The sequence below is a fragment of the Pomacea canaliculata genome, linkage group LG10, assembly GCF_003073045.1.
Source record: "Pomacea canaliculata isolate SZHN2017 linkage group LG10, ASM307304v1, whole genome shotgun sequence".
Classification (NCBI taxonomy): Eukaryota; Metazoa; Mollusca; class Gastropoda; order Architaenioglossa; family Ampullariidae; genus Pomacea; species Pomacea canaliculata.
This window is the reverse complement of record NC_037599.1, coordinates 18,333,744-18,455,639: the sequence shown is the minus strand read 5'-3', so window position 1 is coordinate 18,455,639 and position 121,896 is coordinate 18,333,744. Positions and strand designations below refer to the sequence as shown.

At 37.0% G+C, this 121,896-nt stretch overlaps 7 protein-coding genes and 1 long non-coding RNA gene across 14 annotated transcripts in view; 3 read left to right on the top strand and 5 right to left on the bottom strand.

Annotated features, from left to right (window-relative positions):
* Positions 1 to 262: 262 nt before the first annotated feature.
* On the bottom strand, positions 263 to 19,452 carry LOC112574272 (epidermal growth factor receptor substrate 15-like 1). 3 transcript variants are annotated; one of them, XM_025255221.1, is made up of 20 exons: positions 18,803 to 19,452; positions 17,328 to 17,372; positions 16,636 to 16,725; positions 16,280 to 16,423; positions 13,973 to 14,041; positions 13,152 to 13,235; positions 12,685 to 12,786; positions 12,263 to 12,481; positions 10,622 to 10,779; positions 10,139 to 10,316; positions 9,371 to 9,465; positions 8,514 to 8,685; positions 7,648 to 7,710; positions 6,843 to 6,890; positions 3,667 to 3,816; positions 3,056 to 3,181; positions 2,288 to 2,441; positions 1,912 to 2,009; positions 1,558 to 1,677; positions 263 to 466 (listed from the first exon to the last, which is right to left on the bottom strand). In XM_025255221.1, exons 1-20 carry the CDS (start codon positions 18,827 to 18,829, stop codon positions 401 to 403), a joined length of 2,208 nt encoding a protein of 735 aa, XP_025111006.1. In that variant the 5' UTR covers positions 18,830 to 19,452; the 3' UTR covers positions 263 to 400. The 3 variants fall into 3 exon arrangements, with proteins under 3 accessions (XP_025111006.1, XP_025111007.1, XP_025111008.1); XM_025255222.1 differs by lacking the exon at positions 18,803 to 19,452 and adding an exon at positions 18,599 to 18,783; XM_025255223.1 differs by lacking the exon at positions 18,803 to 19,452 and adding an exon at positions 17,890 to 18,519.
* Positions 19,453 to 20,688: 1,236 nt separating this feature from the next.
* On the bottom strand, positions 20,689 to 31,041 carry LOC112573117 (minor histocompatibility antigen H13-like). Its single transcript, XM_025253167.1, has 10 exons — positions 30,825 to 31,041; positions 29,716 to 29,814; positions 28,351 to 28,433; positions 26,989 to 27,077; positions 26,405 to 26,490; positions 25,691 to 25,874; positions 24,936 to 25,056; positions 23,532 to 23,634; positions 22,639 to 22,724; positions 20,689 to 22,345 (listed from the first exon to the last, which is right to left on the bottom strand). The coding sequence occupies exons 1-10, from the start codon at positions 31,011 to 31,013 to the stop codon at positions 22,282 to 22,284; spliced, it is 1,104 nt and encodes a 367-aa protein (XP_025108952.1). The 5' UTR covers positions 31,014 to 31,041; the 3' UTR covers positions 20,689 to 22,281.
* Positions 31,042 to 31,118: 77 nt separating this feature from the next.
* LOC112573115 (sperm flagellar protein 2-like) lies at positions 31,119 to 62,846 on the top strand. 4 transcript variants are annotated; one of them, XM_025253164.1, is made up of 43 exons: positions 31,637 to 31,808; positions 32,346 to 32,448; positions 32,649 to 32,901; positions 34,375 to 34,389; positions 35,751 to 35,968; positions 36,320 to 36,413; positions 37,121 to 37,200; positions 38,491 to 38,692; positions 38,997 to 39,185; positions 39,491 to 39,678; positions 39,907 to 40,069; positions 40,399 to 40,515; positions 40,825 to 40,927; positions 41,492 to 41,580; positions 41,972 to 42,005; positions 42,582 to 42,653; positions 43,542 to 43,681; positions 44,039 to 44,142; positions 44,698 to 44,954; positions 45,089 to 45,224; positions 45,365 to 45,506; positions 46,628 to 46,705; positions 47,088 to 47,196; positions 47,686 to 47,790; positions 50,204 to 50,352; positions 50,701 to 50,828; positions 51,193 to 51,469; positions 51,779 to 51,895; positions 52,050 to 52,303; positions 53,608 to 53,806; positions 53,992 to 54,160; positions 54,791 to 54,880; positions 55,573 to 55,711; positions 56,763 to 56,862; positions 57,453 to 57,560; positions 57,739 to 57,867; positions 58,473 to 58,655; positions 59,425 to 59,556; positions 59,867 to 60,015; positions 60,497 to 60,629; positions 60,954 to 61,034; positions 61,618 to 61,743; positions 62,606 to 62,846. In XM_025253164.1, exons 1-43 carry the CDS (start codon positions 31,751 to 31,753, stop codon positions 62,645 to 62,647), a joined length of 5,754 nt encoding a protein of 1,917 aa, XP_025108949.1. In that variant the 5' UTR covers positions 31,637 to 31,750; the 3' UTR covers positions 62,648 to 62,846. The 4 variants fall into 4 exon arrangements, with proteins under 4 accessions (XP_025108950.1, XP_025108946.1, XP_025108949.1 ...); XM_025253165.1 differs by lacking the exon at positions 31,637 to 31,808 and adding an exon at positions 31,119 to 31,151 and having other exon boundaries at positions 61,618 to 62,846; XM_025253161.1 differs by having other exon boundaries at positions 31,636 to 31,808; positions 61,618 to 62,846.
* A 646-nt stretch (positions 62,847 to 63,492) lies between these two features.
* LOC112573116 (histone deacetylase 1-like) lies at positions 63,493 to 72,122 on the bottom strand. Its single transcript, XM_025253166.1, has 15 exons — positions 71,967 to 72,122; positions 70,458 to 70,570; positions 69,972 to 70,089; positions 69,478 to 69,552; positions 69,124 to 69,262; positions 68,537 to 68,678; positions 68,157 to 68,249; positions 67,335 to 67,584; positions 65,899 to 66,007; positions 65,622 to 65,680; positions 65,389 to 65,460; positions 65,072 to 65,221; positions 64,437 to 64,515; positions 64,115 to 64,155; positions 63,493 to 63,900 (listed from the first exon to the last, which is right to left on the bottom strand). Exons 1-15 carry the CDS (start codon positions 72,013 to 72,015, stop codon positions 63,815 to 63,817), a joined length of 1,575 nt encoding a protein of 524 aa, XP_025108951.1. The 5' UTR covers positions 72,016 to 72,122; the 3' UTR covers positions 63,493 to 63,814.
* Positions 72,123 to 74,470: 2,348 nt separating this feature from the next.
* Positions 74,471 to 81,779, bottom strand: LOC112573118 (S-methyl-5'-thioadenosine phosphorylase-like). Its single transcript, XM_025253168.1, has 9 exons — positions 81,626 to 81,779; positions 80,558 to 80,644; positions 80,029 to 80,087; positions 79,350 to 79,517; positions 78,907 to 79,009; positions 78,033 to 78,185; positions 76,958 to 77,044; positions 76,546 to 76,668; positions 74,471 to 75,705 (listed from the first exon to the last, which is right to left on the bottom strand). The coding sequence occupies exons 1-9, from the start codon at positions 81,638 to 81,640 to the stop codon at positions 75,670 to 75,672; spliced, it is 831 nt and encodes a 276-aa protein (XP_025108953.1). The 5' UTR covers positions 81,641 to 81,779; the 3' UTR covers positions 74,471 to 75,669.
* Positions 81,780 to 84,676: 2,897 nt separating this feature from the next.
* LOC112573945 (Krueppel-like factor 10) lies at positions 84,677 to 95,136 on the bottom strand. Of its 2 annotated transcripts, none has more exons than XM_025254663.1 (4): positions 94,492 to 95,136; positions 88,222 to 88,482; positions 86,963 to 87,815; positions 84,677 to 86,799 (listed from the first exon to the last, which is right to left on the bottom strand). In XM_025254663.1, exons 2-4 carry the CDS (start codon positions 88,477 to 88,479, stop codon positions 86,609 to 86,611), a joined length of 1,302 nt encoding a protein of 433 aa, XP_025110448.1. In that variant the 5' UTR covers positions 88,480 to 88,482; positions 94,492 to 95,136; the 3' UTR covers positions 84,677 to 86,608. The 2 variants fall into 2 exon arrangements, with proteins under 2 accessions (XP_025110448.1, XP_025110447.1); XM_025254662.1 differs by lacking the exon at positions 94,492 to 95,136 and adding an exon at positions 90,276 to 90,426.
* Positions 95,137 to 105,590: 10,454 nt separating this feature from the next.
* On the top strand, positions 105,591 to 117,592 carry LOC112573769. Its single transcript, XM_025254362.1, has 18 exons — positions 105,591 to 105,914; positions 106,490 to 106,625; positions 107,347 to 107,608; positions 107,956 to 108,123; positions 108,756 to 108,846; positions 109,099 to 109,223; positions 109,718 to 109,776; positions 110,163 to 110,244; positions 110,988 to 111,065; positions 111,684 to 111,768; positions 112,228 to 112,303; positions 113,478 to 113,597; positions 113,911 to 114,018; positions 114,311 to 114,474; positions 114,838 to 114,988; positions 115,326 to 115,399; positions 115,802 to 115,906; positions 116,316 to 117,592. The coding sequence occupies exons 1-18, from the start codon at positions 105,654 to 105,656 to the stop codon at positions 116,442 to 116,444; spliced, it is 2,274 nt and encodes a 757-aa protein (XP_025110147.1). The 5' UTR covers positions 105,591 to 105,653; the 3' UTR covers positions 116,445 to 117,592.
* Positions 117,593 to 118,066: 474 nt separating this feature from the next.
* Positions 118,067 to 121,896, top strand: part of LOC112573862 — a 6,812-nt gene continuing 2,982 nt past the window's right edge. Inside the window, exon 1 of the long non-coding RNA XR_003101292.1 lies at positions 118,067 to 118,106. This is a non-coding gene — a long non-coding RNA (uncharacterized LOC112573862). The remainder of the gene's footprint in view (positions 118,107 to 121,896) is intronic.

The window sequence follows — 121,896 nt, the reverse complement described above, 5'->3', positions numbered from 1 at the left end:
TTAGGATCTAACAAGATGGCAGACAGCGTGGTCGTACATGCCCAAAATAGTGCTAATGAAGACTCACTACCATACACACTTTTTTAGTTTCCAAACTATCTCAAGAGGCTTTCTGAATCTACTTGCACCCAACTATGGAAGAATCTTTAAGGTTTGACTCACCTTAGAAAAATTAGTGTCACTGAAGTTACTAAATGCATCAAAAGAAGCATTGGTAGTGCTGCTTCCATCATTATTAGAAGAAAAAGGGTCACTGCCACCAAAGGGATCTGTCCCAAAATCTCCAAAAAGATCCGTCTTTGCTTTGCTTGTAGGAGTGGGGCTTTTCGATTTAGGGGGAGCAGGTCGAGGAGGGGGTTGTCTTCTGGACTGTTTTGGGGGAAGTGCTGGCATTGGAGACTCATTTTCGTCTGGCTGGTGATGAAGGGGCAAATGGATCACCACCAAAAGGATCACCTCCAGATTTCTGGGATTAAAATAAATGATAATAATAAAAGACAAGAACATTTTTCTGAATATTTTTAAAGCACCTTTTCAATGATTTGCTCTGAGAGCTTTACTGAAGTGACAGAAAGACCTATCCATATAAATGGAATCACTACAACCATGCACTCATTTTCACATGTAACAGATACGCTTACTTCTACAACAGACACATCTACTCATACACAAGGTAAATGCCAACACATGTTATGCACGATCATGGTCAGGACAGGGTCACAGTGAAGTCTCTAATCTGAAAAAAAAAAGCATCTTAAGTTTGGACTTAAAGGTGGTAAGAGCATCCAAGTTATGAAGGCTGATGGGTAATCTGTTCCAAGTTGATGGGGCTTGATAGGGAAAGACCTCTGACCATACATCTTTGTTTTAGTGGGACTCCAGAAACTTGTGTCAGTAGATGAGTGAAGAAATCGTTGAGGCATATATGAGATAAATATCACTTTTGAAATCAGGTGACAGATTTAACTTTCAGAAACAGTCTCTCAAAACCTAAATGTAACAAAATATTCTGTACTTCCTGATTATATTATACAAACATTAGTAATGTTACTATGCAATAAACAAATAAAATGTGTCCATGGTATTCTGAATAAAAAGTCAAATATTATTAACTTAAGGAATGATTTGAAGATAAATGAACAGCACTGGGTAATGAGAGGGCTTTCTAAATTCTGGTACACCAGGCATGGTGCAAACAAGGTCAGCTCTGATTATGGAATATTTGCTGATATTTCTCACTTTCACCAGTGTTTTAATTGTTGCTATGGAAAGTAACTTATTGAAAATAATACTTATAGATGGTTTTTAACATACGGCTTCCCCTAATCGTGCCAAAAAAAAAAAAAAAAAAAAAAAGCAGCAAGCTAAATCAATGGCTTCATCTCTTTCATTTAAAAAAAAGGTAAGAAATGTGTTTGAAGACTTTTTATCTCATGAAATGAACCCAGTTATTAAGGAGAAAAGCACCTTGAAGAGGAGTAACCCTAATCATCTTGTAATAATGTTGTATCTGGGTTATCCTTGGAAACTAAAATAAAATGGTTAGGAAACTCTTACCTCTTGTCCAAAACTAGAGTTTGTCCATGATGAACCAAAAGCATCAAATCCATCTGCTTGACTAGCACCAGACGATGAAAATGCACTGGCGAATGGATCAGAGCTAGCAAAAGGATCATCCTAAAGTAAAGCAAAAAAAAAAAATGTCTACACAACAAGAAAGACGCATTTAGATCTGAAATTGCATACCTTGGAATGAAAACTTGAGGAATCCTTAGAGACAATACAACCATTTCTATTATAGAGCCTGATAGCGTTAGTGAATAACAGCTTATTAAACCAGATGACAGTGACAGACTGGGAAAAAACCAAAAAAAAAAAAAAAACAGAGGGATGTGTAGCAAAGTGACAAACCTTCTTTCCAACAGTGGAACTAGATGTAAATGCATCCTTAAAAGGATCATCTGATGCAAAAGGATCTGATGTGAATCCATCAGATTTAAATGGGTCACCTGCCAGGATAGAATAATCTTAATAAAATGCAAAAATGCATCTAGATGAGATAAATTTAAAAAAAACTTAGTCTACTGACCTATGAATATATATTGACACCATTGCAGACAGGAAGTACAAGCAACCAGAAATCTACACAGGAGACTGTAATTCTTCACACAAAGAGTTTTCACAGTAAAACGGTATGAACTATGTGAGTCTTTGCAGTCTTCCCAGGTGAACATACCAGCCGCTGTACCCAACAGGACTTCTCAGATACTAAGGGATTCTCACTTACTGTCTTTAAAGGGATCATCACTATGGAAAGGATCAGACTGCCCAGAGCTGGGTACATTATTGAATGGGTCTTGGCCTTTGAAAGGGTCATCTTTGAAGGCAGAGGTCTCTGACGATATGCCGAAGCTGCGCAGAGGACTGTTTGGAATGCCCACCTGTTTGTAATATGCATGTACGTATGCATCAATGATACCAAAAAAAGTGTAAATCAAAACAATTTTTTCAAACAGCTCTTGGTTACATTTAGTACTTTCAAGATATATATGATTCATCCAAATCTGCAGAAATGATATTTATGAAAGGAATAGTGAGGTCCAAAATTTTGTTGTAATAATGAGGTAAAAGTGAAAGATGGTGTTTTTTTTCTACAGTATGTGCCTCAAAATATCAGAATGCACAGAAAGAGGTCAACAACACAAACATCCAGAAAATGTATGGATACATTTTTGCTGTGAATGCCTTGGCCAACTGAACGAGCAACTTACCCTTGTTAGTCATATTGTGACATAAAATTGTGCATGTTGAAGTTTTTATATGTACATCTTAAGCGCAGGCAGGGTTACACACCCAGATTTGTAGAAAAAAAAATCTTGCACTGAGATTTACCCAATTATTTTTTAAAATTTGCTCACTGCTAGTCTTTAAAGGCTTAAAAGCAAAAGAGAGAGGATTCCAATACTGATGATGTTTAGCTGCTCTTAGGTTAGCTGACAAAAGTCAAGAAGGACCTTTGTTATGAGGGATCCACTTATTATTTGATTGAAATTACCCTGGTTTTTGAACTGAGCCTGTCAACTTCAGAAACAGCGTGACTCCCATTTATGGTCAGGCCTGGCGGGTCTCCACCTGACAATTCTCTGTGCTGATTCTGCAGTTCCTGAACCTTGGCTTTTGTCTGCAGCAAAAGAAAAATGATGATGCTAGCAGCAATGGTGAAAATGATGTGTTCTATTCACTAGTCAACCAAGGTAGTCTTACGCAGTCATTACAACAGCAACAGTAAACCCAAACCACACAAGCATCTCTTTAACATTCCTTGTGTGATATCTGGAAAAAAATAAAGCAGTAGTAATGCCAATCATGATATCTGTGTCCCACAGTGAGATTTGGCTATCATGGGTTTAGATTTCATCACAGGCATCAGGCATACTGTTTGTTTTCTGCATATTGCATGTGTTTACAGGACCAGTTGCTTTGCCAGGATATAGCCTTAGCTGCTGGCTTGGCATAAAACACTAATCTCCCTCACACCTCTACTTCCTACTATGATAAGTTTCTTGACTTTCCTGATACATTCCCTGGTCCATAAATCAAACACTGATCTGTCATGTGCTCAGTGACTTGTGATACATTTCACATGAAACCTATATACTTGCTCACCTGTTTCAGCTGGCTGGTGATGTCTTTGCGTGATACAGACAACTGATTAAGCTGTTGTCTTGAAGACTCCACTTGCTGTTCTAGTGACTGTTCTTCTTCCTTTAGCCTCTGCAGTTCCTGCTTCAGTTTATCAAGTTCAGTTTCTTGATTCTGAAATGAAACCCATTCACAACCTTGTAACCATCTGATGGGGCTTTGAAACTATTCACAACAAACATTAACGTAAGATAATATCAATGTGATAGTGTGTGCATGTGTGTGTGGTCTGTATGCAGGTACAGTCATGTTTTTGAGTCAAGAGCAATCATGATTAAACACATGAATAATTATTTACATACCAGCTACACTTGTCCAAATACAGATTAATAGCAAAAATATTCATTCTGTGCAAATAAGATTCTATGCATAAATAAATACACTTATTGTTGAAATTTTCCACGTTTGTTACAGGTATGCATTATTCTTTTTAACTCAGGCATCACAAAAACAAGTCAACATACAGCTTAAATTTTAACATAAAATACCTGTAAAGGTTAAATAACATCACTGATGACATGCATAAGATCCCACACATGCATGAGTGCACAGACATGCTAAGAATTTTTAAAAAAGAATCAACGTATGTTCTTTACTCAAACAAGGACTTTTGAAACAAACATACACAGTATTCATATACTTTAGATAAATGACATGAAAATGGAACTGTGCCAGTTTTCATAATTCATAAATATGGGGTGTCTTTTCATAAACATTAGATTTGATTGCTCTGTTTTAGAGCACTAAGAAGCAGAAAAACCACTTCGCAAGCTTTAAAAAAAAAAATTTAGTGCGTAAATAAAGCAACTGTTAAAAAGGTGAATAAAACAGATATCCTCCATTATATAGGTGTTTTGGAACCCTAATCAAATTAAGGCTAATTAATAACATATAAATACACTGACAGTACTATTGTTTACATGTTTGCCATAATAATGATATTGGAAAATGTAAAAAAATATTTATATGCAAGAACATGCAAAAGTGTTTAAAGACAAAATAGTGCAGACTGTAGTACAGAAATATGTTAAGCCTTATGAGACGGGGAGGAACAAAGGGAGAGAAAATGTGAGGAGACAGGAGAAAAGAGAAAGGAGAAGAGAGAAAGGGAAAATCTGGTTGAGGTTGGGGAAAGAGTTCTTGTTCTTATAAATACTGTTTAGTTACTAAAGAATGCCATGAAACTGAGTTGTATACACAGCATATAACATTTAGTTATGTAGCAACTCTAGTGGATCAATTTTATAACCAATTTAAAACAACTAATTTCTCTAGACAGCTTTGTTTTGGGAATTCTGCATATGCTGTTAGATATTGTCTAGATAGCTCTTGATATCTCAGATGTTTGGTTAAACAGAATTAAAAAATAATCTTTTTTGTTTTATAAGCAGCTTATTATTGACTGGTAAAAGATATAACAGGTCAATAGCCAACTTTAAACTTACTGCTCTTTTGAAGCAGAAATATCCACTCTAATGCAACCTATAACAAGGAATGTAAAATGCCATGCCCTAGACACAGCAAAGCGACTACAGTCCAACTACAGTCAACTAGTCTAAAGGGCCTTCGCACATGATAACGTAGACTGCAACTTCAAAAGAAGGCCACAATCTCTCATTTTGCAGTGTACACTACTTCACCTAGGAATAAGTCTGTACATTCCAAAGAAAAATAAACCAACCCTTCCCTCAAAAAAAAAAAGCCAAATCATACAAACCCTACAGCAACATAGCCCATTACTTTTTCTACTCTGTGATATAAGCAGGAAACATGAAGTAAAAAGCTCCTAGCTGCAGAAATTTGCAATGCAATGTTTCCAATTCTTTAAGATACAATAAAGCAATATTTTTGATTCCTTAAGATACACTTTAATGCAATATTTCCAGTTCTTTAAAATACATCAATGCAATTTTCCATTTGACATTGATGTTTACCTCTGCTGAAAATTAGTTTCTTTCTTATGCATTTTAAAAAAAAAAAAAAAGAGTTGTATACTGTTGAATGCCAGGCAATGAAAGCCAACTGAAATGCACAAGTTGATCTGAACATATCATTTCAGCTCATTACACTTATTTTCAGGCAATACATGTATTTTCAACTGCAAAATTGATTCACATCCATTATATATGCCTGAGGGTTCTCTCAACATAAAACATCACATGTTACAGAGTTTCAGTAGAATAAATTAACAGACCCTTTTAATTACCTTTTCAATGGGTAGTGACTGATTTAACTTCCTCTAGTATTTAAAAGAACTTGATTATCAAGAACTGGATAGTGATGTAAAAATATGTTTTATTCAGCACTTTACACATTAAGGATTCACCTCTTGACTCAGCATACAGTCATCAATACATGTAACAGACATGTCAGAAAGAAGCAATTTCAAATACAAATTTATAACCCTTTCCTTGGGGTAGGTGATAGCTCATAGGATGATGGATGCTTTAGATGTTAGTTATATTCTTTTTGTCCAAGCCCTATTCTTCTGATGTCACTAAAGTTTGATAGTACTGGTGCCAGTTGTTAAACAAATCTGAAAATCCCACAACTTCTCAGGTGTTATGTCTGTTACATATTTCTGTAATAGTTTGAAAGAATAATCAACTCTCAGTTTTTATGAAGTATTTCCAAGATTTCTTCAACTGCAGTTCAGATAACAGTAAAAAAAATTTTCAAACACAGAAAGATATATTTGCTATGAAATTAATTACTAAACTATTCTTAGGCCCTCTCCTCATTCCATTCAATTTTATATATGTGCTTATGCATATAATAGTCACTTCTTTAAGATTTATTGACAGTTCCATCACCAAAGAATATGCAGAAACTTCTAGCATACTAAACAAGTAAGACAAATGTTAAAGTGAGAATTGTTACATACATTTGAACACACTTTAGAAGCAGCATTACAGAAAGAAGACTGCACAACATTGCATGCTTCTAAGATATTAAGAAAACAACAACAAAAAAAGAAACAAACAAAATGAAAGAAAAGTGAAGATGAAACCAGCCACCATGCTTCAAAATTCATGCTTAACTCAGATCAGTAGTGTTAGCTCAGGGCAGAAAGGAAAAAATTGTTACTTTTTTTCTGAAAGAAAACTAAGATTTCCATTGCTTGGCTCAGCAAAGCATACCTGCACCAGCCTTTCTTGATTACTGATCTGTGATTTCATTTTGTTAACCTGGAATTGAGAATATTAAAAACAATGGCATGCTATTAACACAAATTGCTGGTTAAAAGTCCTTCTGGGTGTCTATGAGATCTGCAACTTCGTTCTGTTATCCTGGAATTAAGGATATTCAAAACAATGACATACTATCAACACAGATCATGTGTTAAAAGGTCTGCTGAGTCAGCATGTACCTTCATACACATTGCTCGCTCTTAGCTTATCCTGGAAAGGAGTGCATTGAGTCACTATAAATAAAAATTATTCTCAAAAGATTTTTTTAACATCACTACTTTAAACTACAAAAGGTTTGGACAAAGAAAATGTGAAATAATATAATAAAGAACAAACAATTCACCAAAAGTGGCTACATTGTAATAACAAAAAGGTTATGATTGAATGGTGTAAGAATACGCACATTTTACTGCTGGGTGAAATAAAAAAAAACAAAAAACAAAAACAAAAACCATGCTGTATCTGATCTAGTTTCAGTGCAGGAACTAAATATTGTAACAGTCTATGCACTTTGTCACTATTGCCTTCTAACTATTAACTATTAACTGAAAACTGTTCAGTAATATATCAAGTTGCTCACCAACATAAGAATACAGTCTTTGGAGTTTACATCTGTAAAACTTCTTCTATACCATTCAATGCAACTTTCATTATTATTTTTCTTCAATCAGAGGTAATGGGTGAAATGTAAAGGGTGAAAAATAAACAGGAAGATAACTGTGAAAGCGATCATCTGTACGAGCTCTACACTCACCTCCATTTGTTCACTTGATGTCTTGTCTCTCAGCTCTTTCAAATTTCTGTCTAAATTTGACTTCTGCAGAAAGAATCACATTACCCACTGTTATTTGGCAGAATCCACAAAATTTCTGTATTTGCATATGTAGGGCAAATAATTCCCATAACATAAATCAGGAAACATAAAACCATTCCTTCTATTTGTTTTAAAGTTTGTTAAAATAATTAAAGCTTTGATTGTCTCAAGATCTGCATATGCTGAAAATACAGACATCTTTTGAAGATGAGTTCTTTTTTAATTTGCTCGTGGCTGTTTAAAGTATTCAACTATGCTGTAGTCTCTTGTATTCAAAAGTACTCAAATATGCATCAGTGGTCTGTTTTGATGCAGATATTTGACTTTTGTCCTCCACATTACAACTACTGACAATTACTTTAGTACAGCACATTACAACTATTGCATTACTTTTGTACAGCATATTACAACTATTGCATTACTTTTGTACAACACATTACACCTATTACATTACTTTTGTACAGCACATTGATCTTCAGCATTCAAAATATGCTCTGCTACATTACTTATAATAGCAGCCCAGTGGTACTGAAAAAAAAAAAAGGTTACAACTCCATCATACCTTGCTTCTGAAAAACTGAAGGCATAAATGTTAGAAAAGTGATAAAGATGAACAACATTATCTTGAAAAATATTCTTTTACCTCCACAAATATTTATGCCAAAAAAGGTAAATTTCTTCCAAGCCATGAAATGCTCTTAAAAAGAAATTTGTCCTGCAGAGTTTGCAAGATCTGTATAAATGCCAACAATTACAACAAATATACACATATATATAGAAGACTGGAGATGAAAAAAGTCATGCACCTTGTCATCCAATTCATCAAGTCGTTTTTGTGCTTCTTTCTTCTGGGATTCTAGTTGTGTCAATGTGCTGGTGACTGCATCAAGCTCTTTCTGAAGCATAGTTACTTCCCCTTGCCTCAGGCGTACATCTGCATCATACTGCAGTTTTTCTCTCTCCACCTGCAGTTTCTCTCTGTAAAACACACAACATACATGTCGGCATGAGTTTAACACATCATATAATGCAGGTGCTCTTTTTATATATATGTCATTGTATAATTGTTATAGCAGCACAGGATAGAATAGAATTCTTTTAAAAATTGGAAGCTTATGCAGTATCCAGCCCTTCCCTGTGTGTTCCACCCTTATCTACACAAATGCCTAGAAATGACCTATTGAAGTGCACTTATTTATAGATGTAACAAGTTTTCAGCTAGAAAGTAAGTTACATGCAGAAAGGAAGCACAACTCTGCCAGGAAACCACACGGGTAACCTGCCGGTCCCAAGCCCAGATAAAGGAGGAGGGTTGGGTGTGGGGCTAGCAACCCCACCCTATAAAAAAACAAAAAGCTACAGAAACCACAAACATATTAACTGCACAACTAGAGCCTGGACGGGAAGATCCCTCTTTGGATGGGCTTTTTTGTCCCAACTGGAAAGGGACGCCCAGAACTGGGTTCAATGGCGGGGTGTGTGGTTGTGGCCCTATGCTCCACTGGGAGGGTATAGGACCAAGAAGAAATGAAACACAGCATTAAAACTTTAATGAAGATAATCATGCATCATTAAGAGGCTTAAAATTCAAGAAAAATTTTTACTACTGGTTCTTCTTTACACATAAATGCGCAAAAAAATTTTTATTGTAAAATGCTCGAACCTTTTAATATCGTCTATTTCTTTACTGATGTTGTCCAGCTCTTTGATGGCAGAAAAATCAGCAACATGGCTATATGGACCTGCATTTGTTCCATCCTGTCAAAAAAAAACAAAACAAAAAACACATTTTCTTTTAAGAAAATTATCTATAAGCACTTATCTGTCAGATGGAATCTCACCCGTTATCACATATACAAACTCCCACATTAACACGTCTATCTCATGCACTTTCTCCCCATTTCTCACATATAAACCTACAAATTACTAAGTCCATCTCACCCACGTTTCACATATAAATCTATCCATAAATAAATCTCATATGGGAGAGATGTCCCTTTGCTCAACCAGCTAGGGTGGTCTGGTGGTGCAATGGTTAACGCCTGTCACCAATACAGTGAGGATTGGCTGTCCAGGGTTCAAATCTCATCTCGGGCATACTGTTCTTTCTCTGCATGAAGTCTGCTTACAGTGCTGGCTGTCTTGACATGATATAGCCTTAGTTGCAGGCTCTGCATAAAACACCATCCCTCTACACCCTTGTCTAACCAGCTGGAGGAGGCTACTCTCTCTTCTCTTCTTCACCAACTCCATTACATGCATACTCATTTTTCAAATGTTTTACATAATTCAGTCGTGCTTCAGCTACATGATGAAACACCACATACCCTGGCACCAAAGCTTTATAATAATAATAATGAGGATTTATATAGCATCTATCCAAAGTTTTGCTCATAACACTTTACATAAATGATGATGAAACACCATATACCCTGACACCAAAAGCTGCTGGGTCTGCCCCACTCTGGGTTCGCAGGGAGGGAGGAATCATCTCTGGCAGAAGCTGGGGGGGTAACTCTATCCCCTTGAGCTTCAGTTGGATTAAGTGCATGGCCAAAGCAAACTGTTCTGCATTCAGTTTCCCTGTCCCCTGAATGTCACACAAAGTCCTGGAAAGAAAGATATGTTCTGGTACAGTCTCATTTTAACTCTCCTCTGCACAAGTAAAGGGACTTTAAAAAGAAAGGGGAACCAGCCAACAGAATGCTTAGAACATTTTCAAGAGATCTGCAATGCAGAATTATCTGCATGCTAGACTTAAAATGGTTAAGCTTCTCTTTTGCTCATTTTAAAAAGTCATGCAAATGCAATAGCTGGACAGTGTTGGACCAAATCAAAGGCTTGTTTTAAATTGTTACCAACTGAAGTTGTTGCTATGTGACAAATGTGAATAAATACTAATAAAAATACTCACCATATATGAGCAAGGACACCAGTCGGAAGGCCGCTATGGGCCAATGTCTCACGGATTTCAGCCCCTGTTACCATGCCATCCTGATCAGTATCTAGCTGCCTAAACACTGTATCTGCGTTAATTTTCTCTGCTGATGTCACCACCCATGGTAAACCAACCTGAAAACAGCACACTAAATGTCCAAAAACAATTGATCAAAATGTTTTTCTGTGCATTCTTTTCATTTTTTTCTTCATACTGTCCCATATGACATGATGATATGGAGTTATCCCAACTAGATACCTCAATTCCAGCTAGCTACTCCCAACTGGTCAGACCTGACCAATAAACAGGGAGAACACAGATCTGACCAACTTGCCCCCCACATCCCGCCCTTGCCTGTCAGCGAGCTCTCTCACACCAGCTGGAGGAGGCTTTTCTCTCTTCTCTTGTCTTTCTGTCTTGCCTGACAAGTTTTTGTTTCACAGACATTGTGCTGGCTTGTGCTTGGTCTTGCTGATTTTTTTCATGAACTTCGTGTTGGCATGTGCCTGCCACTGGTGTCCCTTCCATCTCGGTAGCTTTGTTTTTTTTTGTTTTTTTTTGACAGACACATTACACTCTGCGGATCCACAGGTTTGTTTCTTTTGACCTTCCTTGATTTGTCAATTTTTGTGTGTTGGGGATAATTTGTCACTGCTATGGACATCATGCTGTCTCACGCAGTTAAGACATGTGTCAGCTATCTTGTTTTTGCGGTCTCATGGATAAGCCGCATGCAGCCTGACGTGTGGCGGTCTCCTGCTATCTAATAATACTGTGCTGCTTGCCTGTCCTGCTCTGCAATTTACCTTGTGAAGTTTGACACTCCTTGGCCGAGGACAGATGAGTGCAGGTTGTCAGAGATGAACCGTGGTGGGAAAGTAAAGGGGAAGCACTTGTGTCACCTTAGCTTACAGGTGCCTTATTTTCTGTGTGTGCATGTGTTCATGTAGATACATTTGTTGCCTATCCTTAGGACATATTTGTGCATGGGTATAGTTAATAAGAACGTGACCAAGCGGTGGACATGTTTGGTTTCTGTCGATTTGTGCAACAGCCTCTGCATTCTGTTAGCAGTTGCTGATAAGACAGTGAAATTCCTCTGCATTATTCCACCTTGCCGCTGGCTCCGGATTCGAAAATGGTGCGTGTCCTGGATGAAAAGTTGCCAGCTCTGCCGCTATGTCACCTGTTTGCTATTGCAGCTGCTGCCCCTGAGGCCTTCAACAGAACACTTACGTGAACTTGGCTTCTGTGTTCCCTTTTAGGAGTACAGTTTGGACCCAGATGTGCACTCATTTTTTAGTTTCACTGGAACCATATTTTCAAAGAGCCCAGATGGCTGAAACTGACAGAGGTGTTGTTGTGTTGTCTAGCTCAGGTTCATTTGTTCATGTCACTGCTTACTCAAGTTACTTGAAGAAAGGAATTTTACCATCAAAAATGGTATTTTTTAATACTGTCGCCCCTACTGTAAGATATAAATTATATTTTTATCACGTCAATTGTTACCAGCAATTACACATCAGATAAAAACGTGCTTCCCTCATTTATCCAAAATTAAATAATTTATTCATCTTTGTGTGCAGGCATTATTTTAAACATCCTAACAATGCTTACCACAGCTGCTGGTCCATCAGGTTTAACAGTAGGTGTTGATCTTCCTGGAATGGGCAGCATGCCAGGAAGGGATGAGGAGGACAAAGGTGGCAGCACTGGCACAGCCCCAGGAAGGCGTGGTATATGACTTGGCTTTTGTTTTGAAGGTGGGATCAAGCCTACTGGTAGAACCATCGGTGTCTCATCTCCTTCTCGAGCACGGTACACCAAATGCATAGCCTTTCGTATTTGAGAGAGACAACAACATATGAGAAACACACGCAATATACTAGTAGATTAACAACAACAATAATAAAATCAACTATGTTTTTCCCAAATTTTCAAGACTTATTAGATTCTGCCTACTATGTGTGGCTTGTTTATAAGGCGCAAATTAAATGCTGAAATAAATTATACAACTCAAACAGACCAATTACACTCACCACAGCAAACTCATCCCTGTCCAAAAATCCATCTCTGTCAATGTCACTTAGCTCCCATATTCTGCCTAGAATATCCACTGGTAGCTTTGAGTTGAGTAAAACCTTTAAAGATCAGCACACAGAATATACAACTTTAGTCCCCATTCCATTACACTTAAAGCTTTCTATTATGTGCCCCTTTTCACTTTACAGAGATTTTGTTTATGTAACGTGAAAGGCAATAAACATATCTACTTAAATTTTCTAAAACAGTTTAGGGGAGATACTTGGGATTCTCTTCTGAAAAATTGCATTTCATAACAATAAACAAAACTCTTCATTTTGTGTCAAGGGCCATCTCACACACATATATACATGCATTCAAGTGTAAATGCACATGCACTCTCTGTAAAAATAAATGAATGAAAGAGTGAAGAAGTGAGAGAAAGTGGGAGAGAAGGTGTATGTGTGCATCAACATACACTTACTGGCTTAACTTTATCACCATTGAGCATATTGTTGATGGGTCCAAGACTGTCAAACACTTGATCATACTTTGACTTCTCTGATGGCTGCACAAACATTAACTGTACTCAGAATTCATTATTCAAAATTTTTTAAAAAGCCCCAAGTTCTTCAATGGCAAGTAAAATCTTCCATGACTACAATAACTGAAGTTCAAACTCTGCCAAATCAATTTTGTCAACTAAATCTGTAATTATGCTTTGTAGCAAATGTCTTCAAAATACACCCCATTACTTTCTAACTTCGTAATTATTTTTCTTAAGGTTCTTAAACTCTGGTAATAAATTTATCAGGAAAGTTACAAAAAGGTGGAGGTGAAATTTAAGTAACACAAAGATAAAACTTTGACTTGCCATGAAACAAGAACATCACAAATAACAAAATATGATAAGACCAACAGTAAGTCATAGCCCAGGGTAACATGGGAAAAGGGGAAGCATGTCTCTACAATTACAAAGAAAAAGCAAAGCCTGAGGATATCGCTTTACTCTACCATAACCCAGGGCATCTTTGCCACTACTTTGAAACCACAGTTCCAGGAGTAAATCAGCATGTATATGGTCTGGACACCACTTTATAACTAGGAAACAAAATGTTTGCCCTGGCCTGCACAATAATTGCCTCAACAATCAGCCATGCAAAAGGGTACCACCTGAAGAGAACTATGCATGCCCTATGCTAGATTTGACCCCATCATCTCATAATCCTCACTGTACTAGAGATAGATGTTTTATTACTGTACTACTGGACTGTCCAGAAAAGACTCTATCTACAAATGTCCTACCTTTATGTCCCAGGCAGCAGCACTCTGAGTGCTGGCCATTGGCACCTCTTCCAATATTTCATATGGACCCTGAAATTAGAAATAACAAATTAAAAAAAAAAAAACTCTCAGTCTTTTCCTATCTGTTTTATTCAACGTTTGCTTCAGGTAGCAAAGAGTCCATTAGCCTAGTGGCTATAGGGGCAGCAACTGTAAGTGGTCTACCATGTCTAGTGCAAGGTATGCGGATGGTGGAATCCAACCCTCTCCTATCACTTTTACTTTCCCTGACAAATCAGGTACCCATTTCTAATAAACAGTTACTGGGTGGGCAAACTGGGGCTTTCAGACATAGTCAAGCACGCTAACCACCAGGCTATTGGGTCTTTCCTACTGCTGAGATGAATGTTTACTTACATTATGTACACTGTCAGCATTTTCACAGAAGTCACAAAATGGCAACTGTCTATGATGTGTCAATGTCAGGGTTAGGCAGATCCTTTTATAAAGGCCAAGATTTCTCAAAATGTACCAATATTAGGGACAGTGAGTAGGGTGTCAACAAAACCTAAGTTGAATACTCGTGTAATAGTCCATAAAATAAAATGTTCAAGTAAATTCCCTTATCTGATGACATGACCTCGTCAGATGGATGACATGACCATCTCAGTTCCTCGTCTACCAGTTAAAATGCCAGCTTTAGAATCATCTCCTTTACTTAAAACAAGCTCAAAGAAAGCGATGTGTAGCCCACCTGGATGGTTACCTCCCCTTGAATATTCACCATTTTACCTTAAAAGGCACCCCTTTCTCAGCTGCTGTCAGTTTTATTCTCCAGGTCTAAAAGCTAAGGCAGTGAATCAAGAGTGATGTACCTCTGCCTACCAGCTTCATGCTGCTCTTGGTGCCTTGGTACTGTGGCTAAAGCCATGGAACGAAAACAACTCTTTTGTTCGACAACATAAGCCCCAAAAGATACCCACATGGGCCTTTTCATCAGTCATCTGGCCATATTGTTACTGCTGGTATTGTGCAAGCAGTGCAGCAAGCTGTACACTCCTGTCATTTTACAGGCTTTTCTTAACTGGATAAATATGGATGAACATTTGATCATATTTAGCAATGATCATCTAGTGCTATAATATGCTTGCATGTTTGTGTATTGATGAAGATGCCCCCCTAAAAGGTGTGTTTACATGCCTATACGCAAAGCGCCTTCGGTATGGCCGATGCTGAAGAAAGGTGCTATACAAAGGCGCTAATTAATTAGAGTCATATTATCAGGTAACCAGTAAAAAGCAAGTACAAAGGTTGAACTGACTGTAAATGCATGACCCCGTCCCAGCACCGACAACTGGAGTCAAACAATAAATTTCATTACGAAAAAAATTATATCCTTGGCCTGGCCAAGACAAAAACCCTCAGAGACAGTAATTTTTAATACTTTAATACATGTCCATACACATACTGAATAATTAACTGTATTAGTACGACATGAGGTATCTTGTAGGAAATTGAAAACCTTTGCTAACCATTAGGGTCAAAATACAAAATTAACTGAATGTATCAGAGTGAGGACTCTTATGGCAATGCTTGGATCTCTTTTGACTTTCTTTTGCTACATCTGGAGACTTTACTAAAGCCAATGAGTTAGCAGTCAGGAAGTTATCTTTTGAGTATCAAATCTGGGTGTTGACACTACCAGTGTAAGATATACAAGGGGTTTCTCTGCCTCTTTAGAGACAGGCAAACCAAACAAAATTTTTTTTCATAAGAATGCCCCTCACACTTTTATATTTTGAGTTATATGTATTTTTAAAAAAATTCCAAGACCTAACGAAAATAATTATTTTACCCTTCTCAGAACACTTCAAGTAAAAGTGGTTTAAAAAATTTTTTTTTACTTAATTTATTTTAATCTTTTTAGTCTTTCCGAATTTCATCAATTTTTTTACTTTTTTGTTGTCTATATTAAAAATAATGTAATCATCCAAGGAAAGGAACTATTGCATGCAAAAGTGAACTAAAGTCTGCATAGTTATATTTTTTCTTGCTGAAAGTTTAGCTTTCTCAAAAAGAGAAAAAATTACTAAAAAATTATTTAACTACTTGTGTACTAGTGGAAATGATTTAATATTGCATTGTCACTGGAAATGAAATGAATAACTTGTAAACACTTCAGACCTATAGGACGAAAGGAAGTGGGTGAAAAATCAATTACAAAATTCCAACCAGACAGAGTGAATTAAATAAAAAGGTGTAAAAAGTTATAAAAGAAAATGCAACTCTAAAATGCGAAGTGTTCTAAACCACCAAAGTTATAATTACCAGATTGGGTGGGGGTGCCTCTGTAGTTATTTTGGTCACATTGAGTTCTTGACTATTCTGTGTCAGGGCAATAAGCTTCAATGCCACATAGAAGCCAGGTTTTTCCAAATAGCCTCGCCCTGTAGGGTCTGACATGTCCCATATCTGGAAATATGTATTCCCAATTCTTATATTACTTTTTAAAAAATGTATACCTCATTCTTGTCTAAAGCTTCCTACACAGATTTAAAATCTGACAAATGCAGAATGTATAATTGCTGCAAAAACCAAGGTGCTCTGTGATTATCTAAAGCAAGAATTTTCCAAATGTGACTTAACCTTTCTAAATATAAATGTTCCTAACAAAATTGTAATACCTGAGAAAGGATAACGTCTTTTAGACCTGACTTTTTCATAAAAGTTGCAGCATCCAGTGCACCTATGCTGCCTGTAGATTTGGGGTCAACCTGTAGCAAAATTTTTCTCCAATAACCATATGTATCTTTCATACTCAATTATAAATCTAGAAATAATGCAAGAGAATTTTATAACAAACTAATAATATTAATAATAATATGTACATAATATAATGAGATGATAGCACTAGGTAACCCTGGCAAATATTAGAAGGTCAGCTGACTCAGATGGATACACAAAATAACATTTGAAACAAAAATGGGAAGTGATCTGAGGAATAAAGGCATACAAAAAGTAGGGCAACAAGAGAAGCCAATGACACTGCAGTGGGAGAAGAAGTTGTAAAACTCATATTAACATAATGTCTAATAAGCACAATTAAAAAAGCTGAATCCCTTAAAGCTCATCAGTGCTGTCAGATTTCTTTAGCTCTTTTGTGAATTTGTAAAGAGTATAGGGTTAATAAAGGCCTCGAGACAAGGGAAAAAAAATGATGATTTAAAAAAATGCTTATATCTTCTTGATGCTTGCTTAAAAGAAAGCTGTATGAACATATCCAAAAATGTGCACTATGAGATATATGAATAATGAAAGGATAGAGATTAAGCAAACAAATTTTATATGATTAAATAAGTCAAAATGAAAATTCAACCTGTCTGTAATATGCCTCATAAATAGGACCATGATTTCCACATATCTGAAAAAAGTATATTTCATGTTAACATTTAAATAACAATGACATTTATCCACTAGCATGAAGTTCTTCTGCTCATTTCATTATCAGAAATAACTAAACAAAAACTAATATTCATAAATGTCTCACAAGTAATAATTTAATTAACTGATATAAAACTGCTTCATAAATCATAGATTTACCCTAATTAAGACATGTTAAAGGCAGTACAGCTCTATCGTCCTATGTGAAACCATTCAAATCAAGTGATTAATTTATATCTAGTTTTGAATATGATTTATAAACCTTAATGGGAAAGCTATTCAAATAAACACAACTACAATACATTTATATTTTATTATAACAGTTATCACAGTTTTATCATAGGTTGCACAAACAAATATGGAACTTAAAGAGTCCCCCTTTTTCCCTTTGACAACAAAATGTTTTTTAGTTGTTTTTTTTATGGGCTACTTGAATTCCATTGACTTGCCCATTTAAAATGTTATAGTATCTAAACTGCATTATTGTATATACAGACCCAAAAGTGTTAACATTGTCCTCCAACATCTGAAGATATCTGCCTGATCAAAACTTGAAAAAGTTTTATCCCTGCTCGTCTTATTTCATGGTGTTCTTCACTACTTTTATTTTGGTGAATATTTGTAGGTCATATCAACAACACTTTTGTTGAGGAGTGTCCAAAATATACAATAACAGAACAATTTCTAAGAGTGGTTATTGGACTAAAACTACTAGTAAGTACAACTGTCAAATGTTGAGCACAAGACTGCCTCGTTGCTTTGTAAGGTTGGACTGTCTACAGCTGACTGAACGATCCTACATAAACTACAACTTGTGCAGACAAGAAGATGGTTCATTACTCCAAACATTGCTATACACATCAATTAGGCATTTGGCCAGAAATTCTACTAACAGTGTATAAAAGTATATGACACAGAACACTGTACGCCCATCACCCTATAATGTGAGGCAAGAACACCGCTGTTTTAAACTTGCAGATGAAACTAATACCATTTTTTTTTAACAAATGCCAAAAGCTTTCAAACTCTGTTTCTCCGATTGCAAGCACTTTACCACCGTCTATACTTCATAGGTGAGCGTCAAATGTTATGAAGCTTATGCAACCGTTTCAGATGGAGACGAGCTATTACTTTATAAAAATAAATAAAACACTGAAATGAAAAAAAAAATCGCATCTTAAGAGATGTATATTATTCTAACATTACCGAACCGAAAGATGCAGACGATCAGAATGCCCTCAGACTACTGGTCCATGTTTGCAAATAGGCGTAACTTCACGAAAGAGAGAACTAAAGAATCAACCTAATATGCGCATAAGCAAACTAGTGTTACTGAGTCAATAAAATTCATGTTTTCAAAACATTAGATATCATTATAGACAGAAAACCAAGTCAAGCATTATGACTAGCCTGGTTGAGAGGTGGGAAAGCCGCCATGTTGACAATTTCTAAAGTGCGAGCCTCGCAGACCAAACGAAGCTGCTATCGATTGGTCAAAATTGCAAAGCAAAGAGGCGGGGCTCCATATGCCCACAACGTGTGAAGAACGTCGCTGTTCCAGGAGAACAATTGCCACATCTTTCGTCTTTCTGCTGCTCTTTTTTTTTTTTTAAAGAACCGAATTTTTGATACTTAGCCTTTTGGAGGTTGAGCAGAGGCTGGAAAACATCAGTCATCACCTCGAACTTTTCTTCATCTCATTTCACTGTCAGAATATTGACTTAAATAAGTAATTGTAGCCGTTGTCTTTATGAAACATTTTTTAAATTTTAAATTGATATAGTTTTTTCTGTTCACGTTTTATTAGGTTTGTTAGTTATACATACAGTTTGAATGGTTTATCACTCCGCGTCTAAACTCGGGTTGGTCGGAGCAGGTTTAGCATTATACGAGTTTTTGTCTTTGTATAGAGTATTGCAGTTATTAGACCCACAGTTTTGAATTTCCTGCCAGTCCACTTAAAAGCACACACACAAAACTTGAAAATACCTTAAGCATATATTTGTCCAAAAATAATTAACAGATTGACTCCTATGTAAGTGCATGTGTGCAGAGAGTAGCTAGCTGATATATAAAAATTCCATTTTCTTGTTAAGGGTGTTTTTACACCACGTTTAGTGCTGTCAGTCCCAGCAGCTGCATTTTGGTGGGTTTTTCTTCATTGTATAGTACTCACTATGCAATATTTTTTAAATTTTGGTTTGATTGAATCTAGCTAATTTATGGAAGACCAATGAGTAGGGGAGCCTCCTTGTTATTTCATCATGACCTTAGCTAAAAATTCAGGTCTTTTTACCCAATGATCTTAACAGACACAACTATCTTAAATTTTCTGGCATACAACATAAGCTAAATGCATGTAAGGCTAATTTTATCACTATACCATTTCATTCCTTTTTACAAATGGCCATACTCTGCAGATCTTTCTAATTGAACGATCCTTTAAAAAAAAAAAGCCATTGAGAGATTAATCTCGGAATATAAAATGTTTTGCTGAGATTATGTATGTGCTCCTATATCATCATTATCATTCCTTGTTACTCCTCAAGGAGCATAGGGCCGATGTGCTCCTATATGCTCAAAGTAAATATCTCTAATGTAAAAAGACTTGAGACTGATTTTCAATGAAAGAAAGACCCTTTTCTACTTCAGGAAACCAAACCTGTTTTTTTACTCCACTTTTCATATAAACTGTCCTTGAAGAATTCTGATTGTTGTTAGCTGAGCTTTCACAAAAAAAGCTGATTTTCATTAACTGTGCAAAATTTACACTTTCCTCATATGGAGCAATTCAGTCACACATAAGCAGCTAAAAATATAAATTACAATACCTTTTGATTATCAGTTATGACTTGCATATGTGTACAAGGCTTCACAAAATCTTTGCAGCAGATCTCATTTATAGGGCATTAAAAATTCAGATTTGATGGTTTCATTCTAGCTTCTTTCTAGAAGTTCTCAATAATGAATGCTTTTTAATGCTCTCCCATCATTGCCAAAGCTAAAGGGCAGTTAGCCTCTGATGTCATGGCTCCGTTGCATAGGTATTTTTCAATGGTTTCATATGCTGCGATATAGCCCTAGTTGCTGGCACGGCATAAAACACAAACAATCAATGGTTTCATACATATGAAGACCAGTTAGTGTCTAATAACCTTCTCAAATTTATTTTATAGTGATTGAGGTTTTGGAATGCTTAGGCAATCCACTCTGATTCTGCAACAGATGCTTCTTTCTTTCTTTTTTTTCAAGAAGTCCTGAGGCCTCATATTTCTTTTTCAAAACAAAAATCTCTCTTTAAGTTCCTCTCTTTAATTCTAGAGATCCAGCTGTCTCGTGACAACAAAACAGAAACAAGCAATCAAAAAAGAACACATTCCCAGACAAATCATGAAATAAGCCAAAATAATATGGCAGATAAAATGTTACATCTATCCCCTCCTCTAAAGTACAGAAATTTGTCGACAGTGCAGATTAAAAGCAACATTTTAGTTCTTGTTTGGAATCACCCAGATGTTTAAAACATCAGAATGCACAACATGGGTAAAAGGCACATTAACACACAAGAGACATTAACTTTCATACTGCCTGCCAGATGTGACAGATGTTTACATGCAGCAGAACCTGTTTTTTCTAAAACAAATTAAGACTGACTGTGGTACAAGACAGATCTGATCATGAAAAAGAAAGAAATTAGAACTTGCCTAATGCGGATAACCACCTGTATTTCTCAATCAAATTAAATAGCATACAAACATGATAGGCATGTAAATAGAAAAGGTGATGAGCAAGCATTCAAAAGTTATATGAACTTCCAATCACTCTGTAAGAAAAACAGTGCTTTATACATGAACATAATGCTGCTCATATATTAGGATCATACAAAAGGAATTTAAAGAGAATCACCTAAAACAGTACTTAGCCTGTCACAATTTCATGAATACAAACTCTGCATGTGGTTTTTCTGCAAGGTTTTAAACAACTGAAAATATACATTTTAAAATACTGAATTATATAACTGCTCAAAATTATGATCCAAATAATGCAGCCCACAACTGTTCTTCTGAAAGTCAAGTATTTGAACAACTGGAAGACATCTGGAAACACTTATTTTGATGCTGGGATCTGAGCAATGAAAGGAAGTCTTGAAAAGAAAAAAACCTAAACCATTTTCCATTTTGTAACTGGCACGGCAGATTGCAGCCTAAAAGTTTGCCAGAATATTCTCCCAAAAACCCAGTCTGCATACTATTCATAACTATCAGCAGATGCCATGAAATATCCACTTTTGTCATTATATGTACATTACCTTTACAATGTTTGAAGGAGCATATTGCTTTTGCACATGTTAAATATTACATTCTTTAACACATTGATAATGCTGCAGTCATGATATGAAAACCGTGCAACAAAAACATCTTCCTCTGCAAAAGATGTAGACAGATAGAATGTCTAATACACACATCATCAAACGCTTCAGGTAATATCTCTGGCAGTGGGTATAATAAGCTATATTTATTCACACTATGCAAGACACACTGACAACAAAATTCATTCGAGTTAACAGCTTGGTAATAAGACTGCACCAGTGTTATGGGTAATTCAGATGTCTTCAGCAGTGAAAGATCTCACAAGACATGCACAAATCAAAAATGCCATACCAGAAATAAATTCTACAAAACAAAATATTAACATATGATCACACCGCTGAAAACATGAAATGCACCCTGCTTCCTTTAACAACATCAAAGCTAAAAAGGTTGACAACTGACAAAGTCACCAGAGTGTCACAGAGAAAAGTTATGGCAGACAGGATAAGGAACAAAGAGAAAAAGAAAAGAGTTTGATTTTGTGATGCATGTCATAATTCTAATAAATGTTTGAGAAAATCACTTTTCCTTTTTGGCATCTTTGACTGGTACCTCTTTTTTCTCGTCACTATGATCCTCATAACTGCAAAGACAACAAACAAACGTGTTTATAATTTACTTTGATCTTAGCCTTATAAAACACACCAAAAATATTTTCAACAATGATGTAACTTTACATGCATTCTTTTCAAATACTGGCTGAAGCAATTTTACATCAGTAAATATCAGAGTGAAATAAAAAAAAAAAAAAAATAATAAAAAAATAAAAATGAATAAATAGAAAAATAAAGAATAAGTCAACAGATTTTATCAAGTGAGGCAGAAAACTAAATGTAACTTGTATTTGCAGCTAAAACAGGAACCTAGACTTTTTACCTGAACATTAATTTAATATCCCCTTTGACCAAAGCCACCAAGACAGGTATTCCTATACAGGCAGGTACAAGATACAACAAAGCTGGCTGAAACATACAAAACAACATATTTATGTGATTAAGTTTTAATAGGGAATAGTATATAGTTTCTTTCAGCCATATTTTAGTATTTTATAAACACTTCACGAGATGTAATTATGAAGCAGAGGTACATCTGTACTTCAGGTTTACTCTCTCCCCTACACATCCATTTTAACTGCAACCATTGGTATGGGTTTGCAGCCCTATTGTCCCATGGGGGGTGAATAGGAAGAAGTGGTGGGGGTACATGATGAGATGCAGCAATGGTGAAAGCACACCAGTGAGTCCTATCTGCCCCCCACACACGTCCAGTTGGTCCTCCATCTGGCTTTGTCACCCACTAAAGTTTGTTCTACATCTGCTCAATATCTACAGCTTAACCAAGCCCTTGTTACCCATAGCTTTGAACTGTATGCAAGATGGGGGCATCTAAATTTTCAACCTACTTTTTAAGTATGTACCTATTTTAAACTACAGGCTTAGTCTAAGGTAACACTACCTCTGCTTTACAACTATGGTCCCTTGAGTTTTTTAAAAGTGAAAAATACCTAAAATGGTATGCTGAAAAATACATCTATATATAAAAAATACAAAAATACATACTACCCCAGACAAATCAAATGCAAATCTTATTTGCTTGAATTCACTTTCTACCAGCTAAATACAATACTTTTTTTGAAGGCTTTAAAAATATCATTTATTTTATGAATATGCTTTTGAAAAATTAACACCTATATGTACCTGAAGCTAGATTTTTCCTCCAAGAAGACATGTTTCCTAAGGCACTAAATAAAAGCCACTGATTTCACCTACCTGTGCATGTTTAAAAACATGCATGACTAGAATGGTGGTGACAAGCCCCAGGCAGTAGGCAATGAATCCCGAGTAGAAATATGTTTTCTTGTCATTCTTCAAACTAGCAAAAAATGGAGAGAGAAAGAATTTTTTTAATAAGAAAACCTACAAAATGTAATTTTCTTAAAACAATGAAACATAAAAATTAAAATTAACTAAATGAGGAATAGGGCTAATGTAAAATCATTAGCATGACACTAGTTTCATTGTTCAGATAGACTGTAATGAGAAAAACATGAAATTTTTAGATTTGAGCTTTCCTTAAGATGACTCTTGATTACTTAATATAATGCAGAATTACTTAGTAAATAGAGAAAAAGAAAATCTTATCAGAACTTTTAAGTTTAGATAAAGTGCACTAATCATATGAAACTATTCAAAGGACTGGGATGAAAAAGGTGAGTCTTAAGATGCCGTGTGAAACTGGTTAAAGCAGCAGCCTGGTGGACTGATCAGGGAAGACTGTTCCAAGCAAAAAGACAGGTGTAGACAAAGGCATGCTGGCTGGAGTATATCAGCTACTGAATGAAGTTGGGCGGGGGTGACAGGTGATGGAGTCTGAAGGGTGAGGTGGGAAGAAAGTTAACCAGGAGCGCAGTGGTGGAGACCTTGTTAGCATATAGGGTTCATTTTCCAAGTGACTGTTGGTGACAGGCAGGCAGTCAAGTAACCAAAGCATGGGGATGGTGCGAGCAGTCGTATGCACCCAGAGTCCCACATGTTAAAGGATGTGGAGTGAGGCAACAGTGAGGCCAGTAAAAAGAAGTAGCAGTAATTTAGATAGGAGAGAAGAAAGGAGATAGCTAGTTTGATGGTGACATCAGTACTTGGTGTTGCATAGTGAAGAGGCATCAAAGACAAAACAAAAATCAAGTTTCTGGAAAAACAGAGATGTAAGGCTGCACAAGGGCAGCTCTGGAACCAAAAATGGACTAAATCTTGAAGATTAAAGATGAAGTGCAGAATTTCTTTGTCAAACATGTTGAATGTGGCAGATGTCAAGGTGGAAAAGTACCAAAACTAGTCAGTGAAGTGGTTAGGTCCAAAGTCAGGAAACAGCTATCTCTATGCTGTGATGATGATGGCAGGCAAATTGACATACAGATGAGTGGTAAGCAAAGTGTTCACTAGCTGATGATTAAAAACTCTTAAAGTTTGTAAGGTAAGATTAATAATGAGACAGTACTTCTTAAGCTCACTGGCATGAAGCTTAAACTTCTTTAAGAATGGACTGTCTTGATGCAGTTTGGGACAATGCTAATGGGTGATGCTGATGATGCCAGTAATTGTTAATAACCTATATGATTACCAGCTATTGTGAATGAAAAGGTGAGAGCACATAAAAAGCAGAGATTTTCTCACCTATTGTCAAAGCGTAGAAGAAGAGCGATGAAAATGCCAGGAATGACGATGTCACCAAGGCCCAGCATGGCAAAGTTGTCTGCCCCTAGTCCTTTCTCAAGCAAGTCCTGAGGAAAGACCACTGCACAAAGGTCAAATACTTTACATGTGGCAACCACAACAAGAGCAAGATGTTATTTGTCAAGATTTGTCAAGTGAAAAGATATACGCCACAGGCTTAAAATCTACAAAATTTAAAGCATTCACATAAAACTTTATCTATTGCATAGTGTTTTTCATCCCAAAAAAATGTGCATATATCATCTAAAAAAAGTTTCAATCATGTGCCAAAAATCTGTACATACGATAAATGATTTGTCATCAAAGATTTGTAAGGATAACAGTTTATATTGGAGCTCTCATGCACAAGACATTTTTTTATAATAAACCAAGCTGATCATCATGACTTTTTAGTAATGATGAACAATAGTTTTACACATTAAAAACATGGCACTATTAATTAAACCAGCTTTTTGACTTCTAGGATCAAGATCATACTGATGTGTGCCTTTTTGAGTGACTAGTTGATAACCACCTCACTTTATCTGAATGTCTGAAAAACATCTTTGCATTTTACAGAGGAGAAACACTTATTATCTCTTAGAGTTAAATTTCAGTTCAAGCTGAGGCCTGCATCATACAGGAGCTGACTTTAGCATGAAAAAGATAGAAAGGTCAGAAAGTGAACTACAGACCAAACAACAAATGGAACATACATTTGATGGGAGCTTCAAAGGACTTGGCCACTGTAACCATGACGTTAGTGCCAAATACCCAGAAGATGTCATAGACAAAAAGCCCTCCTAACAGGATGCAGCCAGTACTGATTCGGTTCAGAGAAAGCAGCTCAACTCCATTTATGGCAAAAGCCAGTCCAAACAGGTTATTGGCAATCCAGTGCTAGAAAAAAAGATGTGCCATCATATATTAGAGTGATATTAGCTTTAAATGCATATAATACCAGAATGCTTTCTGAGGACTGGTGACAAAAAAACAAAAAATTACATTCTAATTAGGGTAGGCGTGTGGAATGAGGTCTAAATGATCAAATAATTATATGTATTAAACCTTCAAGTTTTGGTTTTCCTTCCCTTACCCATTCCCCAACCCCCCACATCAAAAAAGTTTTCCATTAAAAGTCTATAAATTGATCTGTTTTTTTCAATATTACTTTAAAAATTAAAATTATGAGTCAGAAAAATGAATACTATATTTTTATTGCGAATTCAACCTTTGCCATTTAAATGCATCCACGTAGCATGCCATTAAAAATCAACTAAATAAATCTCAATATTATATATAACTTTTTGAAAGTACCAACTGAACATTTTTATTTGTAACAGATAACCATTATCTGAATAATTAAACTACATGTACAGGACTTTGTAAGGAGTTGGGATACCTTCTTACTGCATTATATATATATTAACCTTTTCGACCAGATACCAAACTCCAACAACAACAGATGCAGCAAGACAAACAAGGTCCTTACGATCAAATTCATAATTCATGATCTCTGCAACAAAAAACAATTTCTCACCATAAAAATATAAACAAAGATGATTTTCTTACGGCAGAATAAAGGTTTACTAAACAGTTTCTAACATGTACAGCTACACACAAGAAGCACTAAGAAAAACATGCAATACAGCCTAAACCTAGCAAGGTCTAAGAAAAGGACCCAAAAAAAATCCGATTGGGGGTGGGGGTGGGGTGAGAAAAGTGCCTATTCATATAAAATGATTCACACTGAACTTTAATTATGATTTAAAATTTTATTAGAAAAATAATGACAATTCTACAGACAAGAAATATATAAGATATGAAGTGAATCAGATAAAAAAGAAGACCACAAAAACCCAACCAAACCTGATGTTACCTTGCCACGCTCTATAGAGTAAGGTGGCTGTTCTTTGAAATGTTCTGTGCAAATATCCTGGTCTGTGACCAACAGCATTTATACACTGAGGCACCCAATGTTAATGATGATGGAGTTAAATCAAATGTTAATCACCTTCTTTACTTTCTCCTTTTCCTTGAGTGAAAATAAGATGATAATCCATGTTGGGAAAAGATGAAGGAATCACCTTCTCAAACAGAGGTCTGGAAAACGTAAAAAAAAAAATTCCACAAAATTGTAAGAAACAAGACTCACCAAAAAAGTTCCTCTCACCATTCATCTGGGTTGGTGCAAAAATTGTGAACCTGAGTTTCAAAGGCCGCTGTTGCAGTCACAATCTCTTACACTAAAGTCCAGCGTATAGGGGGTTGGTGGGGGTAGCTGTCAGGCCTAAACCACACGGGTCTGTCACTAGCTAGGGTGTCCAGCACTGAATAAGGTGCTAGGCAGGCTATGCAGAATACATGGGTAGATGTACCAGACTTGAAAGGGTAGGCAATGCAAAGTCCTTTCTCTCCAGACTGTTCAGTGACAGACGAGGAAAGTTCTCCTGAGAAAACTTCCCCATTCCAAACCCAAGGATACATTAAGTCATCTATAGAAATTCAGGCTGAGGTTTAGTGCTCCCTAACTTTCTTAAACGTGTATATGTAGGGGGAATCGGACAGCTCTCATCAGGAGGACTGTTTTTATTTTACTAATTTTGTGTGTGAATAAATTTGCTGTTTGTTCCATTCATTTTGTCTTTGTTGTGGATATCCGTCCCACCTCTAAGTGAGAGGCCGTGTGCTCATGACAACTGTTGAGGAGCTGCGAGCATGCATCCGGCAACACTGGGGGGTGATATGCAATATATGGTGACATCTGCGTTTTTCTTGCATTCTTTTTGTGGTGTGTTCTTTTGCTGTTTTTTTGTGCTGGCTATTGTTTTGTGATATTATGTTGGCTGTCATCACTGTCCAGCTATGGCCTGCTTTGAGTGACCATCTTTACTCTTGGCACGGCTCTCAAACAGTGGACTCATCGGAGGATTTGTCATCTTCTGTGCTTGTGCTACTTTAGCAAATATGTGTATTGCTCATCACTGTGTGATGGAGAAGTGACACTGGAAACCTGCATCCAAACAGAAGGGCCGAGACGAACTCTGATTGTGTGTGACAATACAAGATGCCAATGGGTGACAGGCTGAGTGCCACCATTATATGTGTATTATTTCTCCTTAGATGCCTGTTTGTGCTAACCCTGGTCGGGCCTCTTCAGAGATACGTTTACTTTGTTTTCTATGCTTACAGGGAGTAACTAAGTGGGCTCAGCTCTACATGTTATGCAGCTTTTTAATGCAGAACTGTCATTAGACTTTAAAAGATCAAACAGTGACAGAGTAATTTAAAATGATACATAACATAACTTAGACCTACGGAGATACAAAAGGGGAGAACTGAAGACCTTACTATATCCCTGATTACCACAACTTACGCAGCAATGTGTGCCAGTGCCAATACCCCCAGAAAGAAGAAATAGAATGCCAGCAGCAAGTTGATGTACTCCTTAGAGAAAATCTGAAAGAACAAAAAAGAACATCATAAAAAAATCTTTTAGATGGAAAGGTGCTGGAAAGGAGAAAAAAATGTGTGTTTATATGTTTCCTTGGTGTATATAAGTATTAGTTTATAATAGACTGAAAATGCACAGAAAATACATTGTAGTGTTAACTATTGCTAAAAATTTCTGTTCAATGTTTATGTGGACACCCACACAAGCATCATTAATCTATGCAATGCAAGTAAGAGATGTTTCATCTACATATTATCATATCTCAATTTGTAGAGCCCATTTCCTTCGTGGAGGCTAGCTCAATGAGCTGTGCAGAAAAATCTGCAAATGAACCCTCGTTTACCCATACAACAACGCAACACATGCTACAGTAAATAGACAATACTGACTCTGAAGTACTCTGAAAATTACATTAAGATAGTGTCTTTCTCCTTTGTCTTGCTCTAATTTAACTTCAACAGGTGGCAATTTCCTACCAAGTACAGAACTTACGAGTTTGTCTCTTTAATTTTTGCTTCATTTAACTCATCAACAGTTGAAAAAAGGTTAAAAAATAAAGTATACAACACAATATGGTTAATGAAAATTTGCTTAATCACTACATCATTGCTGGAACTAAATAGTGCTAGACAAGAGGGTTTGTCTTTACCACACTTTCCAATCATTTATGCTAATTTTAATTAAGAGTTTTACAAAAAAGGCAGAAGCAACAGACACTGGACAAGTTTTTTCCTTTAACCTCAAAGCTACAGAAAAGGGAAGTCACCCCCGATTTTATAATGTCATGTGTGCTCATGGAGGGGGAATCAAAGCAGTAATTCCACCCCTTCCTCCCCACACCTGCTTCCAACCACGCCGTCAAAACGGCAAGTTTTCTGATGTTTAAATGCTTTCGTTAATGTTTTTATGTTTAACTCCATTTATATTGCATTATAACTGTTCTCATTAAAACAAATACCTATATAGCCTGTAACTTTCAAATATTAGCGAGTCAACAGGGGCTGGGAACCAATTAAATCTATTTCCTTTATTTCTTATGGAAAAAATTGTTTCGGATAACGAACAGCTTTCCAGAATGGATTAAGTTCGTTGACCAAGGTTCCACTATAGTTCACTGCTTGCTTGAAAACATTTGTACCAATTCTACAAACCTCTAATACCATAGTGTTCCAGGTAACTAAGTAGGACAGTATGTGATCACATATTTGTTTATCTGTGTATATATAAAACATCCCTGACAATTATGCCTGATATTCTAAGCAATAAAATTGTACTGTTTACAAATACCTGAAATACAATGTATATGCCAAGTAGAGTTCCACTGGCAATTAATGGAAACAAGGCTGCATCTTTATGAGATAAGGTTTCTGGCTTTTCTCCTGATTCCTGGAAAAAAAATGAATAAAGTTACCAATAAAATGTTATCTATTTCCATTAAATGCTACCAAAACCTTATCTTGAAAAGGCATAATAAAAATAGCATTTTTTCTACTGACAAAACAAACAAGCGTTGTGTATAGTTTTAAAATATTCTCTTCTCCATCAACTGCGATCTTCTTGATGTTACATCCATCTCTAACTGAAGTATATCTACTGTATTACACTTCAGGCCAAGAAAAAAAGAGATTACTTCTTTTAAAGGATATCATGAAAACTGCCTGTGCACAACATCTCTCCTAGTTATATGTCTAAAAGACATAATGAAAACTGCCTATGCTTTACACTACATTTTCCTAACCTTGTGTATCACATTTTACTAAACGGACAGCTGCCATTCTGCTGGTGTACCTGTTTATACAACCATCACTACTCATCATTACTCTCCACCATCACCTCACCAACCACGTTTCGCAAAAAACTGAAAACCCATCTGTTTCTTTCAAACCAGTCTTAAACTACCAAGAAACACATCTGTCTATATTTTTTACTTTCCTGGTGTTTTATATATTTGTTCACTTTATTTTTTCTTCTTTTGTTTTTGCAACGAGCATTCTTCCTGGATACCTGCGCATTACAAATCGACTTATTATTATTATACAAAAGTTTATTCCACCCACATTAATGACTAAGAAAACATATGATATAAAGTTATAACATTTTTTGATAAAAAGTTATTCCGCAAACCTGAACAACAGTTTCAGGTTATAGTTATTAATCAGTATTTCCCTTTAAAGTGGAAAACAATCAACTTTGTCCGACATGTACCGCATTCTGCAGACATGTACAATATGTTCTTAAAATCAACTACAACGAACCAGAAAGGATGTTTAAGACTTTAACCCCTAACATAACCACTATTTTATGTTTCAAGTTAAACATTATTTTGTAAATTTGTGAGAAAACAGCGAACATCTGGTTGCCACGAAGAGGGTTTTACATTACATGACTATTTTTACCTTTTGCTCCTGATGGTGTTTTACAGAACGAAATGAGCCAATGAAAATCGGAACAATCGCTTGTAAAAAGAGACTCAAATATGCAATCGACATTCCTTCAACAGTAGCAGGTATTTTAGCTGTCGCATTGGCAGCTGTCTCGTTCAAAGTAGCATTTGCTGCCACTTCGATATCCACGCTGTCAGCCATGTTGCACGTAAACGTTCAGACAACCGGAAGTTGTCTTCACCACGTCAGCTTGTGACCTTCCTGACCTCGATTTCATCCTCGCCCAACACTAGTTCCACGAACTTGTATTATATCCGTGCTAGTACGATACCAGGAAGAGTATGTGACTTGTTACTGCATAGTCCTATACTGTACTACACCTTTTACTTGTCGAATTCAAACACACCATACTTAAAATATTCATAGAAATGTGAAAGAGAGCGTGCAGTTATTATACAAATAAATGAAGACTGCTTTTTACTCAGTTTGTGTTTGGGTATCGCGTGTCATCTGATGCCGATGTTTACAAACATAAACTTAAAAAAAGACTGTATATCATAAATATTATCCTAAATATATATGCAAAAAATTTTACTACAAACTGTGATATTCAATAATCACATAAAGCTTTAACTAATGATTTCTGTAAAGTCAATTCCTCAATTTTTACCACAGAGTTGTCGCAAGAGCTTAAAAATTGTGTAAAACAAGAAACGTTAGCGCTATTATCAGTTATGAGAAAGTAAAGATAGATATATTGTTTGAATTTAGAGCAAGAATTTATTATGCGACAATTTTTTTTTTATTACGACATATTTACGACTTTTGAGCATGTTGCTCCTGACAACGAGTGCCGCGTTGACACCCCGGTAGTCTGGTCATTTTCGTCTTGTTGTTTATATAGGAGAAATGATAAACATCCTATTGATACCTTGAAAATGACAGACATTTTGTGCAGGTGGCTAAATGATGATGTCAAAATTTCCAAAAAAGTCGGTAAGATAAAATGACGGCATCAATTGCCAGACTAAATGAATGACTATAAGAACAGCAGATCTCATTCAATTTTTCTTTCTCATCCTGTATGCTCATCAAATATAACCCCATGCGAGTAGAAGATCTCAAAATTGTGAATTTACTGAAAATTGTACTTTGTCTTTTTAAGATTCATATTAATAAACTAATCTTAGAAGATCGAGTTGTTTATATGTAGTTTATAATGGGCATGCTTTAAATTGATCCCCCAAGCTTAAACTAAAATTCCTGATGACTAGTATTTATAATCTGCATTTTTCAGTATTAAACATTCCAACCTGTGTTTTAATATTAACACGTAAATTAAATCATAAATTATTATTAAGTGTGACAGATTCATGGTTTGCCTTATTTTGCTTTTTGAACATTATAGTGTGCATCTCAATCATCCTGCATTAATTGTACAAAAGAGAATGGATGCCAATGGATTAAATAGTTCTTGAGCTGTAAAGCTTATTGTAATTTGTTTATTCAAACATGGTTTTGATCACTTTTCAGATCAAACTAGTTTTGCTCATGACTTTTCATCTGGATACTTAATTGGGGAGATCTTGAACAAGCACCAACTACAGAATGACTTTCATCTGTTTTCTCAAGCTAGGTATGCATTTTTTTTTTACTCTGACAAACCTCTGTGACATACAGAGAGAAAATGAACTATTATTTTATTATATCACTATAAATGATGTATAAAAATGTAGCAACTAAAAATATCAGTTAATAGGGTACTAAATTATAGCTATATTATCTTAAAAGTAATCCATGGAGAGAGATTTTTTTTCCTTTTTTCCTTTTTAACAGGACAACAAATGCCAAGCTTAACAACTTTACACGCATGGAACCCAACATGCATCTACTTGGAATTCCATTTGATACAAACATTGCACGGGATGTTATGACAGAGAACTATGGTGTTGTCACACGCCTCATGTACCAACTTTACATAGCACTTAACAATAAAAAGAAGGCCAATCTAACTGGTATTGCCATGGAAACCCAACGTCCAGCAGCTCCTGCCAAACTTAATGCTGTTGAAAGTGGCATGTACAAAGAGGTAAGATAATGGTTAAACCTTTTTTAAAGTAATATTACTATATAGTATTAAAGAGCTACCTTATAGTGTGTTCAACTTTGGAGCAAAGGCTTGTATGTGGGATTGAGGCCTCTGACAGAAAATCTCTTGTCAGTCCAGCAGCAAGTGTGTCTCTGATTTATCAGTGAAGGGAAAAGTAGAGTAATGATCAAGAAGTTTAATAAAAAAATAATTTAAAAACTCCAGATGGTTTATAAAGCATATATCCAAGTTGGCAAGTAGATTTGTTTGCTGTACTGTGCACACATTCACACATAAACAGGTTTGTATATATAAAAGGATAAAGCTGGGACCATAGTATCATCCCACATTTAGCAGTACGCTGAACACAACATTTTAAAGTATGAACAATCATGAAAAACATAAAATGCCTGAGATAAAAGTTACCATGGAATCACAGATGTCCTATTGAGGAAAAATAACTTACATGTATATATAAAATCCCATAACCTTTAGGTTGTTGGGGAATGAGATATTGGACTTAGAAGACATGCAGACACACTATCACTGATCATGCAATAAGTCTTGGTTATATCTCATCCCCCAACAACCTAAAGGTTATGGGATTTTATATATACACATAGACACACCTGTTTTTAATTATTATCATAGTAATTAATATTTATTAGCCTACACTTATCATACTATGGTCTGAAGTGGCCGCTTTTGCTCTAAAAATGGTCACTCATACTCTAAGAAAGCTGCTTCTTGTGCGATTTCTGCAGCTCATGATTCTTTCTTCATTTTTCACATTTCCTTTGATATTTTCTCCTAATTGTCTTCTGGAATGAAGACATGGAAAAATTAAAGCCATGAAGGTTGAAATAGAATTTACTTTTGATTGTGGACCATGCTGTTTTCCATTTTTGATTTACAAACCACATACATTGCTACATGTTTTATAGATTAGATTTAGGATCTATGCACTTGAGTGATGGTGTCAGTTTATAAGACACATTTGTGTGATCCTGCATTTTGCTCCATGTTTTGTAACTGGACTGGTGTCATCTTCACTTCTTCATTGCCAGGACTGTGCTCTTTTCTCAACTTCATTACCTGAATCTTCAAATTCAGTATTCTGACGAATCTTTCTTTTTACTGGCATACACTTGAGATTCAGGACATTGGTTATACCAATCCTTGTTTTGCAAAGATTAACTTCAAAGTCTGGCGCTGGCAGGAAGAGAGTGAGCATAAATTATAATGATAAGAACACGTACACTGACACTGTTTTTGAGACCAGCATCCATTATTATTATTATTATGTTTGTGTGTTTTTCTTTTTAGTAAAGCGCTTGGAGCCTGCCTTTAATGTTGGAGAAAAGCGCTATGCAGATCAACTTTATTATTATTATAATAATAATCATATTACACAATAAGATTTAAGGTATCATGAGAGTGTGATGAAAATAAGGTCACTTGTCTTTCCTTTAGAAATCTGAAGAGCAGGTAAATGCTAACCATGCATGAACTTTTTCATCACGTATTATTTTGCTTTTGTTGTTTTTAAATGGGGTTGAAATTTTGAAGATAAGTGAAGTGTGTTATCCCTTTGTTAACTGACAACAGAGTTAGGGCTGATCATGGCACTAAAGTTATGTTTATGTTTTACAAACATCTAATTTATCTTCATGGACAATTCAAAACAGTGCTTGAGTTCAGCTGAAAACTATAATTCAAAATATATAATGTGTGATCACATAATACAAAAAAGAATTGCTCACATGTAGTCAATATTATTCATTTTAAATGCATGTTCACATTGTGGAAATAAAACTACATACAGGTGTGTTCACATAATTAAAGAGTGATCCATTCACTTGTTGTCACTATATACAGTTTACATGATAAATGCAAACTGGTCAGCACTAAGACAGTAGGTATTGAAAGTAAACTACCTAATGGTTTATATAGTTAGCATGCTGTATTTTCCTATTTAGCAGTAACAGGAACCGTGATATGTTTCTAATAGAACAAAGCTCCCTTTTTAAGACTGAATAAATATCAAGAAGATTTCACAAAGGAACATTAAAAAGCACTTGGCATTTCTCTCATGTATATTAATGTACATGCATGTGATTGTGTATGTATATATATATATGTATATTTGTGTGCATCTTTCTACCTAATCACAAACATTTTTATGTCTTCTAGATGGAGACAACTGTATTTGTGACTTATAAATGATTAGACATTTTCTGAAGTTTTCTGTCTATGTGATTTTGGTTGGTTATTTTCACCCTTCATGCATGAAGAAAATGTCATTTCTTGTTTTCTTTATAATTTACATGTTCAGAAAGCACTTCACATTTATACTTATTTCCCCATCAAGGTGAGTTTAGCACATTAAACTTAGAAGTAAAGACAACTCCAACATGGAACATTATGACAGAGATATAGTCTGAAAAACCTGAAGTGAATAGTTCATTAATGTGTATGCTTAATCAAATTAACCTGCTGATAAAAAGGAATGGAACATGCTCAGTGGTTGATCATGATAAGTGTCTGATGTGTCTAATAGTCTGATGTCACTTTGCTAAAAGTAGAAAAATGAAAATAATCCTTATAATGCTGGATGTGAACTAGGGGGAATGTTTACAAAGTTTATCTTTTTCTACATCAAGTAATATTTTGAATACATAAGTGGAACAGAACCTACAATACAGACATAGAACTATTTTATTACTTATGAAGTTCCATTTAAAAATACCTTCTTCCTGGTACTTTTTCTTCATGTTAGAGATGTCACATTTTTTGCTAAAACAACACTTATTACCTACATTGCTCTGTTTTCTATTTGCCATATTTAGCGCTTGAAGCATATAACACCACGGCAGACTGATCTCAACTTAGATGAAATGGCATCCCGATTTCATGAGCATCAGATCCTAATGGAGCAGACAGCATTTCGTGAAAGGTTTGTGGAAGCTGAGCTTCAGAGGCAGAAGCATCAGGAAGAGCGACTGATGCTGCTTGAGAGGGCAAGGATTATGCGAGCCAAACAGAGTGAGATGGTGGCCAAGATTAGGTATGTTATATCTGCTGTATAAAAGTGTATCACCAAAATCAATTACAGTGTATGTGTTTCTCCTGATTAGTGTCTGTATATTTTATAAGCTTGCTCAGCACTGAGAAAATCTGCGACAGCAGAATTAGTTATTATGTTTTCAGCGTTCTGCTCATTTACTAGTGGTTTCACATCTTGCTGCACACTTTTCCTAATCTCCATTCATTTTTTGTTTTTAAAACACCATGTTGTATACTTTATATACTGATTAATACTTTGTATTTTATCTTTAACCCTTAGTCTTTACTTTCAAAACTTTCTTGCATTCTCTTTCCACCTCATCTGCTACTCCCTCTGCTGCCACGTAAATAGAGCTGCAACTGTGAACATTCCCCATCCCCCATCAAACTTGACTGAAGCAGCTCTTCAGGAAAAGAAAGCACAGAGACTGAAGAGAGAGGCAGAGGTATGTCTTCAGATACACTGACACGCATATCCACAAATATCCGTATTTGTCATAAAACAAACATTGGTATTTGCCCAAACAACTATACCGATCTTCACATCTGCAGATATCAGTATTTGTCATAACACAAACACCAGTATTTGTCATAACAGTTATACTGATCTTCACATCCACAAATATCAGTATTTTTTATGACAGTTAAGTGAACTTGTAAGTATCATTTGATGATAGGGTAATTTTTTAAAAAATGTCATGCATTGAGAACAATGGCTTTAACACCTAAATGCTTAAAACTTAATATTTTGCAACTCTTATCGTTATTATCTTGCAACAGGAAATTTGCATGAAAATGTCAGAAAATGTTTTTGGTACTAGATTAATTTAGCAAATTGTGGTGGTATTTAAATTTAGTGGTAACACATAAATACTATACAAGAACTTATTCCAAAATCTGCTGAACTATTGAAATATTGAAAAATGTATTGCAGTTTAATAAGTTTTTTTCATTTTTTTTTTATTAATTTAGAATAACTGAACATGCTATGAACATTTTCCTGAAAACTTTTAATAATCATTAAAGTAATATGTATATAGAATTTTTTTTTTGTCATGCCAGAGGAATGTGTGAATAAATTGTATATTTAAAAAAATCAGCATCACATAACCGAGTACATGAGGAAACCATTCATAGCATTAATATATTTCAGGAAAGTATTAATGAGATTGCAAAGTTTGAGGACAAACTGAGACTAGTCCTTCCAGCTTCTGATGATGATGATGATGATGGGTGAGTTATTCTAGTTTTGAGGATGGGTTAGGTAATTCAATTCAATTCAATTTAACTTTATTATCTCACTAGGAGAAATTACAAGACGTGGTAAGACTTACTTCCCCTCCTATATTGTCATGAAGTATAAGACTTTATCCCTGGTGGTTAAAAATAGAAAAAATATATAAAAGTAAGAGAGAGAAACAACACTGTCTACCTTATGAAAGATTTTGACTAGTCATTGTTGACGGTTGAACTGGGATCAACTTTAAAGAAAATTGGGACGGGAACATTTCAGCTGTCTTTGAATGCACTATGGTATGTCAGTTGTACTAACCACATGACTAAGGAGCTCCCAAGCATATTATAAAAGGATGACTAAACCATGTCTTTCATCCATATAATGCAAAGATTTTTAGATACCCAGATAAAATTATTGAGGGTTTTACAACTATTTACAGAATAATAGTTTAATCCTTGCTACTCCTTGAGGAGCATAGGACCGCAAGTGCCGAATAAGTGCACATTAATGTACATGTTAATATTATTGTGATTTTGGTCCCAAATGTAAGCATCTCCATGATTATTAGAGGAATGTTTTGTGCATATAAAACTGCCACTGATACTTGACAACAAGTAATACAAATATTTTGCATGTCTGGATTATTACTAAATGTCTTGCATAACGAAACTTTCATCCTAAGCTCTTACATTTTCAGACCTCTGTTTCCAACTCATTTACATTTTTTGCAATTTTTCTTTATGTAATTTTAATTTTTCTTATTTGTGCACGCCTTTATAAGATGGAAACGGAATACAAACCATTTTCACTCTTCAAGCTAAACAAATCTCTTTCCTTGAACATTTTATTTCACTACTTAACATCCCAAACTCCATAAGGAATCCTGTCTTCTGATGACCTGTCTGTAAATTGAGACAAGGGGGAGATAATTTTGGGTCTGCCACTTTGTGGGAAGAGCAGGACTGTGTATAGGGGGGTGATAACAGACCAGGTCAAATCAAATGTCCTATGGCCTAGCAGCCTAATAGGTGGTGAACAGTTAGAGAAGGCATGGCATACAGAAAGTGGATCCTAACCCTTTGTCTTTGATTTTCCTGATAAACACTTATACCTATTCACTTCTGGGTGATAAAGGAGATCTTCCAGTCACACTTTGGCAGGGTGGCTTTTTAGCCTGCAATCTCTTTTGAAGTTTAGCACATTAGCCACACAACTGTGCATCCTTCCTACATGTTTACCAAAATTTTTTAGAGCAGAATTTTAGTTGGAAATCATACTGTGTGCAGGGGCGAGATAGACATTCAGTACATTTTGAAGCGAGATGAGGATCATCAAGAAAACCTGAATATCATCCGGACTAGTTCTGATGATGAATACATTGGCAAAATTCGCAAGCGTCTGCACGAAGATTCTGCTGCTCGTGAGGAAAGAGAGAAACGCCGTCGCAAAGTGCTTAGAGAGCAGCTGGCAGCCCATCAAGCACAAGAAGTTGGTAAAATCTGCTGTTTTTCAAGCAGCTTTGTTTCTGCAATGGAATTATGTCTGCAATGTTTTTTAGAGACATTTTGCTTAGTGTTTTGTGATTTTCATTCACAATCAGCAGCAGAGGAAGCTTCCTTTATTCTGCTATACTTTCAAGTTTCATTTATATTTGCATTGCATTGCATATGAGAACTGTATTGAATTCTATATTCATTAATTCTCATTGATCTCAAAAGTATAATTTGCAATCTTTCACTTTTATGGTAAGTTGGTAATGCCATGCTATCATTTACTTTTTTCATTGTTATAGGAGGCTCAGAGGGAGGAGATGATGGTGAACCGCTTGATGCGCCAGTCACAACAGGAGCGACGTATTGCTGTGCAGCTGCTGCAGGCTCGACATGAAAAAGAAGTGATCCGCAACAACCGCATGGTTCGGGAACAGCAGTATCAAGAGCGGAGAGTGAAGGACTTTGAGGAAGCTCTCAATCGAGAGGCAGTAAGTGCATGCTTCTGCTTTGGCCTTTCACAAAACTGTACACAAAAAGTACTGCAAAACATATAGACAGAGAAAGTTCACAAGCAGCTTTCATAAGACTACTGCAGAATATATAGCCAAGGAGAGCAAACTCACAAAAAGCTTTTGGGGATTTTCTGTCTTGTTATTGTGTAGATCTTATCAGACTTTGAATGATCGTTGAAGTTAGCATTTTTAATTTGACTACTTAGCTGCTTTTCCTTTATCTTGACATTCTGTGCCTTTTACTACCGATGTCATGTAATACAAACCATGACATTTGGCAGGAAATGGCCCGCCTTCAAAAGGAAGAATATAAGGAACAGATTCATTATGAAATGGAACGTCATGCTGCCATTGCTGCCCAGCGTGCTGAAGATCGCTACCATCGGCATTATGACTTCTGTTTTGAGGTTGTTGGACATATTGTTGACTTTGCATGCAAGGTGGCTGAATACAGGGAGCTTACTGCCAAGTAAGTATAGTAACATTAACCAAAAGAGAATCAGTGCTGAGTCCTTTTTGTGAGGTGGGGGTGGGTGAATGGAGGCAGGAATGCTGCTTTACTATTGCTGACTTTTTGTGGTCCCTAGCACAACCTCTGAAGCAGATCTTTCAGTGTTAAATTAGATGGCATAACTGACTTAAACTTTTTGTAAAAGAAGCAACTTATGCAAGCTTTTATTTGCGTTACTTGTCGCAGAAAGTTACCAGCAAAGTTGGTTCAAGATTGGAAAGCACTCTTTCAAAGTGGATATTCTTTGTATGAAGAAGAATCAGTGGAAAAAGATGAGCTGACACCAGAGCAGATTCTTGAGGAGGAGCGCCAGCAGCTCCTGGATGAGGGCGATTTCATGGAATATAAGGTGAAGTAGACCCACTTAAAACATATAGCATGATATGCCTGAGACATAGTAAGAAGGCAGGGGGAGCTAGACGTATCCAAGAATTAGCATGAACTAAGGTGAGGTAGACATACATGAGTCATAATTAGCATGGAACACATGGGAATGCAGACGTCCTTGAGACATAGTTTGGAACACCAGTTGAATTAGATGTAACTCAAACATAATCAGCATGAACTGCAAGATGAATGTTAGTTAAAAATCGAAGACCAAGAAAAATGAAGCATACATATATATACTGAAGGAAAGCTTTATTTTAGTAACGGCTTGTTTTTTATTTTCTTTTTCAGAACATGATTGGAGAGTGGTCTCCACCTGAAGTTTCAGACATCAAAGGGCCACCACGCAACAATCCTGTTGTGGGACACATCATCCAGCGACTGTTCAATATGGTGCATCCCCCAACCGTATGTGATTTCCTTGAATTCATGCTTATTCAATCTCAACTAAAAAGGACTTTTTAATATTTAGTATGCATTCTCATTTGCTCTGTTTTGTAAGAACAGCACATGGTCCAAAAACTGCTGACTAAGCAAGTGTTAATGACATACACCATATTTATTTAACTCATTTATATATTACAAAATGAATAGAAATATTTCTTAATCAGCTTGAACAACACCAAACTAACTCTGATAGCACTAAATGACTACTCCAAAAAAAGACTGAACATACTATTAAACATGAAGCTGAACAGCAAACAAATCTATGTGCAGCCTCCCCCTGCACCCCCAGAGTTCCCTCCATATCCTGTTCGAGCTTGTGTGCTGGGAAAAGCATTTTCTGGCAAAACAACAGTTCTTAAGAAACTTGCTGAAGGTGAGTTGACTTACGAGGCTGATTATCTTCTGCTTAAAAGTCTCACAGGTTGCTTTTCTTTTTTTAGTCTAATGACCAAGTAAAGCTCAGTAAATTTTCACCCCTAACCCACTCCATTATTTCTGTTCTGGGGTTACATGCTTAGCAGCATCACTGTGCACAGAAAGAGGTAACCTACTGGTACCATGATTACACATAGATGTACATAATTAACATATAGGATCCCAACTCTCCCATTGGCTGTATCCTTAGTGTAAATGTATTCATGTACAAACCTCGTGTTTGTGTTGTTGATGTGTGCATGATGTTTGAAGGCCTGCTTTTCAAGAAGGGAAAAGGATGGCAAGGTCTTCAGCCAGTTTTAGGGAAGTAATATCTTGCACCAAGCTTTATCCACTCCTTAGGAAAAACATGCCCCACACAAGACCTTTTGATAAGTCAGACAATTCAACAGAATAGAAAAGTGATAATGTTTGTAATATATGAACATGCATAATCCATTATGCCACAAAACTGCATGTGTGGGCAGCTTGTGTTTATGTTGATGTTTATTGCTATGTTCAGAGCATCGGCTTCAGATTCTTCAGGCAGAGAAGCTGGTCAATGAAGCCATTGAGGCTTTTAAAAATAATGAAACTGATGAAGTTAAGCCTGTAAGCATTCCACTTTTCTGTTTCCCTTTAATGATAGGAATAAATCTCATGGTTTAAATTTTTTATTTTGCACATGAACCAGTTTGGTACCTTATATTGTGTCAGTAGGGAACCATAGAAATAAAGTACTTTAAGCATTCATTGTATTGTACATTATTGATATTGATTTTTAGTTTTTGCCCCCTAAAGTGTGCACTATCCAAGTGTCAGTCTAATTTTGTTATTGTCTTTTTAATGATGCAAAGGACACACCCCCTCCTCAGCATCTTTCACTTTTTTTGTCTTCTAACCAATCTCTTCTTCTGTGTGTGTGCATGCATGTGTGTTTGTTGGGGAATTAAGATGGGGATTTTGTAGTTTATGACACTAAAGTGTATTCTTTATCTTTCAGAATCTTGAGACAGAAAATCAACCTTTCAGGGAAGGTGAGTACATCATAATTTTCTTTTATGTAAAGTTTTTTGTAGCTTTAAGATCTAAAAATCTCTTCATTTATTTTAAATCTATGTCTGATCCCCCTTTCAACTCACACCCCTCCTCTTCCTGAAGAATTGGTCATCTGGGAATTTATCTGCAACCTATATGAATGTTTCATTTATTTCCTGTCACATGAAGGATGATGTTTGATATTTCACTGAGAATTCACTTGAACATGTCTGTAAAACTTAAATTTCAATACTACTGCTAAGGCTAAATTCTTTGGGGTCCCAGGGACCCCTTCTTCAGATTTTTAAGGGGTCCCTGTTCTTCGCCCAAATTTGAAGGGGACCCCATTGACGAAAATTGAAGGGGTCCACCGAACTTTTAATGCGTACTGTACGCAATTTTTTGTGTAAGCAGAAGCCCTGAATTTAAATGTGTCATTCATCCTTGATGATCATAGAAGCCCTCTGTATAGCATATGCTGCCTGAAAAGATAGACTACAGAAAGTAACTGATCCAGTTTACAATGATTTTATTTCTGTCAGAACAAAGCTGAAAGAGATCCTTATCTTTAACAGTGCCATCAGACCCAACCACAGGACAGCCAGTGCCAGAACCACAAACTGGTGATTTGGATATATCTACTGATGGTGAGGGAGATGCCTGTACACAAGTTTTCATATCTACCCTCTGTACAAAATGTTGTCAACAGCTTTCAACATGTTGGCATTTTTTTTTAAAAAAAGCAAAAGATACCAATAAAAATAATGAAACTTGCCAGCCAAAATAAATCCTCCCACCCCACCCCCCAAAAAAAATAATTGGACAAGAAAAAAAAAATATAATTTAAAGGTTGAGCAAAAGAGAATCTTCTTTATAGGGATACAGCAAGGACACCAAACACACTACTAATACGTTGGTTTTATTGGCTATACATCTTTAGAGATATGGCTACTGAAAATGGATCTGTTTCTTTGCAATACATTGCAAATGGTAGGAACCCCTGTACAATCTGTATAGTCACATGAACATCTGTACAATCAGTATGGTCACATAAAGATGCACTGGTGGTCAACCCTGAACCCAGTGATAAGGATGGATTTCATGGAAGGTAATAAGTGAGCTGTTGTCCATAGATGGCTACAAAATGGTATCCACTATTTTTTTCAGTTGTAAATCCATAAAATTTGATCAACTTGTCTGAGATTAGTAGAGACCATTACAAATCTTAATGTGTCTAGTTTTATTTCTCTGGGAAAGAAAGAGTAAAATCAATGACAAGTGAAATATACATTTAGATTATTTATGTTAGGGTAGTTATCAAGACATTTGTCTGCAAACCACTGAGAAATGATATGAAAAAGAGGGATTCAAGCAACAACAAAAAAAGGACTGGATATGCAACATATTATAAAATTGTCCCAGATAAATTTATGTTGCTTCAAAATTTAAATGTTCGTCCCCTACAAGTGGTGAGAGGGGTATCCTGTCGCCTTGATTTTATATTTAGATTCTGCTGCATGTGGTTCTTTTCCCAGCAATCATCACAGACAAGCCATCTGTTGATCTTCTAAAAAAGTCATTGGGAGGGGACCCCAGTCAAGAAGGGTTGGAGGAGGTGTCATCCAAATCATTGAGCACACAGGCATTACAAGGAAAGAAACAGGATTCTAATGAGGTGAGTGTGGTATTTATGACTCATCCTTTCATTTTTCCGAACTGGTTCTTTTCAGTGATAATGGCCTACTGCTTTTTCATTACATTTATGGTTCTAAATCTTCAACACTTTCATTGCATCAGTGATCCTTTATGGTTATGATTCTTTACCATTTTCATTTTCAATGGTTAGTCTTGTATTAGCAACTAACAGTCATGGTGATGAGTTTCAGCTATGTCCTGCAGTGGCAAATTTCTCTCTCTCTATTTCACATGTATGACACTGATGATTTTTGCTAGCAGCTCATTTCTGATTTGAAAATGCTGGCAGTATGAATTACCTAATTAATAAGGTATTACATTTTCTGTTTCTCTCCAGCTGTCAGTCAGAGCTAGACTGGGCTCCAGAGCCTTGAAGTATTTAAAGAAAGGTCGCCCTGTTGATGACCCAACCATAGTGGACATTCTTGTTGATGCTATCAGGTACAAGGAGATTGTGCATATCAACAGTGTGTTTACAGTGCTCAAATACACTGTATTATTTATAAACAGTGCAAACAAAGTACATATCTGGAATCACAGATAATGTGCCTATGACAAAAAAGGAAAAGAAAAAAAGTATTCATGAATACCAAATAACAAATGTTCACGAAAGGGAGTTTGTCGGAAGTAGTTAATATGGTGATCTGTCTTGGCATTTTTAATAACAGGGGAAATTTTCCCTTTTTGTTAGTAATGTATCAAAAGAATCTGTTAATGTTTTATATAAATAGCACATGCTTGTACCAGGGCTTCTGCTAAGGCTAAATTCTTTGGGGTCCCAGGGACTCCTTCTTCAGATTTTTAAGGGGTCCCTGTTCTTCGCCCAAATTTGAAGGGGACCCCATTGACGAAAATTGAAGGGGTCCTCCGAACTTTTAATGCGTACTGTACGCAATTTTTTGCGTAAGCAGAAGCCCTGCTTGTACTTGTCTTTATATCTGTTTTCTGCATACTTTTCATATCCTCAAATGTTTATTTCCTCTGGTGTTTTGAAAGACGTGTTCCAGAGGGCACAGGTTGGGTAGTGGATAGTTTTCCCCTGAATTACAGTCAAGCCAAGCTCCTGGAGAAAGCTCTCAGTGGCTTTGATGCCGATATAAAACAGCAGAAATCACAGAAGTCACGCCAGTCGAATCTGGTGCCGGACCCTCGACCTCCTCCGCCACCACCTGAACCCTCAAGCAGCATTGATGTTGTCATTCTTTTTGACATCGATGATAAGCTCTGCTTGAAGAGGGCTAGAGGACGCACATGTGAGTAGAAGATGGACAAAAGGACTTGTTTTGTCCATAAAATAATAAATTTTTCTGTAAATGTGTTGTAGGTGTATTTTAGATACCAAGAGACGAATAACATGCATAATAGATGCACGATACATATGTGACAGATGCTATCCAGGCAGATCAGCAGTACCATGAAGAATTCAACCCACCACCAGAGGGCAGTGCCACAGGACTGGGTAAACAGGAGAAGGTAATTCCTGTGACTGAACCTGCCTACACCCAGGAACAGCTCCAAAACAGGTGCAGGCTTGGCTTGAATTTAGCTTCTTCATAACACATTTTTTAAACTAATGAAGACCATGCAGGAACTATAATAGAGTATTAAACATTAAAAGGACATCAAAAGAGCATCTGCTAGTTTTTGTTTATTGTTTTTGAAGGCTGACAGCTTTTCATGATTCTTGGGGAAAGCTAGAGAAGTGGTATGTCAAGTTTGGCAAGCTTAAGAAGGTGAATGCAGCTGATGAGGAGTTGGCTGTCTACTTTGAAGTGGAAAAAATCTTGGAGGACACCATTTCTAAGGTAATAGTACTGGGATTTATTGAGCAGGTCTCAAAACTGCACAAGCAAGTTCTATGTGTTTACCAGGTTACTATGGAAAATCATTGTAAATCCAACTTTAGATCTGAACAAAGGATTTGAAGGCAGATATTTAATCAGAGTGTACAGTTCAACCATAGTAATAGTCTTCTATAGCAAAATTAGTTATTTATAAAATAACTGCATGCTACAGGTAATCAAGTAATGTAGATTTCATCCACATGAGAGCCAAAGCTGAATAAAGTCATGGCTGACTGAGACACCATCACAAAGAATACTAGCTGAGATGAGAAATAAATCCTCTGTGCAAATCCTGTGGCAGGAAGCAAAAACACAGTAAAAACTGAAGTTCAGTTGAGGCTGAACTCACCACAAATGAGGGAGTGAGCTGTGGTCACAACTAAGGGCATGCATTAAGAAACATAAAAGGAGCACCAAAGCTGTTATACCCGTTTCAGAAGAAGTTGGGATCATTGCTTAGCTGCTAACTTTGTAAAAGTCATCATATTTATTTATGTGGCATACCCTGAATTTGTTACTAGATAAAGATCTCTAAAGTGTACTTGCCTGAGACCCAAACGGCATCAGCTGCAAGTGAAAAAACTGTCGGAGAAGAAGAGAAGGCTAGAAAGGAATACATATATTTTGGTAGTGGTACTGAGCTGGCGTGACTGCATCTATTCTGATGCCACATGACTTCTTCTTAGCATGAGTAGCTACACTAACCATGAACATAATGAACTCTTTTTGGTTTAAGATTATTATTATTATTATGTGTTTATTTTTTTGCAAAGCACTTTGACGGTGAGTAAAGTGCTATATAAATTAACTTTTATTATTATTACTAATATTATTATTATTTGCACAAATGCTAACTCCTCCTTTTGTAGCACAAGCTTTGGATAATATATATGAGCTTGACCTTTACCAAGACTGAAACATGTATAAGAATAACGTACATATAACAGCAAGTAAGATTGTTTAATGCGTCCTTACTTGTGTTTGGTTCTGAATGGGTTTCAAATGTCTTACTGTCATTTTGTAAATTAGATATATACATGTATACGTGTGTGTGTGTAATATTAACAAAAAACTATTGACAGCTTCAGGGCAAAGGTGTGGAGACATCAACTGAACAGACAGATAATATCGTGCAGAAAGTTGAGGAAGTTCCACAGGCTGTGAGTTTAATGTTTGTAATAAACATTGACATTTTGTAAATGAATTTTAAAGTAATTTAGACTTTGGTTATAAGTTGTACATATAACAAATGTAACAAATCATAAATGAAGTCATGATTATAAAAAAAAAATTAGAAAAGAAGTGTGATTATGTGAGTAGGAAAATATCTCAGGTAATCAGTATTAGAAGAAGTAAAAAAACATTCCACAACCTATCAAATGAGACTCCACCTGTTACCTTAGTAAATATCATGAAATGCATTCATGTGGGCATGCCTTAATGTTGTTACATTTAGAAACATTATTTGGATAAGTCTTTTTATGTTGAAAAGTATTGAAAGAATTTAATCTAGCGCTTAATTTGAAGTACACCTGATTTTAGGCTCCTGGAGCACCACCAGAAGCAGTTCCGGTGGCTGGTTTGGTGGAGACACCACCTGGTGGGCCAGATGAGACATCTGGGCACATCTCCAGGAGTCGCAGCAGTTCTGGCAAGTTGACATTTTTTAGAGAGTCAGAATGCATAACTCCACTGGTAGCTTATTTGAGTACTAATGCCACTTGGTTCAGAGGTGGATGAATTTCTGAATAAAAAATATAGTTATGACTAGTGTTAGAGAATTGATAGAGTTGAAAAATTGCTGTCTCAGGCCCTGAAAATGTAGTACATTTTATGATAAGTATACTATTCATTTGGCTGCTAGAGGCCACTGTATAAGGTAAGAAGTGTCACTGTATAAAGGAACAACTATGTCAAACTAAAGATAAAATAAGACTTGGAAGTGTCACTGTATAAAGAGACAACTGTGTCAAAGTAAAGATAACATAAGACTTGATAGAAGTATCATTGTATAAATGGATCACTATGTCAAAGCAAAGAAAAAATAAGACCTGATGGACAGGTGAGAATGAAAAATAACAATCACCACAAAGCTAGGGACAGAAAATTAAAGGCTAAGGAATGTGGCAACTGGTTGTAGGTTCGATGAAAAAGCTTGGATCAGCTACATCAAAGGAGGCGAAGAAGGAGTCAATAAAGAAGGGATCTATGCAGAGAAATACCAGTGCCAGGAAAAGTCCTTCAGGTAGGAAGATCGTCATGACCATACTGGTGGTGCTGCTGGGGATGATGGTCCTGTTGGCGAAGTGGTGTATGTGTTGTGTGGTGTTGTATCTATGGTGTGTGTGGGGGAGTTGTGTGATTTGTGTGTGGTGTTAGGTCTGTTGGTTAATTTATGGGGGATATGTGTGTGTGTGTGGGTGTGTTCATGTGGTGTGTATTGTGTTTATGTGTGAGGGATGTATTATGTGTGTATGATGAGTATATTGGGTGTGTGCATGTGGGATATATGTACATAGCGTGCACATGTGAGCATCAGAGCAATGTGTCAGGAAGGGGATATAATGCCTATAAAGTGCAAAATTATATTGTACCCCTATTTGAAGGCAAAGTTATTTGTTGACAAAGTATAGTAAACTGAACTGAATTCTCAATTGTGAGTATCAGGAAAGTGGATCAAGGTAATGTAATCCATGTAATATGTACAAATGTAAGGTATAAATTTGTCTGTTGACACAATATAGTAAACTGGATAGACATTCACATCAGTCTGTTCATCTATCAGTTTCTTTTTTGTCTGTCTGTCTGCTGCTCAGCAAATAAAAACCGGTGCTTTATAAAAAAAAAATACTGTTGCACTCATTGTGTGTTGGTCTCTTGAGTGGTGTAGAGGTGTCAATGGTCATCAGATCTTTTTCTAATTGACCTTATTGCCATACACATTGATTTGTATTTTATATAATTTAATCTGCAAATAAATGCATAATTATGGTAAGATATGTAGCAGCTTGACCCAGAAACAACAGCAACAATATGACAGCCCCTTCTACACAAGATCTGGGAACAAGAGTTAGTACCAACAGACTGGAAAGTAGGCTACCTAGTCAAGTTACCAAAGAAAGGAGACCTCTCTCAGTGCAACAATTGCCAAGGGATCATGCTGCTGTCCATCCCCAGTAAAGCACTATCAAGGATGATTCTAGAAAGACTGAAGAAGGCACTAGACAAGAGACTGAGACCAGAACAAGGAGGGTTTCGCCAGGATAGATCATGCACTGACCACATTGCCACCCTCTGTATCATCATTGAGCAGTGTATCAAGTGGCACTCCTCCCTCTATATAACTTTTGTGGACTTTGAGAAGGCATTTGACAGTGAAGACAGGGACGTCATCTGGAGGCTGATGATCCACTACGGCATTCCACCTAAGCTCATAAACATCATCCAAGACTCGTCCTGCCAAGTTATTCACAATGGCAAATTCACTAAACCTTTTGTAGTGAAGACTGGTGTAAGACAGGGCTGCACATTATCACCAGCAATATTCCTGATGATCATAGACTGGATTTTGTGCAAGACAACCCAAGACAACAACACTGGTATCCAATGGACCTTCACCAAACAGTTAGAGGACCTGGACTTTTGCAGATGACATCAGTCTTTCCATCTCATTGGCAACAACATGCATAAACCAAACTGAATAAGCTAGCCAAGGAAGCAGAGAAGACTGACTTAAAGGTCAACAGAAAGAAGACCAAAGTGATGAGAATCAACAACAAGCAGGAACTCCCAATCCAGCTTCAAAGAGAGAACATCCTAGAAACGGACGGCTTCACATATCTGGGGAGCATCGTCAGCAAGGACGGTGGAGGGGATGATAATATCAAAAGCCGCATCAACAAGGCCAGGCATGCTTTCAACAACCTACGCCCCATCTGGAACTCCCAAGCATTATCCTTTTGCAGTAAGACATCTTCAACACCAATGTGAAAGCAGTCCTACTGTATGGTTCTGAAACCTGGAGAGTGACAAATACCATCAACAACAAGCTCCAGACCTTTACCAACCAATGCCTACGCCACATCCTGGGAATAAGATAGCCTGAAAAGAGCTCCAACAGCTGCCTGTGGAAAAGAACCAACCAGAATGCCACTAGCCACGACATCAAAAAGCACAAATGGGGCTGAATAGGACACACCCTGCGCAAACCAGCTGACACCATTGCCAAGCAGGCACTTGACTGGAACCCTCAGGGGAAGAGGAGAGTTGGGAGACTAAAGCAGACTTGGAAAAGAACAGTAGAAAGCGAGGCAAAGGACATCGGAACAACCTGGGCCCAGCTCGAGGGGGCTGCCCAAAACCGGGTCCACTGGCAAGATGTTGCGGCCCTATGCTCCTCAGAGGAGCAACAAGGAATAAAACTAAGTAATGTAGCAGCTTGTTTTAGGTTAATTAAGTTCTGTGACAGCTTGCCCATGATACATATATTGCTGCATGAGGGATGACTTTGATTAAGTTCACTTTGACAATGACTAGCATTTCAGATTTCTGCGTTGGAAAATGTTTTATCATAACAATTTTCCCTTCAGCTTGCACAGTAAGAAATGTGATGATGTGATTGTAACCTTACGAAATTTTACCTTTGATAAATGCTACAGGTGTGAAGTCATCCAAGGGTGGAAAGCCAGGAGCAAAACTTAAAACTCCTGAGCCAGAGCCAGAACCTGAACCAGAAGAACCACCTGGTCCTCCACCTCCTCAACCAGCTGACGAGGAGTGGGAATTTGTTGATCTGGAGATTGAGCAGGTAAAAAAAGAGCATGAAATGCACATAACATTCTACCATGATCAGGAACAAATTATTTTCTCTTGGTTATGCTGTAGATTATTTAATGATATCTAAGGCAGACAAAACCTAGCTGATATTTTGGGTTTTGTTTTGACCCTATTAGGTTAGAGTAGAAGAAAATTAAAATTAGAATATATAATGTATACATAGATCATTGATACAGAGATTATGACAGCAACAATTAATGTAACATTTGTATGTAGGTCATCTTTAAACATTTTACAAAACCTGAGACATACTCAATTTTCTGAATCAAGAGATAGTTTGGAAAAACTGCAAGGCAATACAGTCACAGATATTTTGCAGGACCTTGCTGCTGTGTTGTCAACTCAATGGGAGACTGTGGAAAACACTTATGTGACAGATGCAAAGTTTGTCTTCCACCAAGTGCGATATGAAAGGGAAAATGTATATCGCTACTTCTATCAGATCAGGTAGCTTATCTTTGTCCCATAAACAGTCCCTGAAAAACTAGAAGAGGAAAAATCTGTTTATTATAGTTTGTTCAGTCCATAAAAAAATGTGAAGTTATAGTAGCATACCGAGAAGCTTTCAACACCAAAGTAATATTTGTTAAGTTATAATTTTGTATATGTGTGAACATTTCAATGGAAAGAATAATCAAGATGAACAAATTAGATTATTTCATAACAAACGTTCACAAAATTTAAGTTACTAATACCAATCAGTAATGATATAATTTCCAATAATAATAAGTTGTAGTTTAAAAGGGTAAGCTCAGAGACCATATATAGTTGGTACTATTATCTCAAATCTCCTTGACCTCTGAGGTAACAGGAAGGACTTTTTGGAATATCTACGACGCCCTGATCACAAGCAGGAGTTTGTGGCTCAGTGGCAGAAGGAGTTCAACATGGTACCTGATGACATGCGAGATGATCAAGAAACTCGAGCAGAACTTCACCAGCGTGTGGACGATCTTCGTGAACGGCTGTGGAACATTTGTGATGAACGCAAGGAAAATGCTGAACACGAAAGAAGAACCATCATAAATGATGGTTGGCTTAATGACCATCTGGGCATCCTTAATAACTATTACGTCACCCTCATGCAGGTCTCCTCCAATAATGGCAACTTTTAAATATAGTGTAGATTTTATTCTGGATAGTGCTTTAATTAAACCACATAAGTAATTAATTATCATAGGTCTCCCACTTCAAATCAGCTTTTTTAAAAAATAACTGCCTGAAACTGAAAGAAAGCAGTGTGAAGCAAAGAAAAGCAAACACAAATAAAAACTAAACCTCATGGTAAAGAAATAGTGAAACAAACATCATGCAGTTCTGTAACTCTGCTTCACATTATTTGTTGCTTTTGAATATCTGATGTGTGTTTTGTGGCTGCTACATTCTTTTGCTTACAGACCGAGTTGGATAGACTTCAAGACACTGTGCGACTCTTGAAGGATTATTACAAGGGCATGGATGGCCAGATTCCTGATCCTTTCAATCCCCAGTTTGAAAGGCTACCTTTGGTGGAGGTATAATCTGCTATACTCTCTTTCCATTTCGCTGAATTTTGCAGGCATGTTTAGTGCGTGCACACAGGCTTACTTCTTTCAATGATGTTAAATATCAGAGCTGTTGTAAAGAAGGAAGTTGTACAAAACAGCTGTTTTATTTTTATCCTTATAGCTTCCTGTAGACAGATCAAAAGAAAGAGAAAGAGACCAAGGAAGGGATTCTGGTACCCCTAGTGTTTCATCTGATACCCATCTAGCAAAGACAGAGTCTGCTAAATCCCCTCGTATAAAGTCACCAAGAGACCCAATTAAGTCGCCAAAAGAAGGTGGTAAATCCCGCACACCATCTGGCAAAAATCGAAGTAGTGTGAAGATAGAGAAAGACGAGGTACCAGAAATTGGAAACGACAATTATCTCAAAATCAAGTGAGTCCAGATCCCATTTATGGTCTGATTGAACAATAGTTGCTGTTCCCTTTTGTATCTGAACATCAGTTCCTTTGGCTGTCACTGATGCTTGTATTGATGTGTTGTTCTTTGTCTAGCCCTCTTTGTGAGGTGTTTTGCGTAGTGCTTGTCTCTAAACATGGATGTGATATTTGCTTATACGTTGATGGCTACAGGTTTTTTCTGATCTGTAGATTTTGTCTGTGTTTGGGATATGTCCTGCAATGTGTGTCATGTCGCATCTGTGGGTTTGGAAACTAGGCTAGCTCCTAGTGTGATGGCTGCTTGACTTATTTTGGTTACAAGAGATTTGTATATTAATGCTTAAGCTACAGGTGTAGTTTCATGATTTTAAAAACTGCAGATTTGAAGTGTAAATCTAAAAATCTAGAACTAGACATCAGGAAATAGAAATGAACAACTCTGTGTATCCATGTAATCTGTGGAAACAAGGCTGTGCCTGATAGGCTGAGTTGCTTTGTTCTCCAGCGATTTTTTGTTTTGTTTTCTTATTTAACCTCTCTGTTTATTTGTATTATAGGTTTCTTGTAATTGCATATTGCATTCTTAAGATTTGTTTTGTTTTTGGTTTACTAGTTGTAATTGCCCTATTTTCTGTTTATTGTCGATTTTACTTGAATGGCTGTCATTCTTTGCTGTTACGTAGATGTTAGATCTAATTCTTGTTCGTTTTGTCTTCTCTTCTCTGAAACTGAGCCTAATTTTACATCCTCATCAACCTATTGTAGAAGTGAGCGGTGTCTGTTATATGAGAATATGACTGTATGGTTATTGGTGATTTAGTTTACTCGAGACAGCCCCCAGAGCTGCAGACAGATCCAGATGGAAGTCCCTTAATTTGTTGTTGCCTCACGTGCCAGTTGGCACAGAGAAGATTGACTAATAATAATTGCTAACAACATGAACACCCCACATTAAACACATACATATCGAAGTTATATTCATGTGAAGGCATGAAAAGAAAAAGTAGTCAAAAAAACATACTGTTAGGAGACAGGCCAGTGCTCACATACAGGTGGGATTAATGAGATACAGATGATTTCCTGTCATCAGAGATCAGTACTTACTCATATTGGAGCAGTAGCAGACATCAATAACACTGGCCAGTGTGAAATGAGACAGTCCTCACTCATGTGTACAATTCTTAGGATACTGACTCCTAGGCATTTTGTACTGGAAATCAGTAATTTACAACCATGATTGTGATTGTAACTATTTGTGCATCAGTTGTGAAAAATTTGTTTTACCCCCAATCCTTGTAGAATCCCTCTCATTGCACGACGCCCACGATCATCAGAAGGCGAAGTCAAGATGAGCAATGCTAACAAGGATAAGAAGAAAGGTGCCAAGAAAATAAACGATGAGGGTGGTGTGTCTGAGAGCCCCCAACCTCCAACTGATCCAGATGAAAGAATGATCTTTGATGCTTACAGCTTGGCTATTGCTGGTGTGGATCAGATAGTAAGTTTTACCTTTTCTTTCTTACAATTAATTTTTTCTATCATTTGAAAAGTCCTGGACAGTATCTTGTAATACACTATGGTTCCAAAGGCTCCCTAGTTTGTTTTGTTTATTTTTATAGTGAAAAACTTCTATGGGTTTGTCTACCTGCACTTATGTTCAAAATTGGATTGTTTACAAATTAGATTGGTGCAGAAATGGCAGCCAAAGAGGCAGAAGAAGAAGCTGAGAGAGCAAAAGAACTGGAGAAAGAAAAAGCTAAGAGCGGCAAAGGCAAAGGAGGAAAGAAGGGTTCCTCTCCAGCTCCAGTAAAGAAAGGAAAGAAAGATGTAGAAGCAGAAATAACACCACCCCGTAGGTTTTCATCATTTTTTTCTAGATGGGGGGATATAAGTGTAATATAATGCAGATATAGAATGCATATATGAAACAGACACACACACTCTCTCTCACGTGCACTCTCGCTTTCTCTCTCTCACACACACACACTCTCTCTCTCTCACATGCACGCACAATCTCCCACACTCACACATGCATGTTCACTCACATACGCTCTTTCTCCCGCACACTCTCTTTCACCTCCCTCCTCACTCTCACTCCTAGAGTAATCATTCATCAATCATTTTAGTAACAAGAGTTTCAGAAGCTGCAGGTTTCATATGAAAGTAATGCTAAGCATGTAAATAATAGGTGATGTTCCTGGTCAGGCTAGTGGAGGGAGATAAAACTAGAAATATTGCTGTTAAAATAGACAAATAAAATAGTTTATCTGTGTTTGTTAGAGCTTTAATATGTAGTGTGCCAATTGTAAAAATTAAAATTAAAATTGTTTAGTTACATTTGTTTTTCTTTTTTTGGTATAATTTCTGATGTCCATATTTCTTAGCAGACTTAGTCTGTGCTGTAGCCCAGTGTGTAATGTTTCTTTCTCATGTAGCTTGTGATTTCTATTTTGTAATCTCAAAATGATACAATTTTGTGTAGTTTCTGATGAGATGACGGAAGAAGAAAAGCAGAAAAAGCAGATACGGGACAAAATGCGTCAAGAGTATTATTTTTCCATCAAGGAAGAGGGTAAAGTGTTATATATCTGATTTATCTGACTTCATCACAGATTTATTCACATTCCTTAAATAAGGCATAATCTGGAGTCAATTTGATTGATTGATGGGTGGATGGATTGATTGATTGACCATTGAACATTGTAAAAGTTAAGATGTTTTGCTGGTAATGAATCTAAGGAAATCCAGATGGAGAGGATAATGAGCTATATCTGTTACCCTTCCCTAAATAAGAGGGCCACATAGAGGATGTGGACTGGAAGTGATTTACCCTACAAAAAATCAAAGTAAAGTCTATAAGGCGGTAGACATTAGGGGGTGGTTTGTAGAAGATAGGGTCCAGTGTTGTTTCCCTATCTGTTGTTGAGGCAAGAGGAGTTTTTCATTCACAGGCCTGGGCAAGCATGAAAACCATCAAGTTATGCTCCTAAATCAAACCTCCAATCTACTACTCTTGAGTGTACCAAACACCAGCCATGTTTCCCATATAAAGAATAAAACAGAGTAACAGTTTCTAGGTAACTCTTGTACAGTAGTTTGACTTTACCAGGTGCATTTTGCATGAAGAGTTTAGCGAATGTTTCTGTTGCTGCTGTGATCCAAGTCACCAATACATAACTCAGTTTTGTTTTTTTGGGGTTTTTTTTTAGTTCTTTTGCAAAGTAGATCTCTTAAGTGTGTTGTGTCTTTGATTTTTGTCAACAGAGACAGCAACTCACATGAGAATGGATCTTATCAAGGTCATTGCCACTGCTGTTATCCAAGATCTGAAAAATAAGGCTGATAGTGCATACAAAGACATGGATGACTGGCTTGGAGCCAGGTTTCTGAAGGAGATGGAAAGGTTTTTCATAAGATCTCACCTATTTACGTAGATGATACATGAATATACTCTTACACAAGTACATTTCATACAAGCTCACCCCGGAAGGACCATGAAGCGGGCTGCTTGGACCTCGAACGCTAGATGCCGCTCTCACGCCTCATAGGTAGTAGGGAGCTTAAGGCTGCATAGACTTATCTGTCCCACTGGGGCAATTACAGAGTGGTGGTGCCCAGTCCTTTCCACTCCGGTTTTTGTAGTGGGTTTACTCCCTGGCTGTCCGAGCCATGCTACTAGTCTACAACTGACCCAGTAACTACACGAGAATGCAGGCATCTTGTGTGCCCACATGTTCTTCTCGGGTGTACTCCTATCATCGAGTACACAGGTAGTTTCACTTTTAACATAATGCTAACGAGCACTATCGCAAACCAAACTAACAAATGGGGTAGCTGCCCGAGGCCTTGAGGAATTTCCAGTTTACGTATACTGCTGCCCCGTTGCAATGTTAATGTTCGCTCGCATACGTATGGATAATGTCACTTAACAGACACATCCTCTGTACCGGACCTTGTATGAGACGTCAGTGACCGTCGCGAGACAGACCGCACGCCCATGCCTGAGATCCAACTACGAGCTGTTTACACCAGCATGTAAATCATTTATGTGAATACAAGAATATCATGAACATGCATGTATTCATACTGTGTGTGTGGGTTTGATCTTGTTTTATTACAGAAGTGGGAATAAGAAAGGAGCAAAGTCTTTGGAAAATGGTGAAAAATGACCTAAGTATGATAATGACACACACAAATACACATGGCAACTTATGCATGCATGTCACTGCATATTCATGTGTCTTTGAACTTGCATGTATACCTTGATGAATTCCAGATGAATAAGTGCTTTCTAAAAAAAGATGATCAGTTGTGCAAAGGGAGCTGAAAGCTAGAAGCATAGACTTAGTATCTGCGAGTGATATGTAGGCTGTAGAATGTCAAGCATCTTGTTGATGTCACAAAGTAAAAGTCAAAAGTAAATCTGTCATCCAAAACTATTTCCTTTCTCACAGCATTGACACCATGTCAGAGGTGCTGCGCCATGCCATCGAGAGTGGTCAGAAGCTGACGTACCAAGTCATTCTTCAGCAAGAGGACTTCCTCATTAACAGTGTGAGTTTGTGGTCGTTGCAGTGCTATAGTAGTGCTATTGTAATTATTATGCTTTCATGATGAGGACACAGATGTGATTAAATTGAACTGTCGGTACTTGCTAATTTGTCAAAGTGTCTGATGTACCCAGGCCCGTGGCTGTGAAGGGGGCTTGGCCTTTGTCCGTGGATTTTTTCCCCTTCTTTTTCTTTTAAAGAAAAGTTGACATAGCACTTGGGATTTTTTTCTATGGAGCATGGTTCTACAAGTTTGATCCTTAAATGTCAGTTTTCCTCATTTACTAACCAGTCTATCATGTGTAAACAACTCTATGTTCAAGTAGTGATGTAGATCCTAGTGTACATGTCCTAATGTTTGCAGTATATTACGTTACTGAATAAAATGTAATATTGACAATCAAAATGTAAGCATATTATTTATACTGGGAAAATAATTTACGATTACAAGGAACCATTGGAAGTCCTTTGCCTGGGACCCATGCTGGCTCTCGGCAGTCCTGGATGAATGTACATGATAAGATGAGCTGGAATATGGAGGTAACCAACAGCATTCAGCGACAAATTTTTACAATGCTTCATTCTGTTTTGCAGGACTGTGTGATTCTGAAAACCCCTTCTCCCCTTCCAGTCCCAGAGAAGGTGGAAGAGACTAGCTCTGACTGCTGGACTGTCAAGCAGCTGTACAGTCTTTGCCAGCAGGTGAAGATTCTGGTGCTTTGATAGTTGCTGTACTTAGAGCACTTGCAAAATTTCTAGTGACATTGCGTGGATTTTAGCTCTTTCTGCTTGCTGAGTTTTCTTGCTCACTATAGACAGTTTTTTGATGATATATGCTGATGCTTTAGCTCTTCTGTCTGCTGTTTCTTTGGAATACCAGTTCAGCACCATAGCACCATCTGGCATGATTTCAAGCAAAGCTTTTATGGAGACATTTGAGAATCTTGTGGCCGTATCTCAAGGAATAGAGAGCCTGCCTGAATTGTGGATGAACATCACACCTGCACAGGTGAGTTTGGGTGTTCTGTTTCATCTTGGTAGGTAAGTGCTATCATTCCATCATTTCTGTGGATGGCCTAGGGAGATAGAGTTACAATATTTTTGATATCCAGATTTAACAGCAATAAAAGTAAAATACACAGCACAGTATCATGCTCACTAGGCAGTTGTGCTCACCATAAGCATGACAGCACAATAAGGAGGAGTTGGGGTAAAGTAAAGGGAAAGAAATTGAAGATAACTGGAAAATGGATATTTAACAACACAACATTAAGACAAGTCAGGCAAGAACAATATACAACAGTATAAAGCAAGAACAAGTAACTAAAAGTTACAGAATGAACTTTTTTTCAAAGCAGATCCATTTTATGTGCATGCTTAACCAGTTTTTTTGCTTGCTTTTATTTTCTCCTCCTTATCTGTGTTAAATCTTCGTTGCAGTTGTGTGTAGAGTTTTTACTGCAGCTATTGCTGATGGTGATGATGATAATTTACATTTACTTTGCAGTGAGCTCTGTGTGCTTTAACATTACTTATTGTTTTCAACCTTATTTTGTTGTCATCTGTGGAAGAGTTTGGATGCTCGCATTATGTCTTTTCTTTTGTTCTATTCAGATTCAAGAGATAACTTCATCACTGCTGACAAAGACAGATTATGTTGACTGGCGACGCTTCCTGGTTGCTTTAGTAGAGCCCATCCCCGTACCTACACAACAAGAGCTTCTAGATACTTGCACACGATTTCATGAGATGGACCAAAAGAATTTTGGATACGTCACCCGGGAACAGTATGACAGAGTAGGTGATATACTCAATAAAAAGGTGTATTTTGTCCATGTTGTGCAGAAATCTGTGTGGATGTGCATTTGTTTGTTTTTGTGTGTGCATGGGCATGGAATGTTGTGTAGAAAATAAGTGAAATAAGGATGAACTAGAACATACAATTAAATTCATTTTTTTAACATTAAATCTTAAGAGTGAGAGTGGTGTCCTTCATCTAACAGGCTTGATGGGACCAGCTTTCCACATTTTCGTTTTCTTCTTGGATTTGTTGTGTTGTTGTGCCTGTTGTACCGACCTGCACTTTTTTCTGACGTCATCAGGATTGTATTTGATAATATACTTGCCTGTGGCTTTTAATTTATTTCTCTGCTAATATCAACTCTCTCATTGCCGTTCATCCTCTCTGGCTAATGCCATCACAGTTTCTTCATTTTATAAGTCTTCCCTGAGACAGACTTTACATCAATGCCAGTTATGCATTTTGACATTGCAGTGCGGTTTCAAGGCTTATGATCTTCGGAATATTCTCCTGATGATTTGATGCACCTGTTTGATCATTGGTCTATTCTGCTTCAGTCTATAACTGTTGATCTATCTTATTGACATCTTGATCTATTAGTGTCATTCCACTGAAGAACAACATAGAATTCCTATCAACTTTACAGACCCACAGGAATTTTGTCTCTGTTTTGTGTTTGTAATGTGCAGAGAGCCTGGCTTTGTCTGGGATACCACGTTATAAAAGCTCACACCATTATTATTGTTAAATTTTTGTTCATTACAGATGGATCTGTGGTTTGACTGTGGTAGCATCAATGAAGAAGAGTATAATCGTATCTATAACCTGAAAAAATTACTCTTTGACATTTTTGCTGACCATTCTGCTGCTCCTTTTAAGATGGACTACATTAGCATGGTAGGTGGGCTGCATAATGTCAAACACTGGATTTATCTTGACAGTGTAACTAGCTTGTTTTGTCAGCTCCAGGAGTTATTGTTCTAGTGTAGGAAGAATCTGAACAGTATTTCAGTAATGCTGAAGAATGTGGAAGAATATGAGCAGAACCTTTCTGTGTTGAGGCACAATTAACATGATTGTCAAAATTACATCGTGGGTGCATGGCTATTCAGTGTAAACTCGATGATAACACATAATATAGAAATAGTGAAAGTGGTTACAATATTCTTTAAGCTAACTGGTAAGCCATCTTCATTGTTGTCTGCAGTTGATGTACTTTAGTGCCATGCCAAATTCTCATGAAGGATTCCTTCGAGCCCTCAGTGTGGCATCAGGCACTCACATGCCACGTTTGCAAAAGCCACTTTCAGATGTTTCCCGCATACCTTCAAATGTAGATTATCCAGCAGATGGGGGGTGAGAGAATATTTTATCTTGCATCAGTTTAACAACTGAGCAATCCAGAGAAGAATTTATGCATTTATGAAATTAGTTTTGTGTCTGTTTCACATGCGTTACTTTTTTTTCGTTATTAGCTTTAATTAAAATGTTTTACGGCCTTAGGTGTTGTATGTGCAAGTCAGCTGTTACTAGATGTTTTTAGGTATTATAAAAATAACAGAACTCCCAGGTTGAGTCTTGCTAGTTTATTTATAGGATTCTCAAAATGTTTCATTTTTTAAAAAACTTCAATAGGATTGTTACATACTTATAGGATAACTAGGCATATTTTTGCGTACACATTATGTTTTTAAATAATTGCCTGCATATTACCATAGATTCATTATCTATTGAAGTTAGATTTAAAAAAAAAAGAGTATATTACTAAATGCTTCTATGATAAACTGTTTATGGACATATAAAAATGAAATCTGAAATAATGGCTGTTTCCCTGCAGCAATTTCCTAGATACAAATGAGCATGATGAGAAAGATGAACATCAGTCATCAGCAGTAGAACCCCCAATGACCATGGAGGAACTGCCTGCAAATGCCTTTGATGCATTGGTTCCCCTTGATGCACTCTTCAGGGTTAGTAATGGATAATAGCTTGACAGACCTTTAAGTCTGTCTTGAGAAACACAAAGAACCTGGTCATTTCTCACAATGATCATTTTTGAAAAAGTGAGAAGCCTAGAGCTTCAAATGATTGTTGGCATTTATCATTGTATGGTATGAGATTTGGTTCCTGCATCAGATTCGAGAAAGGTAGAAAGGGTTATTAATAGTCAGGTGCCTGCATTGTCAGAATATTCACTTATAATGAAACTCTGATTTAAAGGGTAGGTAGTTACTGTGTGAGCCTTGTGTAGAAATAAATACAAGTTCAACTCCCAAATGTGTGCCTAAATGCAGGTCTTACACCATGGAGAGATCACCGAAATGGACAGCTCTCGCTTTTTTGCGTCGGCAGATCCTGAGAGCATCACTTCAAGGGTATTTGAGAGATAACACTTTACTGCTTATTATGGACATCAGAAACTTTATCAGTAATCTTAAGATTGTGGACATTTGTTCCAGAGTTACATCCACTTGTCAAAACATGAAAATGTGCACATGATGCAATATGAAGCTGTAGTTTAGCAACACAAAATGTTCATATTAAGAATGACAAAATCAAGTGTTGATAATGTCTAGGACAGACCTGGGCAAAGGCCGGCCCGCGGGCCGGATCCGGCCCGCCCGCAAGTATATATACTATATATACAGTATTGGGTAAAACTGAGTTAGCTATATTAGTCCGGCCCTCTAAAACCATCCCAATTTCTCATGCGGTCCCTTGGGAAAATTAATTGCCCACCCCTGGTCTAGGAGAATGTTCCAGATACTGGATATATCAGAAAGATGACAATCTTACAGTCAACAGCTGCTTAATGTAATCCTATTTTAACTTACTCAGAAATAACCAAGTTTAACAATAATCACATTATTATTTTATGTTACGAAAGTCCAAAGAACTGCATTTACATGTAGGAGCAGTGAAAATGTTAGTCACCCTAAATGCTTCTTCCTGTATCAGGAGCGCTTAGTATCAGTCTATGAGGATCTGGGTTTTGAGGATCTGAAGCCTGCCCCCTACAGGGTGCTGATTGAGCATCCCATCATTCAGGATGTTGTGGTTGCCTGCAACACTTTCAAAGCACTGGTGAGTTATATTCATTTTATCAAAGCTACCAAGAAATATGCAGGCGGCACTTCACCATTTCAAAAGCATGATTGCTACAGTTGTCTTTTGTTAATTTCTTATGTGCTATCTGTGGCATTAACATATTCATAGTGGTATTTTTTTTTCACTACCTTGCCATTTCTTGTATTTGCAGCAATTTTATGATTTCTAACTTTTTTTTTTTTTTTTACAAATGCACAATTATTCTTTCCATTTCTTGCTCAACCACAGAGTAAATGTGGTTTTTGCTTTACATGTGCAACTGAATTGTGAAAATTATGTAATAATGATGTTTATTTGTTGAACACCATTTCTTGACCATCTAGTGTGAGCTTAAAGCACCTGACATTAATAATAAATATGCAAACACAAAGGCCCATGAGCACACTGTAGTTAGGCATGAACTGTCATGCATTTTCCTCCCTAGAGTACCTGATGAGAACTTCCAGTCCAGTGAACGATTGTCACATGAGACATATGTATCTGAAGTATTTTAGATGATAAAAACTGCTAAATTTGGAAGTTCACTAATGTGAATGCTTCATTAAGTAGTCTGCTGAAGTGGTAGCCAACAACACATGCCAATGTAACTAATGAATGGAAAACTGTACTTAGCTTTCCTAGAAAATACCAAAAGTTTACAACACTTAAAATCCAATAGGAAAATCATTCATTATCATCTAAACATTTTTTTTTTGTTATCTTACATCAGCCTGCAGTGAAATGGCAACACTTCAACATAAACAACAAAATAAGGCATTGCAAATCATTTAATGATCTGATGCTTTTCAGCATTAGGTTAGCACACTAATAAATCTTATTTCTTTTATCGCTATTTCAGGATTTAAAAACGATCCTTTCTTCTTCCACGGCAGCTGTTTGAAGACGAAGGATGACCTTCAGTGCGTTGATACAACATGGCAGAAAAAAAAAATCATCCATAAAAGACACTGAAATAAATAATTTGTAACAATTACACATGCTTACTTTTCACCTTTTAGATCTTTGCTCTTCACGAGTGTACAAAGGAATTTGTATGGCAAGTTTCTTTTCCTGAATATTAAAGTCAATCTTGTACATGAGACATTGTATCAGTTTTAGTTCTATTTAAATATTTATGCTTTAATGTATTCCAAATATAAGAAATGTGTAGATGATCTGAATGTCCTGGTGTCTGACCACACACACTCATATACCTTCCTCTCTAAAATCATGCACACTAATTTCTTCTGTAAACATTTTTTAAAATGATGGACTGCTCATGTTGATGTACAGGTTGACAAGAATGCTAAAATGTCTGAAGTTCTGGCCATGTACACACCACATGTACTAAGGCCTCTGAAATGCTTTAAACTTTGGTACAGCCCCAAAGGATTTTGTTAGTACAGTCTTTTAAGCAGCTGAAGAAATACTGACAAATTTTGAATTAAAATGTTTAAATCTGGACAAAAATGACTTTTGAATGTGCCATGACTCTAGCCTTACAAAAGAAATGCAATTATTTTAAGTCTATTTTCTTTATTGAGGATTATGTGACTGGACACTCATAAAATGTGATATACAAATTAGACAATCTAAATATTGTTTTATAGAAGTTGTGTGTCATCATGCCTTAATGAAAGTAAAGTAAAAAATGTTTTTGAACACAATGGAGGAAAGATATCAAAATTACTTATGATTTGCAAAACTGCTGGTCATTCCTGCCCCACAAAGTACAAAATACAAAAATACCAACAACCACTCTGTATTCTTAAAAAGATGTCATGGTGGAGACAAACATTTAAACATTTTGGCAGTAGTGTCCATTCTCTTCAACTTGTGGTTCAATTGGCTTTCTAAATTTGCATGCCCAAAGAAAGAAAAAAAAACCAAACAAACTCCACTGTAGCATGCACGCACACATAAACACAAATACACACACATTCTGCAGGCATATGCTTTGGTCCTTGAGACTCTTAAGCCTTTTTCTGCCTTTGACTTGACACTTAGTTAAAAAATGTTTTGTTTTTTTCTTTGCTACAAATTTGATGCATGTAAAGCTTGAGAAAGATCAATGTTCCATTTTCTGAGGTTCTGTTCCTGAATCTTCTGAATCTTTGACTTCTGCTTGTGCTTCCTGTTTAGGGGCCAGAATTTCTGGAGACAGACATTATGTTAAAGTCATTAAGGGTAAAAAATACTCCCCTCACAACTACCACTCTCTCAAACATATACCTACACAGCAATAGATAAAAATTTCAAGAAATTGTCACACAAATTTTATAAAAAATATAAGGATTTTTTTAAAAGTAGTGTATACAAAAAGACCAAACTCTACAAATAAAACACTTACACACACACACACACTTACCTTTTTTCTCGGTGCTGGCTGCATCAGGTTGGTCATCAGAGCTGAAATATTGTTAGAAAATAAGATAATATGTTGCAGATAAAATGGAACTTAGCATTGTGACAATTAAACAGGAAGCCGGCTAAGCCACCCTCCTACCCATGAACCCAGCATACACATCTAAACATTATTTAAAGGAAAAGGTTAAAAAAAAAAAGTCATGAAAATCTCATTTTTGTTATCATCATCCAACAGAAAAGAAGTGCTAATCTTTCAAGCACAAATTCCAATATCCGTAGAAAACTTGTGACAAAACTAAAGTGATATATGGTACCAGCCCTACCTTTTATCTGTGGACTTTGTTTCTTCCTTCACTTCCACTGGCTCTTTTTTCACTTCTTTCTTTTCTTCCTTGCCATCAGCTGCAAAATAACAAGAAATGGCAGCATCTACAAAATTCACAGGAAAGGGTATAAGCAACATCATAAGGTCTTCAGGGCAAAGTAAAATTTGTTAAAAATATATTAAAAGAGTGAAAGTGTATGCATGTGCAACAAATATCGAAATAATACAGAATGATGACACTTCTCCTTTTATTTTGAGTTCGTATGTTATGGTTAACACTGAGCTGCTGATTAAATGTAAGTGGCTTTTTTTTTTAATTTTGCTTTCTGATCTATGAGGAAAAATTTGATTTTAATGCAGCTTGTGATGTTCTACAGGGTTTCAGGTCTTCTATTTTATTTTCAAAAGTGGAACTGTAACTCATTAAAAAAATTTCCAAAGCCTGCAAAATATAAGTTTACTACTGAGCTTTCAAAATTTTGTGTTTCACGTAATAGTACCATATAAAACACTTCACATTGTCACTTGCCTTTTGAAAACTCTGAAATTTCCTAGATTACATTTAAACATACTTCTTAGACACACTTAAAAAGAAAATTTAAAGAACAAGTTTCTTGCATTATGGATACTTACATTTATCAGTTTCTTTCCTCTCCTCCTCATTTCGCGGTTTCTTGGCTTTGGAAGGCTTGTAACTGGTGCGGTCTCGTCTCCCACCCTCACCTTCATCCTCGCTGTCGGAAAATTCCTCTTCACATGTGATGCGCTTGTCACTTGCTCGTACTACAAAAAGGTTTTATTCATTCCAATGTATAATGCAAATGAAAAAGTGACCAAAGATACAATAAAAATGGAGAAAGGGGGGAGACAGAGACAGAAGACTACAAGAAAAAGGGATGTGGGACATGTTGACACCTAAATCACACAATAGACATTCAAATGTAGCTTACTTGAAATACGACTGTCAGGATTCTCCCTGTCCTCATCATCACTTTCCTCATTAATTGCATCCTCAGGAATTGCTGAAAGGAGGAATATATTCCAGTCAATTCGCTGCATTTATCAGAAAATAAAAGATATGTTTATTTAATTTAGAGTTTATTTCCACAGCATTTTTTCCTGAACACAACAATGCTGAGCTTTACATCCCTGAAATTTTAAGTTGTTTAAAAACTCATCTCACCTTGCATTTGGACTCCAGGAGCATGAGGAAGCATTCGCAGATTCTCAAAAAGCCGTGTCCTGTTGGATAAACACAAGGAAAGTAGAAGTGTGCAGGACTTAAATTTCTCTTGAAGATATGGTTATAAACAGGCATCAGAGGCAAGAAATACCTTGTTTCTAATTTCCAATAAGCAATACACTGATTCTCAACAACAAAAAATCAACCAAAAGAACTAAAGTTATGTGTACGTGATAAAATGACAATTTTACACCCCAAGCATTGAACCAACACTCACTTAATTTTGTCCATGTACTCCGCAGTATTCTGGTTGGCCATGTTGGAAGGACTGATGTGCAGTTTAAAGTCAGGACCATAATATTCAAAGTAGTCGTTGTATGGAAGCTCTGTGTATTAACATGAAGATGTACATCTTATTAGTTTATTACATGGTAATGAAAGCATAAACTATAATCTAGATACCAACAATATTATGTTCACCCATATGGTAGTAAGCCAGGAGGTGAGGCAAAGGACAAAAAAAAAACCCCAAAAAACCAAAAAACAAAAAAACACACAAAAAAAACTATTGTTTTTAATGGAGATCTTTATCTGCAGACTTGAGGGGAGAAGTGAGGAAGACTTGGTTGTGTACATATGTTATTTAAAAAAATTCTAAACAGATCTGAGCCATAAACCAATTGATATGGTTTATCATTTGTTATAAACTTACATTCCGCACATGGTTAAGAATTAGGGTTTGATTTAGCGTTAACTTGTTGGAACTACCTCCCTCATGGGTTATGCCACCAGCACACGATAGTCAAACATGTCCTTAAAATTCATTTCTTCAAGAAAGATCTGAAGTTTTAGGCCACAAGCTTCAGCCTGGTTCTTGTTCTGCAGCTTTTACTGTTCATTTGCTGTACAGCTTTTATCATTTATTTTTAAATAACTCATCAGTGCTCAGAGCACCACTTTACACAAGTATACTGCTATTTTTATTATTTACATAAGAATGTTGTATCAGGTTGTGCATTGGCCCAGTTCTGTATGTTTATGTGTTCACATGTATGCAAGTGCAGACTAAATGTTACACTATGTTGATATACTGGCACTGAAAGCACAGCTGCAGATGGAGCTCCTCCAGCCACCTTCTGTTGAGCAAGTGGACTGTGTTTTGCGCAGAGTGGTTGATGACCACACCCTAACATCTAAGTGTGTGATTTGTCAGTCCCAGATATTTAACTCGGTTTTTGCATATAAGTACTGAACTCTGTGACCTAAGTGCACTTGCCGGCAAGCTGAACATGTTTGACAGACTGGACAATCCACAGGATATATAATGCCGCGAAAAGTAGCAGTGCAAAACTAAGACAGTTTGTATTCTATTACAACATTTTTTCTGAAGTCACGTATTGAAAATATACACTTCTGATTGTTTGCTCTGTATTACAACTTTCTGCAAAGTCATGTAAAATCATTTGTAATCACAATTTGTAATAAGGAACCAAATAACAAGAGTTAAGTTTTCCATGTGTGCAGAATGAAACAATTTTAAAAACATTATTTTCAACTTTTAAATAAAGTTGAATTTTTAGGTGTTCATGGTTCATGGTTCCTGGAATGAATGCAGGTTGATCAATTTCCCCATCAAGACCTTTGCGTGATTTTGGCGAATGTTAGCAAATCTGAAGAAAGAAATTTTACTGTATTTACAACATGAATACCCACCATTTGCTACGTCCACACCAAGAGCCATAGAGGTCTCGTAAGTCCAGCACCGTGCCACGTTCCTGATGGTGTACCCACCACCACCTAACAGAAGGAGTGGTAGATTCCACTTTTTCATGAACTCTACACATTTGCCATGCCCCTTCAATGTCAAATTAAAGCAACCAAGGCGATCTCCTGATAATGAGTCGGCACCACACTGTAGAACAACGGCACTGGGCTGGTAGGTTTCCATGACTTTTGTAATTACCTGCACATTGCCAAGAAAAATGAAGTATTTCAAAGACAAATTCAACCAAACTTTAATAAGATTAAAAAGTAAATTTGTCTTAAAGAGTGCAATCTGAAAGATCTTCAGACAAGATGCTATTTATTATATTGTGACTTTTTTTTCCACAATCTACCTGCAGAGGTCTTGCAAGTATTTTACACACAAAATTGTGGTTTCACAGATAACTAATCATAGATATAGAGCTTATAATGGTCCAGAAAAAAGAGGAAATCCAACTGGCAAATTTTATCACTTGGTCACAAACAATTCTAAGAACACAGAATCACATATAACATAAAGAAATCAATTCTAAAATAAGTAAAAATTTCCAAAAGAGGGATATGCACAGTTAGTTGAAAATTAATATAGTTATTATCAACTTTCTGGCAAAATAATTCTTTTTAATCAAGCTTCATTACCTTGACGGGGATTATACATTCTTAAGCATTTTTGAAGACAAATTTTGCTACCGTATAGACTGCCTTGCCATAGTTATTTTACTCTAATCTCCTATTTGAATGGTCTAAAAGTATATAAGCATTAACACCTACCGGTTTGAAGATACTTTCATATGATTCATCATCAATACCATCTCTAAGTGGGAAGTTCACAGCATAATATTTTCCCTTTCCTGCACCAATATCCTGAAAAGAAAAATCTAATAAGTAATTTTTTCTATAATAATGACAAACTGACCATAACAATGTAAGGCTTTGAACATTATATCAGCATACTCTTTAACAAAATTGAGCATTACATGTATTTTCAAGCATGATTTAAATTTTTTTTCTAATATGTATTATTTAGTAATATTACAGATTCCTTTGCAGTTTTCTTGTACGATGTGGAAAGAATATTCTTTTGATGGCAGATATAATAGCAGCAGATGACCAAAATAACAGAGGGCTACTAGAAAAACTAATCCACTAACTCGGAGATCTCCAGTGCCAGGAAAGTACTCCCCATACTTGTGGAATGACACAGTCATCACACGGTCAGTTGTATAAAAGGCTTCTTCAACACCATCACCATGATGAATATCAATATCAATGTACAGAACTCTTTGGTGGTACCTGGCAGACATAAATCTTAACTATTACTTCAAGCAAATTAAAAAGTACATGCAGTGAAAATCACCATTTTAAACAACACAGCTTTCAAGAAGCAAAGTAACAATTATATTAATATAATTATATTATTATATTATTCAGTAGGTGTAATTAAAGCAATTCTGTTATGATTCATTGACCAGTAAGAGGACCCTTTTGTCTACTGCTGTTCCCCTCCTAGAGGTTTGGGGGGGGGGGGGTAAATTTTATGTTTACCCCATGTTCTGCATTAAGCTATCTTGGCAACATTTACAAAAAACAATCTTTTATTATTTGCAAAAGACAATTCTACTCTTTTAAAAAAACTCAAACATTCAACATTGCAGAACTGAAAAATGTGGTTATTTTTAAATCATGTCACTTATTATAAACATTTTTATTTATTACAGCAAAATTCAAACTGACATACTTCAGGAGCTCTAGGATGGCCAGTACAATGTCATTGACATAGCAGAACCCTGATGCCTCTGACTTCTTTGCATGATGAAGGCCACCTGCCCAGTTTACGGCAATATCTGCTGCCTGTTTGTTCAGCTTAACGGCACCCGCTGTGAGAATAAATACAACTTACTTTGGGAAACAAGCAAAACCTGACCACCATCCTTTAAAGAAAAATGAGTGATATGTCCTATACCAAAAAATGCTTCAATATATAAAAAAGAATCTTTAGAAAAACATGGTTGAAGTAAAACTAATGAACAGAAATGCCAAAAATAGGTAATAATACAAAAATAGTTTATTAATGGACCGTGAAATTTCTTACCAACTGATCCTCCAGTTGACAGCTGACAGAATTCATACATGCCATCAAAAACTGGACAGTCTTCACCTACATTGACTGCAACCAAAGTATATCTTTGCTTACTGCCTTGTCTTCCTTTTCTGACTGTTTTGTCTGTCTTGTATTTTATCTATCACTACTGTAGTGTTCAATTTGTAAGACACTTCTTACGAACGTGCACATCACCATCACTATATAACTATGACACAAATTTTAAGTACACTAACTGACACAAACTAATCAGAAATGACAGAAATATTAATTATACAATGATTATAAAGTGGAAATCGAAGACAAAAAGCTATATTTTAACTTTAAAGTTGGCTTACTTATTTAGTCCACCAACTCACCCACTAATCAAATATAAAGATTTAAAAAAAAAAAAAAAAGAAATAAGCATGAAGCGTCTGCATTACTTGCTAAAATGGTCAGATTGTGATTACTGTCCAAAAAAAATGTAAATAAACTTCACTTACACCTCTGCATCTGTTTATTGTATTCAGACATGTTGTCAGGTCGAATGCTGCGAAGGAACTTGATGTAATCATCACTGTGGAATTTTGTCATTTCTTCTGCAGTTGCTTTGTGAGGACGCTTAAGAAAAAAAAAGTTCCAAAAGAAAATACAGATGAAAAACTTCCTTTTAAGTTATGATGTTCTCGCAGTGAAAACAGTATAAATAACATATTAACACGTTCTCTTTGCAAAGTAGAAAATATAAGAGAATGTAGCAAAAGTTAACAATGAAAAACTTGCCCTTTTCATTTAGAACCCATTATTTAAGCTATATGGAAGTACACATTTAACCGCGACAACTCTGAGCAAACAATGCAAAAGACTTAAAAAGTGTCCTTTTAATTATAATTTGTTAGTCTTGATGGAAATTGTAGCTATAAATTATGAATAGAAACAATCTAAAATAAGCTCCAAAACTTGAGTATGACAGATGATATTTCACTTACATAAATTTCCATTTTCCTGTACAGGCCATAGTTCAAAATAAGGTTATGTGTCATGCGAATTCTGTGAGGCTTCATAGGATGTCCCTGTCCATAGTAATAGTTCCCAATGTCACCTGTTAGTAAATATATAAAAAAGCATCTGATCAATGCATATATACATACCTAAAAGCATTTATCAGAGTATCTTTCACACATATCTCTCTCATGCCCCTTTGAAAAAAAAACCCCACAAATATTCCACGTTTCAAGGTACCAATACACTGAATTATAATGCTTCTATATGCTGTAATGAGTCTCTGCAGCTCATGAATAAAACATGTACTGCTCATCTAGCTTCACCATAGAACCCGTGTTACCCTATGCAATGTCAACAGCTGCTGCAAGACATGCAACTTCTCCCAGAAACATGTATGCAGGGAAACAAAAAAATTTATGCAAGCATTTTATTCCATCTGATTTTTCATAAGCAAGATAAACAGAAATGGAGAATCTAATTTATTGTAAATTTTACACCTTATGTAAAAATTTATAGCATAAAGTAAACAAAAAAAAAGGGGGGGGGGGCTTCTCAGGGGTGCTATTATTAAATTTTTGTCAAATGCTATGAATGCATTTTCTTCAACATTTAATTTTTACACTTGGCAGTGTTAAACCCACTAAAAAAAATATTTCAGATATGTACTTTGTAGTTTTTTAAAATTATGCATTGACAGAAAAGGCATAATTGTATTCGCTAGTGAGGTCAGAACCAATCCACGCCACCACCACAATAAACCTATTCATTAAAAAAAAAAAAAACTGTTTTAGGAAAAATGCATTTTGATGTCTACCACACAAAATCTAAATAATTAAGGTTTATCTTTATTGATCCGCAGAGTTAAACGTACACTCAACATCCCAAGGTAACTGTTTTACATCCAAAAACAAAACGCATGTGATATGATTGTTTCAGTCATCATCCGTGTTTAAATATGGCACCAATGGAACACCATACTTTCATTGTCCCTAAAACTTCCGTTTACTGTCAGAGAATAACGATATCCAGTTACTATTGGGCGATATGCACACAACAACAAGTTTTTCTCGATAGAAAATTGGTTTATTTTTATACTACGCACTAAAGTGTGTAGCATGCGCCTCAAAAGCAAAATTGCAAACTGGTACACTATAATCGGGAATTATGGGTTTTCATACTCGTATACCTTGCCTTTGTAGGCACCGAGTTAATAACAATGCACTAAGGCAGACTGCTCAAACAATAGGTGGTCCAAAAGTGGTATAAAATAAATTAATTTAATCGTATTCTCACAAAAACCAGGTAACTCAATTTAATTATCTCAAAAATTCAATAATTACATAGGTAACATCCCAGAGCTAAGTACTATCATTAGGAAAGTTCATGTCGTTGAATTTGCCTCTCGTGGAAAGAGAAAGGGGAAAAAAATCAACCATGCCAGCTAGAATTTAATACCTAAGATGTTTTAAAAAATAAAAATATTAAGATCATACCGTCATAGTAATAACATATCTTTTTCTTGTATCCTGAATTCGAACTCATTTTTGAAGTTGCCTACAGACGCGCTAACTAGTCACACAGATTTTTTTTTTCCCTCGAGTTGCCGTAATTTGCCCCTTGCACGCCACCTGGTGGGTTATCTCTTGTACCGAGAGTGCTCGTTCCTGTTCGTCGTTTCGTTACTCCACAGTCGTCGTCGAATATTTGTCGGCAAATAGTAATATTCTGCGTTATTTAAAGGTTTTATTTTTTTCGATCTCATTGTGTTTTTGTTAAAGATGGTGACTTTATCATAAGTTGATGGAAAACAAAGTTGGATAGATCTTTTAATGGGAAATATTGGGATATCAATTTTATAGTTACTTATAAATAGAAAGTAGAAAAGTGAACTGATATCGTTAATCGTATACCAGTCTGTCTATAGTACTGAACAGGCACACAGCTGAAATCTGAAGCTGCGGTTGGAAGTCGCCAGAACACCCCCCCCCCCCCCAAAAAAAAAAACCAAATCAAACAAACAACATGTATAAAGCGAAACGTGGAGAATGTGAAAATTGTGGAGCTGCATTCGTTTGGTTCCTATCTTAAGAGGTCGCAGGGTTTTATTATTGCAATATCTTTCATGCGTGTAAGTCGTAGATTTTATTATTATCAATATAGGCTTGGTATTAGTGGAAAACGAGCCAGGTGCGTTTTAAAACGTATGTTTTAAAATCAGTACACCAGCCTGAGGAGGTAACGCTTTGCATTTTCTGTTATCAAGTTCAATTTTTTAATAATTTTTTTTTTTGGCTGCGCAATGAGCATTCTTCTGAATGGATACCTGCGCATTTCAAATAGACATCATCATCATTAACTGCATGCGATGAGTTGCAAATCAGTAAAGACTGATGTCTGATGGTTAGAAGTGCATGGTGTTTAGGTGTAATAATTTTTTTCATAGCAAATAAATTAAAATTATGAGATTGACTTTAAGCTATATCAGTGTGAACGAGTTTTAATGGCTTTGGTATGCTAATATTGACTCTGGCACTTAAAGAATGTGACATTTTGTAATTTTAATAATTATAAAGAATTTCCTGTGTGGAGGGAAGTTCAATGCCCAGTACATGAAAGACTATAAACATAAGAATACAAATAAGAAACAAACAGTACCAAACAGATGACACAATAGCAAACATGAACAAAGTGCTAGGATGGAGAACTGAGAAGTGAACAGAATATAGTAAACGACACTGAAAGATATTTCCTAAGCATAATGTAGACACAGTTTGTAGAGAAAGAAATCCAGATTGTGAGGCCTGAATAGAAGTCTGGTCAGTTGTCCCTTGACTAGCACCTGTTGTTGGGGGGAGCATATGGATAGCTGCAGCAGGTAACAGGACACCCCATGCTTCCCTGTTTTGGGCAATGGTGAGCAGGTCTTGTACAGGATGTCCAGCTTTTGACATTTGTAAACCAGTTCTTTCTCTGGCTACTACAGTGTTGACTACCCTCCCAAGTACCTTGGTATGGTGTAGTTGCAGTCCTATGCTCCGCTGGGGGAATAAAGGAATAATAATAAGATACAACAGAACATCTGAAAACATTCCTGAAAATTGAAACACATTGTCAGTGTCAATCTCCAATTGCCTGCACCACTAAAATCTGCACAGCAGAACCTGTTGTTCATGTGGCACTGATAGAGGTACTCTACTTAATTTGCATGGTGGTGCAGATGTCATAGACAAGGCAGCAGACTCTTTACTGATGAATACAGGTTCAATGATGGCAGATGGTGAGCATGGCAGGACCCAGGAGAATGATTCATTAATGTCTGCATTAGGGACCACAACCGGCATGGTTGCAGCTCTGTTAGGATATGGATCGAGAGTGTTCCATCTTTGTGGCAAAACCACTATATCTCATGGTGCCCTGTCTGGCATCTGGTACAGAATCAGCTTTTGCAGCCTCTTGCCATGCCAGCTTAAGTCCACAGGTCAAGGTTTCATGCTGCAGCAGGAGTGGCTGGCCATCCCTCATAACACTAACACTAATACTTGTTCATTCTTTGCGGGAAAGATGCACTGAATGTGTGGCAGCAAACTTTCTCGTTTGTTTTTGTTTTTTTTTATTCAGGGGTGGGGTTGTTTGTCGCCTATATCTTGGAGATGGATTGGTTTCCAAATGCAATTCTTCTCACACTTTAGTCAAAGGATAACAGTCAAATATTTTATATGAACAGTCGCACTCATTGGGGTTGGTTTCTATGAGTTATTTTTTCATCTGGCTCTTTTTGTGAGTTGTATAAGATGATTGGTTTAGTTCATGGTGTCTTATACAATATCTCCAAACACTAAGTCATTCCAGTATCAAACTAAAGTAACTCTAAAGAGAATTTAATATGTCAATCAAGATCTGAAATCACAATCTTAACTATAAATTATAGATGCTTTGCAGCTGTGCCACTCAAGCATCCTCTCTTGAGTGAAGAAATACACAAATGGATATGCAAACATGACATCAACACTGTAACTTTATTGCAGTAAGACATTTTGTCAGTGCCAAATGAATATGTGTATGATAAACAGCTTACACAACATGCCATGATGCAGCAATACATCTAACAAACCAGCATTTACTCATAAGTATGATTGGTGTGACTTGCAGGATGAAACATTTTACAAATACAGTGTAACCAAGATCTTTATCTCTTCCATAATCTCCAAGCAGATATTCAACTGGAATTAAGAGTTTATGTGATTTACAGATTATAATGATTAAAAGGTCTCATCTGGCACTTGGCATTGACTGTGTACAGCCTTACTATCAAGATACTGGTTTGCGAGCTTGTCTGATCTGCTAAGATGATATATACATATATCTGAAGATTAAATGCCATCTATTTGCATACATCAGAAGACAGATCACCAATCTCATTCTTCAATACTATGCCTTATATGGTCCATAGGTCAATTTCCAAAAAACGAACATGATTCAACTCTTCATGCTAGTTACAAAGTGTAGTGTCATTCTGGTCCCAGGACATGTAACCCAAATGCAGATTTAAAATTCGGAACAAATTTGCAAATATTTTTCTGAAAAAACCTTTTCAAGTTTTGGGTTTTTTGGTAACATTGCATACTTTTCAACAACCACAATTCTAGATTTAAAAATAAAAGACATTCTGCATCTTTTGGTAATACATTAACATAGTTTTATATTAACCAAAAGACAATAAGAACAGGCATTGTGATCAGCGATCTTGACTGAATAGCAAGATATTCACTTCTACCTGAAAAATGTACCATAGAACACTAAAATTACATAGTTATGAAAAGTCTATATAAAAAGAAAAGTATCCTTTTTGACCTGCCAAATGAAATTTTTGTATTTTGTCTTATTTGTGCATGCCACCAGCATGTACACAGAAATATAACCATCACTGTTTTAAATTTTAACCAGTGGCTGTTGATTTTGCCAATTTTTACAAGTATAAGTAATTTTTAAATGTTGGTCCAAAAAATGTAATACTACCAACATATCAGAAAATTATTTACTTGCAGGATATGATTAACAGACCCATATAAACTGAAATTGTACATGCACTATAAATATATGCCAACAAGTTCTACATTTTCTTTGCATAAGAACTGGTGATGATGCAAGGATTTTTGTACCAGATGACTGAAGATGCTTGATAAACTGTATTGTATGTCAGTGTGACAGCATTATGGAACTTGCCACAATTTTCTGCACAAGAGAAAATAATGACATTAGTTGTCGCCTTCTTAACTTTTAATTAAGCAACATTACTTAAATTAAAAAAATTCTAATACCAAAAAGAAGATCTGTTGTGATACCTGTAACCAGGTTCTTTAAAAAACTTTAGTCACAAAAATCTTGAGGTGCTAGACATATATCTCCAGAAGAAATTTGTAACCCTCATGTCTCCCATATGTGGTTGGACAGGGATGGGCCAGTTGCACAAGAAGTCATAGCACAGTGTACATTTTCCAATTTAAGCTAATGCTTTTAATAGGTTCCTTTGTTGAATGGTAGAGAATGAAGCTAATTCTCAAGAGCACAGAGAAAAGCACACATTCTTGGCAACCACAGAACCCACTCCAGAATATAAGGGGAAAACATTTTTTAACTGCCAACCATGACTCCTTATATATCTTCACCCATCAAACCCTTTAGAACCTCTCATCCCAATTCATGTCTGATACTTTACAATATCTGTTGGCCCTGGTCTAGATTAAATGAGTTCACCAGCCGGTCAAGTTCAAAACCCCTGAAACATGACCAGGGCACAATGCGCTTGTGCACAAGCATGCATGTGTGTATGTATCCCCATTCACCTGACAAAGAACACCCAAAAATGAAAAAGGCCATGTGGGGTGGGGTGGGGCAGTAGGCCATACAGAGGGCTGGAGGCTCAGGGTCATTTTCAATGGGGGGCTTACATATGCAGCACATAAAACAAGGGATAAAAAAAACAAAGCATGATAGCTGACATCCTGTGCCTAACTGACAGAACAAAAATAAACCCTATTAACAACCAGATGTCACAAAGTAATAGCCACAAACCTTGTTTTCAGCTAGAGTATCTGTCCAGTCTTCTTCAGCTATGTGAGGTATGGCTGCCAGCAGCACTTTGCATGCCTTAACAGCATTCTCTTTAAATGTGCTGACAGCCAGTTCTACATGCACCTATAACAAAGATGAATACAACAAAATAAGCCTACCTGATCCTACTAATGTACTATGAAATAGTTTACGTTTAATTGGTCACAATTTGCACTAGAAAAAAGTTCTCCGACCATGTATTATTCTAATGTGTGCATTGGTCAGCACAATTATTAAGAAAAAGTTTTTAAGAAATAGAATGTAATATAAGTGTTCAAAGCTAATATAATAAACTGTTTTAAAAAAAATTCATGCACATACAGGGATTTTTAACTACATTAACCAAATATTTGCAAATGATGACAACACTTACGGCCTCCGTGTCATCCCTCCAGCTATCATAATCTGTCACTAGTGCAAGTGATGCATAACATAAACCCGCTTCCTTTGCAAGGACTACCTGAAAAATAAAAACCTGTAATGACTTTTTTTTTGTCTACAGTTTTGCTGAACTTAGATGTCTGTAACATTTGAAGAAGGCACATATTTATTATAAACTGTAGTATTATTAATAAAAACTGTTGCATAATTTATGAGCTTGACTTGGAAAAATGGGTTTACAGTCACAGTGGCACATGGTTACAATATATTGTTACAATATGCATCATATATATATAATCTCTCCCTATTACGACTTGCTAAAATCCACCAAAATCAAACCATAACTGAGCAGTTGTAGCAGGGAGATCAACCAGTCTTTCATTCCAAGAACCGTGACTTCAAGCACTTATAAATTCATTTATCTAAATATTGAAATTTGTTCATGCTTATGTGCCATTGTTAGGCTTGAGTGCAGATGTATTGGGGAAACTAACTCTCCAGGAACAGCAACTAATCAATACATATGTACCATGGTAGACAAAGACGCACTCCTAAAATGCACTATTTATATTTTTGAATGAGATTTCTGCACAATATTGCAATAAAGCAATAACAATCATGTGCACCATTGTGTGAATTGTTTTCCGAATCTGTTTAGTTAGAAAGATGGTGGGTGAACTTGTTCAAACAATGCATGGCTCTGTTGATATTTTATGCTAATATCTACTTGTCATTGGAGATAAACTCATCTCAGGCCTGGATGGATTTGATTTTTACTGTTGGGATGATATGGTAGCTGTGATTGGGGCGATATGGTTTCAGTCAAAATGACTGGAGACCCATAGAAAAGTCTTTTTTTGTACTTATTTTACTAGATTTCTGCAGAAAATCTTAAAATAGAGTAAGTGGCCGACCAGAAGCAGTCTATTTTAAAATGTACTTAATTTTTTCAATTTTTTTATAAAAAGAAATTTTATTGTATGCTAAATATTTCTGGTTGAATGCATTTGACCAAAGTTATGAAATCTTATAAAAAAATTTCTTTTTAAAAGAAATTCAACTTTTACCTCTGGAACTGTGCTCATGTTGATGACATGAGCTCCCCAGCTTCTCCAAAGCTTGCTTTCAGCCTTGCTGGAGAAACGTGGTCCTTCAATTGTGATCATCGTACCATATTTGTGGTGACTCAAACCCAGATCCTCAAGACAGGTGCTTAAGATCTGAATGACATAAAGTAAGCAAATAAATTCTTTGAAAAGAACCACGCCATATCCTTTCATTTTAATAACGCATTCAAAGAATCAATTTTAGTTACTTGTTAACAATTTATTTTTTTAGTGTAGAGAAAAAGACAATCAACACAGCTTCTGGAAAAAAAAAATATCTTAGTTTTCAAAATCTAACAATCTCTCAATAGGAGGATGAATTGGATATTCTGAATATTATGTGTACTCTGTGAAGCTTACCTGTGCTCAAGTACAGTACAAAAGTTTAAAAAAAATGAAGTCGCACAATAAATCACAACAGTATTGGCAAACGTTTTCCTGCATGACTGTCTATGAGACTGATTACTTGTCACTTGTCACTGAACTCAATTTCTAAGTTTAATGCAGGAGATAATAGAAGGTTATTGTCATCAGAATGCAGAAGCAGCCTTTTTTCCATGGCAAAAATATAGACATCGTAATGCCCATGAGTAAAACTGATGAAATGTTGCACTCACACTTGCTTTGTAGTGATGTCTTTTGAAAGCACAACCCGCTGATACAGGCTATCATAATTAATGTCTGCTTTAAGATAGACCGTGCCTAGTGAGGTCTAGACCAGATGGTGAGGAAAACTGACTAAATGAAGCAAAGAACTCCACACCATCTTAACACAATTAAAACATTATGCTGCTAAATGTATTTAGTATTTAAAGCTTTAAGCTACAAACCTTACCTCTCTGGTACGTTTGCAGAAAGGTTCATTCATAGGTATATGACATATACCCTTGGGAGCTTCTGGGGAGCCATCATAGAATGTTTCAATACGTCTTTTGGTTCTAGATGAACATACATTTTGGAAGCTTAGAGATCCAAATAAGAATTAAAGTAAATAAACATGAAACAGAAACACTTGAAAACTAATGTAGTAAAATTAAATAGCATAGTGAGAATAAACTGTGGCAGGATAAGTTAACAGTTAACTTGAACCCAACACAAAATTTGCCTTGCTGGTCTAGAAATAGCATTGCCATTAGTTTATTGAAAGAAAGCTTGAATTTAAGATTTTTGGGGAAAATCACAAATGGACTGACCAAAATTCTAACTTCTGACAGTACTAAAGGGTTTAAAGCTGGGGAAAAAAGTCATGGCTTAAAGTCCACAATTTATCGTAATTACCTGTCAATGAACTGATCAATTACAACAATTTCTCCTGGATGGATGTTTTCTTGGAGGGAACCACAGGCTGTTGTCACCAGAATGTGGCTGCATCCTTCTTGTTTCAAGGCATAAATATTGGCACGGTAATTCACATTGCTAGGGCTGATAGAATGTTTACGACCATGCCTGTTAACAGAAGATAACAGACTTACAAGTATGGTAACATATAGGATTCAATGTGTAATGGGAGTCAAATTTCCATCACATTGATAAAATAAAGCACGAATTTGGACAATAGTGTTATTCATGATTGAAATGATGTGTGCAAGTGGATGCTTGCATTTGCATGTGAATGCTTTTAAAGTGCTTTGGTAGGCAGTGAAATGCTTGCCTTTCAAGGATATTTTAATTTGAATACATGTTGCCATCAATTTGAAGCTTTTTTAAAAGTAAAACTACTACTGTATTGCTAGTGCTAGAAGTGTGATGTATACAGCAAAAGAATTTCATTGCTGTTGAGGGAAACAAAGGAATGTCAATAACATGCTAATGATTTTATATTTCAATATTTCTCTCAGTTCCCATATTTTTCAGATTTAATTTAAATTTTGCTTTCTCAATGACTGTGAGTGAGCTGCACACTCTTCAGCAATCGAACACATGAAGACAAAGCAAAATAATATTAACATGTGCTCACCTTGCCAGCAATACACAATCGATACCACTGATAGTTCCTATTATTAGTGCATCTGAGGGCTGGACAAAAGAGTGACCACGATAAATCCAGATGGTTTGGTGATAAACTGTGTTATGAAATTACGTGTTTGAAACACTCAAAGTGCTCTAAATTTCAGTAAATATACAGCTGAATAAAACATTTATCAGTCTGGACAATGTGTAAGCATCTGTAGAGTAATGGTCAAAAAGCTATTTGTAAACAATTGCAAATAGTTAATAAGGTTCCTACTCACTATTCAGAATTAAGTGTCACTGTAAACAAAATCCTTGGAAAATTTCAATAGCTATTGTAAATCTGTTCTAAGTAAACATTTGTGATGCTACATGTTGTCACAAACAGAGCTGAAAAATGATTTTAGCCATCATTTTATTTTACGTCTTCATATTTATCAATCCAGAAAGATTATCACTCACATTCCCTAAGAAATACATAAGCAGAATCAGATGTATTGTTTTACGATCTTAGCATGATGCTGTTTGTTTCTTACTTTCCCATACGGTGTGTCCACAAGCTTCTCCATTCTATTTTCCAGCAACGATGGGTTGTCTAGCCCAGATCCTCCAATTATTCCGATCTGAAAATTACAATCATTCAATACTGCTAAGGAGAATATCAAACAATATATTTGGAATACAAATGACATTAGTATATTTCAATCAGCAGGTAATACAAATACAAAACACCCTTATTAATCCCTTTCAGGAAATTAATTAATCTGCCATGCAAATATAGCATCACACATCACATGATGGTTATATGGCTTTAAAAAAAAAGACAAAAGAAACACATTATTTATAAATGTCAGATTAAAAAACTATTTGCAAAAGCTCACTTCTCAAAAGATATTCATCCAAATGAAAAAAAAAATAGAATCCTAAACATTAATCTACATATTACTGCTCTCTTCACAGACTCGATTTTGTCATTGGAAATCATTAACCAAAAACAAAGTTCAGACGCACAACATCTGTTGCTTCTCACATCTGCTGCAATTATATTCTCATTGATTCAAAGGATAAAGCTGTACTGATAGTGATGGGGCTAAGTTGTCAAGCTTGTGATATCTTTAATATTTGTTAGCACGAGACAATTAATGCTGTTGCCCTCAACTATACACAATTTTCTTCAGGGGTTAAAAGATGTGTTCTGGTTAAACATGCAATGAAAAAAATCCTGCTATGTGTACTAAAACATATTTTAAACATGTTTAATGTGGACTACCGTATACAAAAACGATGCAGATATATATGGTACGCTAGAGTATATATTTTGTGTGGACATGATTTTAAGCTGTTATGGCAGTTTAACTCTACAGTGTGAATCTTTGCTCAGTTTATGTGTGTGTGCATTTTCTGTGTGATACTATCGCAGAGTCTCTGTTGTGAGAAAATTCTCTCATTAGTATACTCTTTACTTGAATTTTTTGTTCTTTGGACATGTCGATCACTAATGCTGAGTCGAATAGACCCTCGCGCCGAGGGCTTGTAAACTAGGATCGAGCAAACGTTTCCTTCAAAAAATCAAATAAAAACATTAAATTTACTGTTTTCCTCACCTTAACTTTGGCCATGCTGAAAGGATAAAACGGGTGGTGAGACGCAACTCTATTTATGCTCAGTTCTAACAGGGTTAAGCCGTCTGCTTCTCTGATCACGTGCCCTTACTCTTCCAGATGTTGCCTTTCAATAAGAGTAACTCCCCTTTGGTTTTATCTACCCCGCCGAAGTGCTCCACTGTTAGTCTCGGCGAGCCTAAACAATGAATGTGAATAAACTGGAAGCTTTGTCGTCTAATGGCTCATTTTAGTAGTTAATCTGAAATGTGAATAAACCGGAAGCTTTGTCGTTTAATGCCTCGTTTTAGTAGTTAAATGGGAAAAAAGTCGTCTGCCAGCAGTCGAGTAATACAAGTTCGTGGTGAGGTCCCACTGGCTGTCAATGGTTATTATTTGTTTTTAAAGACTTCCACCTGGAGGTGATTTCACATTGTGGGGAAAGGGGAGGGGATTGCAGTTATGGGGGAGAAGATAGGTGAATGGAGGGAAGAGGGTCGCTGTTTGTGGTGTTGTCTAATCTTGTTAGTGCCCTCTTGTTGGTGTCTAGGAGTTTTGCCAAGTCCACATTGGTGGTGTAATGTGCCGGTGCCCTCATTTCCTGCTGTTGTCGCTTGCTTTCGGTACCTAAGAGGCCTGCCAAAAGTCTGCTGGGGGGGGGGGTGCACTGTGTTGGTTGCCAGATCCCTCGTGTTGTTCTATTCTAAGTTTTTGCTTTGAAGAAAAGCAGGGTGTTACTAGTTTTATCATCTAACATTCTCCTGGTTCCTTTGCCTTAAATTCCGTATTTCTCTTGCCACCTTAGTTTAATTGCTGGTTTTATGGCCAGTTTTCTTTCTGCCAGTGAGATATCTAGATTGGTGACTGTTGGATTGGCATTTGGTTTTATCACAAAGTTATCCGTGGTTTTAGTTGAGCTAGCTTATCTGCCTCTTCATCCCTTTTAATCCCAATATGGGAGAGAACTCAGAAGAATATGACATCTCCATTGTCGTTGTTGATCTTATTTATAACAAGCAATATTAATTACACTATGTCAGTTCTGTCAGATGACTTGTTTTTTAGGGTCTGACAGTGAGTGTGAGATTATCAACTGTTGTTGCTGTCCTGTCTTTCATCGATATACTGTCTGGAATACTGTTTAGGTGTAAAGATAAAGGTATGCATCAGGAGTCTGGTGGAGATGGATATGTTGTCAGGGAAGCAGACTCCCAACCCAGCTGTTTGTCTCTAGATCATGGGATCCATCGGCATATATCTGTTGTATTCTTTTTAACTGATGTCTAGCTTGAGCTTTGTTACTGGTGTTCTTTGGTGAGGCCTAAGTCTATATGTGATTGGGGAAGTGTCCATGATGGTGTTAGCATGTTGGTGTAAGGGTCTATGATGTTTACTTCTGCTCCTTTGGTGTTCTATGTTGAGTGTGGTGTTGGAAGGTAGATTGTGATGTAGGGCAACCTGTTTTGTGCCTATGGGTTTGTTGATGGGATCCTGCATTTTGTAGTAGTTGTTGGCTGTCCTTTCCTTATTAGGTCTATAGAAACTGTCTCTGCTAACACAGATTTGATGCATATGAAGGTAGTCCCAGCACTACTTTTAGTGCCCTGGCCCACACCGACTTGAGCTTAGCTATCTGGCCTCCATTTTTCAATATGCAACGAATGAAACAAGATCTCATTCATCACATCTATCATGAGAATCTAAGTGCAGAATGCTTTCTATAGTAATGGACAGCCTGAAGGAACATGCATCAAGATTTGTACAGGAGATCTGCAAGTCGATGAGATGTGCTCCTAAGAGAAAAAGCCTTAAAAACAATTATTGAGATCGCGTAGGTAAAGATTTGGTGCCTTTCCAATTATTTAAGATTTTGTTGCATGCATTTAAGTGGAATTAAAATTTTTTCTTGTAGATGTAAAAAATTAAATGGTTCATTTTGATACCTTGGTAATGATAAGCAAATTTATAATCTTCTCGCCTTGAGCATGGTTTCAATAAAATGACTAAATATATATATATAAAAAAGCCAGTTTCTTCAGCTAGTTCAAGATCTTTAAACCACTATTACATAGTGCTGTTACTTTACTGCTGCCTATTTCATGCACTTTTTCCTTGTGTTTTAACCCTCTTCTTCATAAAGCATGTATTTTAAAAAATTCTTGCACAAATACTGTTAGGTTATCAGCTCCAAAAATTCTTCATTAACCCACATTTTGTAACAAAAAACACTTAATGGTGAAGAGACAGGAATTATTTTTCTGTAGCGAGTTCTTTTTTCTGGTAAACAGCTTATGGTTTACTTCATAAGCATTTTACTGTAATTTCAGGGGTTGTGCAAAGTAGTCCTACCTAAAACATAAAAATTACCACACCACTGCAAATTATGTTTTTGCTTGCTCATACACATTTCCAATACATGAATGCAAGCTATTAATGATCTGAACCAAAACACTTGACTAAAAAATTACCAAAGATCAATACTTTAATATTGTTTTTCGTAAAAATAAACATGGCACAAAGTATTCATATTTTTGCAGTTTTGTCAGAAAATAGAGATAAAGCTAATTATTTAAAAATGGAGACAAAACAGGCACATATAACTATAAAAGCAAAAAGCAAAATTTTGGTATTCACTATTGTTTTTTTACTGACTAGTTTTACCATCAAAAATGTTTCTTCAACATTTGACACAATTTTCCTCACATTTATCACAGAATTATGCTAAATAATAATTCCACAAAATTGTCTATCCAAAGAGGTTTGGAAAGCGGTTCTTAAAGTGAAATCAGTTTTTTTTTCCCCTTATAAAACCCATTAGAAATTAAACGCATTTGAAAATTCTGGAGTTGATTTTAAATGTACCAAAGGGGACATACTGCACTGCATAAAAACACTTATCTCTTAAAATACTGAAAACCTATATGGTACAAAAATAGTAATTCCAATCGATGACAGCTCATCTCAGCAACTTTGATATTTTTAGTTTCAGTCTCCTGGAAGCTCCTTTCAGACTATAAGTTGAAAATGTGGGAAAAATAATATGCAGGCTATAAGTTAGCAATTCATGCATCATCATGAATGCATCTTTTTTTAATCATAAAAGGAAGCAAGGAATGCCACGTGATGCTGGTTACTAAATATGGAATGAGACCATATGAGCATCTTGCCACTTGCAGAATTTAGCCTAATAAAGAAAAGAAAAGAAAAAAATAATCAAACAGCACATGTGAACCTTCTCTTTTTATAAGGCATCGTTTGCACAGATATGTAATTATGCACACAAATTGTCTTTTAAACTGCCATTAACATCCAAATCTTAAACTATGAGGTGGATCAAAGTGTGATGCTACTCAATCTTGAATGGGGTAGTCAAATTAAAACAAACAAACAAAAAAAAAAAGGAAAAGAAAGAAAACAAATGTTAGCCATTACGATGTTAAACATTATCTCAAGTTTAAAAAAAATTTTGAAAAGAGAAATGAGTTTGCACGTAACAACTTGATTGGTAAACACTCTCTCCTTACATTTCTCCTACTCTAACTGCCCAATCCCAATAAAAGATCTCTAATATAAATTGTAAGCATTGAACTATAATTACAAATTCCTTTTAGAACTAAACAGATGTGCTTACTATTACATGTTATCTAAATGCCACCAAGCTTACTCGTATACAGGATATTTAAACAGAACAATAAACAACCTTCTCTATCAAAACACTGATTTTAAAAAAGGTGGGGATGGAGCTTTGAAAACATGTAACAAGATAATACAGCTTAGATTGCATTACTTTAAAAAAAAATCTAGCCAACATATGCTGCAACAGTCAAAATATTGATTTAAATTTTTTTAATTTTCCATTTTGATTTTAAGTGATCTGTTATTTGGTCAGTGGCATTCACATTCAGCAAACTCAAGAACTGTCCGAGATACAAATTTCATAAATAAAATGGGATCATAAATAAAAACATACACTTAGCAAGCAGGGTTGCAAAGAAAGAAAATCACTTGTGAAACCACACATGCTGAAAGACATTTGGGTTTAGCATTAACATACAAAATTAAAAATCTCATGGCTACAATTTTACAACATAAAGTGACTGAAACTATTTGATTCTAACAAATAAATAAAATAAACCAGTATCTGTTGACTCAGAGGTTAATGGGTTGGTTTTTTTTTAACAATGGAGGATCAAGCATACACTTTTATGCATGGAACACACTCTCAATTCTTCATTTCAAAGCCAACTTGACATTTAACACAAGGGTGCAGCAATTGTGACCACATTCAATGGCACCAATAATTTAGTAATAAGTTAAAAATAACAATAATTGTCATGGTGGAAATGTGCATCTATTCATAAACTTGAAAACTCTTTTTTTCCGCCGCATCAACAAGGCATTAAATTACTTGAATAAGAAACAGCAAGTAAGGTATTTAACCACATGCATATTTCTTTAAAATTTATTTTGCCTTTAAAAAAAAGACCAACACTTTCCTTTGAAAATTCATATAGAATATATAAATATTACTTTTTAACTTTTGCTTTACTTTTCTCATAAAGCCAACTTGTGAAAAGTATATAAAAAACAAAATGTAAGTGAACAACTGCAGGGCATATTAGCCGAAAAAGATTCACACAACTCCTCCCAGCGATTTTATCTCCTCGGATAAATCTTGCTTAGATGTCAAGCAGTTTGCTTGGCTATGCATTTTTGAGTGAACCACAAATATTACATTTACTCAAACAGAAATGTTAACAGATGGCTATTCTCCCTAATATGTTGGCAATAAATGCAAGTTGCTAACCTTAGAAGCCTATGACAAGAAAAGCACTCAGCAACAAATGATTTGTTTTTTTAAATATCACATATACAATTCAAGCAGCCCTAAACACTTTCTTCATCCAGAAATTACAGTAAACTTCTGCTAGACATGAACAGGCTACTTTTCACTCAGTGACCACTGTATGTCAAGTTCACTTCCTATCAGTTCTTCTTGTTGGCAGCATGGCGTCGCATGTGCTTGGCAAGATGGTCACTGCGCATGAACTTTCGATCACAGGAAGGGCAAGGAAATTTCTTTTCACCCGTATGAGTTCTCATATGACGTGAACGTTCATCAGATCGTGCAAATCTCCGCCCACACTTTGCCCACTCACAGACAAATGGTTTTTCTCCTGGGAAACAGACAGGAATTTCATATATAAAATTTTTTTAATCACATAGGAAAATAAAAATGAGAAATACTTTTCATAAAGAAATATTAATAAGTGGCCTCTTGCTTCTCTCTCTCTCACATACAGAGACCATTTCAAAGAAGACAAGAATAAAATCAATTACCAGTATGAGTTCTGATGTGTGCTTTCAAATGGGAGCTCTTGAAATACGTCTTCTGACATGACTTGTAGCTGCAGACGTGGGTTCGGCGGCGTTTGCCATCACATGTTGTGCCATCTTCATCCATCTGCACCCCGCAAGGGGACTTCACTGTGGCTGGGGCAGGGGCTATAGGGCAGTACTGTTCAGACTTGTTCTTACCCACAGAAACTGAACACTGTGGCTTGACACACTGGGGTGTTGATGCATTTAAGCCATTTACCACAATAACCTGTACAATTGGGGTCTGAGTGAGTGGGATAGCAATAGGTCTGTCCAAAGGGTGGGAAACATGTTGCAGGGTGATGGTGCAGTCTGTGTTTGGAAGTGGAAGCATAGGAATGCTAGAAAGGATGTTCAGTGACTTTGCAGTGGCTGGAGGAGACACGGGGGTCAAAGGTAGTGTCACTGGTAATGCTGTAGTCTTTGAAAGTTGCTGTGGGTGACCCAAATCTAAGACAGAAACAGATGTTTGTGATTGAATGTTTGAAGACAGCACTGGAGACTGCAGCCTCTGACGAATTTCATCCAGCCTAGTTCGTTCCACTTGTTTTTGTTGGGCACTGACACGCCCCAGTTCAGATAAAACCATGGAACAACTGTTGTCTTTCACAAAGTCCTGCAGCAGATCTTTTGCAGGCTTCTCAGCAGCTCTGGCTTGGTCAAAACTCCCTTCAAAGCTAATATCAGAAAAGCAGCGTTTTCGCAAGGGTTTGCAGCTATCAGGAATTCTGCTTAGATTGTTGGGCACTATTACTGACACAGGAATGGGTCGTTCTTTTCTAGGTGAAAGGTCAATAGGTGCCTCCCTCAATAACTGCACAATTAAAGAAAAATTATCTAAGACATGTAAATGTAACTGGCTACAAACAAAATTTTAAAAATACATAAACAGATGATGGTACCACAATCTAGAGGAAGAAAACCCTGAAAAAACTGGAAAAATATCCTAGCATCAAACTCATGCTTCTGCTTTTTCAAATTACTTTATCTTTTACAGTCAAAATTCTGACAAACCTCAATACTACAACAGCTGACAAGACTGCTGCAAAGATGTGCTACAAAGGTCTCCATTATGTCACTTTACTGGGTACAATTTGTTAGTTAAACAAAGCTCAAGTTTTAGATACATGTATATGCTTTCTTGCCTTTCTCCCCTTTATTTACCATATCAACTTGCATCAGGAGATGTACTTAATAACCACAGGAAATCTTAAACATACCTGTGCCAGTCTAGATTCTTTCTTTGCAGCAACACAACAAATTGAAGCATCTTGGATGAACTCTGTTGCAGCATAAGGGTTTGAGCTGCCATCCTCTGAGTGAGGTGGGGTAGGGCAGCCATTGTGCCCAGAAAAATCCACCATGTTGTTCTGGAGCATGCGATCTTGTCCACTGTTGCTAAAGGAAAGAAGAGTCTCTGCAGCAACCTGCTCAGCCATGGCATCTTTGCAGGTTGCTTCCCCTGCACCGCAAGGCATGCTCTGTAACATAAAGAGTTATTTTATGCTTGTGTGTGTGTGCAGGCAATGTTCAACCAACATGCACAATAACAAATACCCCCTGCTCCTCCGCCACATCTGGTCAGAAATTAGTAGACCAAGTGTTGGTCTAGTATTCTGATTTGAATCTAGTGTCAATTTAAATTTGATTTAGCAGTTCTTTCTACCTGCTTCTACTTGTCTTGTTTTTGTCTTTTAAATATTAACTGGTCTTTTTATTTTTTCCTATTATAACATGGTACTCTTTTCCAAAGGAATGCACTAGAAGGCTGAAAGATTTTGTATACACAGATTATTATTGGGCATGAACCATTCAAGTAGAAATAAATGGAAAGCCTCATTATTTAAAAAGTTGCATTACTTTTAGCATGAAATAATATTCCATGGGTGATCTAAAGCATGGACGATATTCTTTACATAGGTAAGGGGTATATGAATGATCTTTAATTACTGACAGCCAAAATCAAATCCCAAAATATTTACCAAAAGCATTATTAATTAGCAATGATGTTAAAGGTGGATATTTAAGCAAATAAGTAGATTCAATCAGACTATTTTTAAGGAAAGCATTTTCCAAAGCTAGTCCTTAAAAGTATCTTTATAGACTTTAATATATTACATCTTAAATAAATTCACCAGCAACAAAGACAAGTTCCAATTACATTAAATTATTAAATTAAAAATGATTACATCACATTTAAATGCATACTTTATTCTAGGGAAATATTTTAAAGTATGTGTCATGGATTAAAATTTTGAACACACAATATTTCGATAAATAAAACTACGTTGAAAAATAATCTGAGTTAATTACAACTCTGACACCAAAATTCTACTGTTCCAAATAATCACCATATAATATTTCATCTAATGTAGTGTAAGCTGTTGATGTTATTTCCATTACAATGTCAATAATAACATGCTTTGAATGCTACCAGTAAAATCTTAAATTTCATTTGGCCAAGTGTCTGCTAATTTAATACTGTGAAGATTCGCGAGGTCGTTGCTATTATGTATAATTTTCACGTCGCCTTTCATCACTAGCTCTGGTCCCAGATATTCACCTCCTATGAACAGGAGACAACTCGTGGCCTACATGCGTAAACTGCCCGAATATGGTAAACTAGGTCAGGTATGTGACCGCTCGTCTGGCAAGTACAATTGCCGCAAGTCAGAAACAAAACAAACCGATTGTAATCGCTACAAGCTTCTTTAAACAAAAACACACTTTTGTGTGATATGTTATAAGCAATACAGTACAAATGAGGCAGCTGGATAATATTACTCGATTTTTGTTTTCCATTTGCTGCTGGAGAAACTAAAACGAAAAGCAGCATGCATAAACAGATCGACAAGGCGTTCACCTCTGACCGCTTGCATCTCTTCCTACGCCCACAGCATAGCCTGGCGAAGTGGTGATCGAAAAGAAATTCGCGAAAAACAAACGATTCTAGTATTTTCATTTACAAGTCAGCACTCCTATATAGTTCACTAATTACCTTTTGATGATTGATTGTACAGATGATTAACACAACAGATAGGATACCTCTTTACAGCCGTTAAATTATCATCAAAATGGAATAACAAAAAAGCAGGAAGACTAGAATAACACGCAAGCACGAATTTTAAAGATATAAATGTGCAAAATTAAGCTTTTAAATTATAGATCTACGTAACATCCAACGCGCAATATTCTGCATGCATTTTCATCGCTATTATTTCTCTATTAAAATTTAACAAGGAAAACATTACGTAAACTGAAACAACATACAGACCTCGAAGTCTGATTGAGGAGTTGCTGGTGGCGATGCTGGATACATAAAATAATGTTCATTCATCTTTAGCGTTAATGAGCACACCATCACATCACAGCTCCAACAGTTTGTGTCACATGAAATGTCTGCAGTGGAAATTGAAGGCAAGGGCGGGGAACAATTAGCCAATAGAAAAGAGGGGTACGTCCCGTCTAGCCAATCAATGTAAAGTGAGCATGTGATCAGTGTATGGCATCGGTGTCGCTAGCACGTGGAGTTCGGATGGCCTTGGCATGTCGTGCTCTCGGTGCTGTCAATGTTTACATCGTGCCTGGAGGTGTATTAAAGTAGTGCATATGTTGATCAGCCCTAGCATGAGCTTTTGTTGTCAAGTAAGCCAGCTTATAGTTAAATCCTTAGTCATGAAGTAGGAGACACTTAGTGTAAACATTCAGCCCACAGCTTGAAACGCAATGGGTTTTTTGAGGATAGAGGTGATGCAATCGATTATGGCGGCACCAGTGCATTGACCTCTGTTCTCAGGATATGTAATATATACACTTTTTCTATGTAACTGGCTGTCACTAGATAAAATAAAATGACATGTTATAAGGGAAATGTCAAATAAATTTTCGTATTGTAATTTCCACCCACATACACGTACAGTCCTGACAAAGGAAATGTGGATCGCATTTGGTAACATTGCAAGCAGCTAGATCGTTACATTGAAAGGAGGAAATGCCGCGCTGTAGGCAACATGATTTCCTTTGTTTTGGTTCGGTTTGGAAGTTTAAAAAATTGCTTTGTTTGATAGGGAGATAAGAGGCTTCTGATAGTATTTAGCGCATTGTGACATAGCACAGTTTCACGAAGAGGTGGGCGTGTGGAAAGGTCAAATGAGGTCATGTTCTAGAGCGCAGTTGGCTGCTGGGTATTATAAATAGCTCCCGTGCGGAGTGCGTGCTTCTGTGAAAGTAGGTTTTGCTGGCTTCTGGGGACGGGTAGGAAATCTTACTCTCTGTTGGTGTCATTTCTCCCTCTCCCTCTCCCTTTGTTATAGCAAAACAATAGTCATTAGCTTACATTTTAGTTTTGAATAATCAGGTAATCAGTACAAACTGGCTGAATGATAATTTTACTGATAGAGCTACAGCTCACAAAAAAGGTCATATAAGAATAGTTTAGGGGTGGAGAAATGAAGTCTGTTTTAAGCGTCCCTGTGAAGGTAATGTAGTGTGTGTGTGAACACGGACAGTGGTTTCTACTTGTATGTCATTCACAGGATTATAATTACATGTATCAGTTACACTATGAGTATCAACTTCGTATCATTTCCTTTTAAATATGGACATCAGTACCTAAAGAGAGACATTGTGGTGGTTTGTGGGAAAGCATCATGCAAACTATAGACTAGCCAACAGCTTGGCAGTGATACGGCCTACCTAGCTTCCCTTCTAACACAAAGACAGCGTGAGAGAGAGGTCGGAGGGGAGTGACCACGTAAACAAGCGTTTTGCATCTTAGGTGATGACACATACCCACTGATTCATGCAACACTTTCTACTGTCGGCGTTTTTTATGCTCTTTGGGACCAGACAGACAACCTCCATCCAGCCACTTACAAACAATAAAAGAAAATTGTCCTCTTTGTGTTCACTACATCATCCTCCGTCCTCAGGGTCCCTAAATCCATGTTGAGCCCCTGGCAACAATGTTTTCGCTCAGCAACTCAGTGCGTTGTCTGGACATAGTCTATTAGCAAAACAACTGTGGAGGGCATTTCCCTGCGTGGAGGCAAGCTCAATGAAAGCCTACAGACGAACCGACATTCAAACATAAAAAAAAACCACAAGCGTTAGCGAACGATGACACGATCTCCATGGAGATCGCCAAATGCAGCCATAGACGCAAAGAGCAATGACTTCAGGAGAACAAGATGATGGCAAGCCTTCACTGCCGCCATTATGTTTGGGGGAAAAATATGTGTGACCTGGTTTCTATTTTCCCTGCTTACATTCTCTGCAACCGACAGACACAAATTGATCTGACTCGACCTGTTTCTCACGTTGTGCAAAACTCATCCACGGCTTCCCCCTCTCCCTTCTCCTTTTTTTATTAATAGCTTTTTACGTAAGCCTTGGGTGAACGACCTCGACTGGCAGGAATCAACACAAGTGCTTTTTGCATGACTAGCCGTGAATAAATAATTAAGTGCAGTGAAGGAAGGTTTCACAGTCATCTCTGAAGCTAGGTCCACGAAATCTCACAGTGAGAGCAAAAATAGTGAGTAGTATTCTCAATCTTTGGTGAGAGGGAACCAACAAGGAAATTGTGGGAGAACTGAGACGTTATCAACAGGGGCACACAACATTGGAAAGACACATACACACACAAAAGCAGGAGTTTAATAGTAGCAGTATCAACAGATTATTATTATAGAAATAAGAACAAAAGTAGTAGTATTAATGGTGACAGTAACAGAAGAAGTAGAAGCAGCAGGTAATGCAAAACCAACGCATAGCAGAACAACTTGCATGTGACATCTACGGAATTAATTCACAGCGGTTTTCTGTACACTGGCAGAAACAGACCGGACATGGACATAAAGAAATGAATAAATTAAATAATTACATTTCAAATGATTCCAAGAACTTATAAGGTGTAAAGATTTCTGTCGGAAAAAGTAAAGGAAAGCGAGAAAAAACAACAACCAAGTAGTCCACATAATAAACTCGTCTTCATTGGCGACAGTGATAAATATTCCCACTTGCGATTTAAAATTCAAGAAAATAAACCACCACAAATATTGCGTCAACAATGAACATAGCGTACACACACAAATTAAAATCTATAAAGAAACAAATATACAGAGATACAACAACGAAGTATCAAGGTGTACAGGCAAAATCTCGCAGTTAAGATGAGGCGAAAATTTTTTAGTTTTAGTACTTGCTTTTGAATAAACTACTAGGGGCAACGCAGTTGAGAGCAGAGCATATGGTTGCCAGTTCCTAGCACCGAGGAAGCAACAGTGAACACGATCGTGGTTTCTCATGAAGCAAACGAGAACAAGAGATAAATTGGCAGTGGGCAGTGTTCTACACAGATTACAGGGCAGACACATTTACAGGAGAAATAACCCGAGGGGAGGGTTGCACGTGTTTGTTAAAGCCACATCTATATTTAGCGTTGTCTCTTTTGTTCTTGAAAGATAGAACCATCGACGACACTTTTTTCATATTTTTTTGTTTGTTTTGTTTTACGGAAAAGTAGTACTGGAATTAACGCCATTTTTCTGACGCAGTTTGGTGCGACGGGAAAAAAAGACACAGGCACAAGAAGGAACAACACAGGAGGTCACATATCTGCATTGCCTGAGTGTATACTGCCCCTTAAATTATAGTATACAAAGTATACTCTTCTGAATACTATAAACTAGCCAACACTGGGAGGTGAGTACAGATAACGGTGCTGTCTGCAAACCAACGATAAGTTAAGCGAAGTCCAAACACAGGGGTGCGTGAGTTCGATACTCGTAACGCGCAGCGAACGTTCCCCAGTCGACTCAGCTGTCGGGAACAGGTACCTGACTTCATAGAGGGGTTGAGGAAAGTTATGCAGTGAGGGAGACGAGCAAAAAAGCTCATCAACCTCACAAAAAAGCTTGTCCCGAGAAAAGTTAGGTCTTTTACACCTCACTTCTGAAAGGTTAGGGGGATAACCTTTATCTCACTTCATTGTTCGAGCTCAGTAAATGGGAAAATGTGTAACACCGGTGTTTGAATTTAATTCGTGAAATGAAAAGGTTTCTTCATAACTTTATCAGACAACATATTGTACGAAAAGAAATTGTGTAAAAAGCTGGGAAAAATGCTTACTGAGAGAAGACAAGTAGTATATTTTAGTTGCAAGATGAAAAAAGAAAATCTGAGCGCAGACCATATAATGAAAACAGATAAGAAAAAAAAAAAAAAATCGTATGCGCTATAACCGGCAAACGACAAGAGCGTTTGAAGAAAAGCAAAGGGAAGAACGGCAGAGGAAAAGGTAAGCTACAAATACCTTTCTACGTCAAACTATGCAAAGCGGCAGCACAACGGCATTTGAGACGCACACACATTAATTTGTTCTTCTACATCTGTCTGTATTCCCCGACTGACCACCACTTCGAGTGGCACATGCCAACGGCGATACACACCACACAGCTCAGCGTTCTGCATGACTGCCTTATACTCACTCGCTTCGGATGGCGGTAGGCTGTTGTCTTGCGTCATCGTGGCCAAGTAAGATTATCACCAACTGTGCAGTCCCCTCAACAGCCTGTGATGTGCTGGCCGCAAGCAATGAAACCAGTTCCACTGCGGCAGACTCGCCGTTAAAAATTAAAAAAAAAGAAAATGTCGCTCGCTCTTTGATCCAGTCAACGACACCCGGTATCCTTATCCAAATGCTCGCATCATGCGTTTGCAGACGACCAAGACTCCAACTTCGTGGACTGTAGAAAAATGTTGCGGTGGGCCGACAATGTAGGGGGTATCAGTACCGGCATATGTCTTGGGCCCACGACGATACACAAGATGGTATTTCGTGTACTTTTTTGTGTGTTCTAGAATATTCTCAGTAAATGGAACACACGGCAAATGACCTCCTTACCGTTGCCACACCATTCCTCACACCACACCGATTGGTACTTGCTACGCCACGTGATTTCAGAAGTCGTAGGAAATTGAAAAACGCTTCACATGGCATGCTTATATTCAATTTCCACCAGTTGCGTCATGTCGCTCGTGTAATTATATTGCATCAACTTTTTCTGTTTGAACTTGTGCCAGCGTGTGAACAAAAACAGTCCAGATGACAGGTAGAGAAAATTGCAAGCCAGTGGATCTCAAATTGGAAGAAACGCAACCAATCAGAAATGCAGTGGAGTAGTGACGATAGCGTGACTGTCATTGGATGAGCCTGAGATCTTGTAGTGTGACCAGATGTGGGGCGAGACGAGGTCGAGGTCAGTAAACTAAAAAAAGGAGATGACCTCGAGGTTAGCCTGCCTGGGGTCATGCCTGTCTGAAGGCCACTTCGTTGAGAGGTCAGCGTTGGTGGCAAGAGTCCCACGGATCCTGCTGAGATCACGTGACGGAGGCAAGTACCGTGCCTCACAAAGGGAATGGTGATGGTGGTTGTCGGTGGTGGTGGGGTTCGTTTGACAGAAAAGAGAAGGTCGGAGTGTGTGTGTTGGGTGTGGATGGAGGTTAGAGCACAGGCGCGGTGCTTGCTGCAGATGGCCTGGCCGTGCCTTCATCAGTGACACGCCAATTTTGTCGTCTGTCTTGAAAAAAAGAAAGACAAAATGCGTGTGACTGGTACGAACCTAGCTGGCTGTTGTTGAAAATCAAGACATTTCCAGTCAGGTCTAGCAGCCTAAGTAATCTTATATTGAGACCAATACAGATAAGCTAAGTTTGAAAAAAAAAAACCCAAAAAAAAACTAACGAGAATAAAAATCTTACATTCCCATTAAATTGCAGAACATAGAAAAAGTTCGATCGTTGTGTCTGAAAAGCACTCAAAATGAACTGCACATACAGATGCAAAAACAAAAAACAACCTCATTAATCAATTTAGCTCAAAGGCATTTCCTGATTGTGTGTGTGCGTGCGCGTAACTGTGAGATGAAAGGGGAAGAACGAAGAAGGGTTAATATATATATCTTGCATGTTATTGTTTTCTTATCAGGAGCATCAATGAAGACTTAAATGTTGTTGATGTTTCGCTCGTCAGAAAAAGCAGTAGTACGCAGTAGTACATTCTGTTGATACTTGGCCTTCGTGTGTTTACACTTCCGCTCCTCCTTAGCCATCTCCGTTTGTTTTGTTTACATCGGTCTCACCTTGTCCTTGACTTTCCTGCACGCAGCACCAGTGCTATTAAAGCCTCTTAGTGCTTTTTTAAAGATGCATTTCAATTTGGATGCCGCAGACAATGGAGAGAGTGAGGATTGAATGACAAATTGTTTTATTGCCATCAGAAAACCTAGCTTCTCTCACTGCGCAGGTTAATTTCTCTGTAATGGAGGAAAACTACAAACGAACAATAGGTTCGAAAGATTCATAAAGAAACTTGCGTATGTCAAAGTGAAACTAATAAATTAAAGTAAATAAACTATGTAAAAAGACGTAATTCGATGTGTTTGAGAAATATACTTCACCTATAGTTTATTAATATGAAAAATGATGAAAGCAGAATGTTAGTGGCGGAAACCTGTGTGTCTGTGATGGGTGGTGGCACTCATGTCATGTCTGCTGACAGAAGGCACCGTGCACGTTGAGTGCTTGGTGCTCTGCTGAAAGTGAGGAAAGGCGGGTTCACGTTCATGCACGACGGCAATCCCACGCACAACGGCGTCCACGTGATTAGCATTCATCGACCACGTGCTCACAGTGTTCACACAGCTCGGGGTCGGTGTGGGGCCACGGTACGCGGCTAGGTGCGCGAGCTTGTGGGCATGGATGGGCGTGTGCGTGTGTATCTGTGAGCGAGACAGATATTTACGTGCAAACGTATGTGTGTGTGGGGGGACATATATTCGGTGATGAAAATGCACATGCATGTCTCGCTCACATTTTATGTGTTTAGGGGAGTGAGTGAGAGAGCAGTGTGCAATGTAAAGGTCGTTCCCTGACCTTTTCAGTTTGTTGGAAATTGAGGTGCTATAGAGACCTCACTTTTCTTGGGGCTAGCTTCATTTGAAGGTATTGGCCCTCTCCTCTCCCTCGCTGCCTTACTTTGCTCTACCCTTTATGGTCAGGTACCCGTTCCAGACAGCTGGGTTGACGTGGAGAAGTTTGCTGCTCTACACGGGTATCGATCCGGGGCGTCTCTCAGTTCAGACGCTAGTGCTTTAGCCTCTTTTCTATCCATTTCCCGAACTATGTACATGGAGTTAAATTTGTGCGAGCATGTGTATATTTTGTGTGTGATTCTGATCTTGCATATGGGCTGAATATGCGGAAGCAAGTCAACTGTGTAATAGGATATGCTTGTCTAACCAAGCGTGTATGCTGCGTACGTGGAGCCGCCCGTACCTTGTCGTGAACGTCTCCTCCACTTTGAGTACTTGTGTGGGTTTTTTTTTTTTTTTTTTTTGCTTCCTTGTGCTTGTGAATACTTTTAAGACTAACATAGGAACTACATGTATATAGACTAATGTCTGATGACACTAAATGGCTGGTATATGTAGCTTAGCTAGATGAACATGAATTAGGATTAGCAGCATACTGCATGGATAGAAATATTTGGCGAAGGTTGAGAAAGTATAGAAAGTCCGATAGAATATGCAAGTAATCGAAGACCAGCTGCTGATGTTTCTGGTGTACTAATAGGTATCCAGCTGTTGTTGAGTAAGCAGTGGTGATAGTGTGTTGCATGAACCACATAAAAGGAGATTTTGTCAGGGTTTCGCTACCCATATAAAGAAGTAATGCGTGCATTACAATTTTTAGAAAATGATTTTGAAAATATATAATATTAATTATTGTTATGGCTTGATTTATATCAAGCATCAATCGCACTCAGTTGCTTTTGATGCCACATCTTCAGTTTATAAAATGATAATATGTTTATTTGTATAACGCTTTCCCCACCATTATGACTGTCCACAGTTCATGGCGATGAACGAAGCTACAATAATATGGGAGAGCAGTTTCATTTTGTAGCTGCTTGGTTATTGCAGCTTCTTTCTGTACAAAAAAACAACACGTGTTGTAACTTTTCTGATCAATCTGTCCAACAGCCACCTGCACTCTGTTGGCGAGTGCTGAGCTAGGTGCACTGCGGTTGTAGCTTTGTGACCTTTGTCTTTTCCTGTTTAGCTGATAGACACAGGCCACACTGCCAAAGTGCACGATGACCACCTCTGATGATGACGATGACTCACTGATGTTGAGAATGACCTTCACATTGATTTCTGCCAGTTGTGGGGAGGTGATGTCGTAAGGCTGACTGGCTGGTGGAGAATCAGACAGCTAAGATTAGCAACAAGCGCAATGCTTTGTCACTGATTTGTCTAACTTTTGTTTGTCTTTAGCTTCTTGTCACTCTTGAATCTATTAACTTCATCAGCTACTTATTTTAGCAAGTTATTTGCCCCAGGGCCCGTGCTGGCTCTCAACGGCCCCGAGTTTACATCTAACAGGTCGGAAAACCAACAAAAAATCCGAACGTCGTAGAAGAAAACAAAAAGTTAAACAGTCCTGTACTGCAAAGATGCAACGAAAAAAAAACCCCAAAAACAAACAGCAGCCTACACAATAGGCACCACCACTACCACATAGCCTAGAATTTTGAGACCTGCCCGCTAAAAGAAGACTTTGCCCACATCTGTCCTAGTTGCATGCAGTTGTACAATGAACCACTTACAAGCATGAATGTTCCAAGAGCTTGTTGTTTTGGTAACAATTTGTGTTGCCGAAGCTTCAGTGACTATTCTCCCAGAGCCCCGTATGTTATTTTGGACAGTGGAATGAAAGGGGAAGATAGAAATCGAGCAGCTCACTTAATGGCAAGGAGCCAACATTCCCTCCCCACCTCCCACAAAACAAAACAACTCAGTCGTGGAAAGTTTAGTGTATTCCTTGTTGCTCCCTCGAGGAGCATAGGGCCGCAACAACACCTCGCCAGCGGACCCGGTTTTGGGCAGCAAATAGTGATATTAGTGATAGTTGATCTCAAAAGAGATACTAATAATAAATGTAAAATTTTTAAAGCGCATATACTCACACTCCTCAGGAGCGTGCTCTTAGCACTTAAGAACAAAAACGAAACATACGAGGGACAGGAAAACAAATAAACAAACAACATATGAACTAGAAAAGAATAAACAACTGTGATAAATGAAGAATAAAATCAAATACAGAAAACACAAGGAGGAACCAAATAACAAGAACAAGAACTGATAGTAACATGATATTGCAAAAGGAAGGGTTTGAAAAAGGACTAGCATTATGGGAAAGGTTGTTAGGAGTAATGTTTACGGAAGAGGTGCATTGTCAGTGCACGTTTAATGGATTCAGTAGATACGCATATTGCCTTTTGTTGTTGCCACAAAACGCCAGCTCTCGTAACACTATCTGTGACCCTTGCTTTCTTTGGCTCCCCCACCCCCACCCCACCCGTTTCGCATCATCGATAAGAGTGGCGACTGCAGCAATGAGATATCTCTGCACCGAGAAGACTCGAGCTTTGCCCCCGTGTGACGGCGCCGGGCTATTTTGGGCACGGGCCGCATTGCACACAGGGTTAGTGGGTCGACGCTGCTCGCGCCAGCCAGCCAGCCTGCCATTCAGGCTGCTGTGTACTATATGCGAGGTTACTGCGCTCTGGCCTGCTGGAGGTCTCAAACTGAGTACAGCGACGCCATAGCTTACATATGTACATATGTTCTCATGCTGTTATTGTTGACAACTAAGTCGGGCTTTTTTTTTTAAACAAAGAAGAACTGCGTTAGCACAGTTATAGATGTAGATATGATAATCCATATTTTCTCCTGTTGTCATACTATTTTTTTGTATCCTGTTTATGTTAATGAATAAATTAAAACCTGCGGTTCCTTGTAGATTTTATATATTTCTACTTTTAAAGTTAGGTCAATACTTTTTGAGTTCCTCGATCTCAGTAACACACTCTTTCTCTTCTTTATTTTTGAAGCCACTTCCGTTTTTCTGTGCTGGTCAGGTAAAGTGCCGGCCCTAATTTATTAATCGTGAATCTTTAGTAAACAGTATGTAGTCATACATATGTACAACATTTCATTGGAAACACCAGAGTGCACGGGATTATGACAGGGCTGTGGGAACCGGGGGATCAAAGGGGCAGCGCCGCCCCCTCCAAAAAGAATGTGAACGTCGTTCACTGTCAGCATGGAGTTTGCCCTCCTCCCTCCGCCAAAGCCGAACATCTCTACGCCACTGTATGAGAGCTTTAAATGTTAGCGAAAGTGCTGTAGCCCTGCGGAAATTGATCAATTTTAATGGACAACTTCCTGTACGACAGAAGGCCACGGAATTCTGGGTCTGCCCCTACATTGCCGTCTACGCCAACGGCATAACGCAGGTTTCAGTGACGTCAAACACAAAGAGCCCACGCGCCATGGTAACGAATAGTCTGCTCACGGTCTCCCCCAAACACTTTCGGTTTCAAGGACGTATGGTCTTCATTGTTCGAGATTTCTAAACGTGGAACATTAACAGCGCACGCGTAGCCGCGCGAACACACACACACAGAGCACGAACTGGCGTGCCCTCGGTATTGCATCAACTCCACTACTCACATGCGCACTCAGCAGAAGGTCCCAGACAGCCATTATCATGCATCGACCGCGTGTAACTTTCATCCCAGCAAGAGCTCACATCGATATTTGAATACTCTCGACCTTTCTTACTTTCATAAATGCGGACGTTTCTATTGCAGAGAAAACGAAAGAACAAGTTTTTATGATTGCAAAATGAGTCTGAGTTCGAAGAGGGTCGATATTGCCATTGCATGAAGGAAGTATATAGTTAGACATATCCGAAAACCTTTCGTTTACTACAGCACTACGCCTCGATCGTAACAAAGTGTTAGGTAAGTGGACGTGTAGATACCATAGCAAACATCCGTCGACAAGGAAGCTGAGGCGTTATCGTTGACCTTTACAAAGGACATTATATTAAACCAATGAGAATAGATTGTCGCCATTTTGATTATGCAACCATATTCCAGCTCTTTGCTGTTAGATGTCCCTTGGGACAGTTCGCTCTAGCCATGCAAATGATGAGGAGGGAAGGTGAAGGTCGCCATGAGGTCACACCCTAACCTTGGCCACGCCTCCTTCGAAAACGCGCTCCGTGTTTTTGATCATGTACTCCGTGCAGACCGATCGATATGCCCAGTAATCAATAATCCAGAAGCAAAGCAATCCAATATATCCGAAAACAGACGTCTGGTCGAAATAGGCACACGTGTCCTGCACACTTAAATGTTGGCCACGTGACTATCACCACTTACTAGGGCATGTTGCGCGTGCATCATCATCTCGCAGTACCTGTAAAAAAGAGACAACAACGGCGATGATCTTATCTTAAGATAACGCGATTCGTGTCTTTGGTCACGGGGGTCAAGGGCAGTCGAACATTGTCCAAACCTCGAAACATCAATTCTGACTAAATTTCAGATCCTCGACAGGATTAGTTCAAACAAAACGAGACAACACGGCAAGAAATATAAAGAAGTCGATCAGTTGAGAGAAAAAGAGTAAAGCAGAGAGGGGTGTGGCAAGGTGTAGTTTAAGCAACAAGGCAGTCTCCTTTTATGCATTGTGGACAAAACAAGGGAGAAGAAGAAGATTTTTTTTTTTTTTTCTTAATAGATGTCAAATCAAGCATCTTGTATGTGTGTGTGTGCACGAGCCAGCATGTGTGGGTGTAAGCTATTCAACGACTCACGAAATGTTCTTCGTGAAGACTACAAGGTGAAACAAGAATTCACCGTATATGGAGGGAGACAAAACCGGTCGGTATCGTCTGGTCTATGTTTAGACCTGTTATGTCACCCACATGTTGAGCGGGTCGTGCGACTGACCTAATCAATCAATCCTCTCTGTGCTGTCTGGCACGTGTAGTAACAACAAGGTACCTCCATCTGGTTCTATCTGCTGCTGCTGCTCTGGGGGTGTCTCGAGTGATAGGCCTCTTGACGGTTCGCCTCCATGTTTTTTTGGACCTCCCTCTGTTCCTCTTTCCCTGCGGTGTCCATCACAGGGATGTTTCTGGAGATGGAGTCTGGTGGCATGCGGTACACGTGTCCTAGCCATCGCCATCGCCGTAAAACTCTTGACGCTAGGGAAACGACCTCAATACTAATGCTCGATCTTGTGTCATTTTTTTTAAATTTAAGAAAAAAGTTAGGTCAATGTCGTGGCAGTAAAGATAATGGTGGGGCAATGTATTTGGATCAGTGTGTTACCGGTGTCTCCAGTACTTGTTGACTGTGTGACGCTGAGTGTGGTAATCGTAATACAAACATAACCTACCCTAGGGAAGGGGACATATAATAACTGATTCACCTTACGGCCAAGAAACCGCAGCCATCTTTGTGGAGTTTTGGTTACTTTGTTTCAAGAAAAGAGAAAATCAAGTCACCGTAAAACAGCAAAGAAATTCGGAGGATACTTGAAAAGGAAAAATATTAAAATGAAAATAAATAAAAATAAAAATGGACATAATAAACAATTAAGATAAATACATAAGCAACATACTGGGAAGAACTTAGAAAATAAAAAAGGAGAAAAAACATGTTTTGTTTTGTTTTTAAATATAAGGATACGTTTCGATTTAGTCTTCGGCGTTTATGAAGCATTCTCTGTACGTGATACTTTGCGCGTTCTCGCGTTTCACTGCGAGGCAAACCGGGCGCACAGGTGGCGATAGCCACCAGCATGCTGATAACGATAGCATTGTTACCTGGTTTCCATATCAAGCGGTAAAGTCGACAAATATCTATTTGTTTTTCGAAGCCCGGACGTCCTATCGAAGTCCAGCCCCTGATCTCACATACAGTTATGACTTTCAAGATGGTATAGTCGTGATATAGTCGCGAGCTCTTGACAAAGTGGACTTTCGACCCCAAGCGGAGATGGGGAGGCGTGCACTTTCTGGCTGTCGATTGTCTGCTGACAAAGAACCCTTAACCCCAAGTGCCTCAACGTAGGTCGAATTGTGCGAACGCATAATTTGTTCCACACATGCAGTGGTTTACCTTTGTCAAGGAGAGTGGTAGAATATAATTATTTAGCGAGAGAGGGAGGGGGGAGAGGGGTGAGGGGTGGTTGCAAGAGAGTACAGGGCATTCTTTTAGTAACCCCAAACCCCATCCCTACCTCTGTTGTCGTGATAACGCCCTCCTCCTCCCATCACTCTTCTCTCATACGTGGATGCCATTTTCCTTGGACGTACCAGTTCCATGCAAGAGCTGACAAAATCGATCCCTCCATGTTTGACAATGGGGATTTTGGTGAAAGAAAGCATGCTTGAGCTGTTCACCTATGTATTTTGATACTAGCCGGTCTATATACTCCTGGAGCAGCCTTCTGCTTCTTCCACCAGTTGGCACAGATGCCTGATGGGTACTTGACCACACATATGTTTTGGGAGAGGAAGGCAACAGGAAATAAACACGGCCCTCACTAAAATGTCGCCCCGAGAAAAGTATGGTCCCTCCCACATCACTCCCCAACCTTTACCTTTATTATTCTGATTTATAAAAACGAGTTCTTTCACTCTTCTTCCCCTTTTCTTCACCGCCTGGCATATCCTAAACCACGAAAGACGGACGAATGACTCAACAACCCCGGCCAACCCCTACTGTTGCGAACACGTGCAAACTTGCTCGTTCCTTCGACTACCAACTTCTATGGGAGGGAGGGGGATATGATGACGTGAACGTGACACGAATATTTGCCATGGGGCTGGTGAAGGAAAGACCTATGTTCGACAGCTTACATAGTTTAGACTTTAGAGTGTACACGCGGAACATGTGAGTGCTAGTGAGGGAAGGGCCAGAATTAAGATGTGCACAGCAAAAGGTGTAGTGTAGACGACCCATCCCTTGCCATGCCGTGGTAGTCACAACACCGGGATACTGCCAAGGTGAACACAGAGAGATTTTTTTTTAATTCAAAGGTGCAAGTTTTTCGTGGTCACAAAAACAACTTTTAGTACCGATCAAAATACGATGTTTGATCACATCAGTGCAAATGCCTCGATCTGCCACAATTAACACTGCTCACAGTCCCCGTGTAGCTCACAGAGAGATATGCGAGTGGTGTTTTTTGTGGTGTACACGGAAAATGTCGAAGGCCCACCCATCCGCTGACGTGGAGGAGATCGTGAAACTTTCCATCAACGTCACGCTCCCATCATCACCTTGAGATGTCACCCCGTGAAGGTCGGACTAGAGGGATGTTGTTGATGAGTCTTCAGCTCCGTGTGATTAAAAAAGCTTTATTCTTACGTACCCTAGATATCTGCCACACAGTATCTTTAAATATCACCCAGTTGCCTACTAAAACAATGTGAAAAAGCAATGGTGGAATAGTCAGACTATAAAGTGCGTGGTTAATTACTCCACAGTTAAAGGGTCTGTCGTTATTTACCATGCAGCTTCCGTTTCTGCCTATAAGTAGTTAACCTATACACTTGCGGGTTTTCCTTCCGGGTTGGGAAACGGAGGAAAAACCTTCATCAAAATTGCTGAATAGAATTTTACAAGACGTTGTATTTACACTATCAGTACAATAAACCCAGACAACCCTCTTTTCAAGTGGTCGTCTTGAAACCATAGGTATATATATATAAGAGCTGTGCATATTAACAGGGTTGAGGCTGGCGCGTAGCGGTCAGTGTGGACGGTGGTGATCCTTTCTAATCGTAATCTCAATTTTTTTAAAATAGAAGATTGCACTGTTTACACAGATAATTATGCTCTTTGTCTTTATCGTCTCGGCAATAGGGGGGGTGATGATGTAATCAGTGTATTGCCCTTGGATGCAGTGTCGCGAGACGTCTTGTGGGTCACACGTCACATTAGCCACGCGCTTGGTTTGTGATTACCGAGTGGGAGTAGGTCAGCTGCTGTCAACCGATTGGCTGAATACCAGCGAAGCGGGAACAACTATTGGACGCCGTACACTCATTGACGGTGGGTGTGACCGACCCATTTTCGTGGGGGAACTGGCGCCAGTGTACTTATGCACACATATCAGACGCCTGGACTTTGCGCTTATCAATATATGGCTGCATTGTTACGAGGACAAAGATCAGTGTACTTGTTGATGGGTGACGTTCGATTGTGTGTGTGTGTGTTTTGCTATCATTTCTATGTTTTATTTTTCTCTCGCAGAGGGCGTATCTCAATATGGGGACATTATCTGACAATTACACCTTCCTCGTCACTGAAAATTGCTAATAAACTTTAAAGAATAATCTAAGATTATATCCCTTTTAAAATGCAGTAATTTCGTTTAGTTTATATTAGTAGTAGATTGTTACATATCTTGACGCAGAAAAACATGTTACATGATGCTTACACTGAACCGCAACTATATTCGACTGTTAAAGGAATTAAAAAACAATTTTCACCACCCGTTTATCTAAAAGGAGACTAAAATAATGGTGCATGACCTAATGTAATAAATCTGAGTATATGTGACAGTATGTGAGGAGGATTAAACAAGAAACGTGGGTTCCCCAAGGTTCTACATCAGCGATGACTCGATAGGACAGGGGAGATAGTCAAGACACCGTGGAGGGTGTTGGGGGGAAGTAACCACGTAGAGATTTACTGCGGACCTAAACTGTTGACAAGATGGCGGAAGGCGATACCGTAGGCGAATCAGCTACGAAAAGCGTTGCTGCGAAAGAGAGTGCTCAAAGCATGCTGGACCTTGATACAGACTCCAGAACAAATATGGTAGACTGCTTTGGCAGGCCTGGATCCCAGCTGGCAGAAAAGCAAACATTCAAAAACAAAACTGGAGAAACTATTTGTGCTTTTCCCGTTATCGTTGATTTTCGTAGAGTCTTGGATCTTGGGCAAGTGTCAGAAGAAAGCGGCGTTATTCCAGGGGTGCGTTAAAAATATACGTATATCATTTATTACAATTTGAGAAAATCGGGCCAACAGTCAAAGAAGCATTTGTTTCGACTTTCATGAAGACTGGAATATTGGTACCACTAAATCTACCAATAAATAAATCTACTACCAGGTTTAATTCATGTTACATGATTGTCATGAGAAATAATATTTAACAATAAATATAAGCACCATCTGTTAAAAACTTACAACTGTGTTGACTTTTGTTATCACTTTGTTAAGCAGGTTCTCCATGGTTCCTGCAATTTCCTCATAATATTTTCTCAGGATTTACGTACAATTATTCTAGATGTAAAAGTAAAGGTGTGAGGTGTGGATATGTTAGTCATTTAGAATAAGTGAGGATCTGAATTATGCTTTCCAAACTGGATAACTTTGTATTAAAATGTGAAATAAGAAATACAAGGATGAAGAAAACTTTACAAAATTAAAATTTTCTAGCACGTCCACTCTTTATATAAATTCAAAATCACTTTAACTAAGCAATGAAAAATTATTTTGTCATTTTTCGTAGGAAATTTTAAATAAAAACAATTTTTGTCTTTCAGATTTCCAATCGAGATCTTCTTCATGCTGTTGTAGGGTTGTATGATGTTAATCTGAGTGATATGACAGCAGATTGTTTGTACAGCACAATTTGTGAGAAATGGGCACGCACAATTCTGCTTGTTAGAGATGTGAAAGGTATGTAACTTATTCTAATAATATTATTTATATAAATATCAGAGAATCTAATCTTTGGGCATTAACCTCAAATGCTCTTTTTACTAAATTATTTATTATATGATTGCCATAAATATGAGATATAACAGAATTTATGTAAAACGACAGCCTCTTTTCAAGATGAGAGAAATAGGATATAACTGTGTATATGGAAGGGAGCTAATAAATCAAGTTTATGTACTATTATACATGTATATTGTTTCAGACTAATTACAATTCCTGAATTAAATCTGTACAATAACCTGCATTTTTATATGGAAAAGTTCATGTAGTCATATATTTATGCAAAACACATTGCTATGTCTAAATGTAGAATTTATAAACACATTTTGTTTTACTTGTAGCATATATTGTGCATGCATGTATGTATATGCACACATGCACAGTGATATTTTTATATGTGAGAAATGCATGTGCAAGTTGATAATGATGCTGGCATAATGTATAACCACTCTTGCAATAAGAGATCATATTTAAATGCCTAGGCATTAATGCTCAAAAAGGAAAGCTCTAAGTGTAAGTCTGGGTGATTTAAAAAAAATGTGCTTAAAAGGTCAAAGAAAAAAATAATTGTTATGCTCTATATTGTAAAGTCATGTCTCTGTGGAAGCATAAAGACATTAAAGGAGAAAGAAATGTGTAGTTTATATCAAACTGTTGTTTTTTTTTGTTGCTTTGTCAGACGCAATTGCAGACTTGGAAAAGAGGAGGAAGAAAGAGAAGCTTAGGAGAGACAAAGAAAAGGAAGAAAAAAATGCTGCTGATGAACATTTAGTGGAAAGTGATGAAGAAGAAAGTGATGAGGATGATGACGAAGGACAGGAAGAAGATGAAGAAGATGATGTTCTTGATGATGATCATGAAAAATCCAGTATGTTTGAAGATGTGTACAGTGACACAGAGGAAGAAGAGGAGGAGGAGGAGGAGGCAGAAAATGAAGAGGAGTGAGATCATTATGACAATTAGATCACATCTAATTCTTAAATACTTTAGATCTGTCATTGTGCCAATTAGATAACATCCGTCTGCTAAGTGTGCGTAAAATTCCATTGCCAAGTGTGAAGTTAAAAGTTTAAAGTGTTGCTGTTTGAAAGAATTTGTTGTGGATCACTTTATTTACATCTTCAGATTGTAACAATGAATATATACTCCTTTGTTTGTGGCAAATCTGTGATTGATGCCCCTGTGATGCACAGAATTACCTCCCTTTTCTCTATGGTAAGATATATATTTTTTACTTTTTTGAGGCATTGTTGACAGGAACTATCATTTCTCTTGTATCACCTTCCAGGGAAGAGGAAGAGGAAGAGGAAGACTTTTCCCGTGGAGTGAAAACTTTTGTAAAAAAGGTAGCTAGTCGAAGACTGGAACGTGAAAGTAACTCAGGTGCCATCACAGAGGATCAAGTAGGGATAGAGACTAGGCTCCTTGGGTGTGCAACTTTTGAAAAGAAATATGCGTAAGGCTTTTTAGTATGTATGTCTTGTTAGTGTTAGACCCTGTGCATTCACTGCATGTGTTTTCACATGTACATGTTTGTTTGCAATCATTTGTATGTTTTTTATTTGTCAGTTGTACATGTCCATCATGTACAATTGTCAGCAGGCAGTTTATTGTTTTCCAAGTTCATAAGTTCCTTTCAGTATAACAAATGCCTAAGCTGACTTGGAAACAATTGAATTTGAGCAACCGTTTTACCTCCATGTGAATTTTTTTTTTTTTTTTTTTTTTGAAGTTTTCATTTGACCTGCAGTTTGGTGGCTGCTGGGATCACCGCGCATTGAGCGCATCTTTGTGATGCGGATACTGGCGCGCTATAAAACTACATCATCATCATCATCATCATGATTGCATTTTTCAAAAGATTATGAACACTTAAGTTTCCATTATGTTTTTTTTTTTTATTTTTAGCCTTATTCTTTGTACCTTTGAATGCTATCATTGGAAACAAATGTTCCCTAAACTAGTAGAAATTTTATCACAAACTAGGGAGGAAGTTAAATGTGAAGAAGTAAAACGATTTATCAGAAAATTAAATTATATAATTCTTTTGCTTATATTTGGTGTTTGAAGTTACTATGTTTGTTTCAGTTGCCAGCATAAAGAACGAGTGGTACACTTGACACTTATCAGTGTACGGAAAAGAGCACAGAAATTCTGCATGGGAAAATATCTACTGTCTGTGAGTTGCATGCACTAGTAATAAGAGAGATAATGTGTTATTTCAATAGCCACTGTCATATATGGAAGGAAATAGGCATTTGCTGTCGTTCAACTCTAAAAGGCATAGCATTATAGCGACAATTTAATCAAATAGATTTCTTTATATTTTTCATCATTTTATTTTGCATCAAGCACTTAGTCAATATTCAACATGACATTTTTAGAATCTCAGTGAGGATACATGGCAACAGTAAAGCTTTTTGTGTGACAGAAATGCATGGATCCCACTGTTGTTGGCCATTATGATGCAGTAGTAGTCCATGCTGACAATTCAGCCATTGATTTTTTCAAGAAATATGGCTTTTCAGATGATGTGGTCCTGAACAGCAAATGGAGGTTAGCTTAACTTTTATCCATATTTTTGTTTTAGTTTTTCAATACAAAATCTGATGGATATTTAGCAAGCAAACTATGGTTTATAGGTATCTTTATATAGTTTATTCAATATTGTGAAAAAAATCTATCTGATGATGTAACATTTTGTGGTTTTATTATGTTTAGTACTAATATTTTTATTGCTGTAATAATGCTTTATTGATACCATAGAGTGTTTATGACATGTTAAATTAAGTCATAATCATAAATAAAATGTTAATGGAACATTTTATGAACTTTTTTTAATAACATTTATTCACATAACACACGAAATACAATATTTTAAAAATATGAAACAAACAACATATGCTCATAAAGTAACACTTATAAAATGTTATGAACTTTATTCACTAAAATATTTAATGTGATTAATGACATTACTTTAGTCAATATTTTTTTTTGTACCTGGTGCAGTCTGTTTACATTCATTATATTTCCATTTCTAACACTTTCAGTGAACTAGCAGAGCAGTTTACAGACTGTACTCTTATGTGCTACCTTCCAGGTTTCTCAGGTAAGTAAAAAAAACCAAAACAAAACAGTAAAATAAATGTTTGCAACATTTGAATTTACATTGAGAGAATAATTAAGTGAGTGTTCTTCTGCATTGGTTATAAAAGTCATTCAGATCTGTGCTTGAAAATTAAGTTACAAATTTTAAGTTTAGAAGGTTATCCCCATGTATTTAGGTAGTCTTTGGACGTGTGAAGATGTCTGGTTAAGCAGCTTTAAGGTACGGCAGCTTCATGACATATATGCAACAGCAGCAATAACTAGGCTGGAAAGAATCTGGCACAGCCATGATATAGGTTTACTACAAAGTACAATCTGTACAAGTCCCTTGCAGTACTTATCCTGCTTTATGGATGTGAAACATGGACTCTTATTGCCGATATGGAGAGGAGAATCAAGGCATTCGAGAACAAGTGCCTGAGGATGCTGCTCTGGATCTCGCACAAAAGAACATAAAACCAATGACTTTGTAAAAAGCAAGGTCACTTCACTCACAGGACATCAGGAACCCCTACTTTCAACAGTCAAATGAAATGAGCTGGTCTGGTTTGGCTGTGTGACCCAACACAACACTGTCAAAGACTGTCTTTTAAGTTACCTTGGCATTGGATGCCACAGTGGCCAGAGAAAGAACTGGCTTATGAACTCAATGGAGTGGACTGATCATCCTGTTCAGGCTGTTTGCTCACTAAAACAGGCGTGAGTGATGGGCCTTGTCAGTTGCTGTGTCTATGTGCTCCTCCAAACAACCGGCACCAATCAAGAACAAATGGGTGAACGAATGATGTCTGGTTTACAGAGTCTGTATGGTGAACAGATACTTGTGCATGAGATGCCACTGTTAGGTAATGATATGTTATTGATGTCTGCATGCTGAAAGGTGAACATTTCTTTGAGATGTCATTATCAGGCATTGCTGTCTATACTGCACTGCAGGACATGCACTCATGTAGCCATTTTGAATCAATTATCCTTATTGTCTAGTTTAGAAAGTTTTAAAGGGACTTTTATCAGGGATTTGTTGGGAGAATTTTTAACTTTTGATGACTACAGTGAGAATAATCTAGCATTAAAATCTTATGCTCTTAAGAGTGCAATAACAGTGTTTAAGTTTTATGGGAGAATTTCCAGTTCACATGTGATAATGAAAAATTCGCAAACAAAGAGCAGATCATGTTTGAATTTTTGGGATATATTGTTGTATCATTGCAGGAGCTTTATGTTTGAATTGACTGATGTCAGCAAGAAGGATCCAGAATTGTGTGAAGTTGAAGAAGAATTCAGCAAATGGTAATAATAATAAAAAAATGATAGAAATGGTCACAAATAGAAAAGTGGGTCTTTTATCTGTTTTTTAGGAGCTGTTGATGTTGATCTGAGGGCAGTAATTTCCATTGGTTTTATATAATTATAAGAATTACAAAGAATTTCGTTGGGTCTTTCTGTAAAGAGGACATTTTTTCACTTCTTATTTTGCTGCTGTATCACATAGCTATTGTAGCAGATGGCATATAATTTGTAGGAATAAAGATTTCAAGAAATTTGCCAAATGCTAAAGATGAAAATTCTATTTTACTTAAAATTTGTTGAAACATTTCATTGCTGTTCATCAGTGTAGGTAGAGATTATAACTAATATTTACTTGTAAACATTATGACAGGGACAATTGTAGGTAGTGGTTCTTGATCCATTATCAAACACACATATTTTTTCTGCATGCAATACTTGTCACAAGGTAGTATAAGTTGCTGACTTTGTATAAACACCAAGAAACTAACAATCTTATTGCAGGTATGCGTGTATCAGTGATGTGTTGTCTATGAAGTCTTTGATATTATTGTAGGTGATTGTTCTTCCTGGAAAGTTTGAAACTGCCTGAAATGGATTAAATAAAATGTGAAATTGCAGGCAAAGAAAAACCCTGGAAGCATACCAGAACCAGATATGCTGTGTCACAAAAATGCGTCACGAGATAACCCAACTAAAAAAAATTGTAAGCACAGTTTCATTCTTTTTAGTGCATTTTTTAGATGCTGGGAGTAGCAGTGATTGAGGCAGAGCTGCATGCATGCTCATTTTAATATGTAGTGTCTTTTTAAAAAGTTCTTGCTATAGGAAATGGCACCAAACCATCAAAACAGCATCTATTAAATCGTTTAAGGTGGTTCTTGAAGTTCTTGCCCTATCTTTAGCCAGCCATTATCCAGATGGGTGAATAATTCAATTGTATATTAAATAGTAGTAGTGGTTTTGATTCTCTTAGAGTGGTGGACAGACCTTTTTGATGAAAACTTTAAACTTTGTAAGTACATGTACCGATAGTGCCATGATTTTTAAGATTTGAACCTTGTAGGTTATTCAAGGACCTGAAGTCTCCACTTCATTGTTGTAATAAAAAAAATGTATTATTCATATGTTTGAAAATCCTACAGCACTGCTCTTATTTGTTCAGATTAAAAAGCAGAGTGATCTTCTGAGCATATTAATTAAAGAAAATGAAAAAGCAAGAAGAGATAAACTGAGTGCAGGTAAGCATGGAAGTTTTAGCATTCTATCGATGATAGTCTTTATGCAACTTTTGGTGAAAAGGTGAATGAATGCATCTTGTGGTTTTCCCCTTGTAAATATTTACATATATATATATACCCCCTTTCAATCTGAGCTAATCAGTGGTTAGTATTGCTGATCTCCCAAGATTTTGCCCAGGAAATTATCTCATGTACTCACCTGATGAAGAACTAATTACCCCACGTAACCACCACCAATTGGTTTCAATTTACCTTGTAATGGTATGGTGGCTTGCGAACCTTGTTGATCCACAGAGTTGGCAGGTCTAACCAAACTGAACAGGTCGGTCATGGAGGCCAGACTGAAATGTTGCACCCTGGCTCTCCTTGATGTAGTTTTGCTTTGGACTAACAACCCCAAAACACCAGAAACTGTAACAGTATCTGTAGCCCTGCGCTCCTCCAGTAGGTTGGTTGATTTAGTAGGTAACTGCTTCCACCTTGAGGTGATTTTGAGGAGAGGGAGGGTGGAGGAAACCAGGAGACAATCCAGCCAGTAGACAGGTGTTACATACAGTGTCCAGAGATGAGATCTCTACTCTGAGCTTCTCACTTCAGTAATGACAAGTGAGTGTTTCTAACCACAACACCATTGGGCATCCTGTCGAGGAGTAACAAGGAATAAGCTAACTACCCCAAGTAATGTGTGTTAAAGAAATATGTTGGGGATGCAGAGTTATTGCACCATTAAAAAAAATTACAGTGATTATGGTCTTTTAGCCTGATAGTAGTGATCACAGAAATCCAAAGGATTGTGCATGAATTGGAGAGGGCTGTTCAGCCTTTCGAGTCCCCAGTCATTGTTGGTGGGAGAGATGGTAGTTTTCCAGTTACAGGGACAATTAAGTGACTTTCAAGTCTACACATCAGCAACATGGCAATAATTTTATGATCCCTCATCTGGAAGATGGAATTACTGTCTTACATGAGGACCCTGCAACTGTTCCAAAAGATTTTTTTTCTCATAAATTTGATAACTTAACATCTCACATATTGTATCAGCATGTCGCATTATATAAAAAGTAATATTTTAACTATACAGTAATTGCTGCATTACAGATTTGTAGTAGGTTATCTTATTCAGTAGGATGACTGCTTGGAGCATGCTTTTGCAGTTTCCTTCTTCTTGTTTCAGAGCACAGTTTATTGATATTCAAACTTGAGACAGCATGCAATGCATTCAAAACTGATACAGCTTCAAGCACTGATGGAAACCATGCAGAGCTAACAGGTGTGGCATCATGCTGTCAAAATGGTATGGCAACTATCTGCTTCACGTTTGCTTGAAACAGACTTGTAGATCACTCCACAATGAGCATTTGAGATCTTTAGGATTCCTCTAAATTCTATAACTGTTATTCTAGCATTTTAGAAATAATGATAAGTTGTTTTTCAAAGCATTATTTGTAAGTAGTAGTAGAGTAGTGCACAAAAAACAGAAATTAAGATCCGTATTATCAAGTGACACGTGATTTTGGGAATGTTATAATATTATTTAACAGTAAGATTCACACTATTATTAACTCCCTTAATGCGTCTAATTCATATAAATTGTAATTGCATCCTAGATAATGGAGACAATGAGATAAAGACAGAAGCACTGATCCAAAGCCTAATACGTCAGTGTATTTCGCTGGAAAATATGCACATTTCTCAGGGCAGCTTGTCAGAAACAGGTAACAAAAAAATAATACAGGTAAAATGCAATGATATAGAGTACTATGCTTCAGTCAGACAAAAAAAGAACAAAAAAAACAAACAAAAAACAAACCAAACAAAAAAAGAAACACATGGGACTTTTTTCCTGAATTGAGCAAGAAATGTCCATTAAGCTATATGCTTGCTTTTCAAACATCCTTAGGTATATGTTCAGTGTAAATACAAAAGTTTTTATTGGTGTCAGCCTATCCTTGACCCAGTATGACTTACTGCAACATAACATTTACAATGTTTTTATTTTGAGAACAGTTGAGACTCAGCACTTAACCCAGCAGCAAGAAAGCAGCAAGCCCTCAGCAGCAAGTGAGACGGAGGATTTGCTCACATGCTTTGACATTTCCACACGCTTCCAGTTGGACATGTCTACAGACAAAAGTCTTACTATGAAGTATGAAGCTACTTCTGTAATTAAGGTTTGCAAATTTTTTATTTCATTTAATTGCATGTTTTTGTATTGGTGATAAAATATGCAATGTTTGTGCATACAGTTTGTGTAAATCAGATTTTGGATGATTTCTGAGAAGTTGAAGCACTACTTTCCCAGGTTGTGTTAATTAAAAGGAACCCACCTTCAAATCATTTTTTCTTGTATTTTTTTTTGGTTTAGTTTCTGTTTAGTAGAAGATTATAGAATGAGTTTATAAGATGTGTACTGTTGACATGTTTAAGTCATGTAAAGATTTTTATTTTGATGTGACATTTAGAATATCCTGAAATTAACTGACGGCAGAAATGCAAAGAGTATACTATTTAATATTAAACTGTCTGCAATGCAGGCTTCCTTACCACAGAATATCATAGAAAGATTTCACAAAACCCTCAAAAGCATGGCTAATCCAGACTTTGTGACACAACTATACTTCTGTGGCACTCTGGAGAAACCCCATCGCTGTACACAGGTGTTGAAGACTGGATTCTTACAGGAAGGTGGGTCCTTCTAAAAAAGATAGTCTTTTCACATTATTCAGTGAGCTTTCTGTATGATGTTCTTCTTTGACATTTTGAAGAAATGCAGGTGTTGAAGACTGGATTTTTACAGAAAGGGTAGTTATTGCTTGACAATATTACAGTCTCTTAATATAAGCCTGTAAAATTTCTGAAAGAAGTCTTGTGACAGCATTAACATTATTCATTGTTTGTGACCATCAGCAGTATTACATTAAAAAAAAATTATTGTCTTTTAATGTCAATACAAAGAAACAGTTAAACAGTGGCATTATTAAGTAGTTGTTTTTCCTGAAACAAGCAAATCTTTTATCTGCAGATTTTTCACATGGAGAGTATGGGTATGGCTTGTATTTTTCAAAGCATCCATCCAAAGCAGCTCAGTTTTCTGCTGTAAGTATTGAAAAATGTTTAGTTTATAAATGGTTTGGATTAGTTCTTAATGGTATGGATTGGTATCAATTTAAAATCTTTTTTTTTTAGTAGTACCATCATATACATTTTGGTCTTGGACATGGTATGATCAAAGTTCATGGTCACAGTGTTCAGAATATTCTTGAACACTTAATGTTTGCTGTATGTAAGATATTTAATTTCAGCCCTTGATGAAGACTACACCCTAGAGTTACATAGATCCTGTTACTTAATTTTGTTCAGTGAGCCACTGACCACCATAAGCAGAATGATTAAGCTAATATGAGGCTGATTGAAATTCTCTTAACTTCTGAACCTCTCTGGATATATATTTGTAGCACAATAATTGAAATTTTGATTTTGATGCATAAAACTCAACAGCTTGGAAAACTGGTGTTGGCTGAGGTAGGATTGGGTGCTGTGGAAACAATAACCAAAAGTGACAGAACTCGTAAAAAGCCTTCTGATGGAATGGACTCAATAATTGTGAGTGAAATTGCATTAATAGTCTACATAGTTGACAGTAATATCAAAGGAAATGAAGGAAGAGGTTTCGTAAATATTAACAAAAATAAGAAGGAAAAAAAACAGAGTATGTGTATGTGTGTGTGGAAGGGGTGGTGGAAGATAGGTGGGTGAATGTGTGAGTGTGTAAAGACCAATTGTATTGTTTATCATTCAAATTTATTCTTTATGGTAAAAGTATCTACTTAGACATTAGAATCAATCACAGATTTATCACAAAATTTGGGTGAGGCATTTCTCATCTGCAGATGCTCATTATTCAAGTATTAATTTATTTTATTAAGAAAACAAAAGCCAAAATCATAGAGAGAAGGAGAGAGTAAAATCATTTACAGAGTTTTACATCATCAAATTTTGTGATAACATGCAGGTACCTGGACGACTATGCCATTGGGGTAGAGAGTCTCCAGAAGCACTTCTATGTCAGGAATATGTTGTCTTTAACATTGAGCAAGTGACACCTGTATGTCTCATCACATATCAGGCAGTCAAAAAATAAAAGTCTTCAGTGTTCATAGATGCAAAATATGACCAGCTAAGAACTCGATAAATTGTCACAAATACGCTTTATCTGAAATGTTATATTTTTCTTTATCTTTGAGTGTTGCATGAAATAAAATTGAAATATTTCACACATGGAGATTCATTCACAGATATTTTAAGAATGTTCTTATATTGGCAAAGAGCTTAAGCCTCTGAAGTGCTTTCAAGTCCCATTGTACTGGTAAACAGAATTAAACTTTGCTTGGCATGTTGACCAAAGTTTCAGTATTCAAATGTTCTCCACATAAACAATTGCTTGCCTGTACCTTCACACACAACTCTGCCAAACTTGGTCAAGCATTTGACATTTGCTTGCATTTAGGTTGCAAACAGACTTTGTTTTTAGGATATTATTAGGGGTGACAAATGAAATTCTGTGGATGAGACTAGAAGGTTGATAAAAAAATATATGCATTTGTTGTGTTACGAAAGTAATGAGATGCAATTGTTTACACCCAGAATCATTGTATACTCAAGTAGTTTGTGGTATTCTTCTTCTTCTTCCTAATCACCCCCAGTGGAGCATAGGGCAGTTTGTGGTATACTGTTGATTTTTATGATCACTGTTTTCTGAATGAGAAATGAATAAGAGTGAATGGAGGAGTGGATGATTTATCAAAATGGATAAAATTATTGGATCATCCTGAAGATTAAGTTTTGGTGGTTTGTGGACCTGATGCCAAATACTTTCATTTTTGGAAAAATGCTTACATGTTATACATTGTTACAATTGCCATTGCTTCTTGTTTGTTTTCCATTAGTGATGTGATGTTAATTTTGACATTGGCATATTTTAATTAGGCCTCATAAAAGAAAATAAAGAAAACCACGATATTATTTTAAAAACTCTCCAGGCTCTTAACAACTTTAATGGAAGTACCTTGCAATGTGCAAAACTTTTGGCAACTGTGCTCCAAAAGAAAGTATACAATGCAACAATGGTTTGTGAAATTTTTGTTCAAAATGCCTCCTTTTCATAATGCTCAATTAACATGAAATGAACATTTTACCTGAGAGTTAAATTTATTTTTATGATATGGATAACTAAAATTTGCCATGTGAGTAAATTTTCTCATTTATAACTATTTAAAAATAAACTTTCAAAGCGACCTGAGTTTTGAGTATATTTCCGGACGATACCTTTCTGATTGATATGATTTATTGCTTTCTTGTATCTTTGTAGCAAGTAGGCTACTTTAGAACATAATCCACTTTGAACTTTAGCTGTGTGTGGTCAAACTCACTATTCCAAACTCAGAATATCCAGCACATTCAAATCACATAAAGACTTCAAGAAACACTAAAACTAAAAGCGTTTTCTGTAAGATTATGGACACATAATCTTTGATGGTTAGTTGGTAAAGCAGACATGACAGAAAATAACAAATCAGTTAGTGGTTAGTGATAAATTATAAATTTTGTTGCATATTTTACGAAACTTGAATTATTACCACGGACATGAGTGCATTAACCTTTAGCCCAGGGTCAGATCGGGGTCAGCAGTCTAAGGGAAGCCACTGTTGTTCTGGTTTTTTTTTTGAAGAGCAGACGACATACCAGACGTCTATTTCTGTGGAGGTTTGTGGCTGAAAACTGTACGACACTTTTGAAAGTGAAGGTAAAAACTTACCTGGTGGAATGTGAGCAATATGTCTAGAAATCTTTAAATAACTTTTTTTCACAACAGATTAGTACAATACTTCGATAAAACAGGAAATTTACTTAACCGAAATTGAAAGGCAAATAGTTGGCTTAATACAAACGGAATGTTTTATTTTTTTAAAGTAGTGAAGTATCCCGCAAAACTCAAATTTGCATTTATTCAACCTTTAAGTATTTTCTTCTTTAGCATTCCTGGAGCAGCTTAATTCAGATGGTGAGTTTGGTTAAAGGGACAAATTGGATTTTTTTTTTTTTTTTTTTTTTTTTTGCGAAACACACAGAGACATAAAACACAATAAAAATTAAAAACAACAATAGCAACAAAAACAACAACAAAATCGAGAAGCAGTTCAAAAGCATCACACTAAGTCAAAGCCTGCAGGATGCTGAGGGTACGGTGGAGGTAGAGATCGAGGATCGATCGAGGTACAGTCTTTTAAAAGAAATAATAATGGAACCCACAATATAAACAACAGTCAAACTTTGTACACATGGTATTGTAGATACATGGAAGATGTCCTAGTTTTTTTTTTTTGTTTTTGTTTAGTTGTTTGTTTTTAATATAAAACCTCCGAGTTTAAATTTCGACACTATGATTTATAAGTGTGCTGATGACTTCAAAGGGGGGAAAAGCAGTATCGGCTTTGCTTTGTAAAACAAGGCTGTCTCCCCTTAATCACAGTCTGAAGAACTCGTCGTTACAAATTTTGTTCCCGACTCTCGCAAATTGGCAGAACTAGACCATACCGGTAACTAGATTAATTAACTATACAAAAAACATTTTACCCATAATTTCACTGGTTGATTCCGATTAGGGTCTAAATTTAAGAAAATTTTGCTACAGGAGGCCATAGGTTGTCTTCGAGAGTAATTTAAACTGAAGACAGTGGCTGCTGTAAGTAAGCGTTCTTTCATCTTTACCCTTTCCTTGTGTCTGGAGCAGACAGGGAGTGCTCTTGGCACGTTGACATATGGCGTTCGGGCTATGATGCTGGATGACCCATGACACAGTGACTACAAAAACAGTGACCTTTTTTTTTTTTTTTTTTGTGGCATACAAATTCTTCGATCACGGCAGAGCACGAGAATGCTGTGGCTTTGATCCGTTTTTTTTTTTCTTCTAGTCCCATGCAAACATTTCTTTTCTCGCAGTCGTTTGTTTTAAATAAAAGCATTCATCTGATACTTCAGAAAGATTTCTTGACAACAAATAAGTTTGCGTGTGTACAGAAATTAGTGCTCCGTATTAGCTCTCAGAAAGGCCCGGTGGTTGCTGGTCACCAACAGCGAGGATGGTGAGTTAAGATCTAGCTTTCAGTACAAGTAGGCTTGTTTAGAGAGTTGGGTTAGTTCTCTGTGATATATCAGTAGTTGCTGACACCAAATAAAACGTCAATAACCAGTCGAACAGCCAACTATAGAAGCTTTGGAAATAAAATGTATAATCTATTATTCAGTTTGGAGGCAGTCATATTTCTCGTGTTTCATTTCGCTTGAGCACCAGATGAGTGATTGTACTTAAACTATCGCAAATAATTGTTTATATAATATTTTAAATAGTAGACGTTAGTTCTGCAGACGTAATGAAAACAATTTAAATAATCGAGAAATCAAGAAAAGTAAAGATTAAAAAAAAAAATAAAAAATCAAGTGCTCTTTCGTGCAAGCAAGAATATAACTGCGGCTCCGTGCACATTGAAAGGTAAATTTTTGTAAAAAATTATTCATTACATCCTGAATAAATGGTTGAGGAAAATTAGCAAATCAAAACGATCGTAACAAAGTCACTTAGTAATGAAACTGGACTTGCTGTCACTGTTGTTGTTATTATTCTTTCTGTTATTTTAAAAAGTACATTACTTTTATTTTCGTTTTTGTAATTATGATAAGAGTGTATGATGCTTGGTATGACGATCAATGGATCAGCTATTCTGACAGCAATGTAAGCGGTGTATCGCTCACCATGCCAACAACTTTACATCAGCCCTGTAGATCCCTGACTGTACTGTAAACATTGTACTGACAACCTTTCCCATAATGCTAGTCTTTTTTCACATCCTTCCTTTTGCAATATCATGTTACTCTCTGCCCTTGTTCTTCTTATTTGGTTCCTCTTTGTGTTTTCTGTGTTTGATTTTATTCTTTGTTTAGTACGGTTGTTTATTATTTTATAGTTCACATGTTATTTGTTTTCCTGTCCCTCGTATGCTGTCCATGTTTTGTCATGAATTTATCGCTATAATTAGATCGACATGTGATTTCATCTCGGCGTTTAGTTTACTTCTTAAACCATTTCCTTTTAAACCTATGCCTTAGTTTGAGGGTAAAACAATAGCGAAATTTGGTGGCCAGATCAGCAGCAATGCAGCCACGGTCAACAACTAAAAAACAGATGACATGATGCAAAGTCATTCGCTGACCATTCCTTACAATGAACAGGGCCCGGTTCGGTGGCGCAACGGTTAGGGCCTCTCGCCAATACTGTGATTATCTGTCCTGAGTTCAGATTTCGTCTAAGACACACTGTTCTTTCTTTGCATTGGGGCATCTGTTTACAGGACTGGCTGCTTTGCTGTGATATAGTCTTAGCTCCTGGCTCGGCGTAAAAAAACCAATCCCTCCTCCTCCTCAAGGATAACGGCTTTCCAGTTATTTGCATGGGGTGTGTGAGGCATTTTACTGAAACAGTTCTTTGCAGTTGTGCCAGGGATTTCTCTGTGGACAGGTCATGCCGTATCAGTATCCCCAGGGTGAAAGTTATTTTGATGTACACAGCAGATCGAATCAAGATTAGTGACGGACATAGCGGATGGGAGTAGTCAAGGGACCGACATAGCTTCATGAGCTTTCCCGAGGCTTTGCTAAGTTCAGTAGGTGCTTGCAAAGCATGTATTTTTTCTTTAGAGTAATTTCCCAAGGTGCTAAATAATAATTATACAACGTTAAAGGCCGTGTCTTGGCTATACCAAAGAAGGAAGGAAGAATTAAAAGAGGGAAGGAAATAATGAGAGAGAGAGAGAGAGAGAGAGAGAGAGAGAGAGAGAGAGAGAGAGAAAAGATGATAGTAATAAGAGAATGTGAGCCTACTGTTTGTTATCAGTTCTCTGCTTGTCGCATGCGTAAAAATGCTATTACCAGAAATGAAGAGCAAGTGGACATTGTAGTCGAAATACAAGAATTCATTACCATAGATTTGTTATAGAAGCAGTTAGAAGTAGGAAGCTAATTAGCAAGCAAACAAGCAAACTCTTGCACCAAAGAAGTTAGAGTACAAAGAAAGGAAATAAGCTAACAGCAATTTTACTTATAATTAGTTAATAGCAAAGCGAAGAATATATTAAATTATTACAAATGCCGCTTAAGACCATACACATTGTTTAGAGTGAGTTACTAATAGTGTTCATTATCCATTTCATAATGTGAGGACTTGGGGGACGACTGAGTGTCCTTTAGCTGTCAGATGCTGCTGGCATAAATTGATAAAAGGAAAAATGTATTGACAAGAATGCATTATGGTATCATATCACCAGAGAAACATTACATTTTACTGTTTCTTTCAAGCATATACATGATTAATTTTGGTAAAACATGTCGTCCCTTTTGAGAGCAAAATGAAGGAAGTACATGGGGAAGGATTTATACGGGATCACGAATCACTCTGTACGAGATTATAGCATGCAAACTCAACGCTTTTTTTTCTTAAAACTCAGTTGTTTGCCAGAAACCGCTTTTGCCCATAATTGTGT

What these genes read in the sequence shown, in the direction of transcription:
- LOC112574272 (XM_025255221.1), bottom strand. Translation starts at nt 18,829, where the DNA reads ATGGCGGCTTTCCCACCTCTCAACCAG. An exon ending in ACAGGGATGAGTTTGCTGTG is followed by an intron (nt 12,482 to 12,684) that starts GTGAGTGTAATT and finishes CAAATACGAAAG; the next exon opens with GCTATGCATTTGGTGTACCG. An exon ending in GAAATAGACGATATTAAAAG is followed by an intron (nt 8,686 to 9,370) that starts GTTCGAGCATTT and finishes TGTGTTTTACAG; the next exon opens with AGAGAAACTGCAGGTGGAGA.
- LOC112573117 (XM_025253167.1), bottom strand. Translation starts at nt 31,013, where the DNA reads ATGGCTGACAGCGTGGATATCGAAGTGGCAGCAAATGCTACTTTGAAC. An exon ending in AAAAGGAGAAAGTAAAGAAG is followed by an intron (nt 26,491 to 26,988) that starts GTGATTAACATT and finishes TTTTTGTTGCAG; the next exon opens with AGATCATGAATTATGAATTT. An exon ending in ATGTTTTTAAACATGCACAG is followed by an intron (nt 22,725 to 23,531) that starts GTAGGTGAAATC and finishes TGTATGTTTCAG; the next exon opens with CCAGCTTTGTTGTATCTTGT.
- LOC112573115 (XM_025253161.1), top strand. Translation starts at nt 31,751, where the DNA reads ATGACAGACATTTTGTGCAGGTGGCTAAATGATGATGTCAAAATTTCC. An exon ending in AAGCTCTCAATCGAGAGGCA is followed by an intron (nt 39,186 to 39,490) that starts GTAAGTGCATGC and finishes GACATTTGGCAG; the next exon opens with GAAATGGCCCGCCTTCAAAA. An exon ending in CGCTACTTCTATCAGATCAG is followed by an intron (nt 50,829 to 51,192) that starts GTAGCTTATCTT and finishes CTGAGGTAACAG; the next exon opens with GAAGGACTTTTTGGAATATC.
- LOC112573116 (XM_025253166.1), bottom strand. Translation starts at nt 72,015, where the DNA reads ATGAGTTCGAATTCAGGATACAAGAAAAAGATATGTTATTACTATGAC. An exon ending in GATATGTTATTACTATGACG is followed by an intron (nt 70,571 to 71,966) that starts GTATGATCTTAA and finishes ATTTACTAACAG; the next exon opens with GTGACATTGGGAACTATTAC. An exon ending in TGGTGTGGACGTAGCAAATG is followed by an intron (nt 66,008 to 67,334) that starts GTGGGTATTCAT and finishes GTTAATACACAG; the next exon opens with AGCTTCCATACAACGACTAC.
- LOC112573118 (XM_025253168.1), bottom strand. An exon ending in GATTGTGTATTGCTGGCAAG is followed by an intron (nt 79,518 to 80,028) that starts GTGAGCACATGT and finishes TTCTGTTAACAG; the next exon opens with GCATGGTCGTAAACATTCTA. An exon ending in ATACTCTAGCTGAAAACAAG is followed by an intron (nt 75,706 to 76,545) that starts GTTTGTGGCTAT and finishes TCTCTTGTGCAG; the next exon opens with AAAATTGTGGCAAGTTCCAT.
- LOC112573945 (XM_025254662.1), bottom strand. Translation starts at nt 90,362, where the DNA reads ATGGTGTGCTCATTAACGCTAAAGATGAATGAACATTATTTTATGTAT. An exon ending in CTCCTCAATCAGACTTCGAG is followed by an intron (nt 88,483 to 90,275) that starts GTCTGTATGTTG and finishes TTTATGTTACAG; the next exon opens with AGCATGCCTTGCGGTGCAGG. An exon ending in ACACATCAGAACTCATACTG is followed by an intron (nt 86,800 to 86,962) that starts GTAATTGATTTT and finishes TCTGTTTCCCAG; the next exon opens with GAGAAAAACCATTTGTCTGT.
- LOC112573769 (XM_025254362.1), top strand. Translation starts at nt 105,654, where the DNA reads ATGGCGGAAGGCGATACCGTAGGCGAATCAGCTACGAAAAGCGTTGCT. An exon ending in GCTTGTTAGAGATGTGAAAG is followed by an intron (nt 106,626 to 107,346) that starts GTATGTAACTTA and finishes TTGCTTTGTCAG; the next exon opens with ACGCAATTGCAGACTTGGAA. An exon ending in GGCATCATGCTGTCAAAATG is followed by an intron (nt 113,598 to 113,910) that starts GTATGGCAACTA and finishes ATTGCATCCTAG; the next exon opens with ATAATGGAGACAATGAGATA.